At 47.9% G+C, this 142694-nt stretch overlaps 1 protein-coding gene and 1 long non-coding RNA gene across 9 annotated transcripts; both read left to right on the plus strand.

The window, feature by feature from the left end:
* The first annotated feature begins 28989 nt into the window (after nucleotides 1-28989).
* PTPDC1 (protein tyrosine phosphatase domain containing 1) lies at nucleotides 28990-80384 on the plus strand. Of its 6 annotated transcripts, none has more exons than XM_046024002.1 (10): nucleotides 28990-29113; nucleotides 51152-51242; nucleotides 63737-63908; nucleotides 65944-66024; nucleotides 66243-66361; nucleotides 67367-67504; nucleotides 69748-70988; nucleotides 74058-74243; nucleotides 76095-76205; nucleotides 78491-80382. In XM_046024002.1, exons 2-10 carry the CDS (start codon nucleotides 51161-51163, stop codon nucleotides 78608-78610), a joined length of 2250 nt encoding a protein of 749 aa, XP_045879958.1. In that variant the 5' UTR covers nucleotides 28990-29113; nucleotides 51152-51160; the 3' UTR covers nucleotides 78611-80382. The 6 variants fall into 6 exon arrangements, with proteins under 6 accessions (XP_045879958.1, XP_045879957.1, XP_045879959.1 ...); XM_046024001.1 differs by having other exon boundaries at nucleotides 28996-29113; nucleotides 51155-51242; XM_046024003.1 differs by lacking the exon at nucleotides 28990-29113 and adding an exon at nucleotides 46262-46266 and having other exon boundaries at nucleotides 51155-51242; nucleotides 78491-80381.
* A 5713-nt stretch (nucleotides 80385-86097) lies between these two features.
* On the plus strand, nucleotides 86098-96700 carry LOC123953352. 3 transcript variants are annotated; one of them, XR_006820865.1, is made up of 4 exons: nucleotides 86098-87516; nucleotides 88191-89488; nucleotides 90138-90357; nucleotides 96132-96700. It is a non-coding gene; the product is annotated as an uncharacterized LOC123953352 (long non-coding RNA). The 3 variants fall into 3 exon arrangements; XR_006820863.1 differs by having other exon boundaries at nucleotides 86098-89488; XR_006820864.1 differs by lacking the exon at nucleotides 96132-96700 and adding an exon at nucleotides 93392-95765 and having other exon boundaries at nucleotides 86098-89488.
* Nucleotides 96701-142694: the final 45994 nt, after the last annotated feature.

The following is a 142694-nucleotide window of genomic DNA, read 5'->3' on the forward strand; positions in this document are numbered from 1 at the left end:
GCATTGTCCTCTGAGTACCAGCTCCCAATATTATGTCACTGAATCCCACTGGAGGGCACCTTTACCCCAAAGTTACAGGTGAGGAAGCAGATGCAGAGAGGCAACCTCATTTGCTAAAGTGGCAGAACCACGGTTTGAGCCAGCGCTCCCTCCAGAGCCCCACCGAGGCCTCCGGGGGCTCCTCCGCCTTCTGACTTAACCCCCATATTCTCTGCAGCCCTGAGTGCTCCTGAGCTTCAGACTAGTCCTCACTGCCGAAGTTCACCTCCAGCCAGGTGTCCATAAGCACACGGTGCTCACTGCGTTGAAGTCCAGACGCCTCATCCCTTGCGTCTCCCCAGGCTGCTGCTCCTGCCTCCCCAGGCAGGCCGGGTGGGGAAGATCTGCTGAGAGCAGGCGCGGGGCAGACATACTTTCCTGCCTGCTGGCCAGGAGCCTTGGGAGGCAGGCCCCATTCCACCCAGAGAGCACGCAGCTGGCAGGGCACCCCATGTAGGGGGCATAGCAGCCAGGGTATTGGGCCTCTTCCACAGGCCGGGCCCTGTGCTGGCCCTGTGTGGGGCCTAGCCTGGGTGGGCTCGAGGACCCAGAGGGGCACCATTTGCTGGGGCTGGAAACCTGTCTGGAATGGAAGCTAGGAGAGGGGGGTCCAAGCCCTCCTGAGAGGTCTGGGTAGTCACCTGCTTGGAGACTGAAAGGCTTGTTTCGGAAACATGGCACTTCCCAAACAGTTTTGCATTTAGTGGTACACACAGTAGTGTCCTCAGCCAGGGAGTCACAGCTGGAGACCGTTCTGGTGCCTGGGGACAGCTGCTGGAGGCCAGGGGAGGTCCAGAGATCTCTGCTATAAGCCGAAGCAAGAGGCCCATGTATAAACTGCGTAGCTCTCGGGGGTGCATTGCCTGCACGATAAAGGGTACTTCAGTGCACAACCCACACAACTGTCCAGGAGTCCTGCCAGGTATTCACTGCCTTCTGTTCTCTCGGAGCAAAATGGGGTTGGAGAGACGGATGTCGTCCAGCTTATCCTGTTGTGTGGGCCCCTTTCCCAGATGATGTGCCACGTCAAAACAAGGGAGGAGAACATCCTTTTACCACACATCACCTGAGGGATCTACCTTCATTCAGAAATTCAATTTTTAAATGCTTTGCTGTTTTATGCTTCTATTACAGATTAGAATACAATTTATCTCTTGACATTCTGAGCAGGGACAAACCCAGAGCTGGCTGAATTCCACGAGCGCCCCCTGGTGACATGCCCTGTGTAAGCCCCGACTGGGGACAGACCTGTGGTCTGAAGGGCTGCCTGTCCACTAACCACTATTGGGCAAAAGGCAATAGTTTGCTAACGTAATTGAGGTCCCTAACTGGTTGTGTTGAATAGATCAAAAGGGAGATGATCCCGGACCTGACCTACCTGGGGGACAGGGCCTCCCTGAGGTCAGAGCAGTTCTGCAGGCCTAGAAATTGGCTGCCACATGCTGAGGGGTCCACGGAGGGGCCACGAGGCCAGGACCCCAGGGTGGCCTCCAGTTGTTGAGAGCAAGGAGGTAGACTCGGCCGACAACCTGAGTGAGCTCCGGAGTAGTTCCGTGGTCGGCGGGGCCCGCAGCTGGGCCTCTGAGAGTCTCCAGCGGAGGACCCTGCCTGCTCGCCTGACCACAGACGCGCCGAGGTGACGAGCCCGTGCTGCTCTGTTTACGGGAACCTGTTAGGCAGCAGTAGACTCCGATTCAGTAAGGAGCCCTGTGCAGTCCAACAGGACTTCTGCGGGGGGAGACAGAGAACATGAGAGAACAGGACACTCTGGGGACGCTTCCCGTGACTGGGACCCGGGGGGCAAAGCTGGGAGTCCGCCCTGCTGAGACCACCGCGTGCTGGTCCGCGCGCACGGGCTGATACCTTTAGCAGCAAGCCGGCCGCAGGGGCCGGGACCTCTTCCCACTTCTTGCCTGGGGCACAGAACAAAGGACATCACTCTGGTCACCTGGTACCCTGCTAACCTGGTACCCTGCTATCCAGAGACCATCTTGCTGTGCGTAAGAGTGAGTCCGAGGAAGCCCTCCCTGGAAAGGGGAGGCTTCCCCCAACCCTGTCTGAGGCTGCAGGGCTGGCGGACGCAGACGTGGGGCCAGGGTGTCCAGCTCCTCTGTCCCCCATGCCAGGTTGACTCTCCTGGGCTCCGGGAGGCAGGACAAGGTAGCACGTGGCATTTAAGTCTGTTCTCCGACCTGGGGTCTGGTGCGCTGGGCCAGCCTGCTCTGTCCCTACCCGCCGTCTCAGCCCCCCACCCCACTGCCCTGCAGACACCGCCCTGCCCACAGGAGACCTCCCCTCCCTGGCTGCCACAGAGTTCAACTTCTGCCAGAGCCCGGCAGCCCTGGCTTTCCTGTACTCTTGCTTCCCTTGTTCTCCTGGCCAGAGGAAATGCACAGCGGTCCCCGGCGGGGGGCCTTCCCACCCCGTGCAGGGGAGCACATGAGGCGTCAGGAAGGCCCTGAGTATGCCACGTCGCTATGCCGCCGTGTAGATGCCGTGTGTGCCCACCATGGGAGGGGCGCGGAGCTGAACCCAGCCCCGCAGCAGGTGTCCTGCAGCGCGGTGGGGATGGCGGTGCTGGGGCCACCCCAAGAGCATGTGTCCAAGAGTCAGGGCGCAACACTATATCCACTAGCATCCCACACGGACAGCGCAGGGAACCTGCCCCCGGGCAGCTGGATGGACCGTCCGTGGCCTGGAAGGTCCAGGGTGGGTACCGGTGGGTAGGGGCTCCCAAGGCTCGCACACACCCTGCAGGAGCCCGGCCGGGGGAGGCGTGCAGCTGGGCCAGAGCGTCCGCAGGGCCTGGGGAGAGGCTGGCAAGGCAGCTATGATGTCCTTCTGGAAAGCTCTCAGGGCTGGGAGCCAGGCGAGTGTCTCGGGGTTTGGAGAAGACAGCCGAATAACCCCTCCAGGCCTGCCTCCCTCCAGCACTGCCAGCCTAGAGACCGTGTTCTGGGGAAGCCCTGCGGCAAAGCTGCCGTGTGGACTGTCCATCCTGAAGGCCAGGCGTGTTGCTGGGAGGTGCTGGTTCCCGTGGAGCTCCAGCTCCTGGAGAAATCGCGAGGCCGGGAGGGCCTTGGTGCTACCTCTGTCCTGGCCGCAGACACTGCCCACCGCTTGCCTCCCTGGAGCCTTCCAGCCCTGCGTGGCTCCCGGCTCCCTGACGGTAAGGCTGGGCGGGCCTGAACCTGCAGGCTGCTCTCCGCGCCCAGCTGAGGTCCCCTCCATCTCTTGTCGGTAGTGCCTGTATTCCCGTGCCACCGGCGTGGGGATGGGTGGTGCTCACGCAGTCACCTCGCCCTGGGAGTGCCGTCCTCAGAGGGTAGTGTGGGGGAGAGAAGGCTTGACTGACCTTCCCAGCCTCACCCACAGCAGGCGCTGAGTGAACAAAGTTCTCACCCCACACACAAGGGACCTACCAGAGTCTCCCCACCCTCCCCACGGGGGCGATTCCGTAGTCTCCTTCCGCGGGGGGTTCCAGCCTTCCCTGACTCTCATTCTGTTCACGGACACACACCCCCCCCCCCGACCCCGCTGCCGCCGTTGGCCCTGCTTTCTGCCTTTCCTTCCTCCTCCCCCAGATCCCCATCCTCTGGCTCCTTCTGGATCCCACTGTCCAGCCTCATCACTGGATGGGCCACTGATAATGCCCCTGCACTTCCCGATGGGGAAACTGAGGCTCAGACAGGGACTCCACCCCAAGCCGCATAGGCAGTGGCAGGGCTGGGAGGACGTGTCAGCAAGACAGCGCAGGAGAGCTCCCCACCCCTCCAGGCAGACGTGGCTCCCTCTGCACATCTCCCCTCTTGGACTCCTTGGCAGCTCTGGCTCCCCCTCACCAGCCTGGGACTGTGAACAAGGAGCAGGACCTGGCTCAGCCTCAGTTTCCCTAGCTGCCTGGTGGGATGGAAACAGCCCACGTTCGGGGATAACTGTGAATAAAATGAGATGCTACGTGCAAGGTCAGGTTCAGAGGAAGTGCTCACAAGACTGGAACAAGGAGACACTGTTAGGCACTCAGAAAATCCCCGCCAGTGGTCGTGGTGGACCACGCACATGGTCCTGCGCGCGTGAGCCCTGTGGAGCTGGGTAGCGCTGTCTTCGTCTTTCTGACAAGGAAGCCAGCTTGGAGGCATTCCCCACACGGAGCAGGGCAGCTAGGCACTAGGCTTCAAATCCTGGCTAGGAGACCAGCAGGTGTCTGGGGTGGGGGGAGCTGAGGGGCCCAGCAGCAGAGAGGAAGCCCGAATGTGCCAAGCCCAGGAGTAGGAGGTGGAGAGATGCCCCCGGAGGGCAGGGGAGGTGCGGGCGCTGGGCGTGGGTATGTGAGAGCAGCTCAGAGGCTGGATGCAAGGGCACTGCGGTGGCCATTTGGGGCACGAAGGTGGTGTGGCCCCCATGGCCCCGGTCCTTGTGGGCCCTCTCCCCATAGAGAGCTGTGTGCTCACCGGCTGGAGCCCCTGGCTGGCTGCTGTCGCACGCCTGCCCCCCCCCTTTCTTATGCAGGGCCCAGCCTTGGGTTTCAGGTCTTGGGGTGAAGCCAGGTGCCTTCTCAGGACAGGTGGGGACAGAAGAGGTGCAGCTGCCCAGCCTGGACCCTCCCTCCCTCTCTGGAGCCTCGGCCTCCTCCCCTGGCACTGTGGGTCACTCCTGCGCCGGGAGGACTTGGGACCCTGGGGGACGGGGTGAGGAAGCTTCCCAGAGGCTGAAAGAAGGGGGGTGGCATGGGAAGAGCCCCCATGGCCTGGAGCTCAGCCTGCTACCCTACATAGGGCAGAGTGGAGGCGCTGAGCCACCGGCTGGGCGTCTGGGAGCAACAGGGTAGCTCCAGCCCTCACTGCCTCAGCCAGCCTTTCAGGCCACAGGTTTGTCATCCCTCCCTATTAGGCGTCTCTTGTTTTCTCTCTGCCACAGGCCCTTATGGCCCTTGAGAACAAGATTTCCCTGGCCCCACCTCCATCTCAGCTGAGAACCTCATGTTTCTAGGGGGTTGGGGTAGTTCTGATCTTTAAAAACACCCACAAGGAGGGTTCTGGAACAGGGCCGTCACTGGCCGTCACAGAACTCAGTCTGTTCTCTCAGCTGGAGGCTAGAAGTGCAGGATCAGGGTGTCCTCGGGGCTGCGCTCCCCCTGAGGGCCAGCGGAGGATGCGTCTTTGTCTCCTCCAGCTTCTGGTGGCTGCGGCCGTTCCAGTGTCTGTCTCTGTGGTCACGTGGCCTTCTTCCCCTGCGTCCGTGTCCCCAGATCTCCCTCCTCATGAGGCCTCCAGTCACTGGGCCAGGACCCACCCTGATCCAGCCTGAATTCATCTCAACAAATTACATCTGCAAAAACCCTGTTTCCAAGTAGAGTGACATTCAAAGGCCCCGGGGAGTTAGGACTTCCATATGTCGCTTTGTGGGACACAATTTACCCAGCACTGCCCACAGAGTACAAATTAGATAAAGACACCCCGTCTTGCAGGTAGGCATGGAGCAGCAGCAGAGCACAGGCTGGGATTGAGCCCTTCACTTGCCCTCGAGCTTGATACCCTTGTGCAGTGAACAACCTGCACAACTGTAAGCAGCAGCCCTGTTCTAGAACCTCTCATTTATAGGTTTAACATCCATCCCAGGTAAAATGTCCAGGCTGGAATTTCAATTTCAACCTGGGCCAGAGGCTGTTTTGAAGCCCAAGGGAGGAGCCGAGATAGGGGGCCAAGGCAGGGTCTGCAGCAGGTGAGGCCAGGGGTACATTGTCTGCAGAGAATTTAAGAACAATCACAAAGCTCAGTATAAGGTGATCTGCTTTTTATTATCACCATGCACCACTATTCTAAACAGGGTAACCCAAATCTTCCATTGGTTTTAGTTCTTTTTTTTTTTTTTTTAAGATTTTATTTATTTATTTGACAGAGACAGAGATCACAAGTAGGCAGAGAGGTAGGCAAGGGGGGCGGGAAGCAGGCTCCCCGCTGAGCAGAGAGCCTGATGCGGGGCTCGATCCCAGGACCCCGAGATCATGACCTGAGCTAAAGGCAGAGGTTTAACCCACTGAGCCACCCAGGTGCCCCTCATTGGTTTTAGTTCTAAACAACCACTACAGAGTTTCCAGGCGAGCACGTGCTTAGTCTCTGTCTTTTCGTGAACACTGTGGCCGATGTGGAAGTTGCTTGGAGAACTGGGACATTGCAGCCACCCAGGCATTCACACCCATCTTGAGGGTGGGGGGCTTTGGGACCATGGGCGGTCATGACGCAGTGGAACTGCACACCCCTGACACCCAGGGTAGTCAGTGTCCCTCCGGAAAGCACAGCGACCACAAAGACAAAGACAGACCTCGAGCTCCTTCAAGTCTGCTGTTCTGTGAGACTGCTGGGAGTTTTTATTAGTGTTTAAACCTTCCGACAGTGAAAGGTGTGAGGTGAGGGGTAACCCTTCTATATTCTGAACATGGTGGTCGCTACTAACCTGTGATTAAATGGTAAAGAACGGGGGCACCCCGGTGGCTCAGTTGGTGAAGCATCTGCCTTCAGCTCAGGTCATGATCTCAGGGTCCTGGGATCGAGCCCCGCATCAGGTTCCTCATTCAGCAGAGAGTCTGCTCCACCCCTTCCCTCCATCCCTCCCCTTTCTCTGTCTCACAGAGACACTGTCTCTCTCAAATAAATAAGTAAAGTCTTTTTTTAAAAAATGGCCAAGAGCAGCATGCATGTACCAATGTCAGCTTCCTGCTGTGGATATTGGTTAACTACAGTTTATCAACCTAAGTTGTCACCACTTGAAGAATGGCCAGAGGCCACTCGGGGACTCTCTCTACTACCTCTGAATCTGTAATATAGTTCAAAATAAAAACTTAAAAAGGTAATGGGGGACAAGAATGATCTCAGAGACCAAGCCAAACCAAACCAACAAACAAACAAACAAAAAAAAACCGAAGACACCACAATGGTGCAAATCACAAAGCATAATCATTTTGTTCGTGAGTGTACCTTTATTCTGGATGTGAACTATTTTACTGCATTCAGATATCTTTGACATTGAGATTTATTATTCCTTTAAAATTATGTCACTTACTTGATTTCTATTTAAAGGTTATTAAACTATAACAGACCAGTATATAGGTTGAAGGTTTTTTTCCCCTTAGAAAAAGTGCATTCAAGTCGATTAGAGGTATCAACCCACTGGCTTCTTCCTATTTTGTGTGATATATACATATTTGTACTGTCATGTAGTTCAGAAAAGGTCAACTGAGTTCCTTTACTGCCATGATGGTGGCTATGACTAAAGTCATTTCATGATTGTAACAGAAAACAGTTTTGTCACGTAGTGGTGGGGGCGCTAAATAAGGAGTCACTCAAGCTGGCTGGGTGCAGTGCTCGGCCCCGGTCGACCTGTTAGCTGGAATCATCTCTCCCCTCTTGGGGCCTGAATCCAGCTCTGCCCAGAGCCATCCACCCTGTGACCCATCTGTACATCTGGAGCTTGTTATCTGCGAGGTAAACACAGGCGCACCGATGGCCCAAATGTCAGGGCAGACTGGCTCTGCGTTTGGTTCCTGGGAGGGAGACAAGTTGCAGGAAGCTTTGCACCCAGAGATGAAAGCTGTCCCACTCAGATGTACTTACCAATGCTCCTGTAGGGGTGACTCTTGGTCATTTGGGACCCAGTGCACGTGGACACTGGGTTCAGGCGGGAGTCCAAACAGCAGCCGTTTTCCCTCCGTGGGCCTCCCACATAAAAAGGTCCACAGGCGGGGGCGCCTGGGTGGCTCAGTGGGTTAAAGCCTCTGCCTTCAGCTCAGGTCATGATCCCAGGGTCCTAGGATCGAGCCCCACATCGGGCTCTCTGCTCAGCGGGGAGCCTGCTTCCTCCTTTCTCTCTGCCTGCCTCTCTGCCTACTTGTGATCTCTGTCTGTCAAAAAAAAAAAAAAAAAAAAGGCCCACAGACACTCATCCTCATGCTGTGGAAAGGAGCTGTTGGGTCCCATGTGGGTGTGCTGTGTTCCACATCCTCACCACCTCACACGCGTCACTGCTCTCAGCTGCCCTCTACACAGCCCAAGTACCCCTCCACCCCTGGGCCTCAGTTTCCCTGTCTGCAATTGGACGGCTCTCCAGGTGCCTGCCAGTGCTGATGTCATATTTGCCCCAGATGTCATTGTCCAGGACCCACCCATTCCTCCCTGCAGCTACTAAGTCCATGAGCGAGCCACCCACAACGGTCCTAGGGGCTGGGCACGGTCTTCTCCCCCTTCTAGGTGAGGAAACTGAGGTGAGCTACGTCGGTAACTTGCCCGTTTACTCTGTAGTGAGCATGGAGCTTGAACCTCAGCGCTCACAGCGCTCACTGACCACCAGGCCTCCCTTCCTCCACTGCGGGCAGAAACAGACTTGAAGTTCCCGGGACCAACTGTGTACCAGTGAAATTGAAAGCCTGGTATGGTAGGGAGCCCACTAACACTGCAGGCGTGCGAGCAGCGGCAAGGTTATTTGTCAGGCAGGTTGTGGGAGGTCAGATAGAGGAGTGGGTGAGACCCACAGGTATCGAGGCAGCATCGTATTAGTATGGGAGGCAGACATTGTAATAATATTAACTCTTCCTATCCATGAGCATGGAATGTGTTTCCATGGATTTGTGTTTTTTTCAATTTTTTTCATCACTATCTTATAGTTTTCAGTGTACGGGTCCTTCCTTGGTTAAATTTATTCCTAAGTATTTTATTCTTTTTTGATGCAGTTTTAAATGGAATTCTTTTTTCTCTTTGAGAGCGCGCGCGCACACACACACACACACACACACACACACGTGGAGTTAGGGGGAAAAGGGCAGAGGGAGAGAGAAAATCGTAAGCAATCTCCACGCCCAGCTCAGAGCCCAATGCAGGGCTCAAGCTCACGACTCTGAGATCGTGACCTGAACGAAAATCAAGAGCTGGAGGCTTAACCCACTGTCCCGCCCAGGAGCCCTGGGATTATTTTCTTCATTTTTTCTTTCCAATAGTTCAGTGTTAGTGTATATAAACAGAACAGATCTTTGTATATTGATTTCATGTCCTGCAACATTACTGAATTCATTTACGAACTCAAGAAATTTGGAGGTGGAGTCTTTAGGGTTTACTGTATATAATACCATGTTTCTGTACCTAGTGACGGTTTTGACTTTCCCTTTCCAATTTCAGTGCTTTGTATTTCTTTTTCTTTCCTCATGACCCAGGCTGAGAGCTTGCGTTTTTATATCTAAATGGATTTTTTGTTGATGACACTTAATTAGGTCTTGCTTTTTTATCTATCTCTGCATTTTAGTATGAGCATTTAGACCACTAACATTTAATATGGTTACCATATAAGTCTACAATATAGATATTTTTTTATTTTCCTTTATTGCCTTTTTACTTTTATCCTCGCCTCCTTTCAGGGCAAAAGTTTTTGTGGTTTCAGTATGTCTCCATGTTTGTTTTATTAGTCACTCTAGGGTTTACACCAGTCACAATCTATGTTCAGATAATATTATATTATCTCATTTGTCATATATGAATCTTAAAACAGTCAACTTGCATGTCCTCCACTCCCACTCTGCGTGTTGTTGTTGTACGTTTTAATCCTGCATGTGCTGTAAACCGCAGAATACACTGTTGGTTTTTGCCTTAAACAATCCATCTTCCTTTAAGACGATTTTTTTAAAAAGGAAAAATGTATTTAGAATTTATGTACAATTTGCCAGTGTAGATGTTCTACGTTACTTTTCTGTAGGAACACAGTTTCTTCCTGGTTCCGTTAGTTCTGGAAGCAATGGCTTTAACATTTCTTGTAGTTCGGGTCTGCTGGTGAATAGTTCAGCTTTTCTTTCATCTTTCTTGAAAGATGTGTTCATGGAGTATAGAATTCTGGGTTGATACATATTTTTTTTCTTTCAGCACTTAAAAGTGGTGCTGTATTGTGCTCCGGTCTGTGCGGTTTCTGGACAGAAGACCACTGTCACCTCTAGTCTTGCCATGTGCCTTTCCGTCTCCAGCGGCTTCACTTATCATGTACCTTTGTGGAGTTGTCTTTATATTTCTTCCTTTAGCATTTGCTGAGCTTCATGGATATTTGGGCTTGTCATTTTCCTCAAATGTGGAAATTTTCAAGTATAATGTCTTCAAATATTTTTATGTTTTTCCTCTCCTCCTGGGACTCCAATTACAAGTCTGTCAGACCACCCGATATTGTCCCACAGCTCACTAACATTCCTGGATTTTTTCAGTATTGTTTTTCTCTGCATGCTTTAGTTTTGATACTCCCGAATTGTGAGCTCCGAGGTCGCTGAACTTTACTTCTGCAGAATCTCATCTGCTCTCAATCCCATCCAGTTTATTTTTCACCTCAGTGTCACAGTCTTCATCTTTACAGCTTCCACGTGGGTCTTTTTCACACCTACCATTTCTTTCCTCATGATGTTCACATTCTCCTTTACAGCCTTGAAGACAGTTACAAGATTTTTAATATAGCTGCTTAGTATCTTCATCCATTAGCGCCATTACCTGTCACTTCTCAGTCTGTTTGTATCGACTGATTTTTCTCTTGGTTGTGGATCCTTTTCCCTGCTTCTCTGCATCTCCGGTCATTTGAGGATATTATCAGCTCTGCAGTGCTGTTCAGTGCTGCGTAGCATTATGTTATTTTACAGAGTGTTTCATTTTGTTCTGGCTGCAATTACTTGCAGATGAATCCAATCCTTTCTAGTTTTGATTTTAAGATTTACTACAGGGATTTCAGAGCATCTCTGGGTCTAGGGATAATTTAGCCCTGCTACTAGGGATGGCCCTTGTGAACACATTGCCCAGTGCCCTAGGCAGTATGAGGACTATGGGAGCAAAGACTATTCCCAGCCTGATTTAAACTCCCAAGAATTGTTGTCTACTGCTTTCTGGATCTCTTCCCTTACTCTCAGAGAGTTTCCTCTCCTATATGCATGAGGACTCCGACAAAGACTTGGTGGGACGCCTCTGTAGACGCCTGGAACTCTGTCTACAGCACCGACCGCTTCTTCACTCTGTCCTGAATTGTCTAACTCTCTTGATGCCACCACCTGTGTCCTGAGCTCAGCGGGACCTCTGAGTCCTGCTCTGCTGCACAGACATCACCCCAGGCAGTGATTCAGGACACCTGTGGGGCTCGCCCGACTTTTCACTTCTCAGTCCTGCGCTACCTGCTTTCTGATGCCTGGAAACTCTTGCTCCAGACATTTCCCCAAGTGTGCTATTTCTGTATGGCCAGAGGACGATTCCCATAACGTTTACTCCTCCATGGACAGGAGTAGATGTCATCCACTGAGTTCTTAATTTCAGTTATTACGGCTTTCAGTTCTAGAATTTCTGTTTGATTGTTGTTAATGGTTTCCAGTTCTCTGAGAAGAATTTTCCATGTTCTTATGGGATGTATTGAAGACATGAAATACAAAACTTAAGTATTTTAAATTTCATGTCTGATAATCCCAGTATCAGGGCGTTCTGTGGGTCTGTCTTCAGTCTTTAAGAGTTTTTTCAGTAATTAAGAGTTTTTTCTCTTAATTTTGGGTCAATTGTTGTCTTTCTGTGTGCCTTCCTAAATTTGGCTAAGTGCCAGACCTTTGTGGTTTATAAACTATGAAGACAGCTTGAGATTTTGGATTCTTTCTTACACAGAGATTTACTTTTGCTTCTAGTGGACCATTAGGAAGGGACAGGCTACCTTATTCCATGAGACACTGAGCTGCCTTGAAGCTGCCTTTTGTCCTTGTGATTGATGATCCGCTTCCTTTCTGCCCTTTCAGTTAGAGTGTACCCCTCCAGGGACCCAGTAGAGAGCCTGGGGTATTGGACATCCTCCTCTCCTTGGCCACCTCGAAATGACAATTGTCCCCAGGCCCATGGAGCCACCAACAGTGAGCTTCACAGCCTCTGCAGCAGCAGTAGCGTTTGTGACTGGCAGATACTTACCTTGAGGGGGAAATGTACAAGACCTTGGGCTCCCCTCCCTGGACTCTTTGCAATGTTGTCGAAAGACACTTATTTGCACTGGGTCCGTCTTTTATTAGTCGTTCTTGGTTTGAGGGTTAGTTTGAGACAAGCTGGTTCACTTTTACAGGAAATAAAACTCAGTCCTGATTTCTTCCTAGTAATATCTTTTGAGCCTGAGATGGCAGAGGCTGTGCCCAGTGGTGAAACCCACATAACTGAAAACTTCCCTGTAGTCGAGGCTGACTCAGAGTTCCTGAACACCGAGGGTGGAAATGTGAACAGGACCCTCCCCACCCCGTAATGAAGGCAGGCAGCAGGGTCCTTGAACTCCAACAGCTTCCTACGAAGAGATTTACCGCTATGACACATGCAAATGCCTTGTTAGAAAGGGCGTGGCCAGCTAGGCATCCTAAGCTTAGGGACACGGTTAACCTATTAATATCCAGGAACTAGATATTAATATTCATTCAAGGGGCCGTTGCTAGCAAATCTAAGTCAGGTTTCTGAGGATATATCATAAAAATCTAGTCCAGATGCTTGCATTAAGCTCTGGACCTCTTTCCTCAGTTGCCCCCCGAGATCTACCCCCCACACAAACCTTGATGTCCAAGAGTACCTCAGGCTCAAGGGTCCAGGCTAAAATTTCTTTTTTTTTTTCTTTTTTTTTTTTTAAAGATTTTATTTATTTATTTGACAGACAGAGATCACAAGTAGGCAGAGAGGCAGGCAGAGAGAGGGGGCAAGCAGGGTCCCTGTCAAGCAGAGAGCCCGATGCGGGGCTCAGTCCCAGGACCCTGGGATCATGACCTGAGCTGAAGGCAGAGGCTTTAACCACTGAGCCACCCAGGCGCCCCCAGGCTAAAATTTCTGTCTTTCCCCCAGATCCCTCTTTTTCAGAGAGAAACTTCTGAAAGGACACTGATGATACTATTTTAATAGGGGTCCCATCTGAGGGGTTTAACTGTGGGACCAGAGAAGAACAGAAGGTGGGGGCTACTTCTGCTTTGTAGCTTTTGCTCTCTCTAGTCTTGAAAACAAATTTAAACAATGAATTGGTATCACCCTCTGGGCACGGCTGGCACGAGGGAGGGAGAGTGGATCTGATGGGCAAGCAGACTACAAGTGCACCAGCCCAGGTTCAAGTCCAGTGGTGCCCAAATGCCCCGTGTAGCTGGTTTGGTAAAGCCAGGTTCCAGTCAGGCAGCATGACTTGGAGAAGGCTGCGCATCCCAGACTGTCTGGTCACGACACTCGTCCCCGCAGTGGGGAGACGTGGGCGAGAGTGAGCTTGTATGGGCTGAGAGAGGACAGACAGACGATGGTGATGGATGGTAGCTCACTGTCTGCCCCCGTCTCACCTGTCGTAGGTTCCACCTGATTCCTCAGCCGAGAGCAAGGCCGATGGCGGGCGTGACCAGCTGTCCACCAACACTGGGACACAGCCACCCTGCAGCCTCCTTTGTGTCCCTGTGTGACCCCTTGAGTCGTTGTGGCCAAGGGAATGGGAGCAGAATTGCTCTCCTCTCTTTCTGTCCCTGCTGTGTTGGTTTTCTCGGGCGGTGGTAACAACGCGCTGCACACCAGGAGGCTTTAGCATCAGAGACCGTGGTCTCCCGGTCCCAGAGGGGACGTCTGAGGTCCAGCGCCGGCAGGTCGGTTTCCCCTTAGGCCTTTCTTCTCCCTAGGCCGTCTTCCCCGTGTCTTCACACGGTCGTCCCTCCGTGCGTGTCTGCGCCCTGACCTCTCCTCGGTCCTGCTGGCTTAGGGCCCGCCCTAACGACCCCATTAGAACCAGTCACATCTGTGAAGACCCCACTTCCAGAGAAGTCACCAGCGCTTAGGGCTTCGACTCAGAAATTCTTTGAACTGAAAAAAATATTGAAATATGCGAGGTGTCCAAACAGCAGCGCAGACGGTGTCTGGCGCCCCGCAGACGGGTAGAGAGGGGACGCCTTTGCACGGTGGGTACCAGCGGCCGCAGGGACCTGCCCAGTACAGCTGCCGTGGCTGGGGCAGTGGCCGGAACTGGAGCCACCAGCCACTTGGGTCTGCGACAGCCCACTGTCCTCCTTCAGGAGCTCCCACATGCGTCTGACTGCCGAGGGCAATGGGGACACTGCAGGTGTTGCCGGCTTCCCTCGGGGCTCCGAGGGCAGCATTGGTTTCTTCAGTCTCCTGGGAGGGGGTCTGCTTCCTGTTCGCCAGCCCGTGGGGAGCAGAGGGTGCCGGTGGACCACTTGGCCTTTCCTGCCATGATGTTGAACCTGTACCCTCCCGGGGCACGGCGTGTAACTGTTCCCAGAGATCATGCTGACCTCTGACCTGACTGTGGGTTTACAGGCAACGGGGAGGGGCCGTGCTGTGTCTTGAACGGAATGAGGCTCCCTCTTGGAGGCGTTTGCCCCGGCAAAGTTAGCAAAGGGACATAAAGCAGAAGAGCCTCTCCTTGGACAGCAGAAGATGTCACTCCGCTGCTGGTGGAGGCTGAGAGGGAGCTGTGGGCTCCGTTCCACCAGTTTCTTCCGGGTCCAGCCAGATTTCTCCATTCTGAGTTTCTCCACTGTCAAGTTTCAAGATCTCATTCCTTCCTGATCAATACCCTAACTTTTACATGAGAAACTTGACAAGACTGAATTCCACTGCCGACATTAAGCAAACTGCATTGCTAAATACTGTGTTCGATTTCCATCTAAGAAGTGATGCTCTACAGGATCTGTTGTGGAACCTCTGTGCTTCCCAGAAATGGCTTGGGCCAAGATTAACACCTCCCACCTCCTCGTTTTCTCCCCGAAAGAGCTCAAGTGCACCCACTTCTGCTGTAACAATTAAACCCAGCAGCCACTGGGATCACAGTCCTGTGCTCTGGTCCACGGCGTGTCATGGTTACCAGCCTCTCGCTTCCCCTGGGCAAGGAGCTCAGCACTGCACAGGAGCCCGAGGGCACCCGACGACCTCCAGATCCCATCTGTACAGTCCCAGCACCCGTCCTCTCTCAGTTTGGATCCAAGCGAGGGACAGAAACCACATAGCGATTTAAAGGGGAAGTTTAGTCTGAGGAATTGGTAAGCTGTGATTAGGGAGTAACGCAAAGATGAAAGGGGATCTCTAAAGGGAACCGGATGGCTGGATAAACAGACCACGGTTCGTCATGGGGCGAACACACAGGCCACGTTGTTCTCGTATGGGGCGCACAGGGAAGCACGGACTTGGAGGGAGTCCTGGTTCCTTCCCCAAGCCTGGGGCTCACATGTCATCAGGGGAGATGTGGCTGCAATCCCCCAGGAGGGCCCAGGGTTTTGCTCGTTGCCTGGCCAGCGGTCACCTGCACGCTCTGGGCAGCAGGAAACAGCCTTCTGGGTTCACCTTCTCATTGCCAGGACAGCACCTGGTCTCAGGAGCAAGGGGTTCATGCGGGGTGAACTGCAGTGCAGAACCACCAAGCCAGTTCCGGGGGCCGTGAGATTTCGGGGGACATGCGTTCTGGGGCTCTGGGCGTGTGCCTGGGCAGAGCCCCACTGGGGGTTCCCAGGAGATGCGGATGCAGCCGCGCGGCTACCCAGGGGCTCGCGCTGGCCCTCTGGCGCCCTCTGCTGACAAGGCTTGACCTCACACCCAGGCCGGGGAAAGCGCTCGGAGCCCGGGCTGTCCGCGAACGTGCTCTGGGGCTGAGTCTGCGGCTCAGAGGCAGCGAGGAGCCCTGACGCGCGCGCCAGCCCAGGAGCCGCGCCGGTGCGTACCAGCGGGGGAGCGGAAGAGCGACGGGGGCTCGTCGATGGGACGGAGACCGCCACTCAGCAGCAGAAAGTCACGGGTTGCCGGCACGCGCACCGGCGAAGGCGTTCTGCGGAGCAAGACGGGCGCACGGCCGGGCGCAGAGCGCGCGACGGTGGAGAGGCTCAGGGCGGGGTCGACGCGTGGCGCTCCGGGAGAGGTCGTTGCCGCGGGCACGCAGAACCTTCTGGGATGCTGGGACCGGAGTCCTGCCGGTTAAGTGGCTGGACGTTGTTCCAGACGCAAAGCTCTACGCGGAGACGAGTGCATATGCTTCCTGTAAGTTATGCCACAGTGAGGCTGTTTTTTTTAAAAGTTAGCGGCAAAGGATGGCCTCTCAGGAAAAGCAAGACTCCTAGGAATGCAAACCATCCGATACGGGGGCGAGGACGCCACGCCGAGGCGCCGGCAGAGAGCGCGCACGGGCGGCGGGAGCGGGCAGACGCGGGCTCTGGCTTCAGGACCAGCCTTCAAAGGAACACCGTCAACGCCCACTTCTTGGTGGCTTTCCTTCTGGGACGGGGTGTGTAAACCAGTTCTCCTCCTCCTCCTGTTTGCTCAGCGATTTGGCCGTGATGAATTTCCATGACTTTTGGCCCGAGGTGGGGGGGGGGGGTGCACAACATTTCCAGGTAGGACTTTGAGCTAGAACAGGAATGAGCCTCCAGACGTTATTATGGGGAGTGACGGGACTTTGTGCATCCCCTCCTGGGCGTGAGAACGGAGAATCCCCCCCACAAAGCGTGACCATGTCCTGCTGGAAAAGTGTGAGGCTTCTATTCTTTGCGGATCACAATTTGGACACAGGTGGTGGGTGGTCACATGCTAGGTTCCTGCTGCTGTCACTGTGACCCACCCCTGCGTCCTGACCGAGGTTGCTCTGCAGGGGGAGGGGCATCGCGGTTCTTCCTGGACCCCAGGGAGGGCAGGGCGACTCTGCATCCCAGCACCTGTCCCGGGAGTGGACGGAGGTCCCAGAGCAGGAGCAATGGCAGCCCCTGGGGTCCTGGTTATGGCTCCTTCCTTTTTGCTCTTCTAGACCTTCTCCCTCACTGGTAACCCATTCTCTGTATGAATGTTTCTGTGTAAACTCCTGGGGTTTCTGTTTTCTTGACTAAGACTGTGGCGAATACAGCGTCAGAAGCAGTGGTCCTGCATTACACGGTCGACACAACGGCCTTGCACAGGGCCGGGTGGAGATGGGCCGATGACCTGACACCATTTAAATGGGTGGTTTTAAAGTATTTGTTCAACACTTCCTTAGCAGAAAGGCTGAGCATGCTAACGAAATGAAGGCAGGGCCCAGAAGGAAGAAGGGCTCCGGGTGGGGCCCCTCCAGCCTGTCCCCACCTCCAGAGAACTCATTTCTGGCCCCGAATCTGCAGTCTCTCCTTAGTAAAGAAAGCGCTGCAAGGAAGGGCAGCATCCTCTCTGGAGGTGACCTTCCGGCTCAGGCCCTTCAGGACCCTCATCCCTGGCCCTGTGCAAGTATCCCTTACCTCCTCTGCTCTCTCCCCTGAGGGCAGGTCTGGAAAAGATGCTGTCTCTACCTTGCTGCCGCCTTCCCTGACTTGGGCTGTTCCGCTCTGGCTAAAAGGAAACGTGGTTTTTCCTAAGTGCTCGGGTGCTCCTGAAAGGGGTGGCTTGGCCCTGCACGTCCCTCCCACCGCTCCTGACCCCCCACCCCAGACGTCCCCATCGTAACCTTGTAGGCCGTGACACAGAGGGCACACAGAAGTTGGAAAAGAGCGGAAACAAAGGATTTGAATAAGAATCAGTGTCTCGGAACATCTTCATATGTCCAGAGTATAATAGAAAACCACCAGTTCAACCAAGATCCAGGCAAGTCTAGGTCATTGAGAAAAGACAATGAACAGAAGCCAACACTGAGAGGACACAGATGCTGGAATTACCCAGCAAGGCTTTTTTTTTTAAAGATTTTATTTATTTATTTGACAGAGAGAGATCACAAGTAGGCAGAGAGGCAAGCAGAGAGAGTGAGAGGGAAGCAGGCTCCCTGCCGAGCAGAGAGCCCGATGCGGGACTCGATCCCAGGACCCTGAGATCATGACCTGAGCCGAAGGCAGTGGCCTAAACCACTGAGCCACCCAGGCGCCCCCCAGCAAGGCTTTTAAAGGAGCCATTGCAGAAATGCTCCAGTGAGCAAGTTGCAGCCTGCTGGCGACAAATGAAAAAAAAAAAAACAAAACAAAACCAGAAAGTCTAAGTAAAGAAATAGAAGATGTAAAGAAGGATCAGAGGAAACATTTAGGCATGAAACCTACAAATGAACAACTCAGTGGACACACGTGGCACGTGGACAGGAGAGGACGGAGGAAAGAGTGAGGTCAAAGGAAGAAGGACAAATTACTCAGCCCCAACCATGAGAAAATGGATCAGAGAAACAAATGAACAGAGCCCCCAGTGGAACGATGACAAAAATCTCACGTGGACACACTGGCGTCTCACCTGGAGAAAGAAGGTGGGCTGAAAGATGCTCAAGGAAATCCCCGCGAAAATTCCCCAAATTTAGCAAAAACATTAACCTGCAGATAATACAGGATAACCTCAATGAAACCCACACCAGAACACACCACCGTCAGACAGAAAACGGAAGCAGAAATCTCAGGTGGCCGGAGAAACGAGGCCTCGTCTGCATAGTGAACAGGCCGCCTGCCGGCTGACTCGCCGCCAGAAACAGCGGCAGCTGGGGGATGCGGCGCGCCTCCCCGTGAGCGGGGACAGAAGACAGCTGGGGGCCCGGAATCCTGCCCCCCCCCCCCCGTGGGGACACCTGTCAGGAACAAAGAGGAGAGCGAGACAGGCCCGAAACAAGGAAGACCGAAGTCAGTCCCCAGCAGATTGCTCTAAAAGATCTTCTCGAGACTGAAATGACAAAGAAGGATCTTGGAAATAGCAGGAAGGAGGCAGAGAGACGCAAAGGGTAAAGGTTTGGGCAGATCCAGCGGTCTTCCTTCTCCCCTGGAGCCCTCTCAATCATGCTTGATGGTTGAGGCAGATCGGTGTTGGGGTGGACCGGGGAGCAGGAGCAGCCAGGCGAGGCGTGCCTGGCCCTCGAGCGGCTTGCATGTGCTAGCTGGCCCGGCCCCCCGCAATGCCTGATGCTCTAGGAAGCAGCGCAGGTCATCATCGGTAGCTAAAGCAGGAGATGTGCGATCACAGCACAAAGCCAACAGAAGGCCATCCACCGGCAAAAAGATTAAATCCTCCTGTTTTCTCCCATAAATGTGGCAGCAAAGTACAGGGAGGACGAAATCCGTCCAGCATGTCTGTTCTCAGGCGGCCAGAGTCCAGGTGGTCGGGAAACCTTCAGGAAGGGGCAGGTTCTTCCTGGCCTTCCCCCTGCCCTCGCCCCTCTCCAGAGGCCTCTACATCGCCCGCCGGGTCAGAACTCCAGCATCTAGCAAGGTTTTTCTCCCCATCTCCCCATTTTCTGTCCTGAACACACTTTGACCCGAGCTCCCACTTTGGAACATCAGGAAAAAGCTCTGTGTGCTGCCTTTTTCATCTGTTAACACTAATTAGGTTGTGAGCTGATCAACAAAGTCACTGGTTAATTGGCTTTCATTTCTTCCAGAAATCAGGAGAAATGACATTTTTCAGAGGATCAAATGCATTCCCCAACCTGAAATCTGGGTCTGGGCCCCATAAGAAGGTTTCCTGCTGGGGTAGCCTGGTGGCTCAGTCATTGAGCGTCTGCCTTTGACTCAGGTCATGATCCCAGTGTTCTGGGATGGAGCCCCGCATCAGGCTCTCTGCTGGGCCAAGCCTGCTTCTTCCTCTCCCCCGTCTGTGTTCCCTCTCTCGCTGTCTCTCTCTCTGTCAAATAAATAAAATCTTTAAAAAAAAAGTTTTCCTGCTGGGCCAGGTGAGAGTAAATTGGGCAGACCGGGGTGGGAGCCGGTCAAGAAAGAAGCTGTGTCTTGCGGCCCCATTTCCTTGATGGGGTCTGTTTCACAGCGGGGAGGGGACAAGCCTGCGCTGGGAGACCTGTCACTAATGAGCTGTGGAGCCTTGGGCAGGTCAACTCCCTGAGCCCTGCCCACACGGTAGGTACAAATCCACCCGATCTAGCCTTTGCAAAGAAGTAAAACATACTGTCAGCTGTGACGCACAACGATACCCTCCTTTTCAGAGGCTGGAGCCCGCGCACAAGTGCAGAGATCAGTCACGGAGCTGAATCACGAAGCAGGAAAGGAGAGGGGACGTCTCTGGCCCGGAGAGCGGAGTGGCGAAGGTGAGGAGGGGCAGCACGCTCCTGGAAGACTGCCTGGAGTTGGCAGGGCCAGGTCTGAGGGCCCGGGGGAGTGCGCGGGAGGGGAGAGGGTGCTAGCATGGGCCGGCCAAGGTCATGAAGCCCTTCTCGAGTTGCCTGGGAGCCGCAAGGGCTTGGAGGCTGTGGGGGGCCATCCACGCATCTGAAGAAGGCAAGGACCACATCAGAAAGTGGCTGGAAAACCCTGCCCCTAGGAGAAGGTCTCAGTGTTATAATGCCCTAAAGTAACTGGAGGGCAGGTCAGGGGGCTTCTCTGCAGTCCCCTAGCTTCAGTCTGGCTCAAATCGCTCGTGCAGGGGCGCGTCTGGGTGTTGGCCCTGTGTCTCCCTGGGAGCTGGTCGTTCTGCAGAACAGACCCATTCTTTCCCTGCTGTGGTCCCTCCTCCTCGCCCCCCACAAGACACCCTGGTCTGTTCCTGGGATCACTGCCTTCCAGCTGGTACGGCGAGGCTCTCCATCCAGGGCTCCCCAAACTGCCCACCCTCATTTCTCAGGATTTCTTTATAGAAGAAAACAAACAGGGAACACCAACATTAAAAGCACACTTTAAAAGTTCTTTAGACAGTTTAAACCTTCATCTTGCATGGTTCAGTTTGAAAATTCTGATTCCCAACCATCCCTCCTAAGAATTCTACTGCCCCTATATGCTTTTCCGGGCCTGGGGTCCTCGGTCACGTGTCCCACGCCCCACAAGGCTTGCAGGCCAGGATTTCCATTCACATCCAACCCCCCCATCTCTTTAGTCTGGCGAAGCCCGTTGCTTCTGGTTCTTGTCTTGATTAGCATCCGATGAATTTCTTGCCATAAGATGACATAATAATAGCTCATACCTTTAAAGTGTGATTGGGCTCTATCAGACATGGATACAAAATTTAAAATGTCGTTGTGAAGGTGTTTCCAAATCTCAACCAACAACGCCTGCTCTTTATCGGCTCCCTCTGCCCCTGAATGAGAGACTGAGTACTTGGAGGGGCCCAGCAGGTCCAGCTTTGTGCTTCCGCCTCCCCTCAGCTGCTCCTCGCCACCCCCCACCCCGGGCTGCGCTGCATTTCTGGGGGGCGTGGGGCCTGATTTCCGTGAACTCCTGTTGTATAATGACAACAAATAAGCTGACATCCAATTTCAGATCCAGGGCAGAAGTGGGGGCCCAACCTTTCTCTCGGGTCTGGGTTCCTCCGTCCACAAGGCTGGACTGGACTGGAGCTGGACCCCAGGGATCCGGGATTCCCAGGGAGCCTCGGAGATGTGAGCAATCAGCAAATGGCACCCAGCACGGCAGGGGGAGGGACTTGCCCTGCGCGCCCGGCTCGCGTTTCCTTAGTTACACGTGAAGGAGCGGCCACTCTGTTAGGCCGTGTCCACGTTCAGAAGGAGAAATTGTCCACAGACGCGAGACGGGGTTCTACAAGCAGAGCTGGGGCTCTGCGAGGCCGAATAGAACCAAAGCCATGTTTCTCTGCTTTTACATGGAATTCTGTCGGTTTAATAACGTGACTGGATCATCCAGGCAACAGGGCCAAGAAAGGAAAAAGAAGTATACTCTGGCCTTACAGATACCTTCAACACGTGGCCCGTCCCGGGAGATGGACACCGGTGCCCATCCTTCTACTGAAGATGGAAACCAGTGGAGGAAGCTCAGGAAATACTGGGCTGGAAGAAAACCCGCACGCAGTGCACACGCCGTGGTCACGGCCCTCAGTGCTCCCGTGCTCCTGCTTTCACTCAGAGCACCCATTTCCTTTAGAAATTCAGTCTTGGTCATTCTCTGTATTAAGGACGAGCTCACATGCGTGTGGTTACTCCTTTGACCTGGAAACATCCCCAGTCTCCCCGCGATCACTCACATTAGTAAGAAAACCAGTGAGCCCCACCTAGACCTCCCACTCCCCATCCACCACTCTTTCTAGTACATTCTGTTTCCCCCGTATTGGCCTGGTGGCTGCCTTTTGAACAGATTTAATAAGGATCAGGCTCTGGCTAAACTCGAGTGAGCCAGCACCCACAGCCACTAGGAATCCCAAGCCAACCTGTCAAGTTCACGCCGTGTCTGGAAACAGCCATGGGGCTGAGAAGGAAGCAGCATATCGACCCTCCCCTGTCCTCCCTCGCCAGCGGCCGAGCTGAAGGAATGCAGGAGAGTAAGGAGCTCTTGCTGGCCCACGTGGTCTCGCACCATCTGTGGGTGTGGGCCTTGTCCATTCTGGAAGGTGAACACCCTCATGAAATGCCTCAGGTGTGCCCATGGCAGGACGATGGCCGGAGTTCCCCTGCCTCAGTGATTTGTGAACTTTTCAGAGGCTGTAAGGGAGCGTCGGGAAACTGAGTGGGCTTTGTAATCAGACCATCCCAGGTTTTAGACCTTGATTCCTCCACTTAATCAGATAACTCGGTTCCTCTGGAAGCTTCATCTGTCTGTGTAAAAGGGAGCGATCCTAGTGTTCTTATCTTGTGGGGCCTCGTGGAGGCTGAACGAAGTGTGCGGAGCACTTACTCAAGGAACAGGCACTCCACAAATGGGCTCCTTTGATTGTTGGAATGCCACTAAGCTCCCTCTTGAATACCTACACATTGATTTCCTCAACCCATCAATCACTGATTCCATAAACATTCACTAAGTGCCTAAGAACACGCCAGTTGCGGAGCTGCGAGCCAGGGGCTGAGACCGGCAGGAGGATGGGGGGAGACCGCACACGGCGCTAAGTGCTGAGGGTCCCCGGAAGATAAGCCCCAGCATCAGACTTTTGTATTTGCTTTTCCTCCTTCTTTTCACACATTCATGCATCTAAGAGACAGCAAGGCTCACGGGAGCTCTTGCCGCTTTCTGGTCTCCAGGATTTCTTATGGAATCAGGGTTCTCAGGAGAATGCCCCCCCCCCGCCAGACCTGCTCTGTTCTGCAGCCTCCCCGCTGCGGCGAGAAATAACCGTGTTCTCGGACAGTCTTGGTAGTACCGAAAGCGGTGGTGCTGTGGCAAGATCATCCTGGCCTCTTACTTAAAGGCTGTTGTGCTTTGGTCCTTGTCCCTGGTCGTCCTCATCTGTCATGTTGGTTTATTCCCGCTGCCGGTCCTGTCGACAAGCGTGTCCTCATGCCTCATGTTATTACAGCAGAAGTGACACACGGAACATTTCAGGGAACAGTGCGCATTCCTGGAAATCAGATTACTCAGAGACCGCATGCTGGAGACATTCCACTGCGCTCATTTGTTCTGTTTCCCACAGATCTGCAGCCACGAGGGACTCATCTTCAAAACAGCTCTGGAGTTGCTCATCTGGAATAACTCGAGGAAAAAAAAAAATCCAGACCTTGTCATGGTCATCACTGAAGCAACCGATCTTACAGCACAATCATCCCAGGACAGTTAAAACTTCAAATGTGACATGAAACCAGAAGAATTTTAGAATCACGAGGTGTGAAGATTTTTACACCTCTGAGGTGGAAAAGGTATTTCTAAGCAGGACATCAATGGCAAAAAGCATTAAGAAAATGACTAATAGAACTGGTTTCTGAGAAAATCTTAAAACTTTTAAAAAAGATTTTATTTATTGGAGATAGAGCACGAGCAGGGGGAGCAGCAGAGGGAGAGGGAGAAGCAGGCTCCCCACTGAGCAGGGAGCCCAATGCAGGACTCGATCCCAGGACCCTGGGATCATGACCCGAGCCAAAGGCAGACACTTCACTGACTGAGCCCCTCAGGCATCCCAAGCTTAAAACTTTTCTATGACCAATGATTCCCCAAAATAGTGATGTAAATTAGGAAATAAACAAAGTGCTTTCACAATTGCAACATGAACAAGTCATTTAAGGACAGTTCCCCAAACAATGTCCAATAAGCATAAACATGTTTGACCTCACCAATCAAAGAAATACAAACGAAAATGATGAGATATAATTTTTTACCATTAAAATGGCAAAGCTTAAATTTATGGATAAGGCCAGTGTTGGCAAGTATGTGCACAAACCTGCACTCTCACCCATTCTTAGTGGAAATATAGTGGGATTAACTTTCTGCATGGCTATTTTCTAAATATGAAGAAATTTTATTTATTTTTAAAATTTCACTTAAGTTTGAATAAATTCACGGAAAAAATGTCATGGATGATATAAACTGCTATATGAATTCCCCATGCTCTTCTGCCTTTCTTGAAATTTCTTTATTAATAAAGATTTAATTTATGAGAGAGAGAAAAAACACTCTTGAGGACACACAGTGCAAGCAGCCAGGGGTGGGGGGGAAGGACCAGAGGGGGAAGGGCAGAGGGAGAAGCAGACTCCTCGCTGAGTGCAGAGTCCAGCATGGAGCTCCGTCCCAGGACCCCCGAGATCATGACCCAAGCCTAAATCAAGAGTCAGACGCTCAAACGGCTGGGCCACTCAGATGCCCCCAAATTTATTTTTTTCAAATATTTTTGAAACATGTATTTTATATGTTTTTTATAATTGAATGTATTTTATAATTGAAGATAGATGTATTCCTTCTTTTAAAGAAGAAAGAAAAACTACATTCAAGAGCGTGGAGCAGAGTTTACGTATTATGGTGTCATTTTTTGCCTTGGAACATATCGACACTCACTTATTTAAAGATAATGTGTCATATTAGTGTTCATTAAGGTAGTCTGTGGATACAGTTAAGCATGAATGCCCGTCGTATGTTAAGAAATAAAGTGAAAAAATTTGCAATCAGAGCTTTTGCGCTGCTAAAAATGGCTCATATTAAATTGAGGAAATTGCATTATGGCTATTTCAAACACAATTGCAAGGACTATAAGGAAACAAAATCACAACTTGGATGACTGCTATGCCAGAACATTCATTCTACCTAAAAGAGGACATTGGAGCTAAGCTAACGGTCATCTGCTTCAATACAAGCCCTCTGTCTGTTCAAGAGTGATTGTCCCTTCATCTCCATTGCACTGGGGGGATGCAGAGAGGTGGGGAAATAGTGAGTACAGTATATACTTCAGAAGAACATAACTGGAGATGATGCTATGCAATAAACGGTTTTAATATTTTTTAAACATTTTATTAATTTGAGTGAGAGAGAGAGATCATGAGCAGGGGTAGGTCAGTGGGGCAAGGGCAGGCTCCCCACTGAGCAAGGAGCCTGACATGGGGCTCAATCCCAGGACCCTGGGATCATGACTGAAGCCAAAGGCGGATGCTTCACCGACTGAGCCACCCAGGCGCCCCTAAACTGCTTTAATATTAGCCAAAGAACGCATATGGTGGAAGGTGGCAAATATGGCTTAAAGATTCATACTTACATCAGAATTTTCTTATTAATGCTCTAATTCATCCACCAGGCTACCGACTTGCTCCAGTCAATCACTAATTTTCAAAGATTCACATCTGGAAAGCAACACCACCACCACCAACAAAACCCAAACAACAGAAGTGGGGATTAAAATAAATGGAAATGCTAAAAAAAAATTATCATTTTAATGTAATCTTTTTGGTGCCCTAAGAAAACGCATTATTTTGAAGGTGTCGCCGGAGACGCCGTATCACATATCAAAGCTAAATTAAAGAGTTTCCTTGCAAGTGGCTCTAATTAGTGGCCCTCCTGATACTTAACAGAGCTGTGTTTTCATTCCGTACCACCCACACTGTAGTCTTATCTCAACTTTACTGCTCTTTATCCGAGAGCACTCGAGAGGGTTCCCGTGTTTCAAAGTTAATACCCATTTGTCTGGGCAGGGTTTCCTCTTACAGAAGAATAATGAAGAAGCTTCACTGATGGATCAAATAAGTCATTTTCAGGTACACCAAGAAGCTGCTAGAGAGATGAGAAATAACCTTTTCCTCTGCGTCTTCAGAATTCTGTGTGCGAGAGGCTTCTCACAATGACACTTTTGCTCTAGGGTAGCAGGGAAAGGTAAGAAAGTGTATGTCACCGCGCGTCAGTTCTAATCGACTCGCCCCGCCAGAACATGCACCTGCGCACCAAACCCGCAGCCTAATTTGCTGGGAAAGAATGACTCAGGCTCCTGGGACTACATTTAGCTGACAACTAATTCTCTGATTGTGTTTTTCTTCCTTTATCAGTGTTTTGACTAGAAAACCGGTATGATTTGCTGAGAAATGTAAAAGTGCTTAAAATCAGGGTTCGTATGTGGTAATGTATTATCTCACTTTTTAAAAAAGTAGAATGTGCCTTGAATTTCAAGGCGTCATAAGTGAAGTGCATGGACTCCAGCCTAGTTTCTGCGCCCGCAGTCTCCCCAGGGAGGACGAAGGACAGAGTGAGATCTTGACATCCTTCCTCCTCCAGCCCACTGAGGAGTGTCTCGGTGTGGTGGCCAAAGCGAACCGGCACGCACGGTTTCCATTCCATCGTCCTGGCTGCAGCTGTGGAAACCACTTCCCACATCCTCTCGAAGCTAGGTTCTCAGTGTAAATTAGGATTATGGGATTTGGGGGAGAAGCGAGCCTGGGGCACAGCTACCAGCTGTGTCTTGGAATCACAACCCTAGTGTGTCTCCAAGGTCGTTCTCCTGGGCAGTTAGTTCTGTTTCCTTCTGGGTGGGAGGCTGCAACAGTTTTAAGCCCTTAGAAATTTACAAACCTAAAGAATTTGTGTGTAATATAAATAACGCAGTAACCATGTTTCCACTGGAGAAACTTGTTTTTCCGTCGACACCCCAGGAAAGTTGTCCAGAGAACATAGAACGAGGGTGAAATTGGATGGGGCATTTGCACATATTGGTCAAAAAAAATTTCTGGTAGAACGCCCCATCCGAATTGTCATAGAGAAATGATGTCTATGTAGTCCAGACTTTCCCTAACAGTGCTGATTTAAAATACTAAGTATTTAATTTGGGGTTGGAAAACATGATCAAAGTAAGTACAGAGTACATCTTTCCAAGGACTAAAAATATAGTCTTCATAACCAGTCGTGAGATGTGAAAATGAACTATGAGACTACAGGTTACTACTGAGTGGGCTGAGGAAACAGCCCACACGATGCCTTATCCTCTGTGGCGCTCTCCACCCCATTTTGTACACTTTTCACGAGCCCATAAGGCAGCCCCCTCGCCTGCTCTCCAGTGGGGATGTTTCAACCCTGACTCCCCATCCCACTACTTCCCCTCTCACTTCTGGTCGAGCATCCAACTGGCTTAGCTTGAGTCAACTGCCCATCCATTGGCTGGGGGAGCAGAGCGTACCTCAATTAAGAATGCCGCCAAGACTGCACACGGGGTGGAGTAGCTCCCCCCAAAGCAAGGAGGGAACTACACTCGTGGCCATAGGAGGCAAACCCCTTAGCATACATGACCCATCATGACGGGGCACCATCTGACGCTTCAGGATGCCCTTCTTTCTAGTCCTCTCTTCATACCCAGCTGTCCTATAACCGACACCCTTTCCCCTACATACTTTCGTACTATCATTCCCTACGCTTAGCCTGTCCCCTCAGTTCATTTTCAAGAACCCCATTCAGTTATCACCTCTTGAGGCCTTCTCTGATAGCTCCCTCCTTCCTTGTCTCCCCTCTAGGATGGACATGTTCCCACACCACTCAGCGTTATCCTGATAAGTTCAGGTCCTCTGTGCTCCTAACTTTCTCCCCATAGACTGTGGGCTCCCTACAGGCAGGACAATGTCCAGCTTACCCCACTAACCGCCAATGCTTAATGCACCATCAAGTAGTGGAGAGCCATCTAAACCAGTCCCGTTGCTTATTAATAAACCCAGTATGGGTACTCTCACCTGGACAGTGCTGAGAAAAAGCAAGCTCAGCTGTTCAACTCTCCTTCAGACTCTACTGTTTGTCTGAGACCATTCCTTTCACAATGTTACTATAGTTTTGTCTTTGACCATATGTTTACATCGGTATATTATGTGAGGTCTGCTCCTTGAGCTAGAAGAGTGGGCTTGTCCCCATCTTGTTACTGTTGTCAGCCCTAGAGCAGCGTGGCCCTCCTTGATTTAGCACGCAAAATTATATTCCTTAGTCCCTGTGCTTGTGACGCCGCACAGCAGCTGATACCGGTTTGCCACCAGGTATGTGCACCGCGGGGCTAGTAAGGCCTGTCGCGGGCTTGTTGGGAATTCATTAGGAAAAGACACGTAAAGCATCTAGTGTGGGTTCAGCCACAGAGCATGCCCTCGCCCAGGACGTCTGTAGTTCAGCATCTGCCGGAGAAGGGCTTGTGCGCACGGAGCTGCGAGATCCGGCACCAAACAAACCGCAGCAGCAGACCTAGCGATCCGCCGCTCTTCAGCCGACCGCATCCTTCCCTGCTTCTCTGGAACATTCCCCTGAGGGCAGAAACGTGCTCGGACCCCATTTCCCAGCCGAGTGAGGTGCTAAGTCTGTAAGATGTGGGTAGAGGCTGCCAGGTGGGGCTTCTGCAAGGCCGAGCTCCCAACGTCTCGCCCCGGATTTGCGGTGGGAAGCCCAGCCGGGAGGCCCGAGCGGGGACAGCCCGGGCCCCGGGGTCCCTGGCTGACCCTTCCTCTCAGGAGGGAGAGAGGCAGCCTTGCGATAAGGCTCGGGCCTGGCGTCCAGGGGTTCTGTGACACACTCCCGCGTGTCGGGCAGCAGGTGCGGGGCCGACGGCCGGGCCCCGCCGGGTCCCAGGACTGCCGCCCGCGCGGGGGTCCCGGGCACACCGCTGGCCGATGGGAGCGCGGCCGTTGGAGCGGGATGGCCGGAGAGCGGGACCCAGCTCCCGGTTCCCCGTCCGGCGGACACCTGAGGGCCGAAGCCCGGACCTCCCCTCTTTTCCTTCTGCCGAAGCCGCCCCACCGCGCCGCCGTCCCGCTGCCGCCGCCGCCCGCTTTAAAAGCGCGCAGAGTCGCTGGCAGCCTCCCGGGCCGCCTTGGGCTGCCATTGGCTGGTGCGTGTCACGTGCGGCGGCGCACGGCAGCGATTGGCTCGGGGGGGCGGCGAGGGCGGGGCGGCGGGCGCGGCCCGGGAGCGACTCTCAGCCCCTGCGCCGGCTGCTGCCGAGGTGGGCGCCGGCGGTTGAGGGGGGCGCTGGGGGCGCGGCGCGGGGTGGCGGCGCCTGCAGCTGCGGGAGCGTCCTCTGTGTGCGCGGTGAGTGCGGCAGGGCGGGGAGGGAGGGCCGGCGGACCTGGCGGGTCTCCGGAGAGATGGAGGTCGGCGCTGTGTCGCCCAAGGCGGGATCCCGACGCGTCAGCCGCGGGTGGAGAGCGGGTGAGGAGCGTGGGGGCCTGACGTGGGGCGGGGGTCGTTCCGCCATTGCACCCGGCAAGCTGACGCCGGGATAGAAACCCAAGCCCGCCGTCTGCGGCCCCAAGGCCCCTGCGCGCGACCCCGCCGCGGGCGCCTTGGGACCGCGCCGCCCCTCGCCCCTAGTGCTGGGGCCCTCAGGTGCAGGGGCCCCCAGGTGTGGGTGTTCTCAGGTTCAGGGGCCGCCAGGTGCGGAGACCCCCAGGTGTGGGTGGCCCCAGGTGCAGGGGTCTCCGGGTACGGAGGCCCCAGGTATGGGTGTCCCTAGGTGTGGGTGTCCTCAGGTGCGGGAGCTCCTACGTGTGGTTGTTCTTAGGTGCCGAGGTCCTCAGATGCAGGGGTCCCCAGGTGTGGGTGTCCCCAGGTGCAGGGTGCCTCCAGGTGTGGGTGTTCTCAAGTGCAGGGGCCTCACCCTCGAGGGTCCCCAGGGGCAAGGCACCCCAGAAGCGGGACCTCCAGGTGCCCGGCCGGTGCCGGTGCTCAGGGGCTGCATCTCTCCCCTGGCCTGGCAGGGACACAGCTGCGGGCCTTGCCGGGGACCTGAGTAGGCGCGCTAGGTCTGGGAAAGCGCCCTCAGGGTTGCTCCCCTCCTCCCTTCCCTTGGGTCCGTGTAGCGCTTCCTTCCATGCTCCTCTGACCCTCATAAAAAATCCAGGTCCAAGGCAGTTCTTTTAAAGTTCACATTAGATCTCAGCACGTCGTGGTAAGGCGTCTAGAAGCCACCGTTAACCCCCGAGGCCGCCAGTCTGGCTCAGTTACTTGCACGCCCTGCCGCGTCGCTCTGCTGTACGGAACAGCCTCTCGGTCGTGCAGATTGCTCAGGGTCACAGGAAAATTCCAGCTAGAAATCTGGAAATTGGGGTGCCTGGGTGGCTTACTGGGTTGAGCCTCTGCCTTTGGCTCAGGTCATGACCTCAGGGTCTTGCAGGGAGCCTGCTTCCCCCTCTCTGCCTGCCTCTCAGCCTCCTTGTGATTTCTGTCTGTCGAATAAATAAATAAGATCTTTAAAAAAAAAGAAATTTGGAAATTATCCTGAGGACAGACCCTAAATTACAGTTTTCTTAAAGGCACATCTCATCCTTTTTGCCAACTAAAAATGCCTCAGAATCTGAAGATTTTCTTTAGCTTTAAAGTAAGCTGTACAGTAGGTGTGAAAATGTACATGTTGGAAAGTTTCTTTTCTAGTGACTTCAGCTGTTCTTTCTCACATCATTTCAGTCTTACCAAAGATACCTTTAATTATTTAGTTTGCTCACCTTTTCTAAAAAGTTCTTAAGTTGAATAATCACAGCATTTCTTTGTAAATGTAAACTCTGGCATTTAATGCACGTACTGTGTTGTTACTGAAGAAAAAAAATAGGTATTTTTTTCTGGTTCCTGTGAGGCAGCATGGAGTAGAGGAAACACTGTGGGGTTTGGTTGAGGAAGAACTGATATTCTAATCTCAGTTCCAACACTTTCTTGACTTTGGGCCTCGGACTTCCCGGACCATTGTCACTTTGCTCATCGTGAAGATGGGGCCGTGCCTCCGGGTTTTATTGAGACAGTGGGGAGAAAACCCTTGGAGAATACGAAGACAAGTGCTTTCCTACTCTTCTTTCTCCTTCACTGTTTTTAGAGCAGATTTGTGAGTTCCAATCGTGCTACAATACTCAATGTCATTTTCATTTCCAAAAAATATGCAATTTATTTTTGAGAGTCTACTCTGTGTGAGGCAGTAAAAAATCCATAAAAATAATGAGGGGCCACCTTTTACATTTTTTGATAAATTTGAGGGCATGGACTATTTAACTCCTAATCGCTTTCCTTTCTATGATCAAAATCACCCATTTGTTAAGTCAGTAAATACATATGAACACTTTTTAGTATTGGGTCTTATGTTAAGTGGAGGGGATATACCAATGAGGAAGGCAGAGAAGGTCCCTGATCTTACAGAAATAGTATAGGAAAAATAATAAATAAAACGAGATAATTGCAGATGGAACAATAAAACTATATAGCCTCTGAATGTTAACATGACGAGGAACTGTGTTTCTCACTGAGTTTAATTTGTAACAAAATAGTGGTTGGAAAATTCTCCTAAAAACTCTTGAGTCTCAAGTAATCTTGTTACAAGTACTTTGTGTGGGACGCCTGGGTGGCTCAGATGGTTACATGTCTGCCGTAGGTTCAGGTCATGATCTCAGGATCTGATATCTAGCCCCATACTGGGCTCCCTGCTCAGAGGGGAGTCTGCTTCTTCCTCTCCCTCTGCCTCTCCCCTTGCTTGTGCTCTCTCTCTCTCTCTCTCTCAAATGAATAAAGTTTAAAAAATCTTTTAAAAATTGCAATTAAAAATATAAAAGTAGTTTGTGTGTCAGAAAATAGGAAACTCCAGGAAAATAAATGAGCACAACTGAAGATTTTGCAGGTCTGAAGTATTTTTACAGTTGATCTAAGAGATGTAACTTACGCTTGTTCCATAAAATGTCAATGCTTTGATAGTTCTTTGGCTTAATTTCTAAGAAGTTATAATGTTATTCTGTCTTGGAAATCATTTCCTTTAATGGCAATTAGAATGGACACCTAATCTGATAGAAAATTGTGACCCCCAAAATCTATCTTTGTGGTCTCTAAAATTATCTTGTTAAAGGTTTATTTATTTATTTTAGAGAGCATGTGAGCAGGGGTAGGGGCAGAAGGAAAGGGAGAGAAGCAGGGTCTCTGGATCTTTTTACTGGAGAATGGTATTAAAAACCAGGATTTGCTCTGATGTGCTCATTGCTACGGGGTGTTATTGTTTTTAGGTCCTGTGAGTGAGCAGAGCTAGGAAATAAATATATGTGTATTATTTACCTGTGTATGCATATATCTCTATTATTTTTACTTTTACTCATCAGTTTCTGTATTAAGCTAAACAGAAGCTCCCAATGATGTCTCAGACTCTAATTCAGAACTCCACAGTTCATTCTAGCCTTTGACCCTTTACTTACCTGTTATCTGTAACCTCCCACTCCCAGCAGTGAAAAACCTGGCTTCTGCCATTCACCATGTTTTTACTTATTTTTTCAGCCCCATTATATTGTCCACTATCAAAATCATTAACCAGCACCTCCATGAGAAACAGTGTTTCCAGCTGTAGTGGGAATGTATAGTTCCTTTTGTTTTGTCTTTCAGTTTCCAGTCTTTTCCAAACTATACAGGTCCCTTTCTCCTATCCTCCCTGCAGGTTTATGTCATATATTTATATATTTGAAATACAGTTAAATTCTTTTTTTTTTAAGATTTATTCATTTATTTGAGAGAGAGAGAGAGAAAGCGAGCAAGTGTGTGCACACATGAGCAGGGGAAGGGCAGGGCGGGAGAGAGAAAAATCTGAAGCAGTCTCCATGCTGCATATGGAGCCTGACTCAGGTTTTTTTTTTTTGTTTTTTTTTTTAATAAGATATCTTTTTTTTTTTTTTTTTTTTTTAGGATTTTATTCATTTATTTGACAGAGAGAAATCACAAGCAGGTAGAGAGGCAGGTAAAGAGAGGAGGAAGCAGGCTCCCTGCTGAGCAGAGAGAGCCCGACATGGGGCTCGATCCCAGGGTCCCGGGATCATGACCTGAGCCGAAGGCAGAGGCTTTAACCCACTGAGCCACCCCTGACTCAGGTTTAATCCATGACCCTGAGACTGGCCTTAGCTGAAATCAGGAGTTGAACACTTAACTGACTGAGCCACCCAAATATCCCATAATACAATGAAATTCTTTTGCCATAGTCTGCATCCCCCTTCTCTTCACTCCCCAGTTGATTTTTTAATTTGCATTTTAAAATATTGCATGAAAGTTTATTCTTCATGCTCTAAAATAGTTCTGGAGGTTTTGACAGATAGATAGCATCATGTATCCATCACTGTAGCTGCCTTCCAAATGGCGCTACTGTGCCACACTCATCCCCACCAGCAGGGAAAGAGGGTTCCTGTTGCTCTCCACCGGTGACAGCATTTGATATTGCTGGGTTTTTGTGTGGTTTTTTTTTTTGATATTCTAATGCTTTTAACTAGCTTCCCCATAATGAGAATCTTTTTATATGCTTATTTTCATCTGTAGATCTTTAATAAGGTATCTGTTCAGATCTTTTGCCCATTTTTTTTTTTGTTTCAGTAGAATCTAAAAAATATAATAACAGGGTTTTATTTTTAATTTCAAAGTAAAGCTCAAACAATACAGAAGTGTATAAAGGAATAAAATAAGACAAATACTTCCTTTCTTGTTCCAAACATAAATCTTTTAAAACTGGTATCAGCAGTTTGACCCATGTGCCTCCAGTTTCCCCCTATGCTTCTAATGCACAAATGCATTTTTCTATCATTTTGAAAATTTTTACAGATAAATGTAGCTAGATTAAAATGATTACTCTGCATTTGCTTTTATTTTTTAACTTACCACTGTATTACAGTCAATTTTCCAGCTCAGTACGTGTAAACCTAACTTGGAAACATAACTGGTTTGTGTTCCTTGAGAAATATTAGAATGTGTTAGAATTTGTACAACTGTTTCTTACTCTCAAAAGTATTCAAATTAATACCAATTTCTTTTCTACAAGAAAAATACAGCAGTTACAATTTGTAAACACTGATGGCCTTTTCAGGTTTTTTTCTTAAATAGAAATACTATATGTAGACACCTATAATATCTCTAATTACCCAACCAATATATGAGCAGGAAACAGTAGTAGTCAGTCCTCCTGCGAACGTTAGATTCACCTTCTCTCTATCCTGGAACCTGTCGTTCTTGCTACCATGTTCTTCTTCCCACCCCTGCCCTCTCCGCTTACCCTCTCTCTCATTTTGCCAATTTGGAAAAATTGAGTTGTCTTCTTATTATTCAGCCTTAAAAGTTCTTGGCATATGCTGGGTGCATGTCCTTTATCAAATGTGGGATTTGCAGATATTTTCTCCCAGTGTGTCTTCTCTTCCTCTTCGCAGTGGCTTTCACAGAGTTCAGGGTTTTCATTTTAATTAAGTCCAACTTGAAAGTTTCTTTGTTCATAAACTTCCTTTTGCTTTGTACTTAAAACTCATCACCAAACCCAAGATCGTGCAGATTTCCCCCTGCATTTTCTTCTAGAAATTTTATAGTGTCTGCATTTTACATATAGGTCAGTGATCTGTTTCGACTTGATATTTCTGTGAGGTTAGTTTCTTGCATATGTACTTCCAATGTCTGGCATCAATTGTTCAATGACTGTTCTTTATTGATTTGTCTTGGCACCTCTGTCAAAAGGGACTGTGTTTTTGTGGTCTGTTTCTAAGCTCTGTTATGCACCATTGATGGATGAATCCATTCTTTTGCACCTTTGTGGTCATTGCTTTATAGTAAGTCTTGAAATCAGGTAGTATGAATCCTCCAACTTTGTTCTCCTTTTCTAGAATTGAATTGGCTGTTCTAATACCTTTACTTGTTCATATGAATGTTAGAGTCACCTTACTGGGCACATTGTTTTTGCACAAGTTTGACAGGAAATAAAAGGCAAAACTTGGGGCACCTCGATGGCATAGTTGGTGGAAGGTCCAACACTTGATCTCAGGACCTGATTTCAGGTTTGTGAGTTCGAGCCCTGTGTTGCATGTGGAACCTATTTTAAAAAATGCAAAACTTAAAAATAATTATACACAACAGAAAAAGTAATATGGCAACTCCAAATTATATTATGGTCTCTGCAAATGTTCCCAGCGGAGACTCCGTGTCACCGTCAGTGAGCACGAGCTCTGAGCACCGAGGACGGTGTACGCAGGGCAAGTGTCGTAACGCCCGCCGACAGCACAGATCTGCCGAAGGCCCTGCCCAGTAAAATGTGTTCCCCGATTGCGGAGACATTGGAGAGGGGCCCCCAGGTAGGGATTCTCTTTCTCATGGAACTTTAGCCACACGAGAAGCAGTGGCCTGTCTACAAGGGAACCTTTCGGTCCAGTGCCCAAACAGACCACGACTGAAATGTCTGTCTGTCCCTGAGTTAGGGAGGCTGTAGGAGATCCACTTGCCAAACCTGGAGTGGCCCAGCAAGCGGTCCAGAGTCTGGGAGAAGAGCAGTTTTCCCCGGAATGGGCTCGGAACGGGTGGGACCAGCAAGGTAGGCACTTTCTGTGGCCCCATTAGCTCCCCCCACCACCCCAGTACTGGTTCATGAATGCTGTCACGGCGTCGGGAGACCAGTGGTTTAAAGCATGTACAGTGGTAAGTAGTGGGAATTTTGGAACTTCTGGTGGGCAGATTGTTATTTGGCCCAAACCAGAGTTCTCCCTTTTTATCAAACCAACAAGTATTAGATTTCCAATACTGTTTTTCCTTTTCTGGGGCCAATTTTTGAGGTCTTTGGTCAGTTTTTCCAAATTATCATTTGGGAGACTATTCCTTTGGCCCATGATAGAGGTCTGGCTGTTGGTTCCCTTGAGAGCAGCTTCCCCCCGCCCCCCCTGAAATATCAGTGAGGTGGTTCCCTTTTGCCTCCAGGGAATCATATGCAGAATGCCCAGGAATGTTAATAATGGCCAGAGCAGCCAGTGAAAATATGGCATGTAATAAATTTTGGATATAGCCATTTAAAATTTTATCTCCATTGGAGGTAAACCTCACTGTTTCCATAGTATTTCAAAGTCAGGAGCTGCTGGAGAGCATACCAGCTCTTGATGTAAATGCTTGTTATTTTACCCTTGGCTAGGGTGTCAAGTCAGGGGGTGCAGTTCAGCCTGTTTGGCTGAAGTAACCAAAGGTAAACGTGCTGCCTCAGTGACTTCAAAGGGAGTTTCCCTGGCCGACCCAGCACGATATTTAACAGTTCCATCCTTTAATAAGAACCATCAGTAACCCGTTAAAAATCTGCATTTGATCTGCAGAGAAATTCCTGTAAATTGTCACAGGGTGTCAAAAGGTGATCTGTCAGCATTAAGCAGTCACGAGGGAGGGGAGAAGAGTAGCAGGGGTAAGTCCGTGCAGGGAGGAAGAGTTACATGGGCAGCAGTTAGCAGGAGGATGTCAGGAGGCGAGGTGACTGGCTGGAAATCATTGAGGGTGAGGAGAATTCAGGAGGGCTTCTACGTCATGGGGCAGAGGGATGATTAGAGGGGACCCTGTGACTGTTTCTGCAGTGGCCTTAACTAAGAGGGCAGTGGCAGGTAGGGCTGTGAAGCAAGGGGGCTTATACCTGAGCATATTCAGGCTCCGTTTGTTGGCTGTAATGCCCCACGGGGCGATGATGGTCCCTGGTGGGGTGAGTGCTCCAAGGGCATTCCTTCCCTCTCACAGACAAAGAGGGAAAAGGGAAGCTGATGGTTAAGATGTCCAAAGGCAGGGGCCTTATTAGGCTTTTCCTTGGAGTCGTGAAAGCTCTGTCATTCTGATCTTTCCAAATAATAGGGTCAGGTTTGTTGATTTTTCAGGAAAGCAGTAGAGGTTGAGCTCTAGGAGAAAGTTTGGGATCCAGTCTCGACGGCAGTCAGCCAGTCCAAGAAGACCTCGTCATTGGGGTTCAGTTTTAGGTTTAGGGATGTTCAGGATGCCTCGAGGTCTCCCTGGATCTGAATCTAGTCCTGGTCCCAAGATCAGGGGCCCTGAGTATCCAACCTGAGTTTGAACACACGGCAGTTTTTTTTTTTTTTTTTTGGAGGTTTTATGTCCCTTGAAAGGCAAAAGTTTTAACAGATGAACGTTCCCTTCCTGTGAAGAGTCTGAGAAGCGGAGCAGAAGAGCTGATCGTTTCCTCACTGGAACAGAGTAGAGCCTGCAGAAAACCTTCTGTCGTCCGAATCCGCTTTTGTTTGTAACAGTAAGAAGGCCTCTGAGAAATCCTGGGGCATACCTGTCCAGATGGATCTTAATTCTTCCCAAGTGAAAGCAAAAAGATTTTTGTTATCCTTATCTACTGGAATACTAAAAAAAATGCACTGCAGTGATCAGTTACAGTAAACAATTTAGTTTCAGTGGGGTTGGGTGTCAGTGTGTGTGGGGTTAGAACAGCAGGGTGCTGAGGGATACCAGTGGTATTTATTGCTCAGGTTCCTGACAAAGTTTCATCCTCAGCCACTGAGTGTTCTTACAGGTGAGCTAGGGATACTACAGGGTCTGGTGCCGGAGATAATGAGTACCTGATCCTTGTGATCTTCTGTGATGGACGTGATAACTTGAAGGGCTGCTTTGTTTATGCAGTATTGGCTAGTTCTGGGGAGAGGTTCGGAAGGATCTGTTTGAGTCTGGATAGGAGGTGCCCTGTGGATTCTGCCAATGTCTTTTGGAGATTTTGCCCGTAAGGAGGATGGCAGCTGATCTGATTGGGACAAATGGTTCGTGTCTTTGGAATTAATTCCAATTAGCTCAGAGATGGAGCAAAGCTGAAGGGGCATTTGATTTACTTCATATAAATGGAGTTACTTGTATGTAGTCTTCTGTCTGCCTTGTTTTATTCAGTAATTTATCTTCTTTTTTTAATTTATTTTTTTTAACTTTTTTTTTTTTTTTAATTTATTTGACAGAGAGAGATCACAAGTAGACAGAGAGGCAGGCAGAGAGAGAGAGAGAGAGAGGGAAGCAGGCTCCCTGTTGAGCAGAGAGCCCGATGCGGGACTCGATCCCAGGACCCTGAGATCATGACCTGAGCCGAAGGCAGCGGCTTAACCCATTATTCAGTAATTTATCTTATCTTGCTTTTGCATCTTTGTCAAAAATCGTTTGTCCTGCAGGTGTGGGTGTATTTTTGGAGCTTCTTTTTTGTCCCATTGCTCCATTTATCTGGCTTCAAGCTCCTACTTCACTGTTTTTTTATTACTGCTGTTGGAAATTAAGTCGTGTTAGATGGACAACTTTTTCTTCTTTTTCAGTGGTTCTATAAAAAGCAAAAAGTTTTATGGGATTTTGGTTGGGATTGTGATGGCTCTATTGGTCATTAGGGAGAAAACTGGTATCTTAACTAGTCTTCTGAACTATGAGCACAGTAGATCTTGCCCCTCCCCACCCATTTTTTAGGTCTTTAATTTTTCTCAGTAGTGCTGTATAGTTTTCAGTATACAAGCTTATCTCTTTTATCAGATATATCCCTAAATACTTCATATTTTTCCATGCTAATGTGTGTTTTTAATTTTAATTTTGTTATTTGTCCTCATATAAGAATGTGATCAATTTTTATATATTGATATGTATACCATAGCCTTACTAAATTGGCTTACTATTTCTAATGGGTTTTTTTGTGGATTGCATCAGATGTTCTATGTAGAAAATATGTCATCCTTGAATAAACATAATTTTACTTTTTCCTTTCCAGTATGAAAGTCTTTTACTTCTTTTTCTTGTATTATTGCTCTGGCCTCCATACTGTGTTAAAGAAAAGTGACAAGACTGGATGCGCTTGTCTTGGGGAAGATACATTGAGTTGAACAAAATCTCAACATATCAAAAATTTGTGGGCCTGGGGCTCCTGGGTGGCTCAGTGGGTTAAGCCTCTGCTTTCAGCTCAGGTCATGATCTCAGGGTCCTGGAATTGAGTCCCGCACCAGGCTGTCTGCTCAGCAGGGAACCTGCTTCCCCCCACCTCTCTGCCTACTTGTCATCTCTGTCAAATAAATAAATAAATCTTTAAAAAAAATTTGTGGGCCCTCTAACGCAGTGCTGAGAGAAGGTCCAGGATGGTTCAGTATTCAGAAATCATTCAGAGTATCCACTGTGTCAACAGGTTGAAGAGACAAAAATCATATATGTATATCAATCGGAGAAAAAGCATTTGACACAATCAAACAGTGATACATTATGAAAAACTCTCAGAAAATTAGGAGTAGAGGGAACTGACTCAACTTGAAAAAGAGCATTTTTAAACAGTTTTGTAGAAATAAAACTATAATTTAATTCAAGCTACAGAAATAAAATTGGGTTTATGTATCAATCTTATATCTTGCCAACTTGCTGAACCTGCTTATCAGTTCTGTAGTTTTTTTAGTCAGTTCCTTAGAACTTTCTAAGTACAACATCCTATCTACAAGTAGAAATAGTTTTACTTCTTTTTCAATGCAGAAGTCTTTCCTTTCTTTTTCTTACATTATTGCACTGACTGGAACCTTCTTACAGTGTTAAGTAGATATGGTAAGAGTACATATCCTTATCTTATTCATGATCTTAGGAGAAAGCCCTCCATCTCTCTGTAAATCATGATGTTAGTTGCGGATTTTTCATAGGTGCCCTTTATCGAGTTGAGGAAATTCCTCTCCTACTGCTAGTTTATTGAATATTTTTACTGTGAGAGGATGTTGGATTTTGCCAAGTGATTCTTCTGTGTCTATTGAGATGATCACATGGTTTTTGTTTTTATTATTGATACATTACATTGATCTTAATATTGATATGTTACATTGATTTTTGAATGTTAAACTAACCTTGCCTTCCTGAGATAAATTCCACTTATTCATGGTGTATATATATACTTTTCTATATGCTGTTGGATTCAGTTTGCTAACACTGAGGATTTTGCCTCTGTATTTAAAAGAGACATTGGTCAATAGTTTCTTTTCCTGTGATAACTTTCTCATTTTCATATCAGTTTAATACTGTACTCATAAAATGAATTATGACATGTTCTCTCCTCTTCTATATTTTGGAAGAGTTTGAAAAGTGTTGGTATTAATTCTTTTTAAAATGTTTGGTAGAACTCACCAGTAAAACCATCTAGGCTTGGTTTTTCTTTGTGTGAAGTTTTTGAAATTATTTAATTTCTTTACTTGTTGTAGATCTGTTCAGATTTTTCTATCTCTTCATGAAGATATTTTTGGTAGTTTCTGTTTTCGTAGTAATTTATTTCCTCTTATTTTTTTTGCATACTTTTCTTCATAGTATTTTGTTATCCTTTTTATTTCTATAAGGTTAGTTATAGTGTCCCTTTCCTACTCTTTAATAATTTGAGTTTCTTCTTGGTTAGTCTAGCTAAAAATTTGCCAATTTCCTTGATCTTTATTAAAGAACCAAATTTTGTTTTTTTATAGATTTTACTTATTTGAGAGAGAGAGAGAGAGAGAGAGAAGGAGTAGGGTGAGGGACAGAGGAGTAGGGAGAAGCAGACTCCCCATTGAGCAGGGAACCCAGCAAGGGGCTGGATCCCAGAACTCCAGGGTCATGACTTTAGCCAAAGGCAATCACAGAGCCACCCAGGCGCTCCTAGGAAGAATCAAATTTTGGGTTTGTTGATTGACTCCATTATTTTTTGTCTTCATTCTTTTATTTATTTCCACTCTACTCTTTTTCATTTCTTACTTTCTGCTTACTTGGGGGTTCATTTTATTCTCTTCTTCACATTACTTAGGGTGAAATGGTAGATTATTGATTTAAGTTTTCTTTCTTTCTAAGAAAGTACTTTGTATGTTTTAGTTCTTTTTAATTTGTCGAGGTTTGTTTTATGACTTCGCATATGGTCCACTATGAAGAATGTTCTTTGTGCACTTGAGAAGAATGTGTATTCTGCTCTTGTTGGACTTAAAGTGTTTTGTAGATGTCTGCTACAACGAGATAGTTTATAGTATCCTTTAAGTCTTCTGTTTCTTTGCTGGTCTTCTGTTTCCTTTCTGTTCGTTATTGAAAGCGGAACTCCGAAGTCTCCAGCTATTTCTGTTGCCTTGTGTATTTCTCTCTTCAGGTTTTCAGTTCTACTGTGTGTATTTTGGGGTTCTGTTCTTTTTCTTTTAAGGTTTTATTTGTTTGAGAGAGAGAGAAAGCATGAACAGGGGGCAGGGCAGAGGGAGAGGGAGAAGCGGACTCCCTGCTGAGCGGGGAGCTCAACACAGGCCTCCATCCCAGGACCCTGGGATCATGACCTGAGCAAAGGTAGATGCTTAACCGACTGAGCCACCCAGGCACCCTGGGGTTCTGTTCTTAGGTGCATGGATATTTAGTCGTTATATCCTACTGGTGAATTGATTTCTAACCATTGTAAAATATCCTTATTGTGTCTATAGTAAAAATTTTTTTCTTACTCTGTTCTATATAGTATATAGCCATCTTGGCTTTATTTAGGTTACTGCTTACTTGGTATCTATTTTGACATCTTTTTTTCTTTCAGCCTGTGTCATTGACTCTAAAGTGTGGTTTTGTAGACAGCATATACTTAGGTCATTTTTAGATTCAAATGGAATCCAATTTATATTTTTCTTAATTTATGCTTTTGGGTTCATTTTTTAAAAGCCTTTATTTTTTTAGGGAAGTTTTAAGTTCACAGCAAACTAGAGAGGAAGGGACGGAGATTACCCATATATCCCCTGCCCACACACATGCACATGTGATCAACCGCACGTACCAGAATGGTTCATTCATTACCAGTGATGAGCCTACATTGACACCTCATGGTTACCCAGACTGCTTACCTTAGAGTTCACCCTTAATGTTCTATGGATTTGGACATCCTATAGATTTGGACAAATATATAATGACTTTATCCATCATTATAATACACAGAGCATTTTCACTGCCCTAAAAATCTGTGCTCTGCCTATTAATCCCTCCCTCCTTCCCCCAGCCCCACTGATTGCCTCTGTAGTTTTGCCTCTTTTGGAATGTCGTGTAGTTAAGTCCTATATCATGTAGCCTTTTCGGATTGGCTTCTTTTACTTAGTGACACGTTTTTAAGATTTCTCTATGTCTTTCCATGGCTTGGTAGCTCATTTTTTTTAGTGCTGAATAATATTCTATTATTTTAATGTACTACCATAGTTTATCTATTCACCCGTTGAAGAGAATCTTAGCTGCTTCCAAGTTTTATGAATAAAGCTGCTGTGAACATGTATGTGCAAGTTTTTGTGTGGACGTAGTTTTCAACTCCTTTGGAAAAATAGAAATGCAATTGCTGGATTGTAGAGTATATTTAGTTTTATAAGAAACCACCAAACTGCCTTCCAAAGTGACTGTACCAGTCTGCATTCTCACCCACAGTGTATGAGAACTCCTGTCGCTCCACATCCTCATCAGCATTTGGTGTTGTCTTTTCTCCACAGTTTTGCTGTTCCAGGAGGTGTGAAGCTGTATCCCAGTGTTTTCATTTGCATCCTGGTGGCATATGACGTGAAGCATCTTTTCACACGCTTATTTTCCATCCGTGTATCTTCTTTGGTGAGGTGTCTGCTACGGTCTTGGGCCCATTTCTGCAATCAGGTTGTTGGTTCTCTTACTGTTGAACTTTAAGAGTTTTTTTTGGTATATTTTGGATAATAAGTCACTATCAGATGTGTCTTTTGCAAATATTTTCTCCCACTCTCTGGCTTGTCTTCTCATTCTCTTGACATTGTCTTTGCAGAGCAGAATTTTGAAATCAAGTCCAGCTTATTAATTGTTTTCTTCATAGGTTGTGCCTTTGGTATTGTATCTAAATAGGCGTCACTATACCCAGGGTCATCACGGTTTCTCCTGGGCTATCTTCTAGGAGATTTGCAGTCTTACATTTTATGGTGAGGTCTGCCATCCATTGGAGGTAATTTTCGTGAAGAGTGTAAGGTCTGTGTCTAGATTTTTTTCATGTGGGTGCCCAGTTGTTCCAACACCATTTGTTGAAGAGACTGTCTTTGCTCCATTGTGTTGCTTTTGTCTCTTTGTTAAAGAGCATTTGCCTTTGTTTATGTGGGTTTATTACTGGGCTCTCTGTTCTACAGACCTATGTTTTTGTGCTTTGGCCAATTCTACACTGTCTTGGTTACTGGAGTTTTATAGTAAGTCTTGAAGTTGGTTAGTGTCAGTCCTCCAGCTTTGTTCTCCTTAAGTGTTGTGTTGGCCATTCTAGGTCTTTTCCCTCTCCACATAAATTTTAGAATCATTTTAATGATGCCTATAAAAGAACTTGAACTACCTGTAATTGAAAAAAATGTTAAATAATATGTCATAGAAATGTATTTAAATGTGAACATAATTATATATCCACAATATTTATATACTGACTAAAAGGAATAATCAACAAACATTTGTTGGTTAAGATTCCAAATTATGCCATCCAAAATGGTGTGGTATCTGGTGCTTGACCCCAAAGCGGCTGCTGTGGGGAGTCTTTCTTCCTGTTGATACCACCTGCAGACCAGTGACCTGACTCCAGGTGATCGCTTGGTCCAAACTAGGATTTGGGGAGCAACATTAGTACCCAGGTCGCACCCAGGATAGGAAGCTTTTTCTAGGTTTGATTGATGATGTGGGGCTTCTTAATGCATTCTGGGATTTTGTGAGGATTGACCAAGGAGTTGTAAAAGGCAGGTTTGCTTTATTTATTTATTTATTTATTTATTTATTTATTAAAGATTTTATTTATTTAATTGACAGAGATCACAAGTAGGCAGAGAGGCAGGCAGAGAGAGAGAGAGAGAGAGGGAAGCAGGCTCCCTGCTGAGCGGAGAACCCAATGCCAGACTCCATCTGAGGACCCTGAGATCATGACCTTAGCAGAAGCCAGCAGCCCAACCCACTGAGCCACCCAGGTGCCCAAGGCTGGTTTTATTATTTGCCAACAAAACAGAACCCAGGAGACACACCTTTACAGTGACCTGTAGGAATACTGGCTGTTAGTTAAATGCAAATTGCTTCTCTCACGCAGCAGTTCTCAAAGCATCACTGGAAACCAGGTAGAAATGCAGATTCTCAGCCCCACCCAGACCTACTAGGTGGAAATTCCGTGGGGAAGGCCCAGCAGTCTGGGTTTTTACGGAATCCCTTCTGATGGGGTTGAATACGTCACTGTTGACATCTTGATGAGTTTGAGGGATCTGCGGGGGTGACAGCTGGGTTCAGACCTGTAGGAATGAGCCTCGTGTGGCTGTGGGGCGAGCACAGGCATGGGGAAACCTTGCTTGCAAAAATCTGCTCCACCTACTTTTTACTTTCTTAACTTTTTACCCATTTGTTCTATCATACCATATTTTCTGAAGACTGTGAACCAAACAGCACGTTTCTTTAAGTGATGAAAAAGAAGATCCTGCTCTGGTGTTGTTTTTCCCTGATCTGTGATGAGTCTCCTGAGAGCCCAGGGGCCTTCCCTGAGGTGCATTCAAGGTGTGAGATCACAGAAGCAGGTGCAGTTCATGGCAGACTGTCAGACAAGGCAGCCCTTAGTCCTTTCTGTGAGGACTTAGCTTTCTAGAAAGGCTGGAGTGATGTCAAGAAAGAAAAAGCATTTTTTAAAAATATTGCCTGCCTGCCCCCAGGGGAGATTTCAGGAGAAAAAGAATTTTATCCAATTTCCTCATTTTTTTTTTTTTTTTTGAGGTACAGATTCAGAAGGGAGGATGTTTCCATTTAAAAGATATTTGGTGGGGGGTGGGGGGCGCCTGGGTGGATCAGTTGGTTATGCATCTGCCTTCAGCTTAGTTCTTGGTCCCAGGGTCCTGGGGTCGAGCCCTGTGTCGGGTCGCTGCTAAGGAGGGGTGTTAGCTTCTTCCTCTCCCTCTGTCCCTGCTCATGTGCTCTCTGGCTTACTCTTTCTCTCAAATAAATAAAACCTTAAAAAAAGAAAAAAAAGAAATTTTTAAAAAAGAAAAATTGGGCTTTTTGTTTATTATTTTTATTTTTTTTTTAAAGATTTTATTTATGTATTTGACAGACAGAGATCACAAGTAGGCAGAGAGGCAGGCAGAGAGAGGCGGTGGGGGAAGCAGGCTCCCTGCCGAGCAGAGAGCCCAATTCGGGGCTCAATCCCAGGACCCTGAGATCATGACCTGAGCCACAGGCAGAGGCTTTAACCCACTGAGCCACCCAGGCACCCCTGTTTGTTTATTTTATTAAATGTGGAATCATAAAGATTCCTTAAGGACAAAAGACTAGTGTGGTATCAGGAAGCTATGTTTTATAACATCCAAGCCACTAGGTAAATCTTTAGTCAGCCCTACATGATAAGAGGATGTAAGAGAATGGATAATTGGTACTAGGGAAGCCATCCTAAAGCAGAGAAAATCTGGGCAAAGTATTGAAATTAAACAGACCCACCCCTCAAGGAATTAGAAGGAACACACGTCTGTCAGGTTGAAGACCTGCAAGAAGTTGGAGATATACATATGATCAGAAAAACTAAGATAAGGAAAATACCACTCCTTGCCTTCGCATGGTGGTGCCGTCGTGTCATTTCCGTGGTCTCAGCAATAACCTTGACATAGGGAAGGCGTGATTACTGCTTCCCCTTCGCTGATGAAAAGGATGAGGTTTGGTGAGATTAGACGGTGGTGGTGGTAGTGGCAGCTGCCTTTGACTGAGCAGTGATCTGCGTATTCGTTCAGTACCGCTTTGCTGAGGACCTACTGTGTGCCCGGCCCTGTTCTGTACAGTAGTTGACAAAGCAGACAAAACTCTGTGCCTTCACGGAGCTGACATTCTGGTCATGGAAGGCAGACAGTAAAGGGGATAAATCAGCAAATTATATACCATGTTAGGTGTGTTTTCTTCAAAAGTCCTGAGGGAAACAATGAAACAGGGAAGGGGAGCTGGTTTGAATTGGAAACAGGGCGGCTAGATGGGTCTTGAAGAGAGGGGGAGCATGACCTGGCTGAAGTTAACAAGGTCACTCTGGCTGCTCTGTTGAGGAGAGACTGAATTACTTCACTGTCAGGCACAGAATGAGTCTGTATGTGGCCTTGCAGGTCATCTTTGCAAGGACTGTAGGGCACATGTGAGGCTCGGAGATGATGGCAAATGTGCTTAAGATCATAGAGCTGGTAAGTGCCAGCAACTCTATCCATGTGTGTGTGGATTCATGACCGTACGGTTAGACCAGCTGCGTTTCTCTTAGGAGGAGGACGCCAAAATGTATAAAGGAGGTTGGTTCTTGACACTTGTCTTTGGCACAGCAGTGAATTAAGTTTTGGATAAAGGATTAACAAAGTACACAAAGCAAAACAAATCTGAAAATCGTGCTGTGGATCGAGAGCTCTGCAAAGTTTCATGCAAGCTAAGGAATTATCAGTGTAGCAGAGTTAAAATGCGTACAGTGATATTGAAATTTCTTTTATCCAGTTTGAGGTCTTTCCTGTTGAGAGGCTGTGTGTGCGGTGGTGGAGAGCACCAATTCTGGAGTGAACGGTGTGAGTTCAGAGCCCAGCTCCACTATCTAATAGCTGTGTGACTGTAGGCAAATTATTTGACTTCTCTTTGCCTTCATTTTCTAATCCATAAAATGGGAATAATGTATGAAACTAACCACAGTTTTACCACACAGTCCAGCAGTCATGCTCCTTGGTGTTCCCGTAGGAGCTGAAAGACCTACGCACACACCAACACCCGCACGTGAATGAACGCAACAGCTTCATTCATAACTGCAAAGCCTTGGAAGCAAGTCAGATGTCTTTCAGCAAGTGACTGGTAACTAAACTGTGATTCCTCTAGATAATAGACTATTATCCAGCACCGAGAAGAAATTGACCGCCAGGCCATGAAGATGTGTAGAAACCTTAAATGCATATCACTAAGTGAAAGGTGCTAATCTGAAAAGGTGACACGCCATGATTCCATTAATTTGACATTCTGGAAAAGGCCAATCTGTGGAGACAGTGAACAGATCAGGAGTTGTTGGCATGGGGCAGAGAAGGGGATGACTGAGCAGCAGAAATTCTCTGTAATAGCAGATACACGTCCTTATACATTTATCCACATCCCATAGGGTATCCAGCACCAAGAGTGCTTCCATAAGGTGAACTGCGGATGGTGGGTGATGACAGATGTGTCTGGGTGGGCTCATCCGCCGTGACCGGTGTGCTGTCGGGTACGGGGGCTGATGGTGAGGGGGACCGTGCATGTTGGGCTGGGACAAAGGGTACAGAGGAATCCTCTGTACTTTCCACTTAGTTTCGCTATGAACCTCAAACTGCTCTAAAAATACACTGTTTTCTTTTTTAATTGGAATAATAGTAGTCCTCACCACATGGTGGTGTGGTGAGGATTATGAGTAAGGCAAAGAAGGGACTTGGAACAGTGCCCGGCATGGAGCAAGCTTATGTGTTTTAGTTATTATTAATCTATTATTTGTGGACATAAAAGTATGTAGCTTTCATAAGTTCACTCACGAACTTGGAGATCTCTATTTTTGCCCATACAAACTTAAATTTTTCAACCTCAAATTCTCCTACCACGATTGCCACATAGAAAGTAATCCCGTTGGCCTGTGTCTTTAATGTGGGCAGAGGGCCTCTTGCAGCAGGAGGAGGTGGAGGGCAGGTTGACTCCTTCCCAGATGTCCCACCTCAGACATCTGGACCCTGATGGCCGTGGAACGCAAGTGATCTGCCCCCCCGGGAGGGATGCTGCCGCACGCCTCACCTGCAGGCACGTCTGACCCAGTCCCCGCCCGCTACCCCCCAAAAGTACACGTGCGGGCTTTTTGCCTGGGAGGGGGAAGGCAAGGCAGTGTCCTCAGAACTCCTCAGGTCACTGCAGAGCCTGTCTCTCGTGTGAAATGGCTTTTTTATGAAGGAGAACATTCTTTTTGTCAAACTCTTACTTTGTGATGACTCTTCTGAGTAGTATGAGTGACCGTCCATTCCTGTTCTGAGTTTTAAGTATTGGGTACTAATTAGTGAGCCTGTGATTAATCCTAAATGTTGAGTCATTTTGAGGAACATCTTGGGATGAAAGCAAATTGTAGGATAGAGTGAGCAAAATATCTGTCATTAGCAGCAGGAAATGAAATTAAAGAAGATGATCATGCAGTGAAATGACAGGATTACTGTTCAAACCCCGTTTCTCCTGACTCTGCAACCAGGCACATGAAATGAATTCAGTTGTGAATGAAGTTAATGTTTCATAAATCTTCTTGAGAAAGTCAGCCATTACTAACTACCAGCAGGACTGTTTTCTAGGTAGTGAAGGGACTACTTTACAAAGTCTTATAAAATACTCTGCTACTGGTTTGCAAATTAAAATAACAGTAATATATTGGATACGTGTATGCCAGACATTGTGCTAGAAATACACACACAATTGTTCTTTATCCTCACAAGAAGCTGAGAAAGATATGATAATCCTCATTTTACAGAAAAGAAAATTGAAGCTCAAAATGGTTCGTATAGCTGGCAATGAACAGAGTCAAGGTTTAAACGCAGAACTTCTGACTTACAATATGGCTTTAGCCTAGCGGAGCCACGTGTACTTGGTCCGTTACCCACAGCTGGGGGACACATCCCTGCTTTCATGCAGAGTTCATGCGCAGAGAACACTTGCAGACTTCCCTTGGATGCCAGTTATGCAGAGAAGGCCAAGGGGTTTCTGCTTCCAACCACAGTGAAATCGCAGAGACCAGGGTTACACTTCTGCCTTAAACAACTAGAAACAACTAGACAATATATAAAATATATAAAAGGGCCTGCAGTCTCCGCCGGCCTGGGTGTTTGACTGAGGGCTGGTCTGTGCACGCTGTCCAAGGCTGGGACAAACACAGGAAGGAGCGGACAGTCCGGCTCTCAGGGCTCATGTGCCCACCAGCCGGAGAAGGAAGGCCTCGTGGTACGCAGAGCGGCAGGTAGAAGCCTCGGAAAGATGTCACGTGTGCGATGGGACTAAATTAGCTACAGTGAAGGCTGCTGTGAGCTGCCCTGCCATACCGGCTGCAGAGCGTTAGTCTCAGGAGACAAGGGAGAGCAGTCAGTGGTTGAGGTCTGTTGGCTAAGTAATGGGGGTTCCTGGAGGAAGCCGGAAGGGGCAGCGGGACAGGAGTCGGGACTGGCGTTTGGGCGAAGAGGAGGGCGGTTTATCGCGTCAGGCAGCGGAGCTGGGGCTGCCACTGTTTTGATCAAAGCAGGTGTGACACGTGCAAGGAGTAGGGGAGGAGCCTGCACGGAAGCTCTCGAGTTTCTGTTTTAACTCGGAGACTTTGAAAGGCCTTTGAAAGGTCTGAAGTCCCGTTTCCCAAACCGATGTTTATGAGATGTCGCCGACCTTTGAAAATGAATAGTTTAAGTCTAAGCATATACTAACTCTCAGGTAAGTAGACCATTAAAGAAAACTCCGTTTTCCCACTGTTTTTCCTAGGACAGAAGAATTACTGTTTCATAAAAAGCATGTATTCATGTTATTTTATTAAATTAAAATTTAATATTTAAACAATACAAATGTAAAAGATTTGCAAATAAAGAGAGCTCTTACCGTTTTTAAGATGACTTTTATAGTCACATTTGGATACATATGATATTCCTTTTTAAGATTTTGTTTATTTATTTGACAGGGAGAGAGAGATCACAAGCAGGCAGGGAGGGAGGCAGAGGGAGAGAGAGGGGAAAGCAGGCTCCCTGCTGAGCAGAGAACCCGATGTGGGGCTCAATCCCAGGATCCTGAGATCATGACCTGAGCCGAAGGCAGAGGCTTAACCCACTGAGCCACCCAGGCTCCTCTATATATGACACTCTTTGAAGATGGGCCATCTTTAATTTTGTAGACTAACTGTTATGTTTTAGCAATACTGTCAGCCTGCAACAAAGGGAAAGCATTTATCTATTACCTATTATTAAATTGGAATTTACATGTTACTTTGGAGATGCTCTCCTTTTCTTTTTTTTCTTAACATATATATATTTATTTTTATTTTATTTTTTAAAAATAAAATGTTTATTTAAAAATATTTTTATAATGTAATAAATAATCTGATAAATTATTTGTTGTTATTTATTAATAATCTGTTATAAATTAATAAATTATCAATAAATACAATTATATATAATATTAATATTATACAATTTAATAAATTATTAATAAGGATAATGAATAATTTTATAATAAATAATAAAAATATTATTTATTTAAAAATAAAGTATTATTTATTTATTTCACAGAGAGAGAGAGAGATCACAAGTAGGCAGAGAGGCAGGAAGAGAGAGAGGGGGAAGCAGGCTCCTCGCTGAGCAGAGAGCCTGATGCGGGGCTCGATCCCAGAACCCCGATATCATGACCTGAGCCAAAGGCAGGGGCTTAACCCACTGAGCCACACAGGAACCCCAATATATATATAGATATATTTTTAATTTATTTATTTGACAGACATAGATGACAAGTAGGCAGAGAATTAGGCAGAGAGCCAGATGTGGGGATCCATCCCAGGACCCTGAGACTGACCCAAGCCAAAGGCAGAGGCTTAACCCACTGAGCCACCCAGGCGCCCCTCCTTTTTTTTTTTTTTAAGATTTTATTTATTTATCAGAGAGCGAACAAGCAGGGGGAGTGGCAGGCAGAGGCAGAAGCTGGCTCTCCACTGAGCAAGGAGCCCCATGTGGGATTGATCCCAGGACCCCGACTGTGACCATGACCTGAGCTGAAGGCAGACGCTTAACTGACTGAGCCACCAGGTGCCCTATTAAGTTTTAAATTTAATTCCAATAGTTAACACAGTGTTCTATTACTTTCAAGTGTACAATACAGTGATTCAACACTTCTATGCATCACCCAGTGCCCATCATGACAAGGGCAGTCCTTACTCCCCATCACCTGTTTCCCTGTCCCTCCCCCACCTCCCCTCCGGTACCAACAGTCTGATGTCTGTAGTTAAGAGTCTGTTTCTTAGTTTGTCTCTCTCTCTCTTTTTCTTTGCTCTTTGTTTCTTAATTTCAGCACAAGATCTCATTCTTTTTTTTTTTTTTAAAGATTTTATTTATTAATTTTGACAGACAGAGATAGATCACAAGTAGGCAGAGAGGCAGGCAGAGAGAGTGAAAGGGAAGCAGGCTCCCTTCAGTGCAGAGAGCCCGACGTGGGACTCGATCCCAGGACCCTGAGATCATGACCTGAGCCGAAGGCAGCGGCTTAAACCACTGAGCCACCCAGGCGCCCCAAGATCTCATTCTTTTTAATGGCTGAATAGTACTCCACTGTGTGTGTGTGTGTGTGTGTGTGTTCATAAATGAACATCCCGTAGGCAAACTCTCAGAAGCTTTCTCTCTTTTTTTTTTCCCCCAACAGACTACCATGCCTGCAGGAATCGTTGCCGGAAATGAGGAACCGAATTCCACTTCAGTGAGTAGCAGTGCGAATGCTGCCAACATGAAAGGTGAGAGAGCTCTGATACACTTGTTGCCTCCTTGTGCAAAGCGCCATCTAATACAATGGTGTGAGTAGACATGACAGAAGGCTCGAGGCCTCATACAGGGATCCCAAGTGCAGCTGCTGTTTATGGCTTTTGTTTATTTCTGCCTCCCTGTTTTGACCTGTTAAAAATTCCTTTTCAAAATCTGGAATAACGGGTCTTTTGAGAAAGAACGTTGCAAACAATGTTTGTCTCCTGTATCGTCCTCCCAGACTGAAATTATCTGTTCCTATCATCCAACGCCTCTTTGTGAGTCACACTTTCCTTTCTTTCCTCTCTCCTTCCTCGCAAATGTCACTTAGACGCACGTCGTGCTGAGGCATGGAACCCTGCGCCTCCCAGTCTGTTTCTCTCCTCTGTCCTGTCCCAGGGTTTTGGTCTTTTCCATGGCAGCCCCGGGAAGGGAAGGTGCTGACTGGGGCTCTCGCTACCACACGTGCCCTCACTCCTTCGCGCTGCCGCAGGTGCCAAGCTGGGGGCACACCCTGACTTCCTGCCACGTTGGCCCCGCTGGTCCTGCTTCTACCACCGCAGTGAGCCAGATGTTGAGTCATTTTTCTTGGCAGTGCCCTTTGTGTGATTTTCCTGCTGCCTCCTCTAGGTTTTCGCTGTTTGCTTCAGTGTTCCTGTACAGGGAACTTTGATGGCCTGTCCCCCGAAGTGGCATTAGATGATGTGAGGATCTGAAGATAGTAACTGGCTCTGGGTGGCTTGTGCTCTTGTAACAATCCAGCCACGCCACCAGGGGGAGCTGTCTTTTTACCAGGAAAAGGAGTGTCTCCCCACCCAGACCTTACCCAAATTCCAGGTCCTCGCAGATCCTCCTTCATCTGTCCCTGCTGTGCCTGACTCTGGGGGCACCAGGGCGGCTGTTGGCTGCCTTTTGTGGACAGTGTCTGCGTGCCAGACTTACCGTGTATTAGCTTCCGTGGTTTGAGAAGGAAGCGCTGTCTGAAACCAGTGCCGGACCAGCGCCGACTTGCTGCTTCCTTTGTCGAGTGATGTGTTTTCTCCCGAGGGACTCTCCAGCTAGCGAGCGTAACAGTCAGACAACCTTCCCCCTCTCCGTTCTTCTTAGCCGGGGTTTCCCACCAGGGATTCTCTTGGCTTCTGAAGCAGGGAGGTCTTCAGTGTACAGGAGAGCGCCGGATGCAGCAGACAGCATCGCCGCATCCCCGTGGCCTCCAGTCATGCCCCAGACTGCAGTGGCCACCAGCAAGCCTGACACGCTTCCAGATGTCCAGGGAGGGCTGTACTGCCTGGATGTGATCCTCTCACTGAGCTGTTTTACCTTTTCTAAAACCATCTTTGTCATTGAAATTTTTCCCATTGTATTCATGTAGCAAATTTTTAATTAGGAAAAATCTGAAAAAATAAGAAACTTTACATCTAACTTTTTTTTCTAAAGATTTTATTTGTTTATTTGACAGACAGAGATGACAAGCAGGCAGAGAGGCAGGCAGAGAGAGAGGGGAAAGCAGGCTCCCTGCCAAGCAGAGAACCCGATGCGGGGCTGGATCCCAGGAGCTCGGGATCATGACCTGAGCCGAAGGCAGAGGCTTTAAGCCACTGAGCCACCCAGATGCCCCTGCATCTAACTTTTTTAGAGTGAGTCCCCTCTATAAAGGTAGTCAGTTATACTTTATTGGGTTAACATTGGAATGGGAAGTATTTTGTTGTTATTGGCTAATGAATCATGGGGAAATTAGGGGATATGTAAGTAAAGTTTTTAAATTATTTGTAAAGGAAAGTGGAAAACTCAACAAGAACTATCTCTGGAATGAGACAAACCTAGATTTAAATCTTGGTTCTACTTTTCGAAAAAAAATTGGGGGAAGGCAGATTTTCAAACATTCATGAAAGCATATAGACTACTGTCTGTGGAGGTCCTGATCTTTTTGGAGGAACCACCCCCACACGTGGGCACCGTCCCCCATGGAGGCGCCACCCCGCCACAGAGGTGACTTCCCTACCAAGTACCATCTCCCAGCTTTAACATTTGAGCTCACTCACTTCCTCCCCTCCTTTCCCCGACTTCATATTACTTCATTTCATTCCTTAGCCATATCACCATTACCATAATTTAAAAATTTTAACAATTGCTCAACATTGTCAGTATCTAAACGTTGCGCAAATTTCTGTCTCATAGATGTGTGTGTTTTTGTTCACATCAGGCCCCAATAGAAGTCAGTATTTTAGGATTGGTTGGTATGTGTCTTACATCTCTCTTGCATGAGGGTTTCTCACTCTTTCCTCCAATTTGTTTGTTGAAGAAACCAGGGTTTTTTGTCCTGTAGAGTTTGCTGCGATCTGTATTTTGTTGATTATATTCAGACGTTGTTTCCTATAAACTAAACTGGCAGAAGGACATAGAGTCTAATCCAGTTTTCTTTACTTACAACCGTATTTGATGAAAGGTCTATATTCTTCCATCAGAATGCCCATGATGTCTGGTTGTCTCTCTTGTGACTTTTGTTCTTTTGAAATAATTTCAAACTCACAGAAAAGCACAAAAAATTTTCCCATATACTGTTCACCCAGAGATCCTCATTCAAGTTTTGTAAACTGTCCCAATATTATCCTTTAATAGCAAGAGGACACTTGTCATGTTTTTTCAGTTCCTTCCAGTGACCAGACACTGCTGGTTCTCTCTTGACCTTTAGGAAAATTCCAGGCCAGTTCTGTTGCAGCATGTTGCTCACTGGTGTTTGTCTGCTGTTACACTGTCGTAACATTAAGATCATGCGTTTTTGGCAGAAACATCCCAGAAGTGATCTCACTGCATCCCATAAGGAGACCCAGAAGGTCCCTGGAGGCGTTAAGTTTGATCACTCAGGACAGTGGCGTCTGCTGAGATGTATGCATTATGAATCGTGCTTTCTCGCTCACAGCTCCTATTTTGTGGCAAGGTCTTGGAGAGTGTCCCACCCCGCTCTTTGTCTAGCTCTTGCTCGGCACTTTGAGGCTCCACCTGAATTAACCATCCTGATGGTGGATAATGAAGTAGGGGGTTCCTGATCCTGTCATTGCTTCTGTGTGTCTCAGCCAGCGCTTTCCTATAAGGAGGAACTTTCTCCTCCCGTTTCTGGGTCCGGTTGTTTCTCCATTGCAGTGTGGATTCATGTTCTGGTCAGGGAAATGGGTCAGTTACTGTCATTTGTTTTCATGCTCAGCTGTCCCACACTTGGCCCGCAAGAGCCCCTCCTGGCAGGGCCATCCCTGTGTGCCTGCTTCCTGGCCCAGCTCCCTGTCCTTTCCCTGTCCTAGCCCTGAAGTCGCCTAGGTCTGCAAGGAGCTCTGGTCCTTTCAGTGGGGACGGTGTCCAGAAGCCAAAATTTGCCACTGCTACAAGGACGTTGCAGTTGCCATGCTCCCTGGGGGACAGAGCTAGGACGTGTGTGTTGGTAAGTGTGCATAGATATCTGCCTGCTTTTGCATGTGTATTTGTTTCCATGTGGTAGAAACTCTGAGTTCGTATTGGTACTTCCCATTCTCGTCCATCACTATACTGTCATCTAGCTTTTCCCATTATTAGGTTTATAACTCCCTTCTTCAAGAATGAGAAACCTCATTCTCATTATCCCCAGTTTCGTTCTTTCCTCAGGCCTCCTTCTCTTGAGCAGTCTCCCAGCCCTGGCCTGCCATCGCTTGCCTCAGCTCGCCCGCACAGTCTGCAACCCGCCAGGCCGAGTGCCGTACTCTGCTGCGGTTGACCCTTGGGCACACGGGGGTGGGGAGCACGACTGCAGCACAGATGCAAAGCCACAGATAACTTCTGGCGGCCCAAGAACGTACCTACTAACAGCTGCCTGCTGACTGGGAGCCGTACTGATGACCGCTGACCAACACACATTTGTGTGTCACGTTCTGTATTTTCACAATAAAGTAGAGAAGAGATATTAAGGAAATCACAGGGAAGAGAAAATGCACTTACAACATTGTACTGTATTTACCCAAAGACATGTCCGGATAGGTGGACACGTGCAGTTCACAGCCGTAACGCTCAAGGGTCGCCTGTAGTTACCTTCCTTGTGTTGGGGCTGACCTCTGCTACATGGCCCTCACTTAGGCCTGCCTCATAGCTGTTTTTATTTTGGTTATATATACACTTTTAATTAAAATATTGAGATAATCGTACAGTCACATGCAATTGTCAGTCATAGTGAAGACCCTTCACTCAGTTCCCACCACTAGTAACATCTTGAAGATCTCTCGTCCGCACCACAGCCAGGATGTCGACATTATTACAGTGAAGATACAGGACAGCACTGGGTGCGCTCTGGGGGGCCCAGTCAGTTACGTTGTCTGATTCTTGGTTTCAGCTCAGGTCATGGTATCGAGCCCCATGTCGGGCTCTGTGCTGGGCGTGGAGCCTGCTTGGGTTTCTTTCTCCCTCTCCCTCTGCCCCTGCTCAGTCATCACTCAAGCATTCTCCCTCCCTCTCTGTCTTTAAAAGAAAAAAAGGATAAGCGACAGCACTATGGATACAAGGAGCCCTCCTGTTGCCCTTTTATAGCAGGACACATTTCTGCCTGTGAGTCTGGCCCCTGACAAGTACTGTATCAGCAAAAGTACAATCAACACAAGAGAGAAAGAGATAAATCAGACTTCATCAAAATTAAAAACTTTTCTGCATCAAGAGATGCCATCAGCAGAAAGGAAAGTCATTCTGCAGAATGGGAGAGACTGTTTGCAAGTCACACATCCATCTAATTAGGGGCTAATCTCCAGAATACAAAGAGAATCCTAGAACTCAGTGAGCAAACACAACCCGATCCAGAAATGACCGGAGTAGGTGCTTCTCTGAAAGGACACATAGATGTCCAATATGCACCTGAGAAGCTTATTTTAACCGTTGTAGACATGCAGACCAAAACCACAATAAAATTCCAGTGCATACCCATTTGGATGACTGTTACCAAACAACCAGACCATAAAGAACAATGTCAGGGAGTAGTTGGAGAAACTAGAGCCCTAGTGTGTTGCTTTGGCATAAATGGTGCAGCCACTGTGGAAAACAATATGGCAGTTTCTCAAAAATTTTAAAAAAGAATTACTCTGGGGATGCCTGGGTGGCTCAGTTGGTTAAGTGTCTGCCTTTAGCTCCAGTCATCCCAGGGTCCTGGGATCAAGCCCCGTGTTGGGCTCCTTGCTCCGTGGGAAGACTGACAAATAAATAAAATCTTATTTTTTTAAAGATTTTTTTTATTTATTTGACTGACAGAGATCACAAGTAGGCAGAGAGGCAGGAAGAGCGAGAGGGGGAAGCAGGCTTCCTGCTGAGCAGAGAGCCCGATGCAAGGCTCGATCCCAGGACCCTGGGATCATGACCTAAGCCAAAGGCAGAGGCTTTAACCCACTGAGTCACCCAGGCGCCCCAATAAATAAAATCTTTAAAAAAAAGAAATAAAAAAATAATTACTCCGTGACGCAGCGGGTCCACTTCTGGGTCTATGCCGTAGGACGGAAAGTGGGGACTCAAGCCAGTGTCTGTGCACCCACATTCATAGCGGCATTCGCAATAGCCGAAAGTGGAGCCAGCCCAGAGAGGTAGGCACATACGTGCAGTGGATAGGATTCAGCTCGAGGAAGCCCGACGCCTGCTACAGCGTGGAGGGACCTGGAGGACACTACGCCGAGTGAGATCAGCCAGACACAAGAGGACAAATACTACATGAGTCCCCGTCTGTGAGGGACCCAAACGGTCAGATTCATAGGGACAGAAAGTGAAGGGGTGGGTGCCAGCTACTGGGTCGGGGGAGAGATGGAGAGTTAGTATTTAATGGGGCCAGAGTTTGGGTTTAGGAAGATGAAAAAATTCTGGAGACGGACAGTGGGGATGGACTCTTAATGCCAGTGAAAGTACTGTACACTTAAATGTGGCTGAAATCGCCTATTTTAAGTCATATATATTTTACCACAATTAACAAAAGGAAAAAGGAAGGTGCTTTCTCATCCTTTTCTTTTCCCTTTCTTTCCTGAACAAGTCAGTCCCAGGCCACGGGCAGGGCCGCAGGAAGTAGGCGCGCACACCAGTGGGTGAGCGGGGCAGCTGTGATAGGGCTGCACGGGACGGCGGGCGTGCAAGGCCGGCCCCACTCGGGTGTTAGAGCCCTCAGGGTATCGGAACACGGGCAGGGCATCCACACAGGTCATGGCAACAGCAGCCTGGCTGGGGTGTTAGAGCCCACACTGGGAGGGATCCATATCGAGGAGGGGGCAGCAGCAGTGGGGGGACATCGGTCACATAGAGGGGCCCAGTTAAAGGTGACGGGAGCAGGGTTCTCACCATTACAAAAGGTAGGGGGCCCGTGTGTGTCGGATTGGAATTGGCAGTGTAGGGTGAACTCTTGGTTTTGTTTGTATACATATGCGTGCATGTAGGAATAAACGTGGACGTGAATGTGTGGAATGTGCGTGTGCGTGTCTACGGCACACATGTTCTTTAGCTGTGTCTGCGGGGAGGGGCTCCTGGTGGCGGCGTGCTCAGAGCCACGAGCACATCCGGTTCCCAGACTTCCTTCCCGGGGCCATTCTTCAGCCACGAACACCTGGGCTTCTTGGGTCTCATCGTGGGGAAACAGATACATTCTGCAAAATAACGGGCCTGCACCCTTCAGGAGTCCAGGGAAGACCGAGGAGCTTGCTCTGGAGTGAATGAGCGAGACACGGGGCACCCGGTACAACATGCGGCTCTGACGTGGTGTGGCATGGTTCGCCACGAGGAGCTCTGAGACCATCAGGGAAGCTCGAGCGAGGGCCGAGGGACAGAAGTGACTGGTCACGTATCAGCCGTCATCTTCTGATTTGGGGGAATCTAGAGGATTCTTTATGGGAAACAAACGCTAAATTATTTGAAGTTATCAGGGCAGCGTGTCTGCAGCTTATTCTCAGATGGTTCAAGAAAAAATTTCTTTTTCTGTAAATTTGAGATAGCTTCAAAATAAAGGGTAAAGTCTTTTCCAAAAAATTTTTTAAATTAAACCAAATTGTCCAACCATGCTGCATGCTGCTAAGTGTTCCACCACGACAGAAACTCTCCGGAGGCCATCAGGGATCTTGGAGCAGTTGCCGCTGGGTGATGGAGGCAGGGACACGGGTTGGCCGAGACGGGTGAGGTGCCAGTGGCCACTGCCCTCAGCTGTTCAGAGGTGTTGCTGTGGAGGGGGACCAAGGGCTCTCCGAAGCAGGGGCTGCGGTGCGGGGTGTGGAGACCATGGTGTATGCAGGAATGCTTGGACAGTTAAGAAGCTATAGCCCAAGGAGGGCGAGTTGTGGAGAAGTTCTGTCTTCAGATATTTGAAGATCTTGCAAAGTTGAAGAGATGCTTTGGTTTAATTTTCGGAGGAAAGAAGAGCCAGTGTCTACAGAGCAGGGGGCTCTGACTCACGCGTTGAGCCATCCAGCCGCTGAGTGGTTGGTGGCCTTGCAGGAAATGAGCTCCTGTCACAATCAGTGGCAAGCAGAAGCTGCTCCTTGAAGTGACTCCTCTGGTGACTTATGGCTGAGGCCGGGTGGACCTCCAGCTCCCACTGCACGCTCGGGCCCATGGTCACTGTCACCTGAGTTTGTTCAAATAGGAAGTTGTCAGCCCTTTCTGAAGTCGAGTCTAAGCGGAAATGACCGGTGCTTGGGGTTCTACCTCTGCTCTAACCACCGCGTGTGGGGCTTACGGAGGAAAAGACCGAGCTGTTGGGGTCCTCTCAGCAGGTTTCTTTGTTGCTTGCTGTGCTTACCACACGGGTAGACAGTCTCACGCTTGCAGTGACCAGGGAATCCCTTGGATCCTTAAACATGATTTTGATTGGGGAAGTTCCGATTGCCGCCTGCAGGCCAGTGACCGTGGAGCTGTTAGGGCATGGAAACTGGAGCACCGCGCCCTCCTCCTTTGTGCTTCCAGGGGCCCTTTGTGTGTTGGTGGTGACAGCAGCTTGGGGCATAGAGGATTGGTCACAAGATTATCCCTTGTATTATTTTCCTGCTTTTTCTTGGAGCTTGGTTTCTTTTTAGAGACAGTGTATTCGGAAATGAGAAGGGTAAGAACAGTAGCAAGGTAGCGCACCCATGAGTTTGCATTCGTGGGATGGAGAAAACGGACATTTGTCTTCTTACGTATTCAGAAGAATGTGTTGTCAGAGGAGCGAGAAACAGATGAGTTGTTAGCAGGTAAGTGGGAAGATAGCAGTAGTGTGGATTTGTGTGGCCCGCAGAGAAATTTAGGACTGTGGAGGGACAAGGAATTTAGGATACTGATGTTCTTTCTGTGGCTGCCAGAAAAAGTACTCTACCTTTTAAGTGTCTGCAAAAGCATGACCCTTCACAAAATTACTCTAACTCTGGAACACTCCATTTTATATATCGCAATATCACATGAAATAGGAATTAAAATAGTATTGTGGCTCCTGTTTATCTGAAGAGAAGGCCTCTATTTTTTTTTTCCTGTTGGTAATTTATGTATTAAAATATTATTTGTAAGAGTCTGAACAACTCTTCATTAGCAATCTGTAACTCATCCCAACTTAAATTTTTTAATGGATTTTTAGTTGTTCTACAAATATGCTTTCTTAACGAATACAGAAAGACCAGTTTGGTACAAGTATAATATCTTATTTTCTGAGAAATTGAAAATAATCTCTTTAAAGTTATTTCATGATTGTTTTCTGGCAACATTCTGAACAAAAACATGGTTTTCGAAGGCCACAAACTAAGGAGATGTGAGATTTCCTCAGGGAGATTGAAACAAAGCTTCTTGGCAATGGCTTTTCTTAATCCTTATTTTAATGCTGCATTTCTCTATGAACTCAGAAAAAAACCTGTGTTGAGTTTTTAAAAATATGACCTCTTTTAGCATCTTCGTACATAGTTGTTGAAACCTGTAAGGACTCACCGATATGAAAATACGAGCTTTGAAAATTCTGCTTGCAGCCACCTCAGCCTTAGGAGTTTGTGAAGGAGAAATGTGGATATCAAAAGGGTTGGGTTCTGAGATGTTTAATGTCTTTTTTTTTTTTTCAAGATTTTTAAAATTTATTTGACACACAGAGAGAGAAATCACAAGTAGGCAGAGAGGCAGGCAGAGAGAGGGGGAAGCAGGCTCCTGCTGAGCAGGGAGCCCAATGCAGGACTCAATCCCAGTACCCTGGGATCATGACCTGAGCCGAAGGCAGACGCTTAACGCACTGAGCCACCCAGGCGCCCCTAATGTCTTATTTTAAATAAGATCATGGATTACGGCCTAAATTCCAACAGCAAGGGAATGAGGACATACGTTTAGGTGCACCCACTTATGCATGAGGACCCTCGTGCATCCATTGGAGGAGAATTGTGAGACATGGAGCAAACGGGACGGTGTGGCCGTCTGCTGAGAAAAGCAGGAAGACGTGTTCGCAGAAAGTCCACGTGTCTGCAGACAGAGGCAGGAAGAGAAGCCAGTGCCGTCTTAGGGGTGGGACTGAAGGCACGCTTCCCTGTTGGAAAGCCACTTAGCATCAGTGAAAACTGGCTTTCCGAGGTGGGTTTGGCCACGATTTGGGCATTTTGCCAGTAAGTAGTCTGGTGCCTAAGACTGGGTGCCAGTCCTGCCATGGCTGGGGGAAGGCGGTGTCCACCCCGCCTGTCGTGCCCACACCCGCAGGTGGACAGGGCTTCTCTTGAGCAGCAGGTGTGCCCCCGCACTCTTTTTTTTTTTTAGATTTCTTTCTTTATTTATTTGATAGACAGAGATTGCAACTAGTCAGAGAGGCAGGGAGAGAGAGAGGAGGAAGCAGGCTCCCGCTGAGCAGAGAGCCCGATGCGGGGCTCGATCCCAGGACCCTGGGATCATGACCTGAGCTGAAGGCAGAGGCTTTAACCCACTGAGCCACCCAGGCGCCCCGGCCCCCGCACTCTTGAGTGGAGGGTGAGCACTCGAGGGAGGGTACAGCTGCCTTTCAGACTCCTGTCTGCCTTTGGCACCACTTCCCTGAAGACCTGCGCTCGGGGTCCCTGAGCGTCCAGTGACGGAGTCCACGGAGTGGTTCTAGTTGTATGGGGGGTCAGCCCAGTGTTTAAGATTCTGCAGCAGAAATTGTTCTTGAGATGATATATAGCCAGCCCTTCCTCAGCATCATCCAGACAAGGCTGACTGTCATCTTGGAGCCCTTGAGAGCAATGCCACTTGGGCCCTGGGCCATGGACGTCCTTAGAGCTGCAGACATGGGGCATCTCCCACTCGCTGGTGGAGACTTTCTGGCCGCTGCTTCACGTGCTTCTCAGCTCCACTGGAGCTCGCCTGCTGGGTTTCTCCACGGGCTGCGTGAACCAGCTTCAGACAGCTTATTAGCGCCCTGGCTGCCATCTGTCCACTCCTGCACTGTCTCACACCTCGATTAAATCCGTTCACACCGGCACTGTCCCAGCAGGCCCCTGGTCCCTGGCTCCCAGCCCGTGAGCCCCCGCTCAGAGACTTGCTTGGAACTCCTGCCCCACGTAGCAGATGCGGACCCCTGAGTTGGAGTACTCAGGGCGTCGGCCTCCAGGCACCTGCTTGCCCTTGGTGTGGCATCTTCTACTCCCGTCTTATGAATCTTTGCTTTTTGGATTGTAACATCAAAAAAAATTATTTTCCATCACAGTATGTGAACAAGGACCTGCCCCAGGGCTCAGGTAGGAATTTAGGCACCAGATGAGCTTCTCTGTCTCTGTCTCTCTGGCAGGGCCTGTTCAGTTGGGCTTGCATTTTAAAGGGCAATGCTTACAGCATGATGGATGATTAAAATAAAACTGAACAGATAAAAACGAGCCGCACCTGTGGCAGGAGGTTGTTTCTGTCTGCACAGGGCTGAAACACCATTTGGAGGGACTGAGAGAGACACGGAGACACAGAGACGGGGTGGGGTGAGCCTGACATTCACGAGGGAGGAGGCGGACGTCAGTGCTCGATTTTCTGTGTTCTTTGTGTCCTTTATCCTCCAGTTGCAACCACCTCCTCATCCAGCTCCTGAGAAGAATGTGACACTTAGTGCATTTTTTCCACGTGCCTCCACTAAGACATTCCTGAAGCTTCGTTTCCCCCACAGGCAGTGACAAAAGGCACAGAATTGCATCTTTGAGCGAGAGGCACGGCCACTTAACTGCATGGTACAGGCATGGCCGGAATCTGTGTTTTCACATTCTGAAAGCAAAAGTATGGAAGCCCGTGTCTTCTGATTGGATCAACCCTGCAGATGTCTTTATGTGTTCTGTCCAAGTATTTTTTTAGAATAGTTCTGTCGGGAAAATCATAGGGGACTTTCTGGTTTTGAAGAACTGAGTGGTGTTTTAAGAATGTTATGAGGTGAGCTACACATTCTGCTTCATTACAGTTAACTCCCTGTCCACCCTGGTCCAGGGAGGAGTAGAAAAAGAAGTTTTCTCGGACTGTTCAGAGAATAGATATGAAAGGAATAACAATTTAAACCTTTCAACATGTGTACAAAAGGCAGAGTCTGTGTCATAAACACATTTATCTAAATTCATTACAGTGCGTTACATGTAATTCTTTGAGCTGGCAGATCTTTCAGCTGTATGTGAGAAACGAAGTGGAGTAGTTGCAATTTAGTATAATCTATTTAAAATACATGTTCTTCCCTCTCTTTGAACAATCTGTCCAAAATGCAATCCATTCATGTGGGATTTCGCCTGTACAGCCCTGAGTGGGAATCAGTAGTTTCTTTGTTCGTCACTATGGAAACAAGTCAGCCTATCCCCGGTGGCTGTCAGATCTCGCAGGCTGCCGCTGCCATCCCCTCGGCCGCAGCTCTTCCCGCTGGGAGCCCAGCCATGCAGGACCTGCCCCGGCGGTGCTCGGCCCTGCCCTTCCTCAGCGCCTTCTTCCAGGGCCGCCGGCACTCATCCTCGGACCCCATCCTGCAGCAGGGCCGGCGCGGCTCGGCCGCCCAGACGCTCTCCTCGTCCTCTCTCCAGGTGATGGTGGCAGTGGCCTCTGTCAGCTGTGCCGAAAGAAACCCAACTTGCCTCCAGAGAAAAAGTAAAAGCTTTTTTCCTCCTTAAAGATTGCCAGAGCTTTGAGTTTAAATTCAGGCTGTTGACAGTTAATTCTACATCGTACTTTTTACTGTCCGTTATACTAAGAGCTTCAGTGGACATGTAATAGGAGATAAAGTGATTGAATGTTTTGTGCTTTTGCATTGAAAATGTAATTTTTGAAAAAACTCATTCCATTATAAAAAATGTGCTTTTATAGTTTCTTCTTCTGCATCAGCCGTATGACATGTAGAGATCACTGTGTGCGAAAGCGTTTTCTGTATTAAGAGGTCATGCACTCCGATGAGAAGGAACAGTTTTATTTCTGACAAAATGAAGGGAATGTAGCACCAGCTCGTCATCTGCGGTCCCGAGAGAACGTGGAAGCTATTTCTCATGTTATTATTCCACTTGGAGAGTGGAATTTTGAATCCTCCCGTCCTCGTGTGTTCTAGGAAATTCAGGACGTCCAACACCGAAGTATACAAAAGTCGGAGAGCGTTTACGGCATGTGATTCCTGGACACATGGCCTGCTCCATGGCGTGTGGTGGCAGAGCGTGCAAGTATGAAAACCCGGCCCGCTGGAGTGAGCAGGAGCAGGCCATTAAGGGGGTCTACTCATCGTGGTAAGTGCCATTAAGGGGATCTACTCGTCGTGGTCAGTGAGTCTGCGGCAGGGAGTGGTTGTGGAGGAGGGAGCGTGGGGGCTGCAGTCCCAGGACCCCGCACCCCGCACCCCGGCATTGCGGCTTGATGAGCTCACGCAGGTACTCAGACCCTCATCTGTAAAGTGGAAATAACAAAACCAACCCACAGGGGTTTTTTAATTAAGTGAAATGATGTGCGTAGAGTACCTTGAAGAATGGTAGTGAGATAGTTCTTAAATATCAGGAGTCACCAGAAATCATTGTTCAGCTCTAAGTCTGAGAGGGCAGGAGGTACACACGTGGTTTGTCAGCTTCACAGAGGTACACGTCAGCCTCAATTTTTTTGTTCCCTTCTTCTGTACGAAAGGCACGCTTCCCCACAGATACACCGCCCGCGTGCCTCAGTAGAGAGCCGTGCGCGCTGTTGGCTCAGCAGACAGCGTAAGGTGCGTGCGCGGTTGATGGTACACGGATGTGACTCCTGTGGTGACTCCTTCTGCTTCTTGTTATTCGTAGTAAAGTGTCAAGTAGACCTCTTTTGATGCAGTGACATCTCTGATGAATCCTGATAATCAAGCCAACTCACCTTTGTTAGTTTTGTTTTTTCAGGATTTTTTATTTTTTCAAGATGGCACAGGTGGTGGGGGCAGGGGAGGCGCAGAGAGAGAAGGAGAAGCAGATCCCTGCTGAGCAAGGAGCCCAACGCGGGGCTCAGTGCGGGGCTCGATCCCAGCACCCCGAGATCATGACCTGAGCTGAAGGCAGGCACTTAACCGACTGAACCACCTGGGCATCCTCTCAAATCACCTTTGAAACCCACGAAGAGGAATTCATGGTTTGAAGAACTCTAGTAGTGCGTGATTTTTCTGTAGCAAGAATCCATTTCCAAGCTAGACTTTTGTTGCCCGGCCTACTCACTGGCAGCCTGTGCGTGGTGCTAGAGCTGGGGTCTATTGTCACAGCCTTTCCCCACAGGTCATATCCTCGTCTAAGAGTGTTGTGCAAAATCAAGCACTAGGCCTAAGGTGTGGTCAGACTGTAAATTCCCAATAATATAGCTTGAGATCACAATAATATTTTTGGTTTATTGTTGACCAAACATCTGAGTCTTTTTCATCTGTCATGGCTTCATGGTACTTCTCTCCTCATCTTATGCTAAGTACTACTGAATTTGGGGGAGTCCCCATCAAATTTCAGGGCTTGCCCCAGCGGGGGGCGTGATATCTTTTGGATTGTGCGCTGCTCAGCTGATGTCTCTGTTACTCGTCAGGCTCACGTGACCCATAGCTCCCGACAGACTGCCTGACATGTCTTTCACCAGACCCTGAGGAGGGGTAGCTGTCTGTTGGGGGGGTCTCTGTCCATTTGTCTTCAGGCCAGGTACTGTGCTAGACGCTGTCAAATTATTATGTCATCTTCATAAAGCTCCTGGAAAGAAGACATGGTTTATGTCATCTGTCGATGAAGGAATTGAGGTCCAGAGAGACTAAGTAACCTACTATCCAGCTAGAAGTAGAAAAGCCAATATTTGAAACCAGTCCCAACTGATTCCAAAGCCCATATGTTTTGCCGAATTAGAATAACTCAGCATTTATTCATCACCACATGCCAGGATTTGTGCTAAAGACTTACACCCACATTGTGTTGAATTCTCGGGCCAGCCCTGTGAGGAAGGCGTTACCCCTACTTGACGTAATAGGTAACTGAGGGGCAGAGTTACCTTTGGTGCCCAACGAGGTTCTTCCACCACACCCACTAGAATCTCATGAGAGTCCTTGAAATCACACTGCCAGAGTCCACGAATACTTTACATCCCGGAATTTTCCCCAGGGATCCAGGGGTTCTTAGAGCCCTCATCATGATGCAAAATTGAAGCCAGAATCTGTATAAGAAAATTGTGTCTAGAATTGTTAAAATCAAAGAAAAAGTAGGGACTTGATATCTCATTCTCTTAGTTCTTAGAGCTGGAACATTCCAAGTTTTGTGCATCTCACCAGCCCCTCCCCCCTCCCAGGGTCACTGAGAATATCCTGGCCATGGCTCGCCCGTCCACAGAGCTCCTCGAGAAGTACGGCCTCATCGAGCAGTTCCAAAGGTAAATGCCGTGTCGTTGACACACTCGCTAAGCCAGTTCATGTTTTCTCGTCCATTGCTTTGGACTCCAAACAGTCAAACAATAGGCAGTGGAGAGCTTATTTCAGTTAGGAAATTGAGGTTTTAAGAATGATTAATAATGTTTATTAATGCCAAAAATGCTTAATTTTTTTAAACACTTGCTCTCAATATGATAACTTTTTTCTTTTCTCCTGTAAGTCATGGCATAAAAACAGTCATCAACCTGCAGCGCCCTGGCGAGCATGCCAGCTGTGGGAACCCTCTGGAACAAGAGAGTGGCTTCACATACCTTCCTGAAGCTTTCATGGAGGCTGGCAGTAAGTCCCTCCACCTCCCCTCCATGAGGTACCAAGAAGGGCACCCAGACTCGTCTGCTCAGCTCTTTCATCACAGGGAGATAGAATGACTGCTTTCGGGGGGTGGGGGGCACCGTGGGGGCGGTGGGCTCCCTACAGGGAAGACGAGCTGACTGATTCTAGATAATGCCACCGTTCTGCTCGTTCTTCTTCTCGGGTGGTGCTGCTGAAAGTACAGGATTTCTTTTGTGCTGGGAGAGGGATCTCGGGAGGAGCCCCGCAGAAACAATGCCCGCGTTAGTTACCATAACAGGACACTGGCCCTGCTGCTCGGCCCCCCCACCTCCAGTAGTCCCCGTTTTTGCCTCACACATGGGCCTCGCAGGGTCACACAGCGTACACACGGCAGCAGGATTGGAACACGGCACTCACTCATGCTTTTACTGCTGCCCAGCTCTGACTCTGGCCAGGACCCAGGGATTCTTCACGCAACAGTCCCAGAAGCCCCAGTCTTGGGAGCCTAGGGACGGAGTCCACCGAACGCGTGCCATTCAGAACCAGGCTGGAGAGGACCAACCCTGGCCACTTTTGCGACTTGTTTTTAAGAACTGTGTGTCTAGCTCTTTTTGTCTCCGCTGGGTGGGAAATCTGAGTGTACCCACCTTGTGCCATTTATCAGTCCTTTAAACGCATTTCCACACTTAAACAAGGTGCCATGCTTTCCCTCTGTAGCTGAGTAATTTGGGCCAAGGTCGTGGACTCTGTTAATTTGTAATCCTGTTTCACCTTAATTCTTTCTGGCTGAGTTTTAGCAGGCAAAATCTTAAGTAACATAGAGTGTACTTTGTAAGAAATGTTAACAATGAACTTGCTGGAAATATAAAAACCCTATCATTTTAGGCCTCCGCATCTAGTCTTACAGCTTTGCACTTTTCATGAATTCACTCACCTTCTTCAGATGGCTGTGCAGGTACTTTTCCTGCATGTTAATTGTTTTTTCTTGTTTTCGTTTTTCTCATTGTCCAGTTTATTTCTACAATTTTGGATGGAAGGATTATGGTGTAGCATCACTCACAACCATCCTGGATATGGTGAAGGTGATGATATTTGCCTTACAAGAAGGAAAAGTAGCGGTCCATTGCCACGCAGGGCTCGGCCGAACAGGTAACTAAGTTCTAGGAGTGGATGTATTGTCTTGTAGCACATCTAAACATGTAAAGAATAGTATTTCGTAATTCTAGAGGATAGTATTTTTCAGAATCCTATCAAAGTTTTGGAGGCAAATGGTAGAGGCCACTGAAAAAAACTGGAAATATCTTAAATAAGTAGTTCCAGTGATCCTTTATTTGTGAGCGTGTTTTTGAGAGACTTAAGCCAGAAAACTTGTCATCTTTACTGAACAGGTGGGTTTCCACAGCCTCACCAAGTGACCTCCCTGGTTTTTCTTCTTCGAAGGAAACAACCCTAACACTTTATTTATACTGGGTAATGTCTTTTAAAAATGTAATTTTCCTTAACGAAAATAATGGAAATAGAAAGCATTGTTTTAGTTGTTGTGTTCTAAGCACTTTATACTCGCTGTTTGGGTTTTTTTTTTAAGTCTTTAACAACAATGTGAGTTTTGAAGGAGGTTAAGTAATTTGCTACACTGAGTAAGTGACAGAGCCAAGATTTAAATTCACGGCTGGAAGGATTTCATTTGTGGAGGGAATCTCTCTGTGCCTAAAATTCTATATAGAAAGCAGTGACTTTACTTACAGACGCAGCACGTCTCAGTGCAGTGCTGATACAGGGGCAAAGATGAATATCATAAGGTTAGAATATTAATTGTCATCGGGTCCAGCCAGACTCCGGAGGTCAACACTGCCCACAGTGTATGCGTGTACCTGCTTCCGGGCCTCCCACCTGCTTGGGCGTGTGTTCAGGGCGGGGGCTCAGTTCTGCCCGAGAACGACAGCTCTTAGGGTCCAGCGAAAAGCTCACTATTCCAGGCGATTCCCCGTGACAGCACTGCAGATACTTCCTACTCACACCAAAGTGCCAAGTCCTGGTGAGAAAGATTTGTGGGACGATGTCCCTACTGGGAACCATGCAGTTTGCTGAGGTCCTGATTTTCATGTGTGACGTGATGAACAAACTTGGTGAATCACACAGATGTCTGCTGATTTGCCTTTCACCTTGATATTAGTCAACTGTCAAAGTTGGATTAATTGATTAATTATCACCATTATGTTATTTGTTTTAATTTAATATTAATTGACAAGAATAATAATGTTTATAACATTAAGGTCTCCTTTAGTAATAAGTATTTATAGAATAAAGTTATATCTTGGTCTGGAGAAAAGCACTGTTAGTATGGACAAAAGTCCAGAAATAAACTGTCAATGTGAATAATCCCCAATGCCCGAAAAGGAAGAATGGCAGGCTGGGAATGTGGCAACAATTCTGCAAAGATGGCAGAAGTGGGAAGTAAGTGCGCAGTCAGGGCGGGGAATGGAGTGAACTGTGCTCCTTATCCTCTTTAGACCAACTTTAACAGGGATGAAAGCAAATCCTGCTCTATTTCCTACTCTGAATTGCTTTTAAAATATTCCTTCCAGTCAATCCATACACTCCGTTTGGACCTTCCCCTAACCCCCTTTCACTCCCTCAGGCCCTCACCACACTTTCTGTCTCATCCCCTCACCACACTCCCTCCTTCAACACCTCACTGCATTCTCTCCCTCATCCCTTCACCACTCTCTCCCTCAACTTCACCACACTCTCCCTCATCCCCTCACCTCTGCTCACCCCTCATCTGCCTCACCACACTCTCTCCCTCATTTGCCTCACCCACATACTCTCCCTCATCCCCCTTACCACACTCTCTCCCTCACCACACTCTCTCTCCCTCATCCCCTCACCACACACTCTCCCTCAACACTTCACCACACTCTCCCTCATCCCCCTCACCCCTGCTCACTCCCTCATCCTTTCACCACACTCTCCTTCATCCCCCTTACCCATATTCGTTCCCTCATCCCCTCACCCCTGCTCACTCCTCCATCCCCCTCACCCACACTCGTTCCTCATCTCCTCACCATATTCTCTCCCTCATCCCCCCACACTCTCTCCCTCAACACTTCACCACACTCTCTTCCTCATCCCCTGACCCCTTCTTACTCTTTCATCCCCTCACCCACACTTACTCCCTCTCAGGGTACAGAGATAACTGTGGGTTCTCAGGGGGAGAAGGGACATACAGACCAGTGAATAAACACTCGTACAAGAAGTCAGTAAGTTTTAATTGTCCTTAAAATGGTCCTTTATATGGTTTCCTAATGCATATTCAAAATTCAAATCTTAGAGTGTGGTAAAAAAGTAAGTGATAAACTTTTTCATACCAGTCTTCTCTTCTTTACCCCTAGGCGTTTTAATAGCATGTTACTTGGTTTTTGCAACAAGAATGACTGCTGACCAAGCAATTATATTTGTTCGGGCAAAGCGACCCAATTCCATACAAACTCGAGGACAGCTACTCTGCGTAAGGGAGTTTACTCAGTTTCTGATTCCTCTTCGCAACATATTCTCTTGCTGTGACCCCAAAGCGCACGCCGTGACTTTAGCACAGTATCTTATTCGCCAGCGGCATCTGCTTCACGGGTCTGAGGCCCGACTCCTGAAACACGTACCCAAAATTATCCACCTCGTCTGCAAATTGCTGCTGGACTTAGCCGAGAACAGGCCAGTGGTGACGGCAGAGGTGGCCGAAGTGCCCAGCCTGTCTGCCGAGATTGAGAAGACGGTTTCTGAGATGATCACCCTGCAGCTGGACAAGGAGTTGCTGAGGCAGGGCAGCGACGCGTCCGACTGCTTCCCCGCCTCCGCGGTGGCCACGGATTTTGAGAATCAGGATGTGATTCTTTCCAGCGAGCAAGGGATTGACCCTCTCTGGAAGAGGCGGAATGTCGAGTGCCTTCAGCCCCTGACTCACCTGAAAAGGCGACTCAGCTACAGCGACTCGGATTTAAAGAGGGCCGAGACGCTTCTGGAGCATGGGGAGACTCCGTGGACCGGGCCTGCCCAGGCCTTGCTTGGCCGTAACCCCGGGCCACAGAAGCCCGTAAGCCAGTCTTACACCCCCCAGTCTCCACAGCTTGATCCAAGTAAGGAAACGCTTGTCCGAAATACATTCTCTTTCTGGAATCAGGCTAAATTTGGAGGCCTGGAAGGACTCAAAGATGAGGGGTCACCGCTTTTCCAGAGGGAGACTGTTGCAAAGGAAGTACAGCGGAGTAGAACCTTCTCTTCAGGTGTTTCAGGTTCATATAACCCTAGGGAGCCAGTTACACGGAACCTTGCAGATACCCCGACGGAATCAGACAGTTCTCCCCAGCAAGCGCCCCGCTGTCAGTACGAAACTCCCCCCGGTTGCTGCTCTGACACGCCCCGCAGGCCCCTGGACTGTGGCTTCAGCCCCAAAGCACCCTTTTCCGGCGGACGCAGCCAAGCCCAGGACAGCAGAGATGCGTCCGCAGCTGCTGCACCCAGTGCTGCGCAGTCCGGACTGAGTGCCGAAGCCAGGAGAGTACTGGCAGCCAAAGCCCTGGCAAGCTTAGATGAGTTCGCAGAGAAGGAGGAGGTGAAGAGGAAGGTAGAAATGTGGCAGGTACTTGTATCTCATTTAATTATGCGTGGGGGGTACTTATGTCAGAGCAAAATGGAATGCATTTTACCAAATTGAAGGGTTACGGGAATTTGAAGACCTGTTCCGGTAATACCTGGCTTCGGAACCTTGGGTTTCTCGGTGTCTCTGTGAAAGAGAGCGCGCAGTGCTTAGACTTAGCCGGGTCCTCCGAGCAGGGCACTGATGCCCAGGCCTGTGGCAGCTTCTTGCTTTCCTGCTGGCTTTGTGGGACAGACAGACCACAGCAGACAGCTTTAGGAACTGACTTGAGCATCTCTAACCTGACTCTGGTGGGGAACCACACCTGGAGAATCACTGACTGAGACACATGAGTAAAATCAGAGAAAACTCTTGTCCAAAGTCCCCAACACAAGTGTTGAGTGAGGTCAGGAGGACGCACGATGGCTGCTGTCCGCTCGCGCCCCTTCCTGCAGACCTGCCGGTGCTCCTGTGTGGCAACGGTTGGATTCCACGAAGCACTGGGAGCGAGCCACAGAGTGCCTTTGTGTGGTTCGGTTTCTTAAAGAGATGTTATTTATTTATATAGAGCGAACGAGAGAGGTGTGGGGGCAGGAGCAGAGGGAGGGAAAGGGTCCCAAACTCAGCACCATGCCTGACCTGGGGCTCCGTCTCCTGAGCCTGAGCTCATGACCTGAGCCGAAATGGAGTCAGACACTGAACTGACTGAGCCACCCAGGCACCCCTGTGCCATTCGTTTTACCCACAGTTGTGTCTTTGGGGTCCATTCCTGGGCTTTTACTTACGTTAGAATGTGCAATTTTAAATTTTATCCCCTCTTTGTGGTGTATTTTCATTAGAAACAGTCTTAAATCAGTTGTGCTCTTCGCCCTGAATGAACAGCTGGTGTAGACAAAAGGCCTTAACCACCTGGTTACCAGAAACTAGTGAACTGCCCAAACGTTGGGCTGACCTGGGGAGGCCTGGCTCAGTGAAACCTGGACTCATTAGTCTGTAATGTCCCGCGAATTATCAGTGTGGCTGCTCCTCTGTGTTCTGCATTAATTAAGCAAGGCGTGTACACTTTTCAGGAGGGTCAGAACCTTCCAGATGCAGAGGTGGGAAAACTAAGCACGGAGCCTTGCACCCACTTACTGCTGTGGGACTGCAGAGCACGTGCACGTTTGTCGGAACTGCAGGTGTTTGCTGAGCAAATACGTACGGATACTGATTTCTCACAACATGAAGTATGTTTTCTTATTCCAAACTGAACAGGACTTTGGGTCCTTCTGGCTGCTTGGTCTGCGAGCCTTTCCCTTGCAACACCGTAGCCATGAGAGCTAGTGGTCGGACCCCTCAGAGGTCAGCCTAGTGGGGGGGACTGTTGGAGCACTTTGCATACAAAAGCATTTTCCAGAGGTGAACATGATCCTTTTGTTTGTATAGACTTGTCCTTTGTTACACTTTCTGGATTTTATTATGAGTCTTTCAGCAGTAAAACAACTTAGCTGAGTTCTGGAAGGAGTCCCGAGCTATGATTTGGGTGGAACCGTACTGCCCGTGCCCCTGCTGGGACCTCTCTTGGCTGCTGCGTCACCTGCTCTCACGGTGACCCAGAGGACAGGATATCCCAAGATTCTTCCTTAATCTTCACAACCCTTATGAGTTAAGGATCACACACAGGGAAGCTGAGGGTCACAGGGGTCAAGACACATGCTCAAGATCATGTGACCCGAATGTGGCAGGGCCGGGATGCAGCTCATGAGTTTAACGGTTTGCTCAGCCCCCTGGAGGATTTCAGAGAACAAAGTAACCAGCATTTCCCTGGGAGGGCCTTCGCTGTGCTGCTCTGCCGAGCTTCTGGTTACTGCAGAGCCGATCGGCTGTGTGTGTGACCCGTGGGGACCGGGGCCTCCACACAGCTAAACACAGTGGCTTCTTCATGAAAGAATAAAGAGGAACCAGAGGAACCCAGAGCCAGAGGACCCTGGCAGCAGGGCAGGAGCGTCACGTCAGGGGTCAAGCAAAACCCAGGGAACGCCGTCTGCCCCGTGCTGCTTTGGGCTCCTGGCCCGGTACCCTCTTCCCTGGGCCCGCACGTCTGCCGTCAGGGCCCGGCTGCGGGTGCTGTAGGAGTTGGATAGGCCGCCTGCTACAGGCTGTCCCAGTCTGAGTCTCGGGAAGCGACCGATGCGTGAAGGAATGAATGAGCAATTATGACGCTTATGCCCGTAACACACACACACTTGATTTAGTAACGCATAAACCTGAGCCCCGTCAGAAGCTGGCATTCTTCCTGTTTGTCTCCCGCTCTCTGGGAGGTAAACTGTTCGGGCCTCCTGCTTTTAACTCGTCTCGAGCATTTGGGCATGGGCCAGACTTGCTCGTCCCCTTTGCTGTCCAGCCTCAGGATGTGGGGCTGACTCTGTGTCCGGGCCTGTGTGGGACTGTGCAAAGGAACGTGAGACAGGTGTGTCTGCCACAGTTGCAGACTTTCAGCGCTTTTCTGGGGCCCGATTTGAAGGTTTAGTCAGCTTTTCCTCGTCCCAGGGTAATTTGCAAATGTTGCCTTACACATGCTTTCTCGTCTGCCCTTCTACTTCCTCACAGCACGTCTGTTTTGTTCCAGGGGACCTAAGAACGAAGGCTCCCTCTTCCTGAACAGTATCTGTGGTTTCAGAGTGGGGCAGAGAGCTTAGCGTTTAGGCCAACGGAGCCCCCCTCTGAGGGAGCTTTAATGCACACGTGGGGCAGGGGTCAGCTTCACAGAGGGAAACTGAGGCTTGGAGAGACTCAGCATCTCAGCCCATGTGCCACCTAGAGGTGGGGGCACTGGGAGGGGTCCCTGTCCACGCTGAGCCTAAGACTGTCGCTCGTGGACAGCCTGAGGGCCATCAAACCTCAAATGGTGCTGCCTCTCTGTCCCTCCCCCCTCACCCCTCCCTTCCCCTTTCTCCCTTCCCTCTCCCTTCCTTCCCTCTCTTCTTTTCCCTCTCCCTCCTCCTTCCTCCATCCCCCCTTTTCCTCCCTCCCCCCTTTTCCTCCCCTCCCCTCTCCTTCTCTCCATTTTCCTTTTTCTTCCCTTCTTTGTAGAAAGAACTAAATTCCCGAGATGGAGCTTGGGAACGAATATGTGGCGAAAGGGACCCTTTCGTCCTGTGCAGTCTGATGTGGTCCTGGGTGGAGCAGCTGAAGGAGCCCGTGATCACCAAACAGGACGTGGACACGCTGCTCGGCAGCCGCAAGGACGCCGCGGACGCGCTCTCTCTGCTGGAGAAGGTAAAGGGGCTGTGAGGCGGTTGAAGTTAACCAAGGGCCTTAGCATAGGCTTCGTGCACAAAAGCCCATTCTAAAGAAGGGGACTTGTGCGGAATCCCCTATCTGGGTCTGATTTAGGCTCTTCCAAGGTGAGAAGAAATGCACGCCCGGCATCACATGTTGAAGGTACAAAGCCAGATGAGAACCCCCGTAATCCCAGCGGCCCCGCTCTGAACATCTGCAAGTCCTTTCTGTCAGACTTAGTGCATTTGTTCCTATGGTCAAGGACAACCATATACTTCATTTTTTTAATGATTTTTTATTTTTTATTAACGTATAGTGTATTATTAGCCCCAGGGGTACAGGTCTGTGAATTGCCAGGTTTACACACTTCACAGCACTCACCATAGCACATACCCTCCCCAATGTCCATAACCCAATCACCCTCTCCCTACCCTCCTCCCTCTGGCAACCCTCAGTTTGTTTTGCGAGATGAAGAGTCTCTTATGGTTTGTCTCCCTCCCGATCCCATCTTGTTTCATTTATTCCTTTCCTACCCCCCAAACCCCCCATGTTGCATCTCAACTTCCTTATATCAGGGAGATCGTATGATAGTTGTCTTTCTGACTTATTTCGCTCAGCATAATACCCTCTAGTTCCATCCCCATCATCGCAAATGGCAAGATTTCATTTCTTTTGATGGCTGCATAGTATTCCATTGTGTATATATACCACATCTTCTTTATCCATTCATCTGTTGATGGACATCCAGGTTCTTTCCATAGTTTGGCTATTGTGGACGTTGCTGCTATAAACATTCGGGTGCACGTGCCCCTTCGGATCACTACATTTCGTATACTTCATTTTTTAGACACAGACACGGATGCTGGTACACATGCACGCGTGCCTTCACAGATGAGGATGCCCTGGATCCAGAGTCCGTTTCATAGTCTGCCTTCTCGCCCCTGTGTGAGGGAATGAGAGAGGTCACCCCTGGGGCAGCGGCCAGGCCCTTGTCAGGTCGTAATTTCCATTTTCCCCTCCATTCGTCTCCACGGCCCAGGATGAGGCCCTGTCTCAGGAAAGGCAGGCAGCGTGTGTGAGAGCAGGACTTGAACTCCGGTGGCTCTGCACACAGCTCACACCTGTCTGTCACAAGGCGCCCACCGCACCTTCCTCATCCTTCACCCCGACCCCCGCACGTCGGGTGTTTACATCATTTCAGGTTTTTGGTAGCCATCCCTGTAGCGACCGCTTGTGCTTGCAGATTTTCTGCATTTCCGGTCAGGCCCTCAGGGTAGATTCCCAGAAACGCAGTCAGTGGCGCTCGGGCGAGTGCGCCAACATGTGGTGGCTCCAGAGGTGCAGGGTTTCTTCTGCTTCTCTAAGTCAGCACTGGGAGTCGAGTCGGACACGTTCCTCGGGCACCTTCCCCTGAAGTTCTGTCCTCCCTCTGCAGCTCCTGCCGCAGGCAGGGCTTGCCCGTACTGACGCTGGCCACCCGCCACTGGTCCGCGTACCGCCATGGCACGTCAGCATCCGTCAGCGGACCCGAAACAGTGTGCCCAGAAACGAGTGGGGCCTCTCATCAGTTCACTGCAAGGAAGACGTTTGATTTGAGACTGCACTTGTGTTCATATCCAGTTATACCTTATGTACTAGCTAAGCAGCTTTGATTGTATCTTCCCGAAAGCTTTTCAGATTGTATGAACACGTAACAGGAAGCATTGGCAGAGCCCTTGGGAGAGAGTTTGGTGTTTGTGGTTACGCGTACTTGGTCCCACATCAGCTCCTGGCTACGCAGTTGCTTTGAGCTTATGTCTTGAGGCATTTTTCAAACCACTTGTTTGATTTTAATTTCTGCAAACACAGGGCCAGCACCAGACCATTCTCTGCGTGTTGCACTGTGTCGTGAGCCTGCAGGCAATCCCTGCCGACGTGGAGGAAGCCATCCTCGCCCGCGCCATTAAAGCCTTCACCAAGGTGGGTCACATGCTGCCATCAGCGTAAGCGCAAATCAGAACCCAGAGGCCCCTCACCTGCTCTAAAATAAAATTCAGTGTGTTTTTCCATATGGCCATGTGTTGGACACTTCTCAAGCGTAGTTGTAGACATTGGCCAAAAAATAATAGTTTCTCAACAGTGATATTAGAAAAAGCTGAACTGTGGGGTTTTTGAAGGGGAACATTGAAACAAAGAGCTTTCATACAGAAACAAGTGGATGTGGAGAAAATTATTTTCAATCATGTGCCAAGTAGGAGAGATTCTTTTCTGGGTGAGCCCATTCTACTTTGGGCCTAAACACGTAACTGACCCCTGAGAACCCAGCATCAGTGACCCGGGACCCTGCCCTAGTTGGCAAACCAAAGTAGAAGGTAATAAAAGAGTTTCTTTTCTGTGCACACCTTTTGGCTTGCAGCAGTCCGTCCTGGCTGAAGCAAGAACCAGGGCTGTGCCGGGAGAAAAGACCCCCATCAGCCTTTCGGTCTGGTTTTTCTAATAGGGGATGTGACCCTGTCCTGAGGCCCAGAGCCCCGCTTCTCCCCGTCTGCGGTACACAGGAGTGATGCTGCCCCTTACTGTTTGAACGGTTGGCCGCAGCTCCCCCCAGCGCTCCAGAGCGCGCCCTTGCAGGCGTCCGGCAAGTGTCTGGGTCACTCTTGGGAGCTTTGCGGCTCCAGGTCTGTTCTCAGCAGTTTCCACAGCCAGCGGCTCAGTTGTCCTTTGCACCTTACATGGATGTCGTCACAGACCGCGAGGCCACCAGCCCTTGGGGAGGTTGCAGTTGGGTGCTTAGCAAAGTGAACGATTCACACACACAAACATGAGAGGTTTTTCAGATAGGATAAACAATGTAATGAAATTTCCGAATTTAATTGAAAAAATCCTTAGTATTGGTTTCTCTGAATGTGGTCGGAATTCTTTTTAATTTCTGTTGGCCTTTTAGGGGGATCCTGATGAAAAGTTAAACATAGCAGTTGTTCCAAATCCAGCTTTGAAAAGGTTGGGAAACATTTATGGCCATTCGCCCTGTGCACAGTCTCAAGGGCAGAGGCCCCGGCCGCTCTCATTCTGGGCCAGCTCTTCAAGGAGGCTGCTTCCAGTGTGACGACGGTCCTGTTTCCCTTCGGCCAGAGCTTCCCAGGCCTGCGGCCCCTCAGCAGACACTGGGGTCAGCTGCGCTCGGAGAGACCGGCTAGGATGCAGAGCCCCTGTTTGTGCGGCCCACAGCTCTTCGGGGGCCGGGGGGCTTGGAGGGCGAGGGCGACCGTGTGATTGTGGCACACGTGCTGCCTGGTGTCGTGGAGTTGTGTGTCTCTGACCCGGCCGTCTTGTGTCCACAAATGTGATGGCCAGACCCGGACCCTCCGCAGCACGGCCCAGGGAGCCATTGTTTCTGTGGGAGTGGGAGCGGGTAGACGTGTGGGAATCGCTCGGCTTCTCTGTCCTCCCATCACCCGACCCTGCAGCCTGCTGAACTTGGGCAAACAGCCCAAATACAGGACTCAATGTGTCCCCACTGTAGAGCAAAGCGACGAACTTCCATGGAAGTTCTCTTTGGCCAACAAACACGTGAGCCTCTCACGTTCACTGCTCGCAGAAACGCCAAGGCGGTGGACATTGTGGTGTGCACGTCACAGAGGTTGGGTGTGAACCGGGCTGGCGGAAAGCGGGCTCCGGGCGGGTTGCCACAGGGCAGCCCTTATAGCTGGCGAGTGTTGTTTTATAGACGCCTTCCCTTGCGCCCGCGGCCGTCAGCTCCAGACTCGACACTCTGCCCTCACGGCTGCCTGGCTTTGTGACAACCTATGAGATCACGTGTCCGGGCTGGGGGTTTCAGTTTTTGAGTTTTCGTTCACAAGTTTGGTATTGACGTGACTGGCAGTTCTAATACAGTCTTTCAGTTAAAACTGATGAGTGAACTGTGTTGTGTGCCCTTCGTTGTACATATTTGTGTTTGGAAGTCAGAGTTTTTCTCCACCCTCCTTTTTTTTTTTTTTAAAGATTTTATTTATTTATTTGAGAAAGAGAGAATAAGAGAGAGAGAGAATGAGAAGAGAGAGGTCAGTGGGAGAAGCAGACTCCCTGCCTAGCAGGGAGCCCGATGTGGGCCTTGATTCCGGGACTCTGGGATCATGACCTGAACCAAAGGGAGTCGCTTAACCAACTGGGCCAACCAGGCACCCCTCCACCTTCCTTTCTCTTCTCCCCAAATCAGCTGATTAAAATTCTGCTACTGTGTCCTGAGTCTATTCATTCTTTGTCAGCAGGTTAATTTTGACTCTGAAAATGGACCAGTAGTTTACAGCACCCTGAAGAAAATATTTAAGCACACACTGGAAGAAAACAGGAAAATGATGAAAGACGGCCCTCAACTTGACGTTTAGTGACGCTTCCCTGGTGGCGGACACCTCAGACCCGGGGACCCAGATGGCTTTTCTGCGCACAGATGAGCAGGTTGGAGCCTGGAGCCACTTCATCTCATAGCACTTTATCTCAGACGCTCTTGGTTTGGCTTGTGCTAAGAACGCTCATTTCTGTTGGAAGCAACTATTTATTTTAAAATATCCTCAAGCTACATTTTTGTGCTAAAAAATTGCCATAATGTTGGTGCCACTTTTTTGTATTTATTTAACTGAATTAATATTGTATTATTAATATGTAAGTATGTGGTGTTTACATCTTTATTCTTTTTGACATTTTGGAAAAAGTTGTAACTCTTTTTTCCAAAACAGTTATTTTGTTAGTGGAATCCTTGCTGGAGCTTTTACCAAATAGGTAATTCTAGTAGTAAAATTTCACTGTGGATCCATCCCCCTGATCCAGGACCTAAGGAAGTCACAAAGTGTCTTAAGCTGTTTTGTATTTGTTAATAAGAAGGCTATTGATATGACATTTTTTAAGGATTTTTTTTATTTGCAAATTTTTTGTTTTTTTCTTTTTATAAACGCATCAAAGGATTTCTCAGAGTGATTTAGTGATTTAGTTTTGTGTTGAAGGTTGACTGAGGTGGTGGGATTTTTTTACCACAGGAAGTAGACTTGCTCTTGGTTAGGCTTCCAGACCCCCCCATGCCGACCCCCGCTGTCACAGGAAGCAGGAGCACCTCTGAGCACGTCCAGCCTGATGCCCACCAAACAGCATCTTCACAGAGGACCAGGGGCCACGGTGGGCAGTGTGGGCAGCTGCTTCGACTCCACAGGGAGGACCATTGGGCGGGGACAGGCTCAGTGCAGCAGCGTGACCACTAGCCCACACCTCCCACGTCTGCCCTTCGGTGGACCCCGTCGTCTCAGAGCCCTGTCTTCGGCCACTTGTCACTCAGAGAACTAAGAGTCTTAAAGTGAATGTGGTGCACGTAGACCGCAATCACCCTGTGGGCCCGAGATAAGAAACAAGTGAACTCGTTACTGCCTGACTAGTTCGCTGTGGACCGAACTGTCTTTCAGCAGTGGAGCTGTGATGAATGTGGGCAGTACCAGAGGTCAGGTCCCAAGGAGGGTCCTCACTTTTCCCAGGAAATGTGATACTTACTCATCTAACCGATTTCATACTAAGGCAATGACCTATTTTAGAGACGGAATTTCGGGGGAAGCGAGGCTAACCACGGATGAGTCTCCCCCCCTCCTGCACCTCCTAATCAGGCGCACCGGGAAGATCGTCATCCTCGTCGGTCTCACGAGCTCTGGTGGCAGGCGCTGCAGCCTCCCACACTGTTTCAGTTTCCTTCGGAAACCAGATCCAGTGAATCTTAATGAACCGGGTTACCCGCTCCTGAAATGTCTCATTTTTAAGTGCCTGAAAGGGAAAGGAAGAAAAGATTATGTTTTATCCAAAGGTACATTACAAAAAATAGGTTTTTTTACCCAAAAAGATGTTTACTGTCATTTCTGTCAGTCTCACATGGGCAGGTGCCAGAACGGCTCATTGGACAAGTGGCTGTTGGCCTGTGTGTCTGAGACGGTCCCGCGCAGCCCCGACGTGACCGTGGCATTGCACCAGACTGAGGAAGAGAGCTGGTGGGAGAAGGAAGTCAGGCTGTCTGCAGGCTTTGTATGTATTTGAATAAAAGTGAAAAGCACAACCCGTGACCCTCGTGTATCTTTCGCTCGGAGCTCCTGATGACTCAGGCGTGGTTGGTGATGGGACGATCCTGATGGGCGGACTGGGTCATGGGCTGGACGTCAGCCGGGCTCTGGTGGGTCCCAACTCTGTTGGTCCAGATGAGCAGGCGGGGACAGGAGGAGAGAGTTAGGGTGAGCGGAGTCTTTAAGGCCAGCAGGTTTCCTGCCTTTCTGCATTTGAGTGGATGAGGAGTTCTCTGCAGCCCAAAGGATAGTTCCACTGACCAGAAGAACTTCGGGATTTAGCTCAACAGAAGTGTGGAGGGTCAGGAGCGCACACTCAGAACAGATGGCCGTGGCCATGCCCATGCACTGTCTGGGTTCCTTCCATACCCGGGAGAAATATTGTTCATACCTGCCTGTTGAAGGAGTCCCAGACTGACGACTCCAGCCCTGCCTGCCTCCCTCCCCAAGCCACCTGCCTGTCTTTGGTGCTCCTGACAGAGGGTCCGGCTGGGTCAATGGGCCCTGTCACCCCTGGGCTCCATGGTGGCTCCCTAGAGCATCGTGTTGTCACTTAGTGAAAGTACCCATCTTCTCTGTCCTCTGGAGCCGGCTGAGCTGCTGTGTTACTGTCGTTTGATCTCAGCCTATCTCACTTAGGAAGTGCAGGACTTCCAGCCACTTACGGTTTTCCTTCCATCCGAGAGCTCGCTGATGCCCTCTGCGCCAAAGTGCTTCTGACTTTGAGGTTGCTTTATCTGTTCGCAGAGCTCAGAAACACCCCGTGATGTGCTTGGTCGTGTCTCGGGCCAGCTCCCCGGTCTTATCTTGGGAAGCGCATGTGCTTCCGTCATGCCAGGCTCCATGCAAACCAACGTTTCATACTTCAGAGAAGTTTCTGTTTTCTCGTAAATGGAGGACTCCCTCTCCTGAGCTTGCCTGCGGTTTCAGCCAGTTCTCTAGACGTCTCAAGACATCTCCGGAGACAATATGCTGCAGACAGTGCACACCCCGAGTTCCCGATATCTGAAGGCCCACAGGTGATTTTCGGGACTGATTAAATCCCACAGTTTACTCGGGACATCTTTGTTCTTCACATGAACAAGGGTTGATATATTTTCAGTGCAAGTAAATCAAGAATGACATTCCCTTTGGTGCTTTTTATGAATATGGCTCAAGAGTATCGCCTTCTCTAAAGGAACCTACTCGGGGCGCATGAGTGGCTCAGTTGCTAAGTGTCTGCATTCAGCTCAAGTCATGACCCTGGAGTCCCAGGATCGAGCCCCATGTCAGGCTCCTGCTCAACAGGGAGTCTTCTGCTCCCTCTCCCTCTGCCCCCGCTCTATTTCTCTCTCTCTTGCTCACTCTCCCTCTCTCTTAAGTAGATAAATTTGAAAGAAAATAAAGGAGCCTTCTCAATGCTAGGTGGTTGAAAATTGTTTACAGATAATGTGGCAGGAGAAAAATTCAACAAATCCTGGGACGCAGTTGTATGTTCTGTTTTAGTTATGCTTTTAGGCATGAGCTGGCCTCTGACTGCGCAATACTGGCCGTAAAACTGACTTGTGAGCGATCACGATGGAGGCCTTGAGCAGCGTGGCTTGGGGAAACCTTCGCTGTCAGCCATCGCTGAAAACATCCCGTCATGGAAGACCACGTCCAAACCAGACTTTACGATCATAAGGCCTTGTCGTGCACTGGAAATAAAAGTTTCCTGCATCCACGGCAGGTCCTATCACAACGAAAGGCTGGTATGTGCTTGCCTCCTGGTTTTGATGATTAAACTGAAAAGACATTTGACCCTTAAGAGTGCCTGTTTGGGGGAGAAATTATATTTTTGGAATAGTTTCCTACTTACATTCTGATTACAGCCCGAAAATACTCCTTGGCTTTGATTGAGTGAGTTGCTTTCTCGTTTTCTTTCTTCTCTTAAAAATGAAATTAAATTAAAATTACTCAGACGTTGAATTAGACTGAACCATGTGGAATAACCTGCAGGTCAAAAATGATCAAATGTGGCCATTTTCTGTGGTTCAACCTAATATTAAATTTAATGCTCCTGAGACAAGTAGGTGACAGTTCCTGAATTACTCTAACGAAGTTTTAATTAGGCGACCAGTTATTGTCTAACAATATTCTATATGCTCATAGTGGGCTTCAAAACAAGTGGAAGAGACCAACGCGAAATTCCTTTCAGCAGGCAAGGCCGTGCCTCCTCTGTGCGTGGCACTCCGCTGATGCTGGGAACATGGGGTCCTTTTTTCAGTCATTCGTTCTCTGTCAGGACCCAAGTTTAGCACATGCTTGGAACTAATGCTGCAATCCTAATTCTCAACATTGTCACTCACTTAATTCTGAACATCCTTCAACACTCATCTCTAATTCCTTGGAACAGAATGTGTTAACTGTAGTCAAATTCAGCTACTTGACATACAGCCCAAGGAGACAGACGGGTATTACAGGCTGGATTAGGTCCTGAAATTCATGTTGAAGGTCTGATCTCTGGTGCCCTACAACGTGACTGTATTTGGAGATGGGGTCATTGCAGATGGAAGATGAGGTCACTAGGGTGGCCCTAATCCAGCATGACCAGTGTCCCTCTGAAGAAGAGGAGATGAGAACATGGACACGCACAGGACCATGACCACATGAGGACACGGGAAGATGGCCGTCTACCTGCCAGGAGAGAGGTCTCGGGGAAACCTGTCCTGCCCATACCTGGACCTCAGACTTCCTGCCTCCAGGTCCATGAGAACATAAACTTCTATCGGGTCAGCCTGGGCTGTGGTGTTTGTTAGAGCAGCCCGAGCGGACCAGTGCAGTCCTCAGTGCTTCCGCCGTCCCTTGTGTGTGTTTCTCTGTCGCGTCACCTCGAACAGCACAGTGCTTGGATTTGCATGTCTCTCAACTTCATAGAGATTGCAGAACGCAGTGTGTGTTCTCCGGTGACTTGCTCACATTTGTCCCTGTTGGATAACGTTTACCCCTCCCGGTCTCACACTCTGGGGACTAGGACACAGACGTAATGGAGCCGGGGGAAGGAGGGTGGCGTGATTCCACTCACCACACCTACACATGAAAACTACCAAATATTTCCAAGCGAGACTTAAAAAGATGGAGAGATACACCTGTCCATGAGTCGGAGGAGTCAAGATTGTTAATATGCCAGTTCCTTTCAGATTGATCTCTAAGTCCATACAATCCTAATCACAGTCCAAGTGAGTTTTTCTTGAAGGAATTGACAAACTGATTCTGAAATTCCATATGGAAAGGCAAGTGACCTAGAACAGCCAAAAGAACTTCGAAAAAGAACAAAGTTGGCAGGCTAACACTACTTGACTTCGAGAATTATTATAAAGCTGCACTAAGTAAAACTGTGTGATTCTCATACAACAATAGGCAGGCACATCAATGGAACAGGATAGTCCAGAGAGAGACCCCACACACACATGGACTCCTGAGTTTGGACAAAGTTTGAAAAAGCAATGAGGAGAAAGGACAGTCTTTCAACAAATGGTGCTGGAACAATTGGACAGTTATAAGCAACATAACAACAATGGAAAATCCTTGGACCCATATCTTGCATTATCTACAAAAATCAACTTTTTTAAAAAAGATTTTATGTATTTATTTGACAGAGATCACAAGTAGGCAGTGAGGCAGGCAGAGAGAGGAAGGGAAGCAGACTCCCTGCTGAGCAGAGAGCCTGATGCGGGGCTCGATCCCAGGACCCTGGGACCATGACCTGAGGCGAAGGCAGAGGCTTTAACCCACTGAGCCACCCAGGTTCCCCTACAAAAATCAACTTCTAAATGTAAAGTCTAAAACTATAAAATTTCTAAGAGAAAATATATGTGACCTTAGGTTAATCGGAAGTTTATTGGATATAACACCAAAAGTACAGTCCGTTAAAGAACAAGCCGATAATCTGAACTACATCAAGATTTAAAACTTTCGCTCTTCAAAAGACACCGTGAAGAAAATGAAGGCAAGCCATAGGCTAGGGGAGACTCTTTATCAAAGCATGTGTCTGATAACAGACTATCTGAAACCTCTCAAAACTCAACAAGATAAAAGAAAAGCAGCCCAAACTTATAAAACTGCCAAAGATCTGAATACACCACCAAAAATACAGGATTGGCAAATATGTTCATGAAAAGATGCTAAGCAATATTAGTCATAGAGGGTGCCTGGGTGGCTCATTCTGTTGGGCGTCTGCCTTCAGCTCAGGTCATGATCCCAGGGTCCTGGGATTGAGCCCCACATCGGGCTCCCTGCTTAGTGAGGAGCCTGCCTCTTCCTCTCCCTCCGCTGCTTTGCCTGCTTGTGCTCTCTCACTCTCTCTATCAAATAAATAAAATCTTTAAAAAATATGTTAGTCATAGAAAGCCAAATGAATCTGCACAGCGAAGGAAACAAAAACTAAAAGACAACTACAGAATGGGAGAAGATATTTGTAAATGATGTATCTGATAGAGGGTTAGTACCTAAAGTATATGAAGAACTTATATAACTCAACACCAAAACAATCCGATTTTAAAATGGACAGAAGACAGACACATGAAAAGATGCTCAACATCTCTCGGCATCAGGGAAATGCAAATCAAAACCACAGCGATACCATCCCACACCTGTCAGAGTGGCTAAAATCAACACAAGAAACAGCAAGTGTTGGCGAGGATGCGAAGAAAGGGGAACACTCTTACACTGTTGGTGGGAATGCAAACAAACTGGGGCAGCCACTCTGGAAAACAGTATGGAGGTTGCTCAAAAAATTGGAAATAGAGCTACTCTACAACCCAGAAGTTGCCTACTAAGTATTTACCCACAGAACACAACACTAATTCAGAGGGGTACATGCATCCCTATGTTCATAGAATCATCATTTACAATAGCCAAATTCTGGAAAGAACCCAACTGTCCATCGACAGATGACTGGATAAAGAAGATGTCGTGTATACATACAATGGATTATTACTTAGCCATCAACAAGAACAAAATCTTACCATTTGCAACGACATGGATGGATCTAGAGAGTATTATCATAAGTGAAATAAGTCAGAGAAAGACAAATACCGTATGACTTCACTCCTATGGAATTTAAGAAACAAAACAAATGGACAAAGGAAAAAAAGACAAACCAAGAAATAGACTCTTCACTACAGAGAACACACTGCTGGTCCCCGGGGGGGTGAGAGGGTAGGAGAAACGGGTGATGGGGAGTACAGAAGCACTTGTGATGAGCACTAGTTGACGTAAGGAAGTGTTGAATCACTTTATTGTACGCCTGAAACTAGTAGAGTACCTGTGTTAATTGTACTGGAATTGAAAGAAATGCAAATGAAAACCACAAAGAGATATCGCTACACACCTTGTAAAATGCTGACCGTGCAGAAGCCGGGTAGCCCAGGTGTTGGTAGGGATACGGAGAAGTGGGAGCTCACGCTGCGACTGGGGACATAGAGTGGGGCGCACTTTGGAAGCAGTTCGGCTGCGGCTTCAGAGGGGGGTGACCCAGCCCTTCCGTTCCCACGTGTGTGCGTCCCAGCAAAGACTTGTGCAGCGGTCTGGAGCAGCTGCGTGTGGAATACCCAGAAACTGGGACAGCACAAACGTCCGTGCACAGGAACGTGGAAAGCCACATTGTGGCGGATCCACACGTGGAACGCCATGTGGCAATACGAGTGGACTGTGATTCATGCGACAGCAGGAATGACTCAGCCTCACGGCGCTGAGCGAAAGAAGCCGGACGGAAGGAGTACGTGCCATGTGACCTCCTGTACACGAAACTAGGGAATGCAGAGCAATGTGTCCTGACCAGGCACAGATCTGGCTGCCCCGGGCCAGGGGTGGCCCCGGGGGTGTGCGGGGATGTACCCCGTCATGGTGGTGACTGTGCCGTTGGATTCGTGGGTGAAGTTCATGGTTTCATGTCAGAAGGTATCAAGTTGCACACTTTAAACACCGTGTGCCAGTTTTTCTGTTCCAGAAAATAGACTACGTTTGTAAAAGAGGAAACAATGCCTTGGAAGGAGGAACACTGGAGTGGTCATGTGGGTTTTCTCTGGGAGGGGACACGCGGGCCATCACGTTCCAGGGGCACGGGAGCTCCGACTGTACTTGAATTTCTATAACACGAGTTTGCTCACAGTGTAACCGTGCTGTGTTTTGCACGTGAAAAGCAGCGGCTCGCTCGCAGCTGGTCTCTGGCGCTCGTGGAGCTGGACCTGAGAGCCTCGGAGTTGTGTTTTTGCAGGGGGAGCTGTTTCTGCAACCCGAAACCAGCTTTACATGAAGTGAAATGCGTTTCTCGGATTAAATGTTTGTTTCCTGAAGATTTCTAAAGGACTGATTTGGGGCAATCTGCTCTTGCGCAGACGTCCCACACTCCCTGCTGCGGACCTCTGACTCGGGCGTGGACTTCAGCCGCCGCCCACTCGGAGCACACGCTCCGGCCAGATGTTTGTCTTCCTGCTTTCTCTGGGGGAAGGTTCAGAGGAGACTTAGCAGCTTTAGCCACGTAATTACTTTCTCAACAGTTAAGAGCTTTGGCAGCTGGCATCCGCGAACTGGTGTGAAGACGCGGAACCCGCAGTTTAACCGCAGAGCCTCCCAAGCGCCTCCGGAGCGGGTCCGGGCCGCCGCCCCCTGCCAGGGTGCTGCTGGTGTGCCCGAAAGTCGCCCCCGGGAATTCTGACAGCCTCCTGGCCGCCGCCCAGGGACTGTGAGTCATGAAGAAACCCCGTGTGCAAAAGAAACCGCCGGCAGACAAGAAATGGCTCCTGAGAAGGTCTGTGTCTGCGCGGGAGAGGAGGAAGTCGAATTAAACATGGGACCATGTTCATTCTTCCCCCTGCTGTCCCTCACGCGGGCCTCCCCGTGGCCCCTTCCAGCCCTGGCCCTGGTGACATGGATCCAAGGCCGTCCCCCTGAGGATGCAGGTGGCCCTGGGAGGCAGGACCGGCTCTTTCTGGGGAGCGGTGGGCCCTCGGAGCCGAATTCCTCTGGGAAGAGGGAGGACACAGGCTCGGCCTATGGAAAGTTGGGAAATGGAGGGTCGGGAATTCTGGACAAAGTGGCAGTGTGCAGAGGTGCTTCTGGCCCGTTGTTCAGAGACCAAATCCTTCTTTGTCCCTGGACGGTAGGAGGGGGCTGGGGTCATTCTGCTGCCAAATTTCAAAGGGGTCTCCCCCACCCTGTCCAGTGTTTTAAATCCACAAGCACAGGTGAGCACAAGCGGCCTCTGTCTTGACTTTCTTTCCTCAATGTGGATTCCAGGCCCTTGTCTCCCCCCGGCTGGGCCCCTGACTGTGCCCGAGGTCCTGGAGAGGCCTGGGCCCTCTGCGCCCCACCCCCAGCTGCCACAGGGGCTCCGCAAGCCTGGAGCGGGCACATGTCTCCCCTGAAGATACAGAAGTGTGTCCTGGAGGCCAGCCCCTCCCCAGCAGGCAGGGTGCTGCCGTCCAGCCAGACCAGGGCACGTCCCCTCCCCGAGGAACCCAGATGGACGGGGGTGTGTGCTGTGGAGCGGGGCTCCAGGCAAGTGGGGCCTGTCTTGTCATTTGGGATCCTCCCTTGACCCTGGCAGAGGCTGGCTAAGGAGGTGTCTCTTGGCACTCTGGGGAGAGGGGGAGAGGAGGGGCAGGAAGCATGGCCCGCCTTGCTGAGGATGTTCTGGGCTTGGAGCTCTGACGGGGAGACCGGAGGAGATGGAGCACCAGGGTGTGTCCCTGCCCAGCTCCCAGGGCCTGGTCTGGAGGCTGCCCCTTCCCGCCGTCCCCGAGAGCTGGACCTGGTGGTCCAGCCCCTCCTCAGCTCCGCAGCTCGGCCACCTCCCCCCATCCAGAGATGCTTGTATATTGAGATGATGTAGTCAAATGCCCTTCCTTTCACGTTCCAGGTTTTGCAAACACGCAGTCCTGTAGCCACCACCACGGTGGCACCGGGTCAGGAGGTCCCTGCCGCCCCCACACAGCTCACTGCTCTGTCCTCCGACTTTGCCTTCTCAGCTGTCACACAGCGGCAGGCTCTGGCCCCAACGATGTGCCTGTGCCATCGCGGGGGTCGGCGGTGACTCCCGTCTGTGGTTCAGACGCTCCTGCTGCGTGAACTGGCCACAGCCTGTGGGTCCGTTCTCCCAGGAACACTCAGGTTGGTGCCACTTTGGGCGATTGTGAATAGGACATGATGCCCTAGCCAAGCCCCAGCAGGCTCTCCTGGGAGCTCAGCCTGGATTTCTGTTGGTGAAAAGTCGAGGCTTTGGCTCCCTGTCTTCGTGGCCCCTGCCTCGCTCCTCGTCCACAACCACCATCCATCTCCTCTCCGGCTCGTGGCCCGTGTGGTCTGTGCTCCATCCTCTGGTCCCCATCCCCACACACTCAGCCTTTCTAAAGAAAGTCTCTTCATATCCTCCGCCTCGCCTTCCAAGTCCCAGGGTCTCTCAGAGGTGCAAGACCCCCACACCTCTGAGCCCCTCCTTCCTTCTTCCAGTGACGTCAATCCTCCTGGGCCCCTCCCAGGGACCCCCACCCCCACCCCTTGCACAGCCTCCCAGGCTCCAGGCCGAGTGGCCTCTGGACCGGTTCTCCTAGGACAGCACTCACGGCTGCGCAGGGCCTGGGGTCTGCGTGTTGTTGCCCCCACTGGACTCCGGGTTCTTGGAAAGCAGGGCGCCTTCTGATTGAAATCTGACTCCCAGCCAGCAGGCACCTGGTGGTGGCATCCAAGGGGGACACAGAGAAGTCTGGGCCAGAAAGGGGCTGGTGTACCGAAGGGGCAGAGGGGGAAGCCCCACAAGCCAGAACGCCGCGAGGCAGGAGGGAGGACAGAGAGGCAGCAAGGTGTTGGCCTTTCTCAGGCGGGCACCTGGGCCCGTCCCCACAGTGCACGCTCTTGCTGCTGGCCTCCAGCCCCGTGCACCCCAGAGGCAGCATGGACCCCGGCCCTCTCTCCTTGGTGCTCTGCCTCCCCTGACCCCGCCTGCCCGGAGGGGCTCACTCTGCTGGACCCACCCCCTCTAGCCCCCGGGATGCCCCCTGAGTGACTCGGTCCTGGAGGCTGTCCAGCTCCGCACACTGCTCACGGGGAACAGAGTTTCAGTTTGGGAAGACGGGACAGTCTGGAGACAGATGGTGTGGATGGCTGTGCACGTACAAATGGCCCGAACGGCCACTTCAGGGGCACCTGGTAGCTTAGTCGGTGAGTGACCTGACTCTTGGTTTCGGTTCAGGTGATGATCTGAGGGTCGTGGGATCCAGCCCTGCGTCGGGCTCTGTGCTAGGCACAGAGTTTGCTTGAGGGTCTCTTTCCCTCTGCCCCTCCCCCACCTCAAATAAATAATTTTTTTCATTCTTAATGCCTGTCACCCGTTACCCATCCCCCCACCCGCCACCCCTCCACAACCCTCAGTTTGTTTCCTGGAGCTAAGAGTCTCTTATGGTTGGCCTCCCTCTGATTTCATCTTGTTTTTCCCTCCATTCCCCTTCTGTTTTGTTTCTTAAATTCTACACAGAAGCGAGATCATGACTGACTTAGTTCACTTAGCACAGTGCCCTCTAGGTCCACCCCGTTGCTGCAGATGGCAAGACTTCAGTTCGTTTGATGGCTGAGTATTGGTGCATTGTATATATATACCCCGTCTTCTTATCCATTTAACAAATAAATCTTTAAGGGCTGAGGGCAGCGGGGCGGCAGGGGAGAGGAGAGCCCGCCCAGTGGCAGCACCATGGCGCCCACGTGGCCATCACATGTCTGCATGTTGGGCGCCAGCTCTGTGCCTGTCGAATGGAGGCCAAGGGCTTACGGTGGGTCTTCATGGCTTTCTCCCCACTGCCCGTGGTCCTGCAAGCTCGTTCAGGAGTGCGAGGAGGCCGTGCATCTCCCTGGGAACGTCCCCGTCTACAGGCCCTCACTCGTGAGCCGTGCAGCCTGTCGGAGGCCAGGGGAAAGCCCGCACGGGACCCCAGCAGCCGGAGCCCGAGCAAGCCGGCCGTGCACACGAGGTGGGGACCCGTCCCGCCGTGTTCTTCTGCATCACAGAGGTCCACAGATTCACTGAAGAGCTAAAAGTAAGTACTTTAGACTTTGCAGGCCACATATGGTCTTTGTTACATAGTATGTGTTCCTGTTTTTGTGTCTTACTGTGTCTTACTGTTTCTTTCTTTTTTTTTTTTTTAAGATTTATTTATTTATTTATTTGACAGATAGAGATCACAAGTAGGCAGAGAGGCAGGCAGAGAGAGAGGAGGAAGCAGGCTCCCTGCGGAGCAGAGAGCCCGATGTGGGGCTCGATCCCAGGACCCTGAGATCATGACCTGAGCTGAAGGCAGCGGCTTAATCCACTGAGCCACCCAGACGCCCCTGTCTTACTGTTTCTTAAAAATATAAAACTCACCTGCGTCCAGTGAGCTATACAGTAGGAAGCTGCGAGCGGGCCATAGTTTGCCCCTATACGTGCTGGTGCCCTGGGCGTCTGGGGGACAGCCCTGGAGGAAAGCCTGGCATGTGTGTGGTGATGTGTCTCTCGTGGCTGTGTCCGTGGCCTGATGTAGAGGCCTGGTGGGGCAGGCCCTGGGCACTGTGTGCTCAGTCCTTAATGTCCCCGCATCCCTGGCCGCGGGCGTGGCTCGTGCTGGCTTCCTCCGCCGGCTGAGCCCCCATCTGGGAGGCTTCACACCACCTCTGGTCCTGCCGGTGTGGGTCTAAGTCACACACTGAACAGTAGGGACAAGGGGATTCCCTGTAAAACAAGGTTTCTCCGATGTTTGTCCACCGGACTCAGGAAAATCGAGGTGCCCACGCTGAGCTGGGTGTGGGATGTCCCCCAGAGGAACGTGCGGGAGCAGGGCTAGCGCAGATGGCCGGGGCACGCACACGTGTTATTTCTAACTAGTTTCTTCCACTCGACGTCTCTCTCGGCTTCTTCGTGCTGTGTCTCAGCCATTCCTCTTCCCGCGGCCGCACACCTACTCCCCACTGGCCTCCTGACTGAGCCCCGCGCAGCTGGGCCTTGGCGCGGGGCGCTCCCTCCCGACCCCGGGCTCGGTTACTGCGTCTCCTCGGCTGAGACGCGGACGCACGTACTCGCTCACGCCACCCCCGAGCAGCGCAGGTGGGAAGGGCGGCTTTGCCGGTCAGGCCGGAGACCCGAGGGTGGCACTGGCACGGTGGCTGTGTGGTATGTGTGTCCCCCTCAACGCTCAGAGCCCAGCCCCGAGGGGGGACCGGGTGACTGTCCCCTCCCCCTCATGTCCCCATATAGCCCACCTGAGTGAAAGTGTGCTGAGCAGGTGAATTCTGAGATGCTGGACTGTGATGGTGGCACTGGGCTTGTCTGTTGTGCTTTAAAACCTGTTTCATTACTAGTCAGGTGGCAGGTGGCAGGAGGCCATCAGATCAGAGGGTAGCTCGCTACCCACAGTCCCTGAGGGGTGGCTTTCCCACGGGGACCACACTGGTGTCAGCCGGCGAGTTACCTTATTTCCACGGGAAGGAACAGGCGAGGCAGAGGGCAGTAGGTCTGGGATTAGTGGGTGAATGACCTCAGCGGGCTCTGGGCCCAGGGGCTGGTGACCCTGGGTGACCAGGGCGGGCGCACTGACTGGGGGGGCGAGCGCCGACGGAGGCTGCAGTGTGGCTCCGTGTGGGCTGGTCTGCACGCGGAAGCAGCCCCCAGGTGAGTCCTCCACCGTCTCCAGGCATGGCCCGTCCCTCCAGGGTCTGCAGGGCCCCAGATGCCAGACCGAACGTGGCAAATGAGAGATGCAGTTAATACACTTGGGTCCTCGGTGCCTGGTTGAGGCGCCCTCTCCTCAAGGCGGCAACCCTGGTCTTCGCGGTCACCCCAGGAGACCCGCTTCCTCCCTGTCGGTGCTCCCCTGTGCCTCATCGTCACCTGGGAGCATCCCCGGCAACAGGCGGGGCACAGGCTACCAGGAGGGGGCTGCAGGGCGGTGTCCCCTCCCCGTGGTGACAGCACAGTTGGCGACGGGCACTTGCCACAGGCTTGCGCCTCTGTGTTTTAGCTCGTCCTCTGAAGGGAAGGGCAGGAAAGGGGCTGCAGAGGGACTTGCTGGCTGAAAACGCGCAGGACCAGTCTGAGGAGGTGCCAGAGACCGTCCGCACCACTGAGCACAGCCAGCTCAGATGTGCGGAGAGCCTGGGGATGCCACCATCCCGGTGCCCAGTCACAACTTTCTTCTTGCCAAGGCCAAATTACTCAGCAGCCTTACAGCTGAGATCAGGTGTTTGCTGAGGAGTGTAGCATCAGGTTCCTTCCCAAAAACATTCCACACCCGCATTGACTACACTTCGCTCCTCACACTGGAGCCCAGGGACGGGACGTGCATGTCATTCCGCCACGCAGCCCAGGCAGGATTTAGGGGACCACAGAGAGCGGGGCTCAAGCAGTCGGTCTGACGTTCGGAGGATTTGGCTGCCCCTCGTCATCCCAGTGACAGAGGGTGGGGGAGGGGAGCCAGCGAAGCGGCCGGTCCTCCTGCTGCTTCCCGCTCCGCCTGGAGAGCTGAGCGTCTTGCTCGCACCGGCTGGCACGGAGCCCTCGCTGTGTGCCGTACAACACTCAGAGCGTCACGCGCTTCCGCGCACATGTCTGCACACGACCCAGGCAAAACCCTGTGTCCTCTGCATCCCAGATCCCACTCAAGGGACCTTCAAAGGTAATTCGACGGATGTAGTCTTCGCCTTTGTAAAGACCTGAGGACGACCCCGTGTCAGTTAAAACTCAGGTGTGACTTGGACATAACACCAGTCGGCTTCAGTTGTAGCGCATCTGAGTCCCTCAACGACCCTGGAGGGCCGGGGTGCTCCTTGTCCCCCGATTCCAGGGCACTGCCCTCCAGCTTTCGGCAGCCTTGTTAACTGCAGGGCATGAAGTAAGCTAGTGATTTCTTTGAAGGAAGTCAGGATGATACCCTGATCTTCATAATTTGGCTCCGGCCTGAAGCTCTGCAGCCAACTCCAGGAGCACAGGTGCGGCCCCAAGAGATAGTCTCCTGGTGCCAGGGGCTCCGGGCTCGCCGGTGCAGGGACCTGGGGTTCCACCCCCACTGAGCAGGGTGTCCCTTTGACTCCCCACTTCAGCCGACCTCCTGGGCTGCCAGGCCACTCCAACCTCTGCAGTGTTCCTTCAACTGTCCCTCCTCCTCCGAGGGCGTGGTGGCAGTTTGGGGCAGGCCAGCCGCATCAGTGAGAGGGCCCGAGAGGAGAGTGTGCCGTTTGGCGTTGCTGTTTGGACTCTGCCTCTGAGAGTCAGTTTCACCTGCCACAAATTCTCAGTGGTTCTGCAGCGCAGTCAGTGGTTATCTCCCCTGCTGAGGCGTGAGTCCTTGTCCTGGCCCCCCACTGGTGGAGGGAAAGTGAAGGGTCCTCCTTCCCTCCACCCACGTGGCGCTCACCATGAGCCTGCAGTGGGCCTGATGTTGTGGAGGCAAATGCGTCTAATGTGCCCAGTGCCGCCGAGGGACGGGCGTCTCACCAAGCGGGCTATGGATGCTGCAGCCAGGCCTCCTCGCAAGCCCCAGGAGGCTTGGCATGGCAGAGTGGAAGTGACTTTGCTCTTCTTCTAATTCCGGTGCTGCCCCTTCCTGGTGGCGTGTCTGTGGGCACGTTACCTAGTGTCATGGAAGCTTCCCGGCTTCCTCGCACAATTACCGTCTAACCTGGTCATTGTGAGGGTTCCGTGGAAGACCCAGCGTCGTGTGCTTCTGCTGAATGACCAGTCGAGCATCCCCGGACTACCATCACCTCTGTCCTCCACCTGCCAGGGCGTCCTGTGCAGTGACCCTTGATACCTGCTGAAGAATGCTTCTCACAGGTATCACTGGCCAGGGACATGGGGGGTCCTGAGCACATAGTGCTGGGACATGGGGGGAACAAGAATCAATCAGACGTGCCTCAGCGATGGAGAACCAGTACGTAGACGTGCAGCCTCTTTGAGGACCACAAGTCTCAGCAGGTGACCAATACATAAAATTTTTTTAAAAGTGATGAAAACCAGAGATGAAGAAAAAAATCTTAGAAGTGACCAAAGGGGGAAGAAAGATGTTCCATACAGAACAAAAGTAAGGATGACATCAGATTTCTCATCGGAAACAATCCAAGCAAGAAGACAGTGGAGAAAAATTTTAGAAGTAGTCAATCTAAAATTCTATATCCACTGAAAATATCTTTCAAAAAGGAAGGCAAAACAAAAGTCTTTTCAGATACACAAAATCTGAAAGAATTCCTCCCCAGCAGACCCACACTTCAAAAAGTGTTAAAGAGAGTCCAGGCAGAAGGAAAATCTGGATCTGCCCAGAGAAACGAAGAGCCCCGAAGCCAACACAAAACTTTCAAAGGTTTTTCTTATATCATTTGAACCCCTCTAAAAGATAATCGGTTTAAAAACAACAATAGATCGTGGGGCTGACAATATGTAAAAGGGAAATGCAGGACAAGAAGAGTACAAAGGCCAGGAGGGGTAGGTGGGAGGGCGGGGGTGTGAAGGGCGGCAGCATCCCTCGGAGGCAGATTGGGACAAGTTAAAGACAATTCGATCAGCCCCTAAAGCAACCACTACGCTGGCAAAGACAGAATTATACAGAATAAACCAGCAATGGAAATAAAACACGATCACAGAAGAATACTCGATCCTAGAGAAGGTAGAAAAAGAGGAAAAGGGGAACAAAAAACAGATTAGACAAATAGAAACAAATATCAAGATGAAAAAACTCAAATCTAGCCACATCACATGCAATGAAAATGATCTAAATCCTCCAATTATGATACTGATTGCCAGAATGGGTTAAAAAATCAAGACCCAACTATATGCTGCCTGTGATAAATACACTTTTAAAAGGAAGGCACACACAAACAGCTTAAAAGTAAAAAATGGGAAGGAACAAGTCCAAAAAGAGATCTCACACCAAATAGTATTATCAGAGGTAAAGAAGATCACTTCATTTTTTAAAAGATTTTTATTTATTTTGAGAGAAAGGGAGGGGCAGAGGCAGAGAGAGAGAATCGCAAGTAGACTCCTTGCTGAGTGCAGACCCCAACTTGGGCTCAGTCTCACCACCCTGAGACCATGACCGGAGCTGAAATCAACAGTGGGATGCTCAACCGACTGCACCACCCAGGTGCCTTGAAGGTCACTTCACTCTGACGAAGGAATCAGCAAATCAAGAGGACATAGTGATCCTATGTTTGTGCATCTAATATTTCAAAATGTATAGAGCATAAACTGATAAGTCCCAGGAGAAATAGACAAATCCATCATTTTCGATAGGATTCTCCCGGTCGCTGGCAGAGGAAGTAGGCGGGAATTCAGCAGGTGCCTCGCAGACTCAGACCAGATGCTGCCCAGCAGCCGTGGAGTGCACAGTTTGCCAAGACAGACCATGGAGACAGTCCCCCTGTTTGAAGGGCTTGAAACCACGCCAAGTGCTTCTCCAGCCACAATGCAATTCAGTTAGAATTCAACCAAGACAGACCATGGAGACAGTCCCCCTGTTTGAAGGGGTCTTCTTCAAGTCTTCTCCAGCCACAATGCAATTCAGTTAGAATTCAACAACAGAGATCTCTGGGACAACTCCACGTATTTGAAAACTAAAGAACCCACAGATCAAGGAAGAAACCAAAATGGAAACCACTAGCTGTTCTGAACGGGATGGAAGTGAAAACACAACGTTCGCACTTGAACACATCCCACTTGGCCACGGGACGGTATTACGTCAACGTGCTGCTATAGTTTCTATCCTGGTATGATATTCACTGGAATTGCACTGATATTTATAAGTAGTGTTTGTTTGTAAATTTTCCTCTTTTGATACCATCTTTTCAGAACTGTCTCTCAACATCCTACTTGTTTCACGAAAGACACTTCAAAGTCCTTCACGGCCCATGCTCTGGAACAAGTTGAAGATTTGGTAGAATTCTTCTTTGGGAACAATGGGGCTGCGTGATTTTTTTTTCAAGATTTTATTTATTTATTTGACAGAGAGAGAGATCACAAGTAGGCAGAGAGACTGGCAGAGAGAGAGAGAGAGAGAAGCAGGCTCCCTGCTGAGCAGAGAGCCCAACGAGGGACTTGATCCCAGGACCCCGAGATCATGACCTGTGCCGAAGGCAGAGGCTTAACCCACTGAACCATCCAGGCGCCCCGGGGCTGCATGATTTTGAGTGGGCTCGTTCCTCAGTAACTTTATTTTGTTGTTCAGAAACTATTCTGCTCCAGCTGTCTCTCTCCAGTGGGATCAATCATGTTAAGCTATTGTTTCTCAGGAAGTTATCCATGTCATCTGGATTTTACATTTAATTAAAAGTAGTCTTCTGTTTAACAAAATATTCATTGGATTCAATTCAATTTATTTCTCCCTTCTCATTTCTTATTTAATGTTTTTATTTTCTCTCTCTTTTTCTTGATTAATTTATTCAGTGCTTTGTTTCGTGTTGTTTTAGTAAATCAAAATTTTATTTTGTTATTCGTAGTATCGTAATTCTCTAGTATTTTTTTAAGGTTTTATTTATTTATTTGAGAGAGAGAGAGAGCGCGCATGAGCAGGGGGACCAGCAGAGGCAGAGGAGAAGGAGAAGCAGGCTCCCTGCTGAACAAGAGCCTGATGTAGGACTCGATTCCAGGACCCTGAGATCATGACCTGAGCTGAAGGCAGAAGCTTAACTGAATGAGCCACCCAGGTGACCCTCAACTCAAAATAAGAAAACAATCGAAATAGGCAAAGTATTTGTACAGACTCTTCCCCAAAGAAGGTATACAAATGGCAGACAGCTCCTGAAGGAATTCTCAGCGTCACTGGTCACAATGAGATCCTGCTCACACCATTAGAAGGAAAAGGCCACATCAGTGTTGGCAAGGATGCAGAGGAAGTAGGGTTTTCGTACATCATCGCGGGGAACGTAAAACGGTGCAAACACTTTGGAAAACAGTTTGGCCATTTCTTTAAAAAGTTAACATATGATCCAGTCATTCCACTGCTGGGTCTCAATACCCAAGAGGAAAGGAAATATAGATGCCTACAGAGACATGCCCACAAACACCCATAGCAGCTTTATTTGTAATAAACACCGGAAACAATGCAAACATCCAGATGAATGCATAGACAACGGTAACTGTAAATGTGTCTGAAAATCGCCGCATGAAAGAAGGCAGGCGAAAAAGAGCACAATTCCATTTATAAAAAGAGCACAATTCCATTTATACAGAATCCTGGAAACTGCCACGCCGCATGAAGGGAGGGCAGGGTCTGCTGGGAGCCAGTGGAGGGGCAGAAGGGAGGCCACGGCCAAGGGAGAGCAGGACAGATGCGTTCACCACCCTGGCTGCGGTGATGGCTTCCCCTCACCCCCTAAGCTTCGAAACCCATCAAATGGTATGCTTTTTGCGTGTTAGTTACAAGGACTAAGGTTGTTTTAAAAACTTAAAGAGTGAAGAGCTGGGCTTATGGCACTCCTCCGAGCCTCGGGCGTCATCAGTCAAGGAAGCACCACCTCCTTCTTTCGCTCACTTGGGTGTTGGTATCTGTTGGGTGCCTGTTGGGTGCTCGGCCCCAGGTGTCCGACAGCAAGGGAGATAGGCGTCCTGCTCCGTGAATTCACGGCCCGGCGGGATGGACCGGTGGGCAGGGGTCATTAGTATCTTGGCTCTGTCCAAGGACCGGGGACGTGTTACACGGAAGTTCAGGGACCGACCACCCCCACAGGCCCCGCTGAGTGGGGGCTCCGCTCCAGGCCGCCCGCTCATCTCGCTCGCCGCGCACTCCAGGGTCCGAGAAGCGGTTGTATTTTAAATGGGATCCACCGCTCGGAGATACGCAGGTCCGCTCTCCCGCCAGCGTCTCCATGGGAGTTGCTGTCACATGACAAAGCAATTTCACAGCATCACATACTCCTTATCATGGAAACAGAATTCAAATGACTCACTCAGTGTTGGAATCTGTGTTAAACTTTTTGTTGTTGTCTTTGTGGTTCTGTTCTCTCTACAATGCCTAAAATACTTAGAAAATACATCATTTTATATTTATCACAAATAGATCCTTTTACAAGTGTAAAAAAAAGTCCACAATTTGTAGTGTTTAACATTTCTTATACAGCACGGAACTGTACGTTTTCTTGGAAGCCAAAGAGACACCAAACTAACATTAAAAACTTACAGAGAAAGAGATATTTAACATCTCGCGAGGCCCAGGTGGGGGAAGGGTACCGGCGAGCTCACCGGCCAGTTCTTCATCCTCTTTGTTCTCTCTTGCCTGTGGGAGCCACGATCCCAGACCACCCTCATTTCCGTGGCTCTAACCCTTTGTGGACCTGCGGGAGTGGCCATGGCCTCTCCTGGCCGTGCCCACTTGTGCAGCTCCCCAGGTCCCTGGTCAGCGGTGCCGCGCTCCGTGATGGCCCTGACGGTGCTCAGTCCTCCCCGTGGGTCCCACTCTCATCGCCTCGGCCTGGACGCTGCAGTGGCTCCCACGGGGGCTCCCCACTAACCGCCAGCGCTTTCACTCATCCCAATCCCTTGTCAAAATCAAATTCCCCACTTGGTGGCAGGGGTCCACAGACTGCGAATAAATCCACGGCCTGGCCCCCCAGCCGCTCCCCCAAACCCTCCCCCCGCCGGGCCCCCACTCTGAGCCCTGCTGTGCCCCAGCCTCAGTGCTAGGCTGCTCCTCAGACGTCCTTCGTGCTTTGTGTCAGAAGACCAGGCCTTGGCCATCATCTGGTCCTGCCCTCTGAGGACAGCTTCTCTGAGATGCCTTTCCGGGGTGCCCCAAGTCCACGGCCGCCTGCCCCCACCCCGCTCCACGTCCCTTCATCTTTGGGCGGCATGTCTGTCTGTGCCGCAGCTCTGCTGTGTGGCGGTCAATCTGCGTCGGCTGCCCGTGGGAAGATCCCTCGAGGGGCCAAACAAGACGCTCCTGCGCTTGCCGGGCCGGCCGCACGCAGCGACGAAGGAGGCAGCCACCTCCGTTTCTCAACTCAACTGGCAGCTTGAAGGCGTTGGAAATGGCGATTCCTGATAAAGGCTCAGTGGTGCGAGAGTGACGTCGTTTTGAGGTCGGCTCACAATGTTGGGATGTGTTCCTGTCATGCTATGGTGACCCATGGTGACACGTGCAGGACTGCAGGGACACGCAGGGCTGGAAGAACCGGTGGCTCCCCGGAGCAGAGGAGGTGTGGGGAGGGCAAGCCCGGTCTGCTGAGGGCCTGCGGTGTGCCGGGTGTTCCTCTCACTCCGTTCTCTGCAGGGCCTGGGTCCCTCTTCACCGGGCAGGAATCTTAGAGGCGGGGCCCTCCAGCCATCAGAGACCAGAAGACACTGGGGGCTGCGGGATGCGACCGCGCCTCCCGCGGCGGACGGCAGGCCACAGAGCTGGCGGCAGCTGAGCTCGACAGGATGACTGGGTGACCGGCGGGTGGGCCAGACAGGGAGGGCCTGGGCCGTGGCCAGGTCAGGGCAGGAGATCTTGACCTTTTCTAGAATGATCCCAACGGACAGGTCTGAGGTTTCATTCCCCTCAAAGTTATTTGGGCCATCCTTCAATTTGGCCATTCTTTCCGCAAGGATCTGCCCTTGATTATAATGAAAGCTCACGAGTGATGATTTTTTAAAAAACTAAGCGTTCTGTTTTCTGACTGAGATATCCAGAGCTGGGGAGCCTGCCCAGGCCGCTCGGTGCCCTCGAGGCTCTGCCCTCTTCTTCAGCCATGCTGGGGGCGCCCTTGTCACACAGTCACAGGATGCCGCCCACAGGGGCACCCGCCGGAGGAAGGGGATGGGCAGGGGTCGAGACTTGTCCCAGAGGCATCTGCCCACCTTGCAGCCGCTTTCCCAGCGGCCCCGCCCAGCCTCTCCTACTTCTGCTTCGGTTGCACGCCTGGTTGCCCCTAACTGCAAGGGAAGCAGGAAACCAACGTAGTATTTTTAGTTCCCACACACCGCTGGCAGGGCTCAGGGTTCTTTGGGTAGGAAAGGTGAAAAATGGGTGCTGGGCTGGCGACCATGGGTGCCAGCCACACCTGAGGAGTCCCCGGTCCACGGAGGATGGGAGGCGGAGCCCGTGCTGTGAAGCGTGGCCCTCCGGAGGTCCTTCCTAATGATGCGCCCATGCTGCCCCCGCAGGACTCGCAGAAGCTCCTCCGGGAGCTTCTAGCCAGGGCCACTGACACGCGGGCCACAGTCTGTGACACTGGAGTGCCCTAGAGCCACTTGGAAAGGGCAGCTGGAGAGCGAGCTCTCCTCCAAGTCGGAGAAGTGAGAGCTGGTTGCCCGGGAACTGGGGGCAGCCCGGCCGCTGGGCCCGCTGACAAAGACACTCGCAGCAACACTGCAGCGCCGTGCGGTTTCTCCGGGAGCATCAGAGGCTCAAGGTGGACAGGCAGAGACTGGGGGGGCGGTGTGCCCCCCCAGAGCCCCGCCACGGACACGGTTTCCATCGGGTGTTATTTTCAAAGAGCTCAGCAACGGAAGAGACCCCGCTGCCTCGGTCACCCCCAAGACTGACCCCGTGCTGGCCAGCTCCTGGCACGCGAGCCGCGGCACCCAGGGCCACGGATCCCAGCAAGTGTTTGAGGATACTTTGTGCCAGGCAGGTCAGGCATGGTGCCGAAACCGGAGGAAGAGACAAAGCTTCCCAAGAGCCCATCTGACCGCTTTCTTCCCCATCCCACCTGCACAGGGGAGGGAGGCTGGGTGCGGGGATCGGCCACACAGCACAGTACCGTGGCCTCAAAATGCCTGCGGCTTTCATCGTTTTGGCTGCAACTTGAAAGTTGCCAGACTTCTTAAAAAGAAAAAAAAGATTCTTTCTACATTGTGATTTCTCTCTTGACTTGGGGGTCTTACATTGCTAGTTGACCATCCAAAGCTTTTCCTTTTCTTTCTTTCTTTCTTTTTTTTTTTTTAAAGTGGAAATCCGCTGTAACAGCTTGTGTGAAGCTCACATCGGAGGTTCTGAATCGCGGGGGCCGCTGCGTGGCTGTGGGGTGAGTGCCGCGCGAGGGAGTTCTTGGCACAGCTGAACAGAACGGCTTTGTGCTCTGACGACTTTCATGGCTCCGTTGGGCCTCAGATACTAGAAATCACAATAGCAGTGATTCTCCAGAAGTGAAGTCTTTGGCTGGCTCTCGCCCATGGCCTTCTGACGTCCATCATAATAACAATTTGTTGAGTGCTTAGTATAACTATGAGGCACTCTTTCTGCAGGGGAGTTACTTCCATTCTCAAAGTCACTGAAAGAGATGAGATTTATTACCTCTACTTCATAGGAGGAACCTCAGGGTCCAGGAACTGAGATAACTGGATGACACACTCCTTGCAGGGATGGGACGTGATGCGAACCCCAGTCCAGCGGGTGGAGGCCTGGCTGGTTCCAGCCCGCCCCAGAGACCTCAAATGCCATGCTGACCTAGAAGTGTCTCCCCAAAGGACTGGTGCTGTTCTTCGGGAGGGAGGGGACTCGTCTTAATGCCAGCCCCCCTGGGGTTAAACATTTGCCCTAAAAGTAAGTGCTTATGGAATCCTTGGTAATCCCAGTTATGCACGAGCGTTGCGTTTAAGTCTTCACGTGATGACATAATCCACATCGGAAGGTTAGCTGCAGAGTCCCATGGCACAGGTGAAGAAATGGGGGTGGGGACAGGGGGTTGGGGGAGGGCAGAGATCTGTGGGTTTGTCCAAAACCACAGCTGGCCGCCTGCGTTCCAAAGGTCTTTCTCAAGCCGCCTGCTTCCACTACCTCCTGGCCGGGGGCGGGGGGGGGGAGCATCTGAAACGCAGGGGCACAGGGTGGGGTGGCCTCGGGGATGGCGGTCGACAGAGACTCAGCCCTGTCTTTCTTCTTTCTCTGTTGTCGATACTTGTTTTGTGTATTTTCTGCAGAATGACTTCTCCCCTCCTTACAGACTGGGGTTGAGGCTGTGGGTGGGTGGGTGAGGTCTCTTCTTCCTGTTCCTGTTTGATACATTCCCAGGAAAGGTTCCTCCTCGGCCTGGACCCAAGTCAGGCCTGAGCCATGCCCCAAAGAGGAGGCGGTGGGGGACGTGAACTTCGCTGACCACAGAGGAGCCAGGCTCATAATAAAAATCAAGCAGGCAGGGGGTTTACTGTGACAAACAGCAGAGCCCACGCTGCGCATAAAGAAAAGATTGTCCTGTTGGAATGTAGGCTGAGTGTAGCCAGAGATCCCGGGTTTTTTTGAGAAAAGCAAGAAATCCAGATTTTTTATGTTAAATGTCTTGATTCTTTTGAAAGCTGTCAGCTAATTAAAAATAGATTTAAAACATTGCATGGGCGGAACAAAGCCCTTCTGTGGACCAGATGGGACCTCCTGGCCATACCCAGTTTGCAGCCTCTGGTGGAGGTGGACAATTTCATAGCTGCCCCTCCCCCAGGGATTCTGGGGGGCATTGGCCAAGCGAAGTCTCTCCCCCATCTGACCGTGACTTCCCAGGCCAGCACTCCTCCAGTGGGCGTGCAAGGAAGCAGGAGGCCCCTGGAGCCACAGGCAGGCAGAGTAGGGGGCCCTCAGGAGGCACTGGCCAGACATCTTCCTCCCGATGGACACATACCAGAGCTCTGCTGCAACCTGGGCCCGAGGCGGGGACCCAGGCGCAAGGGTGAGAAGACTGAGCTTTGAAGAGCAGGGAGGCCCGGAGGCAAGCTGCTCATCTGCACCCGGCTGAGTGTCAGGGCACAGGAGGGGAGCCCAAGACACCCCCAGTCTCACCTGGGCACAGACGGCGTCATAGGTAGCTGCCAGGACTGTTTGTTTTAGCTCAAGTTTCGGCTGCCAGACGAGGGTGGGCAGTGGGTTCTGTTCTGAGGCTGCCTGCAGAGAGGTGTGAACCAGCAGTGGGATCGGGACAGCAGGGCGGCAGGGACACTGGGCCTTGGGGGCCCCGTGGGAGTTTGGAGGTCTTCTCAGAACTCCGCGTCTCCTGCTCACTCTGTCTGCCTTTTCACGTTGTCTGCTGGCTGTGGCCCCACGACCTGGATTCCACTGTGACCTCTCCACCACTGGTGTCCTTCGAGCTCAAGCACTGGGAACTGCCCTTGTCGCTTCCCTTTTGATTCCACATGAAGAGACGGAGCACCTACCGTGTGCATGGGGCCCTGTTCTAGGAGATGGGGACACATCCGTGAAAATGCAGACACGCAGGCCAGGTTCGGAGAGTGTGAAGAGGGCCAGGTGTGTTCAAAGTGGGGGGCTCAGGCTGCGTGGTCAGAAAAGGACTCTCTGAGCAGGCCAGACTTGAGCGCCGTCTGAATGACGGGACCTGCCAGAGGTCCAAGAATTCCAAGCAGCTTGAGTAGTCCTGGGCACAGGGAGTGGGGAGGGAGGCTGAGGCCAGGCCATGGCACAAGCTCTCACTTGGACCCAAGGATGACCGCAGGCTGGTCGGCGTTGCCAGCAGCTCTTTCTGCTTGTGTCCCGGGACACGTGCTCCTCCTGCCTCTTCCCCCTCGTCTATTTGTCACGAGGTGTTCCACAGCGCGCCCCTGCTGAGAGCTAAGAGAACGCAGCGTCTGTGCCTGAGGGAGCCCTGGGACACAGACACCAGGACTTTCACCCATGCTTGCTCTATCCCAAAAGCTGCAGGGCTTTTCTACAAAATGCCCTCTCCACCTTCCCCAGAGCCACCTGCAGGACGAGACATGGGGTGCTCAGGCTGGCTTGCTGTGAAGCGTCCCCACACTTGAGGGGCGCAAATCAGATGGAAGTCGTGTCTCTGTCACAGTCCAGGGTTTTGTGGAGGATGCCCTGTGATACCACTGGAGGACTGGGGTTCACCCCAGGTGGCTCTCCGCTACACTCCACTACACCCAGCCCGCTGGGAATCAGAGGGGGAGAGAAGAGGCAAGCCCTTTCCTTGGAGGACAGGGGCAGAAGGATGGGTGAGGTTTCTGGGTCCATCCTGGGGCACTCTACTGCTTCCATTATCTAAAAACTGGGTTCCTGTTTATTGCAGAAAAATGGATATTGGGGAAGAACTGACCATATCTGGATAATTTTTATATTCTTTCCTGATTATGAAAACAGCACATAGTCAGTGCTAAGAATCCAGAAATGGGGGGGGGGGCCCTGGGTGGTGCAGCCGTTGTGTCCGACACTTGGTCTTGGCTCGGGTAGTGATCTCAGGGTCGTGAGATTGAGCCCTGTGTGGAGGCTTGTGTCAGGCTCCAGGCTCAGCAGGGAATCTGCTTAAGTTTCTGCCTTCCTTTCCCTTTGCCCCTTCTCCCCCCAGCTCTCTCTTTTTCTCAGATAAATAAATCTTAAAAAAAAAAAATCAGAAATAGGTGAAGACAATAAAGACCACGGGTAATTCCAGAGCTAACTGATGTTTAAGACTCAAAGGGTCATACCATAGACATGATTTTGTAGCCTTACTTCCTGCTTAACAGTGTAACCCTGGTAACTTCCCCGAATCAGTAGAGACCTACATTACCATCATAGTTTTTCATGGCACATTTAAGTAGTGACTATGATGAACTTGGAGAGGGCTGTGATTTGTATTTATTTGACTACTAATGAAGGCCAGCATCTTTTCACATTTATTGGTCATTTTTATTTCTTCTGTGAATTGCCAGTTCATATCCTTTGTCTCTGTTTTAATGGACTGTCCACTTTTATTCCTATTGATTTGAGAAGAAAATCCAGGTTACATATCAAGGATAACACGTTAGCACTTCTATAGTGCTTATGTGCACCAGCTCTAAGTACTGGTAATGTAGGTTCACCTAAACCTTAGGACAGTTCTGTAAGCTCAGTATTACCGGAATCCCCATTTTATCCTTCCTAAGCACAGAAAGGGTAAGCAGTGTGGCCAGTGCTGTGTTGTGGTGTAGTCGGGGGAGGCAGAATTGGGATTTTTTTTTTTTAAAGATTTTATTTTTTATTTATTTGACAGAGATCACAAGTAAGCAGAGAGGCAGGCAGAGAGAGAGAGGAAGGGAAGCAGGCTCCCCGCTGAGCGGAGAGCCCGATGCGGGGCTCCATCCCAGGGCTCTGAGATCATGACCCCAGCCGAAGGCAGAGGCTTAACCCACTGAGCCACCCAAGCGTCCCCAGAACTGGGATTTAAACGCAACCTCTGGTTCAGGTTCCTGCTCGTAACTGCTAAACATTTTAATTAATGTTTTGCCAGTTATAGATTTTACGAAATCGTTTTTCCAATTTGTCATTGGTCTTTTAACAGTAAGTTCTTTTTTTAAAATTGGTTTTTCCAATTAATCTTTTCCATCATGGACTTTGGAGTTGTTTGGTTGGCCCGGACTGGAAAGTAGAGGGTAATATTTCATATGCACTTTACCAAAGTTCCTGAGAACTTTCAGGGGAGTGAAGAAAATGTCAGAAAGACTCATAGTGCTATGGGGCTCCTAGTAGACGTCCCCGGCAGCACCTGGGCGCCCAGCCTGGGCCACGCGGTTGAAGCCCACCGCACCTGCTAACCGGGTGCCCGGTGGGCATCCGCATCGGGGCGCCACGAATGCAGCCGGCTCAGTGGGCTCGCGCTCCCGCCTGGGCACCTCTTCCTCCCAGGAGTCCTCCCGGAATGCTACCCAAGCTCAAGCGTGCCCTCCTCTAGGCTCCCACGGAACTGTCCCCCGCCTCTGGCACGTGTGGCGGGCAGCTCTGCGGCAGCTGGGAGGTGTGAACGCACCGGGCAGACGCGACCCGCTCGTTTCACACCGTGCGCACCGAGTTCCCGCGAGCGGGAAGGAGCCCCGCGGGGCCGGGGGCGGCTCCCAGCGCAGACCCGCCCGCGTGGGCAGCGGCACCGCGCGTCCCGGGTCCTGGCCCGAGAAAGTCGCCGCGCGCGCGGGGCAGCTCCGCTGAAGGTTTGACTTGAAAGTGGGAAGAGTAAGGCTCGCTTTGAGAAGCGTCCGAAGACAAGAATCTAAGAAAGCTGGGACAGCCCGCAGACTCGACTGCCTCAGCCACGAGCGGGTAAACTGAGGCATGGCGCGCAGCCCGGCCTCCGCGGGGCGCCCCGGGGCCCAGCGCGCCCTCGGCGCCACGTGACGGCGCCCGTCCATCACGCGCAGGGGGCGGGGCACCTCTGCCACTCTCCGGCCCGTCCAATAGGTAGCGGGTTACGGACAGGGTAGGCGGGCCCGCCCATCCCTTCGCCGGCCGCCCAGCGCGGGGCGGGCCCCGCCGCCGCCTTCCAGTGGGGGCCCGGCGAGCCCGTCTCGGCCGAGGCGAAAGGGCGAGGCACATGTCAGTCAAGCGGCCCGGCCAATGCCCTCGTGCGCTGTCCTCGCGCCCGCCCCCGCCCCGGCCTCCCGGCGCCCGCGCGGCTTTCCCTCAGGCCGCCGCGGCCCGCCCGCCCGCGCCTCCATCCGGGTCCTCGCGCTCGGCTCTCGGGCGGTGGCGGGCGGCGGGCGGCGGGCGCGAGGGCTGGGCGGTCCCCGCGGAGGGCGGCGGCGGCGGGCGGCGGCATCCTCTGCGAGCTCGAGGTGGGTACGAACGCGGACGGCAAGCGCAGCCCCGTCGCCATTTTTCTTCCCTCCGAACCCTAGTGGTGGTGGGAAAGGGGAGCGCTGCGGGAAGACCGGCGGGGGTCTGAAGCCGGAACGGGCGGGTGGTGAGCGGGGACCGTGGGTGGCGGAGGCAGCGGCAGCGAGCGGGCGGGGGATGGGCGCCGCGTGGCGCGGTCGGCCGGCCCCAACCCCCCTCCGCTTCCCGCCCAGTGCCTCACGGACCGGGGGGAGGGGTCATTCTTCACATTCTTCACCCCGCCCCTCCCCCCTCGCCTCAATCAAACTTGGGCGGGGGAAGTCCCGCCCCCGGACCGCGCCCATTGGTCGGCGCCGCCTCTCGCTGTGGCGTGACTGGCTGTGGGAACGGCCAGGTCCCCCTGACGTCACTTCCGCTATCAGGTTTGTGGGCCGGGGAGACCTTGGCCTTGGGGGCTGGGATGCAGGAGGGAAGGTAGGAAGTGCTGGGGGAGGGCCGGCGCGGGCGGGCGCAGGCGGGCCCTGGGCTGGCTCCCTGCCCCTAATCCGCCCGGCCAAGCACAACCTCGGTCTTGGAGCAGCTGTGCGGCCGGCTCCGCCGCCGCGACTGTCCTTGGCAGGGGTTCGGGGCGGGCAGCGGGAGGAAGTGGGATCCCGGGGGACGGACTCGTGTGCTGCAACCCGGGCCCCCGGCGGCGGCCGCAGCCCCGAACCCGGGCCGCTCGCCCTGCACGCGGGCTGGCCAGGGCTCGTCCCCGAAGGGCCCGGGGTGAGGAATGCGTAACCTTTCTGTCCTTGGCCCGCGATGGCCTTGGGTGTCCCAACTTTTACAGTAGGGCCTGGCCCCCTGCCTTGTGTGTCGGAGGGGAGGGGAGGGTGTGCTCGGTGCTCCGGCCCTTCCTTGGTGGCGGACTTCTCCCTGCCGTGGGGGCGGCCCGCGAAAGACGGCGTCCAGGCCGCGGGTGTGAGATGCCCGCAGCAAATCAGGAGACCGGACGAACGTGCTGCTTTCTGGGCGCTCGGTTCCTAAAGTTAACCGCTCACTGAGCAGCCCCTGCCGTTGTTTCTGTTGGCCTGAAAGCCATGCAGTAGTATACGATTTACGGTCAGATTGTAGATTTGTGTGTCGTTTTGTCCGTATCCAGGTTCTTCCGCTGGCTGGCCTTTACGTTCATTTACGGTGCATTCAGGGAGTATGTGTAGTTAAGGAAGGAAAGACTTGTGGTTACTTTGGGTTTTGTGAGGTTTTGATTTATTATACAGTCTTGAAGCTTGTTGAGTTTTTTGAAAGTAGACAAATATTGATCTCTCCTGGGTTCGGTTACGACTAAATAGTATTTTAAAAATTTTTTAACGATTTTATTTATGTATTTGACACAGAGCACAGGTAGAGCAGAAGGCAGAGAGGGGGAAGCGGACTCCCCGCTGAGCAGAGAGCCCAATGCGGGGCTCCATCCCAGGACCTCAAGATCGTGACTTGAGCCGAAGGCAGAGGCTTAACCCACTGAGCCGCCCAGGCGCCCCTAAATCGTATTTTTATTTTTTTATTTTTTATTTTTTTAAGATTTTATTTATTTATTTGACAGAGAGAGATCACAAGTAGGCAGAGAGGCAGGCGGAGAGAGAGGAGGAAGCAGGCTCCCTGCTGAGCAGAGAGCCCGGTGGGGGGCTCGATCCCAGGACCCTGAGATCATGACCTGAGCCGAAGGCAGTGGCTTAATCCACTGAGCCACCCAGGCGCCCCTAAATCGTATTTTTAAATGTGTCGCTTGGGTACAGGCAATTACAGTTAAGGTGGGGGAAGAATTTAACCCTTTTTGGATATTTTGCAGGGATAGTTAGTGTTTTTCTTTATGATGGAACGGCTGTGGGTCCTTCCCTCCTCTCCACTAAGTTCAAACTGTTAAATTTAAGAGATTCAAGAGTTATGTAGGTGTGAGGGAAAACACCTGTTCATAAATAAAAGGAAATTTGTAAATGAGTTCAGACCTCTGGAACGAAGAGATCAATATTTTACAAGTTGGTCTTGTTTACGCCTTAAGAGCATTTTATTCCTGTTAGCCGGAACTAGAATTTCTTGGTTTAGAGTATAGCATGTTAGCTCTTTGTGCCTTTTCTTTCAAAAGTGAATACAGTAATAGTTTTACTAATAGTGGGAAATACTCTTTATTAAGAGCTCTACGACGATGTCTCAAACTGTAGGTCTTGACTCATTGGGTCATGAAATCACTTTAGTGGGTGATGGTTAGAATTTTTTAAAAAACAAGAATAGAAAATATTAGGGTGTTACATGAGACTTGGTTCACTTATCTGCACATATATTCCTGTAAAATCTCTTTCTGGGGGTGTCAAAAAACTTCGAAAAAGAGCACTTCTAAAGGGTATTTTTCTCATTTATAGTACTGGTCTTCTGCAAGGAATACTATAAGCCCTGTTAATTTATCACTTAGCATTTTTAATATTTTGAGCAGCTTTTATTTAGACAGTAAAGGATCCCAGAATATTAATTCCAGTGATGAGTGTGTGTGTGTCTAGATAAGTGTGGAAGAGTCTGGATCCCCAGTAATGAGTTGCCAACATTGCCTCATGTGACCCTAAGATTGGAGTCAAGGAGGCCTGGTCACTCTTGCCCTTTGCCTGTGTGGGTGTTCTAAGCATTGCACAATCCCGTAAGAGTGGACTTCATTAAATAACCAGATACAATGAAAGCCACTACTCCTTTTTTTGGTGCCAGATCTTTGAGGTCTAGAGTGTATTTTACAGTTACAGCACATTTCTCTTTGGGCTAGTTGGAATCCAGTGCTCAGTAGTGACAAGTTGCTCATGGCTACTGAGTGGATAATGTAATTCTAGTGGGTTGTCTGGTTGCTTTTTAAACATTAGCTTTCTCTAGCTGTTTGCAGTCTCATATTATCATCAGAAATGTGCTCTGTCTCCATAGCCTCATCTCAAACGTGAGGAAATTGCATCAGGTGATTTCTTAGGCTCTTTCCAGGTCTAAGATTTAAGTATTCCGGAGCAGCTGACAATTAGACTTCTGATAACTGTTACTTTTGCTTCTCTAGAAATACTTTAAGAGATTTTAGATGATCTGTTTTAAAATGACATACTAAGGATGAATATGATTTGGGAACATTTTGTTCTGTTAAGAAACCATCGTTTTTTTGCTTTGTGTCAGTATTCATTATCAGGAAGTTATACCAGTTTCCTGCTCACTTGGTAGGTGTGTTTTTATTCGGTCAGTTACATGAGCGTTTTTCTTAGAATTCACTCTTGTACAATGTAGGCTATGAATTATCTACCTAGAATATAGGTAATTATAGTAAACTGGAATCTAGATTTAAAAACCAGAACCTACTTTTTCTTCGTTTTTAGGGATGTGTAGATAACGTAGTGATTTTTCAACCTGGGTTCATACCAGTATAATGAAAGGTCGGAAGAGATTTTAAAGGATTGAGAAGTAAAGGTGTATATACGAGGACTGTTAAGCAGAATAAGTCACCTAAGTGGAACATTGCCTCACTCTTAGTATTTGCATGCATTGTAGTGTTTGTCGCAGAAATTTATTAGTTATACAAGGGTACCATAGAGAGGTTGGCCCCAAATTAACATGCAGCACTGGAAAATTTACAAAGGAATACCAGGAATTGAGTTGGTATTAGTTACTTTTTAAAGAATTTTCAGAATTGACGTGTTTTGTCTAATTAAAAGCATCTCAGAGTGCCTGGGTGTCTTAGTTGGTTCAGCATCCAACTCTTGAACTCAGCTCAGGTCTTTATCTCAGGATCAGTGAGTTCAGGCCCTGTGTTGGGCTCCACACTGGTTGTGGAGCCTAGTTTAAAAAAAAAATAGCATCTGTGTACCTGCTGTATGTTTAAGTGAGTGAAAGGAAATTGTCCTTTTGGAAAATAAGACCCAGTACTTCACAATTTAATACTTGACATGGATCCTCAGTGCAGTGTTTGGTAGGGTAGGAAATTGAGATCTTAGATTAGAATTGGGTTAACTTTCACTAGCAGAACTTACTTATATCTGAAAACATTTTGTCAGTTTTACATCAGCTTATATTGGAGTTGATTCTTTGCTTGAAAATAGTGCATATGCTCTGTCAAATAAATGAAAATGTTTTACTATTCAGCCAGCATCATCAAATAAATGATTTCATTGATACTCAGCTGAATACTTGAGATTGAAGGAAATATTGGTAAAGTAGCCAGTATTCTGTTTGGTTACCAGCAAGTGAAACAGGGATAGGACTGAAGGAAATGTTTTACTTTGTGTGGAAGTTTGTGAGAAATGAAATTTATACAGCCATACATAGAAGGGCATGTGAGTGTGGATTTTTAAAAGTAAACTTTCTGAGCTCCTTTGATGGGAGTATGTAGATTCATGTAAAGTCTAGGAAACTAGACTTCTAGAAAATCGGCATTTCTGCCCAGAACTCTTAATAAGTATGAAATGTATTGAAGGTAGAGCATGACTGCCACTGGACTAAGTTTAACATATTTTCAGAATTTTAGAAGCTAGTTTGTGTAAAATACGGTCTTTGTAAAATTGTGAAGTAGAGAGGTGATATTTACATATTTTACTTTATTAACATGTAGCCTTCACAACGTATATTCAAATGTGTTTTTTGAACCATGATACTTACCTGTTTTGTCCTAGACTTTCTTGCAAATGTGGTAAAAGTTATAGATTATTGCAGAAAAATTGTATATAAATTTCTGGAGGTTACTGTAACGCTTCTTGAAGCCTGCTATGGGTGCAGGTTAAGAACTCTGACTTTGTCGTGATGAGCACTGGGTGTTAACACGCAATTAATAAATCTTTGAACATGACATCAAAAATTAATGAGGAACTGTATGTTGGCTAACTGATCATTAAAAAAAACAACAACAGGGGCGCCTGGGTGGCTCAGTGGGTTAAGCCTCTGCCTTTGGCTCAGGTCATGATCCCAGGGTCCTGGGATTGAGCCCCGCATCGGGCTCTCTGCTCGGCGGGGAGCCTGCTTCCCTTCCTCTCTCTCTCTGCCTGCCTCTCTGCCTACTTGTGATCTCTGTCTTTCAAAAAAAAAAACAAAAAACAACAACCCTGACTTGAAGGTGTTGGCTGTGTAAGTAGTATGTTAAGTATTTTGATATATAGTATGATTTACTAAAATATAAGTGGACTTTAAAAGGCATTAAGTATTGAATCTTTTAGTTATGGAACCTTAATACAAGTACAGATACAGGCAGACAAGCTTATTGATAATGAGTAACTAGCCTCTTCACAGTACATTTTAAGTTGACAAAGCAAGTTTACATTGAGCAGAAGTAGTTCTGACTATCACAAGTGAATCTGGGCAAGGAAAGCTACGTCTGAGACAGTTTCTTAAATTGATTTAATTTAGTAAGAAGAGTAGTTAGGATTTGTTGAGTACTTCTGGATCATGAAGGTGTTCTGCATATGTTCCCAGTTCTTAAAACGACCCTGGGGGTGTGCCTGTTAGTTCCCTAATCTGAAATGAGAGAACTGAATCTCAGGGAGGTTATGTTTGCCCAAGAACACAGCCACAGGGTACCTGCTCAGCCCCAAAGTCATTGGCCCAAACTTCTTTCTTAGATGATACATTTATCCAAATTCGGTTGTAACTTTTAATGACTACAATTTTTAATGTGTGAGGAGTAGTTCAAGCTACGAATTGGGATAGTATGTGAATAAGCATTGAAAGTGGGTATAAAAGTATGTTACTTTCTAAAAATTTTATCTGAAAGATAAATTCAGATAGTTTTAACTAAGAGAATCTTGTCTGCGAACTTTCTTTTAAGATTTTATTTATTTGAGACAGCATGAGCAGGGAGAGGGTGAGAGGAAGGAGGGAGACATAGACGCCCCACTCACTGAGCAGGGAACCCAATGTGGGGCTCAATCCCAGGACTCCAAGATCATGATCTAAGCCAAAGGCAGACACTCAACCAACTGAGCCACTCAGGCGCCCCTTGTCGAAGAATATTTTAGTTAACAATCTAATAATTGAGGGTTGCAGCTGCCAGATACAGAGCATGCCCTGTACCCTCAGCGTTGTACTTGGTGCATTTTGTATTTTACTTCTAATCCTTCTTAACAGCCCTGTAAAATTTGTCAGATTTTTATAAGTTCAAATAATAGATGCCCGGAGATTACCTGATGTAAATTAAGTAAATATATGGTAAAAGAAAAGGGTGGGATTCAAGTCAGGTCTCTGAAATCCACTATGGAAGGAAAAATCTCAGCTGAAAAATTGCTGGCGACATGCCCCTACTGCTTTTTCTTTCCCAGTAGCTGAGCATTTTATAGTTGTGGTTGTGTACATGGTAGGGTTTTTACTTAACCTTATTTCTTAATGAACATTTCCATGGGTCCTCATAATCCATAAGTTCTAGTACACGGATTGTGTTCTTGTTTCTGAAAGCTTGCTTAATTAAAAATTGCCTCCTCTGAGGTGTTAGATTTTAGTTTCCAAAATTTTGCACTTCTCAGTGCTTTCTAGAAAACTGAGGCTGAGAACCATCCATCATAAAATCAATTTATTCTGTATAATAGGAAATATAAGAGTAAGGGATGATGTTCATTTGTGAATGTTAATATTTTATACTGGTATTACCTATTTATAGACACATGAATATGGTTTAGAAATATGAAATACTTTTCTTGCTGTGGATTGTGGAAAGGTGGAAACCACTGTTCTAATTAATAGTAATGCTATGTAATAGCTGTTTCTTCTTCCCCTTGTACCTAAACACCCAGCATTTGGATTATATTCGTGTATGTTTCCCCCCAAACTGAGCAGCATTTTAATAGCCCATGGTGAATAAATTGCCAGATTGCTTTCTACCAATATGGTACTAATTGATATTGCTGGATCAAGAAAAATAGTACAAAGTAAGCATGCCACACTTGCTGAGTTGAAAAATGAATAAATTTTAGATTGTAAATTATGTTTTTTAATATTTTATTTATTTATTTGACAGAGAGAGAGCACAAGTAGCCAGAGAGAGGGGGAAGCAGGATCCCTGCTGAGCAGAGAGCCAGATGCGGGGCTTGATCCCAGGACCCTGAGATCACGACCTGAGCCGAAGGCTTAACCCAGTGAGCCACCCTTGGCGCCCCTAGATAGTAAATAGTAAATTATTTCATTTTCGATTACCTATATTTGATGAGGATTCAACCTTTTTTTTCTCCTTTTTTTTTTTTTCCTTTTTTAAAGATTCTGTTTATTTAAGAGAGCTGCAAGAGTGAGGTCGGGCAGAGGGAAAAGCAGACTCCCTTCTGAGCAGGAAGCCTGATGGCAGGATGTGATCTCAGGACTCCGGGATCATGACCTGAGCCAAAGGCACCCTCAGACATGTTTTAGATGAGAAAAATTGATTGGGGTAGAGGTACCAGCTGGTTTTACTTGCTGGCTGTCATTTTATTTTACTTATTGTTTATTATTTATTTATTTGAGAGAGAGCATCAGAGGGAGAAGGAGACTCCCTGCAGAGCTGGAAGCTGGATGAGGGACTTGATCCCGGGACTCTGGGATCAACTGAGCCAAAGGCAGTTGCTTAACCAACAGAGCCACCCAGGCGCCCTGGTGGCTGTCATTCTTTCAAAAGAACCATGCTGGTTCTAAGAAAAGATTTCGACTTATAAAGGCTTGGCTTTTTAGGGACAATCATCTGCATGTTCATACCTTGGATCATCTGGCCTTGTAGAATGGAACTGAGCTCAGGTATAGTAAGTTTGGGGATCTATGCTGTCTTCTGTAGTTTGGGGCAAGTTACACCTGTGGAAATAGAGAAACTATTACATAAGGTGACGATGGCACATGTGAAGGGCTTGACGTGGGCCGTGCGTGTGTTGGGTGTGATAAATGTCCCTTAGCTCACCGAGCACTGAGCCCCGTATACTGATGTAACAGTGAGTGAGCAGGGCCAGAATTTCAGTCTTGGTTTTAGATGACTCCAGACGAGGATTGCTCCTATGAAACATTCATGTACAAGTTTGTGTGTTTAATTTTCTAGGGACTATACCTGTGATTTGGAATTGCTGGTCATTTGGTAACTGTAACTTCCTAGTGAACAACTGAACTTCTCCAAAAGCTCCTGGCCCCATTTCACATTCCCACCAGGTGTATATGAGGGCTGGAATTTTAATTTCTCCATATCCTCACCACCACTTACTTGTCTTTTTGATCGTAATTATCTGAGTGGATCTGAATGTGGCATCCTATTGTGGCTTTGGTTTAGGTGTACCTAATGTCTCCTAAATAATGTTGAGTGTCTCGTGTACTTGGCTATTTGTGCTTGTTAGTCATTGGAGAAATACCTGCTTAAATCCTTTGCCCTTCTTTAAAATAGGTTATTTGTCTTAAGTAACTTTTATATATGGTGTGTGGTAGGGGGTCTAAATTCATTCTTTCACGTGTATATTTCCAATTGTCCCAGCACTATTTGTTGAAAAAACTATCCTTTCCCCCATTGAATTGTCTTGGCACTGTTTTTGATGGAACTAATGTGATCATATTGCTTAGTGCAAAAGTATTGTACTAAGGTCTTAAATATGTTGGTCTCTACCTTTAACACCCTCACAGCACCTTTCTGGCTAAAGGAAGGATGCTGGTCCTGAGTCAGACTCCGTTAATTTTCTGTTAAAAAGACTACTTAGTGTTAGCTGGCATGGAATTATGTGCATTGGGTTAATTTAATTTAATTTTATTTATTTATTTGACAGAGAGATCATAAGCAGGCAGACGGCAGGTAGAGAAAAAGGGGAAAGCAGGCTCCTCGCCGAGCAAGAGAGCCCGATGCGGGGCTTGATCCCAGGACCCCGAGATCATGACCTGAGCCAAAGGCAGAGACTTAACCCACTGAGCCACCCAGGCGCCCCAGCATTGAGTTAATTTTGAAATTTAAGTTCTTGGGGTGTCTGCATGGCTCAATTAGTGTCCTGACCTGATCTCAGCTTGGGTCTTAATCTCAGAGTCATGAGTTTGGGCACTGCATTGGGTTCCATGCTGGTCGTGGAGAATGAATGAATGAATGAATGAATGAATGAATGAGAGATTCTCTTTGTGTATTTTTTTATATCATCCTCCTGCATGTATTACTGCATTTAATCATAGATTATACATAAGGTGTATAGCACTTCTGGGTTTTGAGGGCATTAGATTTCGTTAGAGGTTCTTTTATAATGGATTTTTGTTTGTTTCTCATGGAAAGATACGTGATTTTATGAATTTTCATTTCTGACAACTAGAAAAAGTCAGGATGATAGTCAAGAGATAACGTAAGAAAGTACTTTCTGTATCTTGTAAACATACGGCATTAGCAGATTCAGATAAATAAGCATTTAATACTAACCAAATAATAGGAAATGAAAGTACTGCATAGATGATAAATGTAGCTAGAACTTAAAATGCTGGTTTTAGAAGGTTTGTTCTGTTAAACTTGGGTTCAAGTTGAGTGAATGAAATTGTTCTAATATTATTTTTTTTCTCCATCACACAGGGAAACCAGGATGACTGAGGAGAAAGCCTTTGTGTGGTGCTCAGCTGACCCTGGACCTCCTCTTCACTGTGGGATGAGGTAGTAGGTTGTATAGTTTTAGGGTCACACCCACCACTGGGAGATAACTATACAATCTACTGTCTTTCCTAACGTGATAGAAGCATCTGCATCCCAACGGCCTCACAGAAAGTTAATAACTATTATACAGTATTTTAACTTGTGTAAAAATGCTGTAGTGCAGCGTTTATGTTTTGTAGGATAAGTGTGTATTTTTAATTTGATGCTAAAATTTTTATGTCGTATTTTTCTTTTGAAAAAGACTGTGTTCTCCATTCCAGAAGAAAAGATTGCTCTGTCAGAGTGAGGTAGTAGATTGTATAGTTGTGGGGTAGTGATTTTACCCTGTTCAGGAGATAACTATACAATCTATTGCCTTCCCTGAGGAGTAGACTTGCTGCATTTTGTCTTTATCTAGATGATGTTAAAACTCAGAAGAATTAATTTTGACATGATTTTGTATTCTGTTTGTATCAGTTGCTGGTTTTTTTCTGTGGAAGGATAGTGTACCTACAATAGATACAGTGATCTAATGTTTTTTACATTTCACATAGTGTGTTTCGGAAATTTGAATTTAAATGAAAATCTCAGAGTGGAAAGAATAAATCTTAACAGGGGGCTAAGCCCCTCTGGAATTCAGAATAGGTCGATCGCTCTGCATCCCACTGCGCGTGGCCAGGGCCGGGGCCAGGACCAGCAGTAAATGCAGACTGGAAAGGCACTGTCTGAGCTGAACTGGACTCGGGTTGCTTATCAGTCCCAGTCACGGGTTTTGGGTGGCCTTCGGCGACGTTGTAAGCAAGCACTGTTTCACTTACGTTGACTTGGACAGCTTCACCTCCAGCCTGGGAAATGAGAGATGGGCTCTGGGTCCTACCATTGCTCCTGGTAAGTCACAAAGACCTCAGCTTTGTCCCCCAAACCTGAAGGGGCCCTTGTCACAAAGGGGAATCCCCCGAAGCTGTCAGATGGGGAAATCCATAGTTGATTGTTTTAAAGGAAAATGTAAGGGTCATGCTAGAAAGGACTACTTGAGTTTTAACACCCCCAAAGGCGCACATTTCAGCCTTCATCTGTGACCAAACCGTATCCTACCTTGGGCCTTTAGAATCAAACTAACAGTAAAAGCTCCCGTTGAGAGCACTTGCTGTTTGTTTTGTTTTGGGAGAAGAGAAAGAGGCAATGTATGGAGGTGAGGAAGAGGTTACCTCTTCCCAAATGTTTCCTCCATCTCTCCTGAATCTTACTGTCTAAGATAATTCCAGTACATTGCCATAGGCAGCAGGAGCATTGTACAGAGAAAACATCCAGTTCTCTTGGGTGGGCCTTTTATGTTCATTGCCTTTTGATGTGCCAAAGAAATGTGGGAATGCCTGAGAAATTCTCTTTGGCTTAATTTTTTGAAGCGGATAAGTTGGGTGTTTCTCTTCACTGTGTGGGTGGTTTTGTGACACACGTTCTGCCCCTGTCGTGGACATCCTGGCCGCTCTGCAGTTGAAATAATTAGGTCTGGAGAAAGAGGAATCTGTATCTTCTAGCCAAGCCCACTAAGTAAATCAGGTTGTAGAGAACTGATACATTCTGTAAAAGCACTTAGGTCAAAAACTCAAATCCCGGGGCCCAGGAGGGGCCTGGAACTGAGCAACTTGGTGTCCAAAGGGAACTTGGTAAGTTAACGTGCTTCCGTGGATGGCGGCAAGCAGCATTTATGCGTACAGCGTCACCTCATTTTCCAGAGGCTCAGGAGAGGCTGGAGAGTTTGTGAAATTAGGTATTTAAATTTTGGTAATACTTTGTTTTTAGAAGTCTTTGGCTCCAATATAGGTGGGCTGGGAGGTACTGGGCTTCTAAGATTTGTATCTTCTGATGTAATTGCATTTTTGTTCTTTTTAACAAGAGGTTTGGTTTTAAGCAAATGCTTTTGTGAATATTACCAAGGTCATGACCAGTAATTTACTTAAAAGCCTCAGTGAAGAAATTCTAATTGATGTGAATTTGAAATAAAGCCCAAAGAATACGACCTGATTGAACAGGTTAGTTTGAAGTACAACTGCCAAGTAGAAGACCAGCGTGGGAAAAAATGGGTTCCTAGGAAGAGGTAGTAGGTTGCATAGTTTTAGGGCAGGGATTTTGCCCACAAGGAGGTAACTATACGACCTGCTGCCTTTCTTAGGGCCTTATTATTCCTCGGTAACCTGTTCCTTGTCACCTTGTTTTGGCATAAGCACGGTTCTTCCTGCGGGTTTTCTTAGAAGTGAAAGCATTGCAGGAATACCACAGGAAGCCGTGTTCGCCTTAGTGATTTACCGAGCGCACCGCGGTGCCAGTGTCTGTTACTGCAGGTCAGCTAGTGAGCGTGTAGGCCTCTGAAGAGGACCTGGTTGCTTACGAGTCTCACTTTGAGGTCACAGGAAAGTTTTGAAAAACAGGTTTTTTTGGTTTTGGTCAAGTTCCTGTTTCTGATCTAGAAACCACCAGCTGTTTTCCTCTCTGTAGCCTGTGTTAAACTTGAATGAAGGCATTGAACAAGGCTCTCGGAATATTTGCTGTTTCCTACACTGTAAATATTTAGCTTGCAAGGGTCTGGAGCTGGACTTGAAGTCTGGGCGGCTCTGGAGTGTGTTGCATATTGTGGGAATCCGTCATTGCATTGAGCACCATTCTGGTATGTAACCTTGTGAGTGAATCTTGAATGTGTACATGGGCACTAAGTTTTCAATAAAATACTGTTTTAAAACTTGTGGTTTTAAAATCATTTTTAAATCATCTCCATCCTTGCAGAACTAGATGTGTTTAAGTCTTTAGGCTTGTTTTAAGATCTGTTAAAGGACTTAATTTCATTGTTTTATTCACAGTAATTTGCTGATCATACTACTCACAGATGTGCATTAATGAAGCCAACTTGAGCCCTATCCAACACTTAAATTTTTACAAGCACTTGTGTGTCTCTGTGCACACAATTATATATGCTCAGGATGCCCCCACTTTATGGGAGTAATTTTTTCACATCTACTCAAGCAGACACCACCTTGCAAAAATTGCTGTCCTCCTCTGATCCCCCCCGTCTGGCTCAAACATCTCTTGAGCCTGGGATGTGCGTGTATTCACGTCCCAGCACTAGGTTTAATTTACTCCATACTACTGTGAACAGTAATTTAAAGATTCCAGAGGGGAAAGGTTGAAGGGGCATTCAGTGGAGTTTCACATCCTGGAAGAAAGGTCAGGAGGTGGGTTCCAGGCATAGTTCACACCTGACTGGGGCTTTAAACTTCTCTGTAGATTGAGATAGTTAGATGTGGCTTTTAAGACGTTTTTTACGTTGTATATCCTTTTAAAATAAAAGATTTGAAGGATTCTGGTTGATGGGCAAAATTACATAAATGTCGTGTGCACTGATTTGAGTGAAAAATGCATTGGGGAAAAGCGAGAAAGTGGAAGTGATATGGTCTGTATACTAAGATTAGAGGTGATACTTTCATTAACATTTCGGATTTCTTCCCGTTAAGCTTCCAGAAGTATTCTAAATTATTTTCTAACCATCGTCATTGAAACACTTGGGCCATACCAACCAGACTTCATTCTTGCCTCCGTCCTGCTGAACTGACTTCCGTGTGTTCTTGCTCCCCATTTTGTGTCTCCTAGTTTGCCTTCCTGTGTCGGGGTCTTGGCGGGAGGGGAGCTGAGGGGCCGGCCCCGCGCGCTGGCCAGCAGCGCTCTCAGCAGTGTTGGCCGGTTGGATGGTCCACCAGAGCCATCTGCTGAGTGTGGGTGCTGGGGTCCTGCCTCTTGTTTGAAACCCGTAACTGACAATTTTAGTTTGACTTAAAGGCTAGTTTTCCCTAAGTAAGAGGGTTGTGGGGGTAGAGTGATGGCTGTGAGCCCTATTAGTACCAGAAGAGTGTGGGTTAGGGAAGTCAGTGTTTCAGAAATGCTGAGGCTGCCCACTGCCTGTGGGAAGCATCCTGACCAACATCCTAAAAGCTCTAGCTTTGCCATCCCCAGGACATCGTTTCCCTTTTCAAGATGTCCACTCTTTGTCGCAAAGACTGCTCTAAACTGTCAGCCTTTTGAAGATTACCGGGCAGTGCTGCTTAGTGACCCCTCTGCGGACAGCGGGTGGGGTCGCATGGGCAGGCCCATTGCCGGGCCAAACAGTCCTTTTCCCCAGCAAGGAGATGGGGGAGGAGGTGTGTGGGGAACTGCAGCAGAGGGCGTTAGGAGGGAACGGGGTGTAAAGAAGGTGAGCAGGCCCTGGTCCATGCCTGCCATTAAGGCCTGGACAGCAGATTTCCAGCTGAGGCAGGAGGTCCAGTCGAAAGGGCCATGGGGACTCCACCTCTCCAGGGAGCAACCCAGCTGCTCAGGAGGCCCGTGTGGGTCCTATGATGCACGTTCTTTTGGCTTGGTACAGAACTAGAGCTGATAAGGCCTTTACCCCCACTTAAATGAACATTTTGTTTAGAACAGTTTTAGGGTTGGGGCTCCTGGGTGGCTCAGTTGGTTAAGCATCTGCCTTTGGCTCAGGTCGCAATCCTGGCGTTGTGGAATGGAGCCCTTCCCTGCCTGCAGCTCCCTGCACAGCAGGGAGTCTCCTCTCTCTTACTCCTCATCCCCACTCATGCTCTCAAATAAAATCTTCAAAAAAGCGTTTTGGGGCCCCTGGGTAGCTCAGTCCTGAAGCATCTGCCTTCAACTCATGGCATAATCCCAGGGTCCTGGGGTCAAGCCCTGCATCGGTCTCTGATTGGCGGGAAGCCTGCTTCTCCCTCTCCTACTCCTGCTTGTGTTCCCTCTCTCACTGCCTCTCTCTGTCAAATAAATACTTAAAAAAATATTTTGTAGGGGCACCTGGGTGGCTCAGTGGGTAAAGCCTCTGCCTTCGGGCTCAGGTCATGATCCCAGGGTTCTGGGATCGAGCCCCACATCGGGCTCTCTGCTCCTCAGGGAGTCTGCTTCCTCCTCTCTCTCTGCCTGCCCCTCTGCCTACTTGTGATTTCTGTCAAATAAATAAATAAAATATTTAAAAAAAATATTTTGTAAAAAACAAACCAAAACCAGTTTTAGGTTCATAGCAAATGAAGTGGAAAGTGGGAAGTTCATGTATACACTACTCCTCCCCTCCCAGACTTTCCTGCCCCGGACACCCTAACCAGTGTTAGGCCTTAAAGTCTGTCGTTTCTCCCTTTTCGGGAAGTTCTTCCACCCCTGGGATTGGGATCAGAAGCTTAGCTTGTTGCTTCATGGAAGCAGACAGACAACAGCAATGACCAGGGCAGATTTCTTGGCTGCGAAAGCCAGAGTCAACTGGAAAGGAAGTGGCAAAAGCAGGTACTTGAAATTATGTTTTGGCGTTTTATATAAACTTGTCAAGAGAGGTAGACCTGGAGGACTGAGGGCAGTGAGTCGTGTTGTAGCCAGAGCAGGGGGAAGGGCATGATGAGCTGTTCTCCCCCAGAGGGCAGGCCGGTAGGTGGGGATGGGACTGGTGGGTGCTGGGGAGGAGTCTCTGGGCTCAGCTCTCTGGGACAGGCCTGGTGGGAGCCCAGGGCCAGTGGGTGGCAGGTTTGCTGCCCTTCCCCAGAGTGCAGCCTGGAGAGAAGACAAAACTTCCAGGGAAGCCTAGATAGAAGGTGGCGTTTCAGCTGTGAAGGCTGGAGGAGAGCTGTGGCTACCCTGAGGGAGGTGCTGGGACCTCTGAAAAGGTACCATAGCTCTTGGTCTAGGGATAGGTTGTAACGATGCCACCAGTGAGCTGTAAGGAGTGGTGAAGGGTGCCCTCCAGAAGGCTGTGGAGGAGAAACGTGCTGTACCCTGCTGCTTATCTTCGGACACAGTTGTGTGAAGACCGGGGCTGCTGCAGCCGTCTTGTGACCATGAGAGCGAGGGATGCCATGCCAGCCTAGAGCTCTGACATCACTGAGCTTCAGGGACAATGCCAGTACTTGCCCACCTCCACACTTGAGTTACGTGAGAAAAATGAAGTATGCCACGCTGAGTGGGTGTGCTGTTACTTGGAGAGGAAAGCTCCCTCACAGGATCCCACCTAGCTCAGGGAAGCCCAGGGCAAGCCCCCAAGTGTGCTTACCTGTTGGGGAGGAGTGAAGGTGCTGAGATCATCGACTAGGAAAGAGCCTTATGGCTGAGCCGAGGATGCTAAAGACTGGATCGCATACGGAGGCTGCGGTAAGACCTGAATATGAGCATGACCTGTGGCGGAGATTGACACAAAATTACCTATATATAAGGTGTACAATTGGTGGTGTGCTGTAAGCATATCTTATGTAACAATTGCCACAAATTAGCATATCCATCACCTCCTAGACTTAGATTTGTGTGTGTGTTGAAAACTCTTAAGATCTACTCTCATAGCAAATTTCAAATATGTAATAAATTATCAAGTGTCACCATGCATACAGTGGATTCCTAGAACCTACTCATTTTATAATTGAAAGTTAAAGTTAACCCTGTGATCAGTATTTCCCCATTCCTACATGTCCCAGCCCCTAACAACCACCATTCTATACTGTTTCTCTAAGTTCAACTTTTTAAAATTCTGCATGTAAGTGATAATGCAGTATTTGTTTTCGTGCATCTAGCTTATTTCATTTAGCATAATGTCCTCCAGTAATTCACATTATCGTGAATGGTCCTCCTTTCACGTACCTATCATGATTGATGACGTATATACCACAATGGATACATTCATCTGTCAGTGCGCATAGGTGGTTTCCATACCATGGCTATTGTGAATGTTGCTGCAGTGAACATAGGATAACAGATACCTCTTGAAGATGCTGATTTCATTTCCTTTGGATAAATACCTGGAAGTGGAATCGATGGATTATGTGGTTATTTCTATTTTTAATTTTTGGAGGAACCCCCATACTGTTTTTCATGGTGGCTGCACCATTTTATATTCCTACCAACGATGCACAGGGTTCTCTCTTCACCACAGTCTTGCCCACATCTTTCTTTTTTTTTAAGATCTTATTTATTTGAGAGAGAGCATGAATAGGGAGGGGCAGAGGGAGAAGCAGGCTCCCCACTGAGCAAAGAGCCTGATGTGGGACTCGATCCCAGCACCCGGGAATCATGACTTGAGCCGAAGGCAGACGCTTAACCGACTGAACCACCTAGGCATCCCTCTTGCCAACAGTTTTCTCTATTGCTGTTTAATGATAGCCATCCTAACAGGTGGAAGACGACATCTCATTGTAGCTTTCATTTGCATTTCCCTGATAATTAGTGATGTTGAGCACTTTTTTATGTACTTGTTGGTCATTTATAGGTCTTCTTTAGAGAATGGCTATTGAAGTCCCCTGTGTGTTTTCTTAAAATTTTAATTCCAATATAGCTAACATACAGTGTTGTACTAGTTTCAGGTGTACAGTATAGTGATTCAACAATTACATCATTCAGTGCTCATCATGATAAGTGTACGTTAATCCCTTCACCTAGTTCACCCCTCACAACCCCCTCCCTGTCAGTTCTCTGTAGATAAAAATGTTCTTTGGTTTATCTCTTTTTCTCTGTTCATCTATTTTGTTTCTTAAATTCCACATATGAGTGAAATCAGATGGTGCGTGTCTTTCTCTGACTTATTTCACTTAGCATTATACCCTCTAGATCCCTTCATATTGGTGCAAATGTGAAGATTTTGATTTTTTATGGCTGAGTAATATTTCATTGTATAAAGATATATCTTTTATCCATTTCGTCTTTATCAGTGGACACTTAGGTTGCTTCCATATCCTGACTACTATAAATAATTCTACAGCAAACATCCGGTGTGTGTATCTCTTCAAATTTGTATTCTTTGGGTAAATACCCAATAGTGAAATTACTGTATCATTTGTTAATTCTATTATTTAACTTTTTGAGGAACTGCCATACTATTCTCCAGATTGGCTGCACCAGCTTGCATTCCCACGAACAGTGCATGAGTGCTCCCCTTTCTCCACACCCTCACTAACACTTGTTTCTTGTTTCAACTTTAGCCATTCTGACACATGCAAGGTCTCATTGTAGTTTTGCTTTGCATTTCCCTAATGATCAGTGATGTTGAGCATCTTTTCAGGTTTCTGTTGGCCATCTGGACGTCTTCTGTGGAGTTTGTTCATGTCTTTTGCCCATTTTTTAATTGGGTTATTCGTTTCTGGGGTGTTAAGTTGTATAAGCTTTTTTTATATTTTGGATACTAACCATTTATTGGATACATCATTTGCACATATCTTCTCTCATTTTGCAAGTTGTCTTTTAGTTTTGTTGATTGTTTCCTTTGCTGTGCGGAAGTTTTTCTCTCCTCTCCTCCCTACTTCCATGCCCTTCCCTCCCCTCCTCTCTTTTTTTTTAAGATTTTATTTACTTATTTGACAAAGAGATCCCAAGTAGGCAGAGAGGCAGGCAGAGAGAGAGGGAAGCAGGCTCCCTCCTGAGCAGAGAGCCTGATGTGGGGCTCGATCCCAGGACCCTGAGATCATGACCTGAGCCGAAGGCAGAGGCTTAACCCACTGAGCCACCCAGGCGCCCCCCACCCCCGTTCTTGATGAAGTCCCAGTAGTTCATTGTTTCCCTTGCTTCAGGAGGCGTATCTAGAATAAAGGGGATCCTTTTTGAATCCCCTATGACTGATGGCAGAGAAATTACTGCCTGTGCTCTTTTCAAGGATTTGTATGGTTTCAGCTCAGACATCTAGATCTTTAATCCATTTTGAGTTTATTTTTTGTGTATGGTGTGAGAAAGTGGTTCAGTTTAGTTCTTTTGCATGTTGCTGTCCAGTTTCTACAACACCATTTGTTGAAAAGACTCTTTTCCCACTGTATATTCTTTCTTCCTTTATTGAAGATTAATTGTGGGTTTATTTCTGGGCTCTCTATTCTGTTCCATTGATCTGTGTGTCTGTTTTTTTGTGTGCCAATACCATACTGTTTTGAATACTACACCGTTGTAGTGTATTTTTAAATCTGGGATTGTGATAATTCCAGTTTGTTTTATTTTTCAAGACTGTTTTGGCTATTTGGGATCTTTTGTGGTTCCATATAAATTTTAAGATTCTTCTAGTTTTGTGAAAAATGCTGTTGGTCTTTTGATAGGGATGATGTTATTATCTGTAGATTGTTTTGGGTAGTATGGCATTTTAACAATATTTGTACTTCCAACCCATGAGCTTGGAATATCCTTCTATTTGTTTGTATCCTCTTCATCTCTTTGCTCAATGTTCTGTAGTTTTCTGAGTATTGGCCTTGCGCCTCCTTGGTTAAGTTTTTTCCTAGGTATTTTGTTATTTTTGTGCAGTTGTAAATGGGATTGTTTTCTTTTTGGGGGGGGGGATTGTTTTCTTAATTTCTCTTTCTGCTGTTTCATTATTAGTGTCTAGAAATGCAATGGGTTTCTATATATTGATCTTGTATTCCGTGACATTACTGAATTCATTCATCAGTACTAGTAGTTTTGTGTGTGTGTGTGTGTGTGTGTGTGTGTAGAGTCTTGGGTTTTCTGTATATAGTATCATGTCATCTGCAAATAGTGAAGTTGTACTTCTTCCTTACCAATTTGAATGCCTTTTTTTTTTCTTTTTGTTATCGATTGCTATGGCTATGACTTCCAGTGCTATGTTAAATAAAAGTGGTGAGAGCGGACATCCCTATCTTGTTCCTGACCTTAGTGGAAGAGCTCTCAGTTTTTCACCATTTAAGATGATGTTAGGTGTGGGTCCTCTAACCCACTTTGTTGAGGGTTTCTGCCATGAATGGTTGTTATACTTTGTCAACTGCTTTTTCTGAATCTACAGAAATGATCATGTGGTTTTTATCATTTCTCTTGTTGATGTGGCGTATCACATTGATTGGTTTGCAAATACGGAACCACACTTGCATCCCAGGAATAAATCCCACTTGATTGTGGCGAATGATTTTTTTAAAGTATTGTTGGATATAGTGAGATAATACTTTGTTGGTCAGTGTTCATCAGAGATACTGGCCTGAAGTTCTCTTTTTTTGGTAGTCTCTTTACTGGTTTCTATTTTGGTATTAGGGTAATGCTGGCCTCATGCAATGAATTTGGAAACTTTCTGACCTCATCTTTTTTTTATTTTTTGCATAGTTTGAGAAAATAGATATTAATTTTCTAATCTTTGGTAGAATCTTTGGTAGAATTTACCTGTGCATCTGCCTTATCCTATACTTTTGTTTGTTGGGATTTTTTTTGATTACTGATTCAATTTTATTGTTAGTAATTGGTCTGTTCAAATTTTCAATTTCTTCCTGATTCAGTTTGAGAGGTTATATGTTTCTAGGTATTTATATATTTCTTTTAGGTTGTTTAATTTGTTGGCATTTAATTTTTCAAAATATTCTTTTGTAATCCTTTGTGTTTCTGTGGTGTTACTTGTTATTTCTCCTCTTTCATTTTTTATATTATTTCCTTGAGTCCTCTCTCTCTCTTTCTTCCCTCCTTTCTTCCCTCTTGGATGAGTCTGTCTAAAGGTTTATCAGTTTTGATCTTTTGAAAGTACAGGATGCTGATTTCATTGATCTGTGCTATTATTTTGTTTTTAATTTTTTAAATTTCCTGGTTGAGCCATTCATATTTTTATAGATTGTTATTTAACTTTCATGAATTTGTGGTCTTTCCAGATTTTTTTCTTGTGGTTGACTTCTAGTTTCATAGCATTTTGGTCAGAGAAGGTATATGGTATGACTTTGATCTTCTTGAATTTGTTGAGACTTGTGCCCTAATATATGATCTGTTCTGGAGAATGACCCATGTGCATTTGAAAAGAATGTGTATTCTGCTCTGTTAGGATGGAACGTTCTAAACATGTTTGTTAAATCCATCTGGTCCAGTTGATCATTCAAAGCCACTGTTTCCTTGTTGATTTTCTGTTTGGATGGTCTGTCCATTGATGTAAGTGGAGAGTTAAGGTGCCCTACTATTATTGTATTATAACTGATTAATTTCTTTATATTTATCATTAGCTTCTTTATGTATTTGGGTGCTCCTATGTTAGGGGCATAAATATTTATAATTGTTATTTCTTCTTGTTGGATTGTTCCCTTTATGATTATGTAGTGTGCTTCTTTCTCTCTTACTACAAGTCTGTTTGTTTTTAAAGTCTATTTTGTCTGATTTAAGTATTGCCTCTTTGGCTTTCTTTTGACAGTCATCTGCATGATAAATGTTTCTCCATCCTCTCACTTTCAATCTGTCTTTATGTCTGAACTGAGTCTCTTGAAGGACAGCATATAGATGGGTCTTGTTTTTTTAATTCTATCACCTTGTGTCTTTTTCTTTTTTCCTCTTTTCTTTTTTTTTAAATCCCTTTATTATTTTTATTAACGTATTAACCTCATGTCTTTTTATTGGAGTGTTTAGTCCATTTACATTCAAAGTAATATATTTTCTAAAAATTCCAGTATAGTTAGCGTACAGTGTTATATTTTAAAATGCTGAAAGGGACTCGATCCCAGGACGCTAGGATCATGACCCGAGCCGAAGGCAGCCGCTTAACCAACTGCTTCGCCCTCTGCCTCTGCCTGCCACTCTGTCTGCCTGTGCTCTCTCTCTCTCTCTCTAATAAATAAATAAAATCTTTAAAAAAAAAATGCTGAAAGGGAAAAATCTACAGCAAAGTCATTACTGATAGGTATGTACTTACTGCCATTTTCTTAATCATTATGGTTGTTTTATAGTTCTTCTCTGTTCCTTTCTTTTCACTCTCTTTATTCTTTTCATATCTATTACTGGTTCTTTATTTGTGGTTACCGTTAGGTTTATATGTAACATCCCTGCATATGGCAGTCGATATTAAGGTTGATCATTTAAATGTGAACCCATTATTTTCTCATCTCCTCACCACTTTTTAGGTATGTGATGTCATACCTTACATTCTTTTATTTTGTGAATCCCTGACTGATTTTCACAGAGATACTTATTTTTACTGCTTTGGTACCCTCTACTTTTCTTACTCTTACTTACAGTTTTTCTTTTCCATTCATTCTCCTTTAACATATTTTGTAGGGCTGGCTTAGTGGTCATTAATTTCTTTAACTTTAGTTCATCTGGGAAGCTGTTCGTCTTCTATTGTGAATGATAGCCTTGCTGGATAGATTAATGTTGGTTTCATATTTTTTTTCCTTCAATCTTTTGAATATATCATGCCACTCCCTTCTGGCCTGCAAAGTCCTTCCAGAAAATCAGCTGATACCCTAATGCGGTTTCCCTTGTATGCAAATGTTTTCTCTCTTACTTCCTTTAAAATACTCTCTTTATCACCACTTTTTTTTGCCACTTTAATCCCCACATGTCTTGATGTGGAACTTCTTGGGTTGATTTTACAAGTCTGTAAATCATCAGGCTTACACATTTCCTAACACTCACCATAGCACATACCTTCCCCAGAGTCCATAATCCAGCCACCCTATCCCTATCCCCGTACCCCCAGCAACCCCCAGTTTGTTTCATGAGATTAAGAGTCTCTTAATGGTTTGTCTCTCTCCCGATCCTATCTTGTTTCATTTTTTTTCCCCTCCATACCCCCCGCAAACCCCACCCTGCCTCTCAAATTCCTCATATCAGAGAGATCATATGGTAATTGTCTCTCTCTGATTGATGTATTTCACGTAGCATCATACCCTCTAGTTCCATCTATGTTGTTGCAAATGGCAAGATTTCATTTCTTTTGATGGCTGTATAGTATTCCATTGTGTATATATGCCACATCTTCTTTATCTATTCATCTGTTGTTGGACATCTAGGTTCTTTCCATAGTTTGGTTATTGTAGACATTGCTGCTATAAACATTGGGGTGCACGTGCCCCTTTGGATCACTACATTTGTATCTTCAGGGTAAATACCCAGTAGTGGGATTGCTGGGTCATAGGGTAACTCTATTTTCAACTTTTTGAGGAAGCTCCATGCTGTTTTCCAGAGTGGTTGCACCAGCTTGCATTCCCACCAACAGTGTAGAAAGGGTCCCCTTTCTCCGCATCCTTGCCAGCATCTGTCGTTTCCTGACTTGTTAATTTTAGCCATTCTGACTGGTGTGAGGTGGTATCTCATTGTGGTTTTGATTGGTATTTCCCTGATGCTGAGTGATGTGGAGCACTTTTTCATGTGTCTGTTGGCCATCTGGATGTCTTCCTTGCAGAAATGTCTGTTCATGTCCTCTGCCCATTTCTTGATTGGATTATTTGTTCTTTGGGTATTGAGTTTGCTAAGCTCTTTATAGATTTTGGATACTAGCCCTTTATCTGATATGTCATTTACAAATATTTTCTCCCATTCTGTCAGTTGTCTTTCAGTTTTGTTGACTGTTCCCTTTGCTGTGCAAAAGCTTTTGATCTTGATGAAGTCCTAATAGTTCATTTTTGCCCTTGCTTCCCTTGCCTTTGGTGATGTTTCTAGGAAGAAGTTGCTATGGCTGAGGTCGAAGAGATTGCTGCCTGTTCTCCTCAAGGATTTTGACGGATTCCTGCCTCACATTGAGGTTGTTCATCCATTTTGAGTCTATTTTTTGTGTGTGGTGTAAGAAAATGGTCCAGTTTCATTTTTCTGCATGTGGCTGTCCAATTTTCCCAACACCATTTGTTGAAGAGACTTTTTTCCACTGGATATTCTTTCCTGCTTTGTCAAAGATTAGTTGACCATAGAGTTGAGGGTCTGTTTCTGGGCTCTTTAAGAATAGAGATTGATCCATTGATCTGTGTGTCTGTTTGTTTTGTTTTGTTTTTTGCCAGTACTATACTGTCTTGATGATGACAGCTTTGTAATAGAGCCTGAAGTCTGGAATTGTGATGCAACTCACTTTGGCTTTCTTTTTCAACATTCCTCTGGCTATTCAAGGTCTTTTCTGGTTCCATATAAATTTTAGGATTATTTGTTCCATTTCTTTGGGAAAAAACTAATGGCATTTTGATAGGGATTGCATTGAGTATGAAGATTGTTTTAGGTAGCATAGACATTTTCACAATATTTGTTCTTCCAATCCAGGAGCATGGAACATTTTTCCATTTCTTTGTGTCTTCCTCAGTTTCTCTCATGAGTACTTTATAGTTTTCTGAGTACAGATTCTTTGTCTCTTTGGTTAGGTTTATTCCTAGGTACCTTAAGTTTTGGGTGCAATTGTAAATGGGATTGACTCCTTAATTTCTCTTTCTTCTGTCTTGTTGTTGGTGTACAGAAATGCCACTGATTTCTGTGCATTGATTTTATATCCTGGCACTTTACTGAATTTCTGTACAAGTTCTAGCAGATTTGGAGTGGAGTCAATTGCGTTTTCCACATAAAGTATATCATCTGCAAAGAGTGATAGTTTGACTTCTTCTTTGCCAATTTGGATGCCTTTAATTTCTTTTTGTTGTCTAATTGCTAAGGCTAGGACTTCTGGTAATATGTTGAATAGCAGTGGTGATAGTAGACATCCCTGCCGTGTTCCTGAGCTTAGCATAAAAGCTCTGTTTTTCACCATTGAGAATGGTATTCACTGTGGGTTTTTCATAGATGGCTTTGATGATATTGAGGTATGTATGCTCTGTCCCTACACTTTAAGGAGTTTGATCAAGAAAGGATGCTGTACTTTGTTATATGCTTTTTCAGCATCTATTGAGGGTATCATATGGTTCTTGTTCTTTCTTTTATTAAGTATTGTATCACATTGATTGATTTGCAGATGTAAACCAACCTTGCAGCCCTGGAATAAATCCCACTTGGTCATGGTAAATAGGTCTTTTAATGTACTGTTGGATCCTATTGGCTAGTATTTTGGTGAGAATTTTTGCATTTGTGTTCATCAAGGATATTGGTCTGTAATTCTCTTTTTTGATGGGGTCTTTGTCTGGTTTTGGGTTCAAGGTGATGCTGGCCTCATAAAATGAGTTTGAAAGTTTTCCATTCATTTCTGTTTTTTGGAACAGTTTCAGGAGAATAGGTATTAATTCTTCTTTAAATCTTTGGCAGAATTCCCCTGGGAAGCCGTCTGGCTCTGGGCTCTTGTTTGTTGGGAGATTTTTGATGACTGCTTTAATCTCCTTACTGCTTAGTCTTTCCAGGTTTTCTGTTTCTTCCTCATTCAGTTTTGGTAGTTTATACCTCTCTAGGAGTTCATCCATTTCTCCAGATTGTCAAATTTGCCGGCGTATAGTTGCTCATAATATGTTCTTGTAATTGTATTTCTTTGGTGTTGGTTGTGATCTCTCCTCTTTCATTCATGATTTTATTTGGGTCCTTCCTCCTTTCTTTCTTTCTTTCTTTTTAATTTGACAGGCAGAGATCACAAGTAGGCAGAGAGGCAGGCGGGGGGTTGGGGGGGGAGCAGAATCCCTGCTGAGCAGAGAGCCCAATGCAGGGCTTGATCCCAGTACCCTGGGATCATGACCTGAGCCGAAGGCAGAGGCTTTAACCCACTGAGCCACCCAGGCGCCCCACCTTTCTCTTTTCTTTTTGATAAGTCTAGCCAGGGGTTTATCAATCTTACTAATTCTTTCAAAGAACCAGCTCCTAGTTTCATTGATTTGTTGGTTTCTATTTCATTGATTTTTGCTCTGATCTTTATCGTTTCTCTTCTCCTGCTGGGTTTAGGCTTTCTTTGCTCTTCTTTCTTTAGCTCCTTTAGGTGTAGGGTTAGGTTGTGTACTTGAGACCTTTCTTGTTTCTTGAGAAAGGCCTGTATCACTATATACTTTCAGGACCGCCTTTGCCGTGTCAGACAGATTTTGAACAGTTACATTTTCATTATTTATTTCCATGAATTTTTTCAATTCTTCTTTGATTTCCTGGTTGACCCATTCATTCTTTAGAAGGATGCTCTTTAGTCTCCATGTATTTGGGTTCTTTCCAACTTTCCTCTTGTGATTGAGTTCTAGTTTTAGAGCATTGTGGTCTGAAAATATGCGGGGAATGATCCCAATCTTTTGGTACCAGTTGAGACCTGATTTGTGACCCAGGATGTGATCTATTCTGTAGAATGTTCCATGTGCACTAGAGAAGAATGTGTATTCTCTTGCTTTGGGATGGAATGTTCTGAATATAGCTGTGATGTCCATCTGGTCCAGTGTGTCATTTAAAGCCTTTATTTCCTTGTTGACCTTTTGCTTAGATGATCTGTCCATTTCTGTGAGGGGGTTGTTAAAGTCTCCTACTATTACTGTATTATTGTCGATGTGTTTCTCTGATTTTTTTTTTTAATTTAAGATTTTATTTATTTACTTGTCAGAGAGAGAGGGAGCACAGGCAGACAGAGTGGCAGGCAGAGTGGCAGGCAGAGGCAGAGGGAGAAGCAGGCTCCCTGCCGAGCAAGGACTCAATCCCAGGACGCTGGGATCGTGACCTGAGCCGAAGGCAGCGGCTTAACCAACTGAGCCACCCAGGCGTCCCTCTGATTTTGTTATTAATTGGTTTATATAGTTGGCTCCTCCCATGTTAGGGGCATAGATATTTAAAATTGTTAGATCTTCTTGTTGGACAGACCCTTTGAGTATGATATAGTTTCCTTCCTCATCTCTTATTATAGTCTTTGGCTTAAAATCTAATTTATATGATATAAGTATTGCAACCCCAGCTTTCTTCTGATGTCCATGGTAAATTGTTTTCTACCCCCTCACTTTAAATCTGGAGGTGTCTTCAGGTCTAAAATGAGTTTCTTGTAGACAGCATATTGATGGGTTTTGGTTTTTTATGCATTCTGATACCCTGTGTCTTTTGATTGGGGCATTTAGCCCATTTACATTCAGGGTAACTATTGAAAGATAGGAATTTGGTGCCATTGTATTGCCTGTAAGGTGACTGTTGCTGTATATTGGCTCTATTCCTTTCTGGTCTACTACTTTTGGGCTCTCTCTTTGCTTAGAGGACCCCTTTCAATATTTCCTGTAGGGCTGGTTCGGTGTTTACAAATTCTTTTAGTTTTGTTTGTCCTGGAAGCTTTTTATCTCTCCGTCTATTTTCAGTGAAAGTCTAGCTGGATATAGTATTCTTGGCTGCACATTTTTCTCATTTAGTGCTCTGAATATATCATGCCAGTTCTCTCTGGCCTGCCACGTCTCTGTGGATAGATCTGCTGCCAGTCTGATTATTATTTTTTTAAAATATTTTATTTATTTGACAGAGAGAAATCACAACTAGGCAGAGAGGCAGGCAGAGAGAGAGGAGGAAGCAGGCTTCCCGCGGAGCAGAGAGCCCGATGCGGGGCTCGATCCCAGGACCCTGGGATCATGACCTGAGCCAAAGGCAGAGGCTTTAACCCACTGAGCCACCCAGGTGCCCCAGTCTGATTATTTTTACCCGACTTCTTGTTACAGACTTCTTGTCCCGAGCTGCTTTCAGGATTTTCTCTTTGTCACTAAGACTTGTAAGTTTTATTATTAGATGATGGGGTGTGGACCTACTTTTATTGATTTTGAGGGGGGTTCTCTGTGCCTCCTGATTTTGATGCTTGTCCCTTTGCTGTATTTGGGAAATTCTCTACAATAATTCACTCCAATATACCTTCTGCCCCCCTCTCTCTCCTTCTTCTGGTGTCCCAACTATTCTAATATTGTTTCATCTTATGGTATCACTTATCTCTCGAATTCTCCCCTGGTGTTCCAGTAGTTGTTTGTCTCTCTGTTGCTCAGCTTCTTTATTCTCCGTCATTTGGAATTCTATATCACTAATTCTGTCTTCTGCTTCATTTATCCTAGCAGTGAGAGCCTCCATTTTTTATTGCACCTCATTAATAGCTTTCTGGATTTCAGCTTGGTTAGATCTTTGTTCTTTTATTTCTCTAGACAGGGTTTCTCTAATATCTTCCATGCTTTTTTTGAGCCCAGCTAGTACCTTGAAAATAGTCATTCTGAACTCTAGATCTGACATATTGCCAATGTCCATATTGATTAGGTCCCTAGCCTTGGTACTGCCTCTTGTTCTCCAGTGGTAGTTTTTCCATTTGTCATTTTATCCAGATAAGAAATTATGAATGAGGGGGGCCTGGGTGGCTCAGTGGGTTAAAGGCTCTGCCTTCAGCTCAGGTCATGATCCGAGAATCCTGGGATTGAGCCCCACAGCGGGCTCTCTGCTTGGTGGGGAGCCTGCTTCCCCACCCTCCCCGTCTCTCTGCCTACTTGTGATCTCTCTGTCTGTCAAATAAATAAATAATCTTTAAAAGAATATATGAATGAGAGAATAAAATACTAAAAGGGTGGCAAAGACTCCAGGAAAATATACACTAACCGAATCAGAAGAGACCCCGAATCGGGGGAAGAAAGGGGGTAAAAAGAAATTTTTAAAAGATATGTATATATATATTTCAGTCTGGTGAATAGAACAGAGCCACCCACTTGATTTTGGGTGTATTTTGGTCTCTTAGAAGAAATCACCTCCCAAAATTTTAAAAGAAGAAAACCTTACATGTATACAAAAATAAGGGTAAACACAATGAAGGGATAGAATATGACTGTAAAGATGAAAATTCAAAAAATTTTCCTAAAAAAGGAATTGATAAGTTGGTTGGCAAAAGAAAGAAAAAGTAGATAGAATTTGCTCAGGCTGGAGACTAGAACAAAGCCCTGGGCTAGATTTAAGGTATATTTTGATCTATTAGAAGAAATTGTATCCCAAAATTTTTTAGGGAAAAAAAAACCCTATATGTATACAAAAAATAAAGTTAGGTACAATGAAGGATAAAATATGACTATAATAATGAAGGTTCAAAAAGATTGTTTTTAAGAGAGGTATTGTTAAGATAAACTAGTTAAATAATGTTAAAAGAGGAAAAGTTAAAAGAATAAGAAAAAAAATTAAAAATTTTAATTAACTTTGCCAGACTAAAGAATCATGGAGAGAAAGCCATGAATTCCATGCTTTGCTTTCCCCTCCTCTGGAATTCCGCTGTTCTCCTTGATCAGTGAGCTTGGTCTTGGCTGCATGTTCTTGCTGATCTTCTGGGGGAAGGGCCTATTGTAGTGATTCTCAAATGTCTTTGCCAGAGGCAGAATTGCACCGCCCCTGCCAGGGGCTGGGTTAGGTAATCTGCTTGGGTTCGCTCTTGGGAGCTTTTGTTCCCTGAACACTTTCTGTAGAGTTCTGGCAGACGGGAGTGAAAATGGCGGCCTCCCAGGAGCTTGGGCCCCACTCCTCAGTGTGTCCTTGGAGTAAAGGGGTCAATCCCTCCTGTCTCCCTGGTCTCTGGCCGCACTCTGAGCTCACCTGGCCTGTGACCAAGTGTTTCTGTCTCTGGCACACAGCCCCATTTGGAGTCTCCAGGCCCAGCAGATTCCTGCCACGTTGCTCTTCAGGTGGAGGAATGTGAATCTCCCCAGATCTGCCACTTGTGGGGTCCCTGCTCAAAGAGCAGTGATCCGACTGTGCCAGGGATCACAGTTTAAGGTAACCCAGAGCTGAGAGCTCACTCCTCAGCTCTGTCTCTGCAGCCGGCTTCCCCCCTCTAATACCTGAGAGCTCTGCTACACTCACACCCCAAACCTCTGACCCCGCGGGACCTGAGACCACGCTGTCCCTGCAAGGGCTCCACCCCCACTTCACCTCTGGAGTGATAACCCCTAGTAGAGCAGACTTCTATAAGTTCGGATTTTTTGCTCCGTTGCTCTACTGCTTGCCAGGATCCGGCCCCTACCCCCACAGTCTATCTTCCCGTCACTTCGGATTCACTTCTCCGCACATCCTACCTTCCAGAAAGTAGTCAATTTTCTGTTCCTAGAATTGCAGCTCTTCTCTTCGATCTCATTGCTCTTCCTGACCTTGGCTTTCAAGCTCTTCATGTTTAGTCCATTCAGCTTTCCCAAGCTTTAGAGATTTTTCAACACCCCATCTAGGGGAGGCTCCAGGCACCCTCAAGCTGTGCCATTCCACCCACGGCTTGCCCCAGGAAAACACGGCTGCTGAGCTCACTTCCTCTATTTCTTCAAGTAAACGTTCTGCGCCCTTTTCTCTCTTCTCCCTCTCAGATCCCTGTAGTGTTAATGTTATTACTCTTGATGGTGTCATTATGTTTTCTAAGACTGTTTTCACTTATTATCATTATTTTTCTCTCTCTTGTTTAGCTTGATTGCTTTCCATTGCTCTGTCCTGCAGGTCAGTGATCTGTCCTTCTGTTTCTTCTAGTCTGCTGTTTATTCTTTTAGTGTATTTTTAATTTCAGTTATTCAGTTCTTCATTTCTGATTTGTTTTTTATGTTTTCTCTTTTTCGAGGGTCTCACTGAGGTCCTCCACTCTTTGAAAGTCCAGTGAGTATCTTTATGACTATCACTTTAAATTCTCTATCAAGCCTATCACTTATCACTTTTATTTAGCTATCTTGCCATGATTTCGTTCTCTTCTTTCATTTGGGAAATATTCCTGTGTCTCCTCATTTTGTCTAACCCCCTATGTGTGGTTCTGTGTGTTAGGAAAGTCAGCTATATTTCCTGCTTTTGAAAGTCATGCTCTTACGAAGAAGACGTCCTGTAGTGCCTTCCAGTGCAGTGCCCCCTGCTCACTGAACCTGGTGTTTCAGACACGTCTCCTGTGTGTGTCGTGCGTGCCTTACTGTTATGGTTGAGCTAGGTTTGTCTTCAGACCAGTCATCTGCAATGGCTCTCTTCGCCATTGTTGAGGGTAGGGTTTGGTCCTTTGTTGTTATTGGGCCAAACTGGGACTGCCTTGGGCTTGAATTGAGTCAGACCAGGCCTTTGCCAGAGATTCTATAGTACAGAACTGCAGGGCACTCTCCCTGTGTTGCCTCAGAGAAGCTTTTGGTGGGCGGGGCCTGTAGTCAGATCTGGTGTCTGCTCCTCTACTCCAAACTGAGGGTTTTAGTTTTCTTCCCCTCTCTGGGGCAGGAGTCCCTTTGGAGTGGTTCTGGCCCCATCAGGGCTGTTTGCACACTGCCATGCTTGCAGCACCACTTTGGATGGGCTTGGCGAAGGGTGTATTTCAGAAGATAGGTGCACAGGAGGACATGGGGGTAGGACACAGTGCCAGTCAGGTCCACTGGTCTGCTGTGGGAGGATACCTGGAACCAAGGCCTGGCTCTAAGGGGCAGATCCACAGGAAAATATAGGGCAGGACATGCAGTGTTAGCAAAGTTTGTGCTGGTCTGCTGTGGAGCGAGGCCAGCTGGAAGGGGCTGTGTCCACAGAGACCACAGGGGTGGGGCACACTGTTAGCAGGTCAGGTAGAGCATGTTGGTGCCGCACTAGTTGCTATAGGTATCCATGTGTCAAGGCTGGGCGGGGTGTGGCATAAAATGGTGTTTGCCAGCTCTTCTGTCTTGGAGAAGTAACCCAGTGATCCGTGCCCCTACAGCACATGCTCTAAGATGAGTAAACAAATGTCCCCTCTGTAGGCCCCAGACATTTTCCAAACTGCTCCTTTTTGCTGTATTGCCACAGGGCTATTTGTTGTGCTGCCTTTTTGAGGCCAGGGACTCCCATTTTCTGCCACCCTTAGCTCTTCCAGAGCTGAGCCTGTAATTTTTAAAGTCCCTAGTGTTAAGCCCCACGGATTTTAAAAACTTGGGAAATACAGCCCCTCTGGTTTTTGAAGTCAAATGTTACGGGATTCATCTTCCTCCTGCGGTTCCCTGTGCCCAGGTACTTTGTGTGAGGGTCTGTTTCTCTTTCTCTGTACTCACACCATCTCCTCCTCCTGAGTCCTGTGCATCTGCCCTTCCTACCTCTTCCTTGTGGCCTCTTCTCTACATTTAGTGGTGGAAATTCTGTTCTGCCAGTTTTCAGGTCATTTTCTGAGTTATTACTCATGGGGTGTTAACCTACTTGTAACCATGGAGCGAGGTGAGCTTAGAGGCTTCCTACTCTGCCATCTTCCCCAGAAGTCTCCTCTGCCCATTTTTAAATCAGAATATTCTCAATTGATCTCCTTACATATTTTGGATATTGGCCCCTTACCAGATAGATGGTTTGTAAATATTTTCTCCCATTCTGTAGGGCTCCTTTTAATTTTTGTTGATTTTCTTTTGCTGTGCAGAAATGTTTAATTTGATGTGCTCCCACTTGTTGATTCTTGCTTTCTTACTTGTGCTTTCAATGTCATCTGAGGAAGCACTGCCAAGACTGATGGCAAGTGATCCAAAAATCGGTATGGAACTACAACAGACTGTGAATAACAACCAAAGCAATCTTGAGAAAGAAGAACGAAGCTAGAGGTATCACAACCGCAGGTGTCAAGATATACTACAAAGGTGCAGTAGTCAAAATAATATGGTACCAGCACAAAAGGGCACATAGATCAATGGAACAGAATAGAGAGCCCAGGAATAAACCCATACTTACGTGGTCGATTAATCTATGACAAAGGAGGCAAAAATATACAATTGTGAAAAGGCAGTCTCTTCAGCAAATTGTGCTGGGAAAACCAGACAGCTACATGCAAGAGAATGAAACTGGACCATTTTCTTACACCACACACAAAAATAAACTCAAAATGGATTGAAGACCTAAATGTCCTTTCGTCTGTTGAAGGGCATCTTGGCTCTTTCCACAGTTTGACAATTGTGGACATTGCTGCTATGAATATTGGGATGCACATGGCCCTTCTTTTCACTATATCTCTATCTTTGGGGTAAATAAATACCCAGTAGTGCAATTGACTCTGAGAAACAAACTGAGGGTTTTAGAGATTAGCCCAGTGATGGATATTTAGGAGGGCACATATTGCATGGAGCACTGGGGTGTTATAAGCAAACAGTGATCATGGAGCACTACTTCAAAAACTAATAATGTACTGTATGGTGACTGACATAACTTTAAATAATTTTTTTAAAAAAAGGAGAAAAACCCCTAAATGTGATACCTGAAACCATGAAACTCCTAAAATAAAACTATAGGCAGTAACTTCTTAGACATCAGCCATAACAACATGTTTCTAGATAGTTTTCCTGGGGCAAGGGAAACAAAAGCAAAAATAAACTTGGGACTAAATCAAAATAAAAATAAATAAAAAGGGTTTGCTCAGTGAAGGAAACAAGGAACAAAAAGGGAACCTACTGAATGGGCAAAGATATTTGCAAATGATATACCTTGTAAGGGGTTGATATAAAAATATATAAAGAACTTACATGACTGAACACCAAAAACAACAACAAATAATGTAGTTAAAATGGGCAGAAGATCTAAAACATTTTTCCAAAGAAGACATAGAGATGGTCAACAGACACATGAAAAGACGCTCAACATTACTGATCATCATCAGGGAAATATAAATAAAAACTGCAATGAGATATGATCTCACACCTGTCAGAAAGACTAAAGTAAAAAAGACAAGAAAAAAGTGTTGGCGAGGATGTAGAGAAAAAGGAACCCTTGTGTACTATTGGTGGGAATGTAAATTGGTGCATCCGCTGTGGGAGACAGTATGGAGTTTTCCCAAAAAATTAAAATTAGAACTACCATATGACCCAGTAATTCCACTACTGGGTCTTTACCCAAAGAAAACAAAAACACTATTTTGAAAAGATATACGCACATCTGTGCTTACTGCAGCATTATTTACAATAGATAAGACATGGAAGTAAGCCATGTATCTAAAAAGATGTGGTATATACCCATAATGGGATATATGCAGCCATAAAAAATGATGAATTTTGCTGTTTGTGATAATGTGGATGGACCCAGAGAGTATTATGCTAAGTAAATAAGTCAGACTGAGTAAGATAAATACTATATGATTTTACTTGTGTGAAGAACCTAAGAAACAAATGAATAAACAAACAAAAATCAGAAACAGATCCATAAATACAGAGCAAACTGGTGGTTGCCAGAGGGGAGGTGGGTGGAGGGATGGGCAAAATGGGTAAATGGGAGTAGTAGGTTCAGGTTTCGAGTTGCAGAATGAATAATCACAGGGATGAAAGGTACAGTGTAGGGAATATAGTCAGTGGCACTGTACTAGTGTATGGTGACAGAGGGCATCTGTGCTTCAGGTGCGCATATTGTAACATTTGGAGTTGTCAGATCACTGTGTCGTACACTTGAAACTAGCATAACATTGTGGGTCAACAATGGTAAAAATAAAATGACTTGTCAATGACTGTATCCCTCTATTTGCTCTAAGAGTTTCACGGGGACAGGTCTCGTGTCCTTTTGTTTCAACTTGAAGAACTTTGAACTTTTCTTGTGGGCAGATCTAGGAGTAATGACTTCTCTCCGCTTGCTTGGGAATTCTGAATTTCTTTCTTATTTTTAAAGAACAGTTTTGCCAGATATAAAATTCTCAGTTGACATTTTTTTCCTCCTTCTCCTTCTCCTCCTCCCTCTCCTCCTCCTCCCTCTTTTCTTCTTTTTAAAATATATATAATCGCATTGCCTTCTGTCCTGCAAAGTTTCTTCTGAGAAATCTACTAATAATCTTACTTGTGATTCCTTGTACATGCTGAATAGCTCCACTGTTGCAGCTTTTGAGATTCTCTTTTTGTGTTTGGTTCTTCACAGTACAGCTATAATGTGTCTTGGTGTGTGTCTCTGGATGTATCCTACTCGAGCTTGCTGAGCTTCTTGAATTTGTAGAGCTTTGGTTTTTTCCTCAAATTCCAGAAATTTTCTTCAAATAATCTCTCTGCCCCTTTCTCTCTCTTCTTCTGGGATTCCTATGGTGTATACCTTGATCTTCTTGATGGTGTCTGATAAGTCCCTCATATTCTAGTTTCTTCTTCTTCTTCTTTTTTTTTTTTTTCTTTTTGCTCCTCAGAGTCAGTAATTTCAAATGACTGCCTTCAAGTTTACTGATTCTTCTGTTTGCTCAGGTCTGCTGATGAACCTTCCAGTAAATTTTTCACTTCATTGTATTTTTCATCTCCAGAATTACTTTTTGGCTCCCTTCTACTATCCATCCCTTTGTTTAGTAGTATTTTGTTCCTGTATTATTTTCCTGATTTCCTTTAGTCTTTGTCCAAGTTTCCCTTTATTCCTGAGCATATTTAAGACACTTGTTTTAAGGACATTGTCTAGTAAGACCAGAACCTGTTTTTTTTCAAGGTCAGTTTTTGGAGATTTATTTTGCAGTTTTGAATATGCCCTTAGTTTCTGTGTATGTTTTGTGATCTTTTGTTGAAATTGGGCATAGGGGAAAACAGCCACCTTTCCTTGTCTTTGGCAGACAAACCTGGGTGGGCACGTCCTTAGCCTTAAGATCTGTCTAGCATGAAACTAGCACCTTCTCAGTTCTTTTTGGACATGCATCTTGCTTCAGCCATATGTGTGCAGTTTTTCCTTCTAGTTTCTCCAGAATAAATATTAACTTCCCAAAGAATGTCACCAAAGCTTCCTAGGGCCCTAGATGGTCTCTTGTGTTCCTTTGCCTGTAATTCTTGCTCCAGGTGTCCATGGGTCTGCATTTTTCATATGCTGCTGTATCCTCCACTGCCTTCAGTGACCTCTGCCAATCTGAGTTCTGAGCTATGCTGTTCCCTCTCTGAGCTTTGAGTTGGGCAAGACAGAAACCAGTCCTTCAGGTAGCCCACAGATTAGTCCTTCCAGCTTGAGGGAGGGAATGGGGAATTGGGTTACCTCCTGTCAACCATACTGTGCACCTGGGAGAAGGCGGGGTGAGGATGAATTTAAAAATGCCACATTTCCTACCATTTCAATGTGGCCTTTTCTTCATTGGGCAATTGCTTGGTTGCTATAGAGTTTGGTTTCCAGAACTCCTATAAAATTACATTACTCAATCTCTAATTGTATTTTTAATGTTTCCTTGGAAGAATGAGGGCCTGGAGCTCCCTGGTCTGCCATCTTGCTAACCCTTCTTTATTTTAGTGATTCTAACTGGTGTATAGTTATATTTTTTTTGTGATTTTAATTTGCATTTCTATAAAGATTAAAATAATGTTGAACATGTTTTCATATGCTTATGTGCCATAATTATTTCCTGTTTGATGAAATGTCTATTCATATATTTTGCCCATTTTCTAGTTGGCTTGTTTTTCTAATGTTGAGCTTTCAGGATTTTAAAATATATTGTAGATAGGAATCTTTTATTGAGTACATCATTAGCAAATATATTCTCCCAGCCTGTAGCTTGTTTTCTCTTCCTTTAACAGGATCTTCCACTAATGTAGATTTTTTTTATTTTGATAAATTCCAATTTATCATTTTTATTTTATTTATTTAGCAATGTATTTAAGAATTCTTTGCCTAGTCCTAGATCCCAAAGATTTTACCCTATATTTTTGGTAATGTTTCATAGTTCTATATTTTACATTTCAATCCATGATCCACTTTGAGTTAATTTTTGTGGAAAGTTTGAGGTTTGGGTTGATTTTTTTTTTTTTTTGTACCTATGAATATCCAGTTAGTCTAGCACCATTTGATGAAAAGACCATCTTTTCTCCATTGAATTGCTTTTTCACCTTTGTGAAATGTCAGGTTCATATGTATG

The sequence above is a fragment of the Meles meles genome, chromosome 11 (genome assembly GCF_922984935.1).
Source record: "Meles meles chromosome 11, mMelMel3.1 paternal haplotype, whole genome shotgun sequence".
In the NCBI taxonomy this organism is placed as follows: Eukaryota; Metazoa; Chordata; class Mammalia; order Carnivora; family Mustelidae; genus Meles; species Meles meles.

What these genes read in the sequence shown, in the direction of transcription:
- PTPDC1 (XM_046023999.1), top strand. Translation starts at nt 62,910, where the DNA reads ATGCAATCCATTCATGTGGGATTTCGCCTGTACAGCCCTGAGTGGGAA. An exon ending in CGCAGGGCTCGGCCGAACAG is followed by an intron (nt 67,505 to 69,747) that starts GTAACTAAGTTC and finishes CTTTACCCCTAG; the next exon opens with GCGTTTTAATAGCATGTTAC. An exon ending in CCATTAAAGCCTTCACCAAG is followed by an intron (nt 76,206 to 78,490) that starts GTGGGTCACATG and finishes ATTCTTTGTCAG; the next exon opens with CAGGTTAATTTTGACTCTGA.